General features: G+C 40.4%; 1 protein-coding gene across 2 annotated transcripts; it reads left to right on the top strand.

Annotated features, from left to right (window-relative positions):
* The first annotated feature begins 3,081 nt into the window (after positions 1 to 3,081).
* On the top strand, positions 3,082 to 111,723 carry lyn (LYN proto-oncogene, Src family tyrosine kinase). 2 transcript variants are annotated; one of them, XM_060823449.1, is made up of 13 exons: positions 3,082 to 3,242; positions 21,279 to 21,343; positions 23,176 to 23,230; positions 23,329 to 23,428; positions 37,416 to 37,514; positions 37,607 to 37,710; positions 41,556 to 41,705; positions 48,083 to 48,235; positions 71,630 to 71,812; positions 72,994 to 73,070; positions 81,151 to 81,304; positions 83,633 to 83,764; positions 109,917 to 111,723. In XM_060823449.1, the coding sequence occupies exons 2-13, from the start codon at positions 21,284 to 21,286 to the stop codon at positions 110,117 to 110,119; spliced, it is 1,470 nt and encodes a 489-aa protein (XP_060679432.1). In that variant the 5' UTR covers positions 3,082 to 3,242; positions 21,279 to 21,283; the 3' UTR covers positions 110,120 to 111,723. The 2 variants fall into 2 exon arrangements, with proteins under 2 accessions (XP_060679432.1, XP_060679428.1); XM_060823445.1 differs by having other exon boundaries at positions 21,279 to 21,403.
* Positions 111,724 to 121,896: the final 10,173 nt, after the last annotated feature.

The following is a 121,896-nucleotide window of genomic DNA, read 5'->3' as shown; positions in this document are numbered from 1 at the left end:
TGTCACCCCTCATCCTTCGCCGTTCCAACGAGAAAAGGCCGAGAACTCTCAACCTGTCCTCGTACGACCTATTCTCCATTCCAGGCAATATCCTGGTAAATCTTCTCTGCACCCTCTCCAAAGCTTCCACATCTTTCCTAAAGTGAGGCGACCAGAACTGCACACAGTACTCCAAATGTGGCCTAACCAAAGTCCTGTACAGCTGCAAAATCATTTCACAACTCTTGAATTCAATCCCTCTGCTAATGAACGCTAATACACCATAGGCCTTCTTACAAGCTCTATCCACCTGAGTGGCAACTTTCAAAGATCTATGTACATAGACCCCAAGATCCCTCTGTTCCTCCACCTGACTAAGAACTCTACCGTTAACCCTGTATTCAGCATTCTTATTTGTTCTTCCAAAATGGACAACCTCACACTTGGCAGGGTTGAACTCCATCTGCCACTCCTCAGTCCAGCTCTGCAACATATCTAAGTCCCTTTGCAGCCGACAACAGCCCTCCTCACTGTCCACAACTCCACCAATCTTCGTATCATCTGCAAATTTACTGACCCACCCTTCAACTCCCTCATCCAAGTCATTAATAAAAATTACAAACAGCAGAGGACCCAGAACTGATCCCTGCGGAACTCCACTTGTAACTGGGCTCCAGGCTGAATATTTACCATCTACCACCACTCTCTGACTTCGACCGGTTAGCCAGTTTTCAATCCGATTGGCCAAGTTTCCCTCTATCCCATGCCTCCTGACTTTCCGCATAAGCCTACCATGGGGAACCTTATCAAATGCCTTACTAAAATCCATGTACACTACATCCACTGCTCTACCCTCATCCACATGCTTGGTCACCTCCTCAAAGAATTCAATAAGACTTGTAAGGCAAGACCTACCCTTCACAAATCTGTGCTGGCTGTCCCTAATCAAGCAGTGTCTTTCCAGATACTCATAAATCCTATCCCTCAGTACCCTTTCCATTACTTTGCCTACCACAGAAGTAAGACTAACTGGCCTGTAATTCCTGGGGTTATCCCTATTCCCTTTTTTGAACAGGGGCACAACATTCGCTACTCTCCAGTCCCCTGGTACCACCCCCGTTGACAGTGAAGACGAAAAGATCATTGCCAACGGTACTGCAATTTCCTCTCTTGCTTCCCACATAATCCTAGGATATATCCCAACAGGCCTGGGGGACTTGTCTATCCTCAAGTTGCTCAAAATGTCCAACACATCTTCCTTCCTAACAAGTATCTCTTCTAGCTTACCAGTCCGTTTCACACTCTCCTCTTCAACAATACGGTCCCTCTCGTTCGTAGATACTGAAGAAAAGTACTCATTCAAGACCTCTCCTATCTCTTCCGACTCAATACACAATCTCCCACGACTGTCCTTGATCGGACCTACCCTCGTTCTCGTCATTCTCATGTTTCTCACATACGCATAAAATGCCTTGGGGTTATCCTTGATCCTATCCGCCAAGGATTTTTCATGCCCTCTCTTAGCTCTCCTAATCCCTTTCTTCAGGTCCATTCTGGCTGTCCTGTATCCCTCCACTGCTCTGTCTGAACCCTGTTTCCTCAACCTTATGTAAGCCTCCTTCTTCCTCTTTACTAGACATTCAACCTCCCTCGTCAACCAAGGCTCCCTCACACGACCATTTCTTTCCTGCCTGATAGGTACATACATATTAAGGACCCGTCGTATCTGCTCCTTGAAAAAGTTCCACATTTCCACCACATCCTTCCCTGACAGCCTATGCTTCCAACTTATGCTCCTCAAATCCTGTCTTACAGCATCGTAATTTCCCTTCCCCCAATTGTAAAATCTACCCTGTTGTGCGCACCTATCTCTCTCCATAACCAAGGTGAAAGTCACAGAATTGTGGTCACCATCACCAAAATGTTCACCCACTAACAAGCCCATCACTTGTCCCGGCTCATTACTGAGTACCAAATCTAATATGGCTTCCCCTCTGGTTGGACAATCTACATACTGAGTTAGAAAAGCTTCCTGGACACACTGCACAAACACAGCCCCATCCAATCTACTTGATCTAAAGACACCAATCTTTGTGTCATCTGCCAACATACTAATCAGTCCACCCACATTTTCCTCAAAGATCATTTATCTATATTACAAACAACAGAGAACCTAAGATGGATCCCTGTGGAACACTACTGCTTACCGGTGTCCATTCTGAAAGCACCTTTTCACCGCTACCCTCTTGTCTTCTATGACTAAGCCCGTTTTGTATCCATCTACCCAGCCCATCCAAATTCCATGTGATTTTAACTTTTGTACCAATCTGCTTATCAAATGCTTTACTAAAGTCCATATAAACTACGTCCACAGCCACTCAAAACAGAAATTTTCCTCCATATTTTAAGAATACTATAAATTTGCTTTTCCTCCTTTTGTCACTGTTTGTATAGTGATAATTTCATCCAAATTATTTTGGAATATTTCTCACATATACATAGAATTTAGAATTCCTTTCATGCCCCGACAATGATATGATCATTCGCAGTTTTGAGTTTTAGAATGACATGATCAAAAATGTCAACATGTGGCTTTTCTTCACATGTTTGGATAAGCCCTGAAGGCCAAGGTTGTTGTTTTTAATGACCCAATTCATTTCTGGAGAAGCCCTTGTTAACTTTTTTTGTTTATTTTATATCACAAGGGAGTGAATCTTAGCTTTCGTTCCAGCTATAAAGTTTGACATGTGAACCATGTGATGGCTATTATAAACAGTTACTCTTTTCTGTCTTTTAATTGTATGGTGGGACTTCACATGTCCAAGGAAGATGGATTTTTAAATTGAATGAATTAACTCTCCTTTACCGCAGTGTTAGTTTCACAGCCAAATAACAATACAATTGCAATCCTTTTGTTTCATTTTAGCCAATTCACTTAGTGTTTATATCACAGTAAACAGTAGCTGGTAAATTATTGCAGATCATGCAAATTGCATGCTAGTCTGGGCTGGGAGGTTTTTTGATTTTATATAAACACCAGGAAGTAACACAAAAAAAACTCACAAGCTAGTTCCTCAATTTTAGTTGTGCTTGTGGGGAGTGGCTAAGGCAGCTGTAAATTTTTTCTGAACTGCTTACCATTCAATGTTGCAAAAACTCCTCTGTTTGCTTTAAACGGTAAAAAAAATCTACATGTAGAAAACTTACTTTGGAGTCGGTACAACAAAAAGACCAATTTTATCTCATTTGGATACGGTTGAAAGGTAAGTAGTTTTCTGTTGCTGGGCTGTTTTGAGTGAGTGAAATGGACAAACAGCTGAACTCTGTCCTTTTGTATGTTGTTCCTTATTTTTGGTTTAAAATCTTAACAGTGTTTACCAACATCAGAGGCAGTAAAAATCTTCTGTATTTTGGTTCTTACTAATGTGGATAAGTAGTGATGGATGCTAAAATCTTTAAGATAACAGGGTGCTTTCTCTGAGTGTGATCAAATTCCATAAATTTTACTTATAAATTTGCATGCACTATGCACCATTGAACATTTTAAATAAAAATAACTTTAAATATGATAAGTTCTATGATTTTTATAGCAAAAAATAGATATTACTTTAATAAAAAGCTGTAGCTAGCAATGTTTTGTTTTGATCCTAAATCAGATTGTTCAATTGATCCAATGAGTTTCTAACAGTTAAATTGGATCATGATTCCTAGAAACTACTAAACATTTGTGTTCAGAGGTATTTTGGTGTCCTTATGTATGAAGTAAAAAGTTAATATGCAGATACAGCAGGAAAGTATGAAAGCAAATAATATGTTGGCATTTGTCATAAGATCATGAGAATCAAAAGTAGCTGTAGGCCTTTTGGCACTTCAAATCTGCTGCGCCATTTAGTAAGATCAAATTGTGACCTTGCCTCAACTTTCTGCTCCCTCTTTCTCTTTCATACACGCATACTTTGAGTGAGATTTTTGGTTAAGAAAGTTTGTTACAGAATCTCAATGATGCAATACTGATGTGAATAAAGTGATGGCAACATCAGTCTACATAATCCAAATGTCACTTACAGAAACTGAACTTCAGCTATTAAGTAAAGTTAGCTATTATTATCCAAGGCAAAAGGCCTATAATGCAGGTTTATTAGTCAAGATGAGAAGCACAGTGGTGTAGAGTTGCTAATTTGCTGATCCTATATGTCAGCAAATTATCTGTGTTGATGATCTTTCATCAATTTACCCTTTGAATTGCACTTGGAAACTAAATGTAGACATTTCTAAAGGAACTTGTAAGCCTCTATCCTTCAAAGGTTACACTGGTTGTGTCTGACTCTGGTGATATAGGTTCAATTTTAATACCGATGAAGTGCCTCATTCATAGCAATGGATGTTTGGATGACATACTAATTTGAGTACTCACCGACCTAATGAAACATTCTTTTCATTTGCAAAGCCGTTCCCATATCCTGACCAGTACTCAACACCACACGGTCAGTCATCTCTTTTGCTATTTCTGGAATATTGTGGTATACAAATTGGTTGTCACACTTGCCTCCAAACAATTCTTAACATCAGAATGCAATGTAATATTGAAGGAGGCTACTTGGCCCATTTTATCTATGCTGTATAATGTTAGCTATAATAAATTATAAGGTCAAGCCTCACAAATCTTATAAGTTCTTTTAAGGATGTAACAAAACACATTGATGAAAGTAGAGCAGTGGATGTGATGTACATGGATTTTAACAACGCATTTGATAGGGTTTCCCATGGTAGACTCATTCAGAAAGTAAGGAGGCATGGAATACAATTCTGTCTGAATACAGAATTGGCTGGTCCATAGAAGACAGAGGGTGGTGATAGATGGAAAATATTCAGCTTGAATCTTGGTGACCAGTGGTGTAACAGAGGAATCAGTTCTGGGACCTCTGCTCTTTGTGATTTTTATAAATGACTTGGATGAGGAAGTAGAAAGCTGGGTTAGTAAGTTTGCCGATGACACCGTGGAGTTGTGGATTGTGTGGAGGGCTTTTGTAGGGTGCAACAAGACATTACTAAGATGCAGAACTGGGCTGAAAAATGGCAGATGAAGTTCAACCTGGAGTGTGAAAGGTCGAATTTGAATGCAGAATACAGGGTTAAAGGCAGGATTCTTGACAGTGTGGAGGGACGGAGGGATCTTGCGTGTCTGTGTCCATAGATCCCTCAAAGTTGCCACCCAGGTTGCTCGGATTGTTAAGAAAGCAGGGGTATTGAGTTTAAGAGCCAGCAGCTCTATAGGGTCCTGGTTAGACCACACTTGGAATATTGTTTTCAGTTCTGGTTGCCTCAGTATAGGAAAGATGTGGAAGCTTTAGAGAGGATGCAGAGGAGATTTACCAGGATGCTTCCTGGACTGGAGGGCATGTCTTATGAAGAGAAGTTGAGGAAACTAGGGCTTTTCTCATTGGAGCGAAAGATGAGAGGTGATTTGATAGAGGTGTACGAGATATTGAGAGGCATAGATAGAGTGGATAGCCAGAGACTTTTTCCCATGGCAGAAATGTCTATCATAAGGGGGCATAATTTTAAGGTGGTTGGAGGAAGGTTTAGGGGAGATGTCAGAGGTAGGACTTTTACTCAGACAGTGGTGGGTGTGTGGAATGCACTGACAGCAGTGGTAATAGAATCAGATACATTAGGGATCTTTAAGCGGCTCTTGTATAGGCACATGGAAGTTAGAACAATGAAGGATCTGTAGGTTAATCTGATCTTAGAGTAGGATAAAGGTTGACGCAACATTAAGGGCCAAAGGGCCTGTACTGTGCAGTACTGTTCTACATTCTGATGAGTTAATCCTTGCCTTCTGCCCTCCAAGTCTTTACTAAATGTTCAATTGAACAAATTTCTCCAAGTAAAAGTGAACTAATCCTTTTTATAGAGTCTTAATTTTACTTTTCTGACTTTGTATTTTGAGCTTTTATTAATAAAGCAAAAGATCCCATAAACCTCACTAACCGCTTTCTAAACTTATCTGCCATACTCAATATTTGTGTGTACATACATCCCTAGATCTGGTTGTTGCTGCACTTTGTTTCTTTATTTGCCTCACTGCCTCATTCCTACCAAAATGCATAATTTCTATTATGTTCAACCTGTCATGTGACCAAGTGTTAGAATGTAAGACTTTGGAGCATAATAGGTCATTAGGCTCTTCGAACCTCATCTACCACAATTTAGGGCCATAGCTGTTTTGCTTGCGTTCTAAACTCCACATTTTTGTCTACCATCAATCCTTCAATTTTAGGTACAACCCAGCAAGCTATCCTCATGTTGCTGTGAACGCACTTCAGTTCCGCTTAGACTTTCATTTCCTCTTCTTAGCACTATTTAAAGATTGAATGCAATATACTTTGTTTCTCTGGAGATTAAGCTTTATTATCCATTTGACATATTTTTTATTCTTTTTGATAAAACAAGTGGCTCATTCATTTTAATTTGTATGTTGTTAACAGTGGAACTCTACATCTTTAAATGGAAGTATATTTCTGATTTCATATTGAACTATAAGTGGCTCTTTTAGGTTTTTTTGGAAAAAAATCTCTATTCTTGTATTGATAAAGATTTATTTCAGTATCATACAGGCTATGTTGAGTGAGGACATATGAGCAAACCACTCTCAAGTGGTTTGTTTTGAGGTACAGATATGGTTTGATTTAGATATTGACTTTGCCCACTTCTGTAGGGGTAGAGCAGTAACAACTGAGGAAATTCTGAGCCATAAATTGTTGCTAAATATTGGGTGAAGAAAGCTCTTCACATCATTTGATCTCCATTATGGAATCCAATCTGACTGCCTTCCCATAGCAGTATTCCATTATAACTTAAATAGATAGTTCTCATCAAAACCATGAGTCAATGTCAGCTTAAATTAAACTGTTACAACTCTTTGTCCTCATCCTGTTTTGAAATAAAATGTAAAAATAGAGTTGCTCAGGAATGATTGTATAGCATAGTTATTAAATAAACATTTTGCATTATTTACATATGAATGATTGTGAATGTAAAAGGCATACTACAGGAGAACATAAAATCTTGATTAGCATAGAAAAGGCATTTCCTAAATGCACTAAACACAAAGTGGATGAAGTTAAAAAATCACACAAAACCAGCTTAAAGTTCAACAGGTTTACTTGGAAATACTAGTTTTCAGAGTGCTGTTCTTCACCTCTAACCTCATATCTTTAATGCAGCAAAGGTGTGAAGTTAGAGGTAAATGAGCAGTTCTGCAAAAGCTAATACTTCCAAATAAACCTGTTGGACTATAACCTGGTGTCGTGTGATTTTTAACTTCGTCCACCCTAGTCCAACATTGGCACCTCCTCGTCCACACAAAATGGGGAAGTCTAATGGCATACAATTTGAGATGTTGGAACTAAACAAGAGGCTCTGGTGATAATCATTGAATTTGCCTAAAATATGAGATTATGTAGTAGAAGAATAATATCCATTGTAACTCCAATGCTCCAGGAGAGAGAAGAATAAACTAAACATCCATAGTTAATGTCAGGTATGGAAAAATTGGAGCAATGTTTAAACAGACTTGCCCAAATATTGTAAGCTATTTACCTGTCAGAAAGCTGCTATGATCCCACCACTTGTGGCTTGATGTCCTTCTTTACATAATCATGATGATGCATCAAGGCCATTACTATTTTAACTGACATCCTGAGCAAACAAAGCACTGCCGTTTTTCTTCAAGATGCAGATTTTATGAAGAATGTCAAGACCAAGAGAACACTAAGTAGATGCTTTAGTTAAAATTATTTTCTGTGGCGTCTGCATCAGTTCACCTGCACTTTGGGCCCCAAAGGGAAGACCTAGTGTGTTGCTGACCCCTTCCAAAAGCTGTGATTTCTATGATTTGAAATGGAGAAGCAATTGACCCACTTACTTTTGTTGGTAGGTGGGTTGGTGGGTGATCTTTCAGCTGCTCTCCATTAATCACAGGACAGAAGTCAACTGATGGGAGTTTAATGAAGCCAAAGAGTTAAAATAGTCAAGGTCTGGTCTCCGAAGCAGTAGATGAGTTTCCAATTCTCTTTGCTACTGGCCTACCTACAGTTGAAATGCTGCAATTTGAGATAGAATGGCCTCACTATTTGTTGGCAGGATATCTGGCTATGAATGAAAAGCTTATGTATTGAGGACTGGAAAGAATTTGACTCCTTAGCTTTTTGTTTATATTTAGGTTCAGATGTCTACCTGAGAATTTACTAAACTCACTGATTAGGCCAACAGGACAGAACTGAAATTAGGATAGCATAAAAACACAGCCTGAATTTTGGGAGATATGTGCCTACCAGTTGAGACGTGGCAAAATTGGTGGAGAGGTTTTGAAAGAAAGACTCTTTTTGTGTGTAATGGGATCCAGAATCCAGAGGTAATCACGGTTTTGGGAAATGTCACCCAAGAGAATGGTATCCAAAGCTTGCCTAGTGGCACCTAAAGGAACACACTTTCTCTTCCTGGTCTATAATGAAGCTTATATAGAATTAAAATTTTCATTTTCCGGTCTCTTTTGACTCTTGACCCAGCAGTGGGCATGCCTCCACTGGTCCCTGCTCTGGCCTCCAATTGATATGGCAGATAGCATTATGGAAGCCTAACCTGGATACTTAAAACGTTCGCAATAAAATGAAGATGGCTGTACTTCAAAAGGAGCATCTCTTTAATTTCCTTTTGACACTTTCCTCTCAGATGGAGTTCGAATTAAGACCAATAGTGAACATTTAGAAATGTATCTGCTATTCTGAATAGCTGACATGAATTTATTGGATTTATTGACAAGTGGTTGCTACCAGCAAGATAAGTTATGCAGTTGGTGATATATTTTTCTGAATTAATTCAATAGAATGCCTTGCAAGACTTATGTTGAAAAATTCTAATGTCCAGTGAAAAAGGAAATATAGTCCAAAATATACCGTGTGGTATATCCACCGTAGGACGGCACGGTGGCTCAGTGGTTAGCACTGCAGCCTCCCCGCGCCAGAGACCCGGGTTTGATTGCAGCCTCAGGCGACTGCCTGTGTGGAGTTTGCACACTCTCCCCGTGTCTGCGTGAATTTCTTCCAGGTGCTCCGGATTCCTCCCACAGTCCAAAGATTGGCCATGCTAAATTGCCCATAGTGTTAGGTGCATTAGTCAGAGGGAAATAGGTCTGGGTGGGTTACTCTTCGGAGGGTCAGTGTGGACTTGTTGGGCCAAAAGCCCTGTTCCATACTGTAGGGAATCTAATCTAATATGCAAATGGTTGAACAGGAAATGGATGAAGAACAAAGAAACATACAGCTCAGGAACAGGCCCTATGGCCTGCCAAGCCTGCATTGGTCCAGATTCTCTATCTAAATCTGTTGCCTATTTTCTAAGGATCTATATCCCTTTGTTCCCTGCCCATACACATACCTGTCTAGATGCATCTTAAATGACGCTGTCGTGCCTGCCTCTACCACCTCCCTCTGCATAAAGAACTTTCCACACACATCTCCCTTAAACTTTTCCCCTCTCACTTTGAACTCATGACTCTTGGGGAAAAAGCTTCTTGCTATCCACCCTATACGTACATTTCATGATTTTGTAGACCTCAGTCAGGTCCCCCCCCCCCCCCCCCCCCCCCCCCCCCCCCAACCCCCATCTTTAATTGGAGAGTGATAGCAAGTAATCATTGTTTGATGATTTGGACTTAGGTACAGGGGAATATGTGAAAATGTTCCTATGAAATGAAAAATTAGTTAACAGATTATGAAAGTCTTCAGACTTGTCTTTTCTACGTAAATGCAGTGAATACATGAGTAAATAATGATGATTTTTGTAGAAAACTTTGGTTATCATTCTATGCACAATTTTGGCTGCTCCATCATGTGAAGGCCATCAAGACATAAATGTTGGAAACTGAGGTCCTCCCGAAAACTCTGTAAACTCAAAATTTCATATTTGGTATGTCCTGTGTAGTGTGAGACCGCCTCGATCTGTGTTACAGTAGTAATGAGTCAAAAATTGTCGTGCTGGAAAAGCACAGCCAGTCGGACAACATCCAAGGAGCAGGAATGTCAACATTTCAAGCATAAGCTCTTCATCAAGAATGTCATTCCTGATGAAAAGCTTATGCTCAAAACATCAACTCTCTTGTTCCTCGGATGCTGGCTGACTGGCTGTGCTTTGCTAGCACCACACTTTTTGACTCGGATTTCCAGCATCTGCAATCCTCACTTTCTCCTTACAATAGTTATGAGCCTTCTACTGACATAAACAAAAGATTTGTTGAGTGCCACACTACCCTACTATTAGTGCAATCGTTTCAAAAGTAAGATTTTTGTTCTTTAGAAGCAATGAAAACTAATATTCAAGTGGAGGTGGGAAAGGGGACAGCTCGTTGTCCCAGCTGTATAAATTGCTTACTTAACTGACATATAACATTATCATATTTAAACTGCTGCTTAACAAACTCAAACTATCAAAAGGTTTTTACAAATCATTGACTGCCTGCATTTGTTAACTGTGATCTCGAACACCTGAAAATTAAAATAGGGCAACAAGAGATGAAAGCTGATTTGAACACTATACAAGCAAAGCATTAAAGAACCAATAAAATCTGAATCAGAACTGAGAATAATTCCTCCCATGATTGTATTTAACCGAGGTGGGTTTGCAGATGAGTGAGAAACTTACTGAGCATTTCAACCTGACATTTGGCTTGGGAAACAGAGTGAAGAGCAATTTGAAATTTACCAGGTGTGAGTGCAGCAGGACTTGTTTTTCAGTGAAACAGACAAAGCTGAGAAGTCTTCAAACAGTGACCTGAATAGCTGCAGCCATGTCCAGGTGAAATGTTACTGTTCATAGCACTTCCTCTGAGTTTTTCTTGTTACTTGGAACATGTTTTATAAATCCTTGGAAATCGATTCATTTTTTTTATACCTCTCTCAACCTGCACTGCTTGCTGTCAACCTTCACTGCAATTTGGGTGCAGCTTGAGCAGCTCTACATCAGAACTCTGATGTGGAAAAAAGATGAGCAGTAGCAAGAACAATATCAGCTGCCTTCTCCTTATCCACTTGTTGTTTTACAGTATAGAGGAATTGGACATGGAATTCAAACTCCAAAGAGACCCCTTACACAGAGTCTATAGGTTTAGAAACAGTTTACTTGACTCTGTATAAACACCAGTTATTCAGGTAAATCAAACATTCATAGCAATTCATTGCTGCCATCAGCCTCTTGGAACAAATCCTCCCTGCCACTGAACCAGTTCGGCTGGTATAAGCAGCAGCAATCAAGGAGATCATCACTGAAAGTCCCCATTCACTTCCTCTCCTTGGAGTTCTGTTCTCTACTCTGCAAGAAGAGAAAGCAGAGAGTTGTAAGTAATTGATTGTATGAAGCAGAAAAAAACGAACCTTTGTGAATAGTGACTGTGAGCATGTGTAAGATGATGCAGAAATGACTGTGTCTTGGATGCCCAGATGAGAATGAAAGATTTCTTATGATAGAAGAATGAATGGAGATGGGAGGTATATTAGTTTGAGCAATGCTGGGCAGGGAAATGCTGGGAATATCAGAAGTACCTGAAGGGGTTTGACACAATCTCTTTCCCTTAGATGAGCTTCTTGAACATCTTGGGCCACTGGCTCTTAGTTCAAGCAACCTTCTGCTGCTCGCTTGCTTGGCCATTGCTATCCATGCCTGCTTAGTTGGAGAGACTGATATCTATCTTCAATCCTTGGCAAATATCAACTCACTTCACTCCCTAATTTCCTGCAGCAATAAACCAAAGAGTGAAAGCACCAGAAGTATCCTCCTTGAGCCTGTTTTGTAATCCTGTGGCAGCTGAAGCACAAGTATAAGTTGTTTCCAGGATATTATCCTTCCTGCCTCACTCTGGTTGGAAACAGAATGCTAATGCTAAGGCAGACTGTGGAATAATGGTAATGCCACTGGTCTTACATGCAGAGGCCCAGCATGAGTTCAAATCTCACTGTGGTGGAGTTTAAATTCAATCATTTGTGGGCAGCACAGTGGTTAGCACTGCTGCCTCACAGCGCCAGAGACCTGGGGTTCAATTCCTGCCTCAGGCGACTCTGTGTGGAGTTTGCACATTCTTCCCGTGTCTGCGTGGGTTTCCTCTGGGTGCTCTGGTTTCCTCCCACAATCCAAAAATGTACAAGTTAGGTGAATTGACCTGGCTAAATTGCCCGTAGTGTTAGGGGAATGGGTCTGGGTGGTGGCGCTTTGGCAGTTCGGCGTGGACTTGTTGGGCTAAAGGGCCTGTTTCCACACTGTAAGTAATCTAATCTAATGTGAAAAATAAACAACTATGGCAAAGATCATTGACAGGGCAAATGGGTTCCTGATATGCATGTTTGTCAAGTTAAAATGTTTCCTGGAGAATACAGGAGTGAACAATGGGAAATTCAGAGTAGATGCTTAAAAATCTGAAACCATTTCTATTGAAATAGGGTTTTGTAAACAGACACAACTAGGACATTCACACCCATCCTCACTCAAATTTGACCAGTGGACTATCCATTTTGGCTTCTTCCTGAGGTCCTCAACATCACTGACATAAATCTTCAATTTGATTCACTTCACATGATCCCAAGAAATGGCTGAAGTAACTGGATACTGCAAAGAATATGGCCTTTAAATGCCTTCTGGCAAAAATACTAAAAAAGTTATGGTCCCGAACTTACTGGGTCCCCAGCTATTTCAGCAACAACACTGGCAACTATCCATCAATATGAAAAGTAACACAAATAGATCCTGTCCACAAAAACTAGAACATATCCAATCGAATCAATTACCACCCTATAGACCTACTCTCCTTCCTGAACAATGTGTTGGAAGGAAGTGTCAACAGTGTTGTCAAGCAGCATTAGCTCTGCAATAATCTGCATACTGCCATTCAGTTTGGGTTCCACCAAGCCCTTTCTGCTCCTGACCTCATGATAGTCCCGTTTTAAGTGATAGGTAATGAACATCTCTCTTGATATCTAATGACATTACCATGATGAATCTGCATTTGTGTGTTGATATCCACAGACCTTAATTGCTAATGGAGTCTTTCATATCATTTCCAGAAGGCCTTTTGAAAGTTTACATATGCTATCATGTGCCATTGTAATGTCATCAGACCTATTCAGGTCTAACTGAAATATTGTTTCCTCAAAAATATCCAAGGTTAGTCAAGTAAGCATTGATGTTTTATTTTACACAAAGTATTATTAGGATACAGAAAATATTACTGAAACGCTATAATGTCAGGCACTATAGCTGGAATGTTTTGAAAAGCTAAATAGTCCTACTGCTGGTACCAAGAATGGGGACCCTAACCCTTTAGGCAGGAGTCAAGGATCTGTGTGGCATTTTACCAATGGTCAATTGCCCTGGCAGTGGCCACTTAATCATCCAAATGAGTATGGCAGCCCATCTCCCAAGGCTGCCAGAACAATCAGAGATTGAAGTATTTTAGTTTTTATCTATCTATCACTGATAGATGTAGCCACTGCTGTTGGTGCAGGCAGGAGAGGTGTTTCCATGCTAAGCTGTCTTCCAAAGGCAAACTTTTTTTTAAACAGTTAACATGCAGGAGTGGGACTGATTGGGATACATCCTATGGTAACAGTGCCATTGTTCTGGGGGTGGGGTGGTGGTCAGCACCATCAGGCAATCTTCCATCCCTTTCAGAAACCCCAAGGTTTACCTGGTAGTCTCCCTACGTGCTGGTGACCCCTCTCAATGCTGGTGGGACAAGAGGTAGCTCTCAATTGAGGATAATAATTGTTTGTGCACATCCAGTCAGTGAGTGGCCAACTGGCTGATAGTCTCTCTCCTGAGAATGTACATGTGACAGACAGATGTCCAGCTGTCCTTCTAAAACCTTTTACTGCCATTTTAAGACCTCCTGTCTCTTAGCCTTTTTCCAGAGGGCTGATTAAAACCTAATCTGATAGCTTCATTTAAAATATACCTGGTTAAACAATTGTAAAGGAAATTGATGAGATAGAGGGAATAGTATAGTTACAAAATGGCATGATGGCTTAGTGGTTAGCACTGCTGCTTCATGGCGCCAGGGTCCCCGGTTTGATTCCAGCTTCGGGTGATTGTCTGTGTGGAGTTTGCATATTCTCCCCATGTCTGCATGGGTTTCTCCAGCTGCTCTGGTTTCCTCCCACAGTCCAAAGATGTGCAGGTCAGGTGAATTGGCCATGCTAAATTGCCCATAGTGTTAGCTGCATTAGTCAGAGGAAAATGGGTCTGGGTGAATACTCTTCGGAGAACTTGATGGGCCGAACGGCCTGTTTCCACACTGTATGGAATCTAACCTAATATAACTTCATCTGAAAATTCTGATTTGTTACAAGCATAACTGGTTGTTTTGTTTTATTCATGTGATTTGTGGTAATCTTCATGTCTTTTCAGTCCAAAATTCAGTCTAAATACATATTGGTTCCACATCTTCTGAAGTCTCTATACAAGGTGAGCATTGTCTGGGTTGAGTCTGTCAATTTTATTTTACTGTTATCAAACTTATTATCCTTGTTCTAAAATTATTTGGCACTATTTTCTTTTTAACACTGTTTATGCAATATCTCCAACGTACCAAAACTTTCCAGGCAGATCACAGGAATATTTTCAGACAAAATTTGGCACTAGGTGTTCATATTAGAATTAGTATTAGTATCTTGGTTCAGAAAAGGGGACCAGAGCTTGGTTTTGAATGAAACATTGAAGGATGAGAAAACAGTTGAAATGTGGAGAGGTTGAGGAGAAACTTCCAAAGTTCTGGCCTGGATAACTGACAGCAATGTTGCTAATGCTGGGGTAAAAGACATCTGATGACAAAAAAAAGTTTTCTTTCAGATATCCTCCATGTGATTACTTGGCTGAGTTCCACTTGGATCTCAACAAGCCAACAGTTGCACAGTGGTAGGGAGGGAAAACTTTGTATAATTGCCATATCTATTACCTTATAGTAAAAGCTATTTCTTCTCTCCGCCTGTGTGTTTACTTAGACATGATTTAAGTGGTTTGTAGTCAACAAAAACTTCTGACAAATATTGTCAATTGCTATAACAAAAACAGAGATTGATGGGAAAACTCAGCAGGTGTATAGAGAGTCAACTTATGTGGAGAGACAGCAAAATTTACGTTTTGGTGCTTTGAAACTTACTGTAACTGAAAAAAAGAGGTGGGAGAAGGGGGACAATAGGTAGAGATGGAACCTATAATGGGCAAAAGATTTTGGTAAAGGTCAGCCTGGGAGAATTGATAAGGGAGAAGGTGTTCAAGCCCTAAAGCTGTTGAACTGGATATTGAGTCTAAAAGACTACAGGGTTCCCCAGTGGAAAGTGAAGTGCTGTTCTTTCACTTTGTGCTGAGCTTTTTTGGAACACTGCAGGAGGTGGTGTGTTAAAATGGCAGGCGACCAGAACGTCATTTGTGCGGACAGATTGTAGACATTCTACAAACCGGTTGCCCAGTCCTCATCCCCCCAAAAAAGGAGGCTGCATTGTGAGCAGTGAATACAGTAGACTAGATTGAGTGAATTACAGGTAAATCTTCACCTAGAAGGTGTGCCTGGAAATATTAAGAGGGAGAAAGTAAATGGGTAGGTGTTACACCTTCTATGATTGCATGAGTGCTATGAGAGTGTAGGAGGAGTGCACCAAAGTGACCTGGAGGGAACAGTTCCCAGGTAGGCTGATGAGGGAGGGAACGCCCAAAGATGGCATCTTGGCAGAGGTGGTGAAAATGGCAGTTAATGATCTTTTAGATGTGGATGCTGCTCTGGTGGTAGTTAAGTACAAAAGTTCTGTAACGATGCAATGGGAGGATAGAGAATGTGAATAGCTATGGTTGATTGATAGCCGTGAAAATATAAGGCTAATATATTTTAATAGGAATGTTAATTAAATATTTTTGTCTGGCTCTCCACTTGAACGAGACATTCCTTTGTGCTTCTGAAAGGCTGTAAAACATGTTTCTTTGCAAATGTCCTAAAATTGTGTAGCTGCATAAATATTCCTTCAAAGCAGCCAACAAGGGCAGGAGTGCTGTAGTGTGGGCTGCTATTCACACTCCTCTCTCATGACAGCAAACGTTTTGGAAACTGGAATGAGGGTGAGAATTCAGAAACCAGTTTTGTTTCCCAAATGATTGACAAAAATTCAGGCCAGGGACTGATGAGCTCAATGAAGAATTTCCACACAAAAGTTTGAATCTTATATGTTGGGCCAATTCTGGTTCAATGAAGGCCAAGGAGACACACTAGGGTACAAGGAATTTAATGCGTGTGTGGATACCTAAGTGTTATGAAGGGTTATGGAAGGTCAGTTTGCATGAAGAAGATGGAAGTAGACCATACAGTGTAACAGAAAGGATATTGTTGTGTATTTGTATAGGTATGTTGGACTATCACTTTGAGTCCAATCATGTGATGTAATAAAGATGTAATTGATCATTTTGGGTGGAAAACAGCTTACCTTGCTGCCTGTAATGTAAATCGCTCTAGTATAAAGCTTCTGTGGTTTAAAGTTTTAGCCTCCTGGTCCTTCTTGTAACTTGCTTTATAAAGCATTCTTCCCAGAGCTTTAGTTTCTAATTAAGTTCCCCAATGCATGTTTAACTTAAGGTTTGGAACTTCCCTCCCTGTGAAGATCTGTCTGCTCAGTGCATTGTCCTTTAAAGTCGAAAAATGTGGCACTGGAAAAGCACAGACAACATCCGGGTAGCAGGAGAGTTGACGTTTTGGGCATAAGCCCTTCATCAGGAATGAGGAGGGGCAAGGGAGGTGAGAGATAAATGGGGGTGGGGATGGGAATGGGGCTGGGGGGAAGGTAGGTGTTATAGGTTGGTGAGGAAGACGAAGTAGAAAATTGGATAGGAAGATCGATAGTTAGGACTGGTCAAGTGAGTGATGCTGAGTACTTTAGTACAAGAGAACTTTTGATGCCAGGAGAATCCCCAGTAACTCCATAGATTGTTAAAGAAATTATTCAGATATTTAATTCTTAAGCAAAAGCAAATGTCTCAATCAGCTGGTTCAAACATCATTCCAAGACTTCAACAAAAAATATGAATGAGGAGAAAGTGTCTGTTGCACTGTTGGAATTTCTGTCATTTGAAAGAAAATGTAAAACTACACCTTTTATCAATCTGTTCAAATTGGTTGTGGAAATCCTGTGTACTTTTAAATGAAGTCCTCTTATTTTCCTATGATGTCCTCGATAAATTCCACAGTCAACCCCAACTCTTTCATGATCCATCTGGGAAATTACTGAATGCTCATTTCCACTGCTCTTGAGGTTGTCATGCAAGTTAAAGATTTAATCAAATTGCTCACAGTCCCAACTTCCCTGCCTCATGAACTCAGGTTAACACAAATCACTGACCACGTTTCCACAATGAACAAGACACTAAAACTTATGACTGATCAATCAGTTCTAACCACGGGCAAACAAAATATGAATTATCAACATGTAATTCTTCTAAAATTAAACTCCATGCCTCCTTAAACCTTTAAAAATAGATGCATTGAGTGAAGAAAAAACAAATTAGGCGAACAGTTTAATAGCATCAGTCTACAGGATTAAATGAGGCATTTTCTTGCTTCTTTCAAGTCATTCTGATCTCTCAAATTCTTTAAGTCTTTTCAGTTCTTCACTGCAGACACATGGCAGTTGGCACAATAACTGTTCAATGTCTGTCACTGGTTGGAGTGGCATCTAGGCAAATAGTGAGTGAGGATAATTAATATCTTCCAATTTTTTGTTTGATATTATTTTGTTAGTTTCTTGTAAGGAAAGAGAAACGATGTTGTCTTTCTCAGAGTATTTCTCTGCCATTGTATTGTTTACGCACGGGATCCTTGGCATTTAGATATTTAAAATTCCTAGTGCTTTCTTGTGAGCAGCTTAAAATCAACACTCACTAAGAAATCAAAAGTAATAAGTGGCTGGCTTTATTTTAACCGCTCTATGCCCCATTTTTGCTGGCTAAGGGAGTTAAAGTCAGGGCCCCAGTCTTGCACACATTGCAATGCAATTATTCAATCATTATGAATGCAAACAGAAAATGCTTGGTGGGCAGAGAAAAGATACGAATAATGATTTCACTAACATTTTACTTGCTAACAGTCAAAGCAAGTTTTATTCACTTTGTTGAATCGCTTGTCCTCAAACGTAGAAAAAGAAATGAACCACAAGTTTATTTGCTCGTTTGTTAATTTTTGGCAAGAACTTTCTTTTATAGTGCTATTAACTGTCTTGAATCATTTGTCGTTTTATTTCCAGTCCAGGATTGTTTGCCAGGGTTGTTATTAAAACCATTCTGTTCAAGTTGACCTTTGTGCCTCCAACAGCAGGAGTGTGATGTCGATTTCCTCCCTGTAATGATTTTCCGGTTGGTCTGTTAATAAAACTCCAACCTCTCTTCCTTCGTTGGGCTGTGATTTACAAAATGGTAATGTTAAAGGGTCTGGAATGACATTGTTGATCATTATTGCTTCAAATTGAAGGAGGCAGTGAGCTACAATTTTTAACAAATTGAAATATCTCATTTCAAAATTTGTCTTCAAAACCTGCCTGTGACTTGCCCATTTTAAGTGTGCAAATTCAAGACATTGTGTTTAGATGCTAATATTTTCCAATATCCATTCTGTGCAAAAACATCAAATTCCAAATGAAAAAACATAGAAGGAAGACAGAAAGGAAATGATCTACTGAATGATCTAACCTACTCTGCATAGTTCTGATAACTTTTGCTGCAAAATTTACACATTCTCCACTCACGCTAGCCAGGCTTTCTTTTATAAAAAAATTCTTATGGGGAAAAATATATAAACATCAAGCAATTGACATTTATGCAGGAGAAAATATTGGCATGACTTGTGTTACTTACACGTTGTATGAGCTGATCTCCATCCCTCCAGCCAGATGTAGTAGGTCCAGCACTTGCTTAAAGGAATGTAATAGCACAGCATTACTCCAGTTCTGAAGAAGATTCATGCTGGACTTGAAACTTTAACTCTCTTTCCTGTCCACAGATGCTACCAGACCTTTGTGTTTCTCAAGCATTCTGTGTTGTTTCAGATTTCCATTATCCACAATATTTTGTTTTACTACAGCATTGACTTTGAGCTGCCACATTTTTCCATGAGATCACTATCCTCTGGGACAGGAATAAGGCTGTCCATAGATTCTACAGCTATATAGTGCTATTCCCTTTGCACTACATACCAAGTCTGGCCACATCAGTGGGAAGCCTAGAATGCTTGTAATTAAATGCCAATTCACAAGCATAAAGGCTGAAAAAGGGAAAATAATTATCCTGGATATATCTTATTATCTAAGTATTGATTTTTTCATTGTTAAATATATTTTAAATTTGATTAATGTGCTACTAATTGAAACATTGAACAGGGAAGTGGTAGATTTTACAGACTCTCCAAAAACAGTAAGGTAAGTTAATTTGTTGGAATGCAAAAAATTGATTTTCCGACAGCAAAGATGAAATACGAAGATAAATTCAGCAGCACATTGTGTTGAGCATTATGCAGTCTGTGGTAGGTTAATAATTGTAATGTATTGTGTATGTTGTGAATATGCTTGATGTGAAATAGTTTTTAATAAAGTCATACCCATGGGGTAAAGTCAGCAGTGTAGGAAAATCGCATGACATCCACTTCATGACCAGGTAAAAGTAATCTGCACTAGTTGACATTTGTGCATTTGTGTGTAAGTGTGTAATGGTTTTCCTTGTTTAATTCCAAGGCACAGGGGAGGTGAGCAAGAGAACTGAGTCTTTTTAGAGGCTTAGGGTCAGGAAGAATAAATCAATGGTGAGAGGAGATTGTGGAATGGGTGTAGAGGAGTGAAAGAAGCTTCTAGAGGATGGCAGACAGTGCAGTCAGAGGCCTGAAACAGTGAGGTAAGAATGGCATATCATCATGGGTGTGGTGGTGTGGGGGAGGAAGTGTGTGAAGTAGTAGGGGGGGCATTTCAGTGAAGGTTAGAAAATTAAATGCTGAGGGGTGGGGCAGTGCTATCCACATGTGTGTCCATGTAAGAGTCCATTCAGGGATGTGAATTCATCCATAATATTTCAATTGTCCTACCCATGCATGATCTTGGACAGTAGACTTTACATTGCATTAACAGAAGGGTTAGCTGTCCCGCAGAGTGGCAAATACCACACCAGACACTTGATGAAAATGTCATCTGAGGGGCATGAATAGGGTGAATAGCCAAGGTCTTTTTTTACCCCGGGATGGGGAAGTCCAAAACTAGAGGGGAAAGATTTAAAAGGGACCTAAAGGGCAACTTTTTTCACACACAGGGTGGTGGGTATATGGAATGAGCTGCCAGAGGAAGTGGTGGAGGCTGGTACAACAACATTTAAAAGGCATCTGGATAGGTAAATGAAGGCTTTGCAGGGATATGGGCCAAGTGCTGGCAAATGGAATTGAATTAATTTAGGATATCTATCAGCGTGGACGAGTTTGACTGAAGGTCTTGTTTCCATGCTATACAACTCTATTACTCTACCTACAATAAAGCAAATGTCCTAACTTTTCTGCAAACATCCGTATGTGCCAGTATGTCCAACACGCTAACTAAGCCATTCTCAATAAATAATGATAAACATGTGAAATGAAACCAAGTTAATTTAAAATATTTACAAGTAAATTTAATTTTGAAAGTCAACCACACCACTTTAACACATTCAAGAGTAGGCCACTCAACCCCGGCCATTTGATAGAATTATGGTATATCTGATTGTGGCATCAACTCCACTTTCCTGTCCACCTGCTAAAACAAGCTTGTCTGACAGGTGGCTGTTAGGTGGCCTAAAATTCTACTGAGCCTACAACCTGTGGTGTAAGTACATGTGGAAGATTTTGATTGCTCCTGCAATCAAGCCACTTATCTGCCACCCCTGCTGCTGATAGACTTAGACTCCTCTGAGAAGTTTTAAAATAATTGTAACTGGTAAACCTTTGGTTCCTCACATTTGAGTAAAGTGTTTTTAAGATAGAAACATGGGTAAAATTGGTTTTGGGCACTTGTGGCCTAGTAGCTTAGTTAACTTCAATTTGATTTTGTTTTCCCTTGGAGTTTCATGCCTGACCAAAGCCTATATCATATGCAAAGTGTTTGTAGAAGAGTGATGGTAAACCTTTTAGAATCATTGTTGATTACATTGCAATTTGTAAGGAGCACAGGAATTAGGTCTGTAGAATTCTAACAATGCACTGTTTTTTTTTTCAGAAAATATGGGATGTATAAAGTCGAAGAACTTCACTGAAGAGCCAAAAGAATTGAAGGAAAAACCAGTACGTAAATCTGAACCAACTATTTATGTGCAAGATCCCACATCCAATACACAAGTGCCAGTAAGTAGTGAAATGAAGGAAAATCCTCATGGCACAAAGCTGGATACATACATAATATCTATTAAAAATCCATGTCCTACTTACAATTCTATGATCTTAAACTCCAGATTTGTCAGAGTTACTTTATTTACCATTCAACTTTTCATCACCAGAATTTTACTTTAAATAAATATCATGAACATCAAATTAAACAGTCAGTCTACATCTTAAAATATTCCTCTCCTCAAAGCTCTCTAATGCTCTCAGATCTTTCTCTATTTTCTTTCATGACTTTCTCGAAGTTCATCACATCCATAACTCTTTGTTCTGTTACCTCTTTGCTAACTTTGGGCGGCATGGTGGCACAGTGGTTAGCACTGCTGCCTCACAGCGCCAGAGACCCGGGTTCAGTTCCTGCCTCAGGCGACTGACTGTGTGGAGTTTGCACATTCTCCCCGTGTCTGCGTGGGTTTCCTCCAGGTGCTCCGGTTTCCTCCCACAGTCCAAAGATGTGCAGGTTAGGTGAATTAGCCATGCTAAATTGCCCGTAGTGTTAAGTGCATTAGTCGGGGGAGTGAATGTCGGGGAATAGGTTTGGGTGGGTTGCTCTTCGGAGAGCCGGTGTGGACTTGTTTGGCCAAAGTGTCTGTTTCCACACTAGGGGAATCTAATCTAACGGTTACTTAGAGATGATTCCATCCTTGGATTTTGAAACTTCCATTCTCCCTCCTTGATATTATCTAATCAAATCTCAATCCATCTGCTTTTGCAAGTTAACTTCCATCTCTGACCTTCATTTTCATCTCCCAAATTGTCATCTTATGTGTGACTCCAAGTTTGAAATTTTCTAATCTGCTTTCTATCTCTGTCTCAATTATGATACTGTCCTAAGCTCATTATAAATCACACCTTCTGTGACTGAGCATGAAGCGCCATCTCCCCTTTACTTTTCTGCAGTCTTTGGAACAATTGACAACAGCATTGTCCTCCAGCATTTGACTTGGGGATCATTTTTCTTTGTTACTTGGTTTCTCTTTTCCCTAACTAATAATGAAACAGAAGTAGGTTATTCAATCATGGTTGAGCTATTCATTCATGTCTATTTAACTGCCTTAACTCCATGTCCTTGAAGCCTTCGTGCAACTGAAGTTCATTGCTCTCTAAAAACACTTAAGCATCTATAGCCTTTTGCTGGGCAATTCTCGATTTCTACTATTCTTAATATAAAAATAGCTTCCTGATATCCCTCCTGAAAGAAATGGTCAGATTTTAAAATTATGTTCCAGTGTTTTTGATTCTTTAAACAGAAGCAATTGTTTCTCTATATTTACCCCATCAAATCCCTTTTAACATTTTAATCATTTCAGTCAGAGACTATCTTCTATAGTCAAGGAAGTACCAACTATGTGTATGCAACAAGTCTTGAACCTTAGTCACTGTATCATTCTAGTGAATCTGTACTGGACCTTGTTCAAGGATGAAATGTTCTTCCTGAGCTGTATTGTCAAAATTGTATTACGATAGGAAATGTCGAAGACAAAGTACAACTGAATTACGATATTGAATATGGTTAAAATAATTACGCCAGTGCATCTGCTGTTGTGCTCCTATGTTTTTAATGGTAACTAGAGTAGTGCGTAGATGATAACTTGCAATGTATTGAAATAAAGCTAATTAATTTTTGTTTTAAATTGATGTAGCGTGGGATCAGGAAGGTGGCTATATAAGTTGAGATTATGATGTATATTTTTATATTTACATTATTGAGTACTTAAATATGAACCTTGTTTCAGAGTTCAAACCAAGATTCTCATCTATTACCTGGCCAGAAGTTTCAGAAATTTGAAGGTAACTTACAAAGAGCTGAGAATAATTTGAAAACCTCATTCATTCTGTTTTGATTTTGCACTCAAATTAACATAATAACTTCTATATTTACATGACAGAGACTGATGGCAAAATAGTTATTGCCTTGTATCCATATGAAGGAAACCATACAGATGACTTGAACTTCAAAAAGGGGGAAAGGCTGAAAGTGCTTGAAGAGTAAGTAGTTAATATTTCTCTATCTCACTAACTGATTAGTTATAAATATGCAATTTAGGTTAATTAGTCTTCAGTGTTTTACTACTGCATTGTAGAAACAATAGAAAGTAAGCTTGCAAGTGCAGCAGGTAATGAAGAAGGCAAATGGTATGTTGGCCTTTGTAGTAAGAGGATTTATGTACAGGAGCAAGACTGTGTTGCTGCAATAGTACAGGGCATTGGTGACAGCAGAGCTGTGCAATTATGGTCTCCTTATCTGAGAACGGATATTTAGTCTGAAACACTACAATGTCTCTTCATGTGACAGTCCTGCCATAGAATCAGAGTCTTACAACACGGAAGCAGACCATTTAGTCAAATTTGACCATGCTGATCAATTTCTCAAACTAAACTAGTACAATTTTCCTGCATTTGGCTCATATCCCTCTCCATCTATTCATGTACTGTCCAAATATCTTTTAACTGTTGTAACTATAGCTGCAGCTACCACTTCCTCTGGCAGTTCATTCCACATATGAAACACTCTGTGTGAAAAAGTTGCCCCTCATGTCCCTTTTGAAACATTCTTCTCTCACCTTAAAAATATGCTGTCTAGTTTAGAACTCCCCTGCGCTTGGGAAAAGACTTGTGGTATTCACCTTAACAATGTCCTCATGAATTTATAAACTTCTGAAGGTCACCCTTCAACCTCCTATGCTTCAGTGAAAAAGTCCCAGTCTATCCAGCATTTCCTTATAATTCAAAGTTTCTAGTTCTGACAAATCCTTGTAAATCTTTTCTGAACAATCTCCAATTTAATAACATCTTTCCTATAACAGGGCAACTTGAACTGAACACAGTACTGCAAAAGTCCTACAGCTACATGGTGTTCCAACTCCTATACTGAATGGTATGAGCAATGAAGTCAAGTGTGTTAAACATGTTCTTAATCACCCTGTCTATTTGTGTCACATCTTTCAAAGGACTGCTTACCAGAGACCTGTGTCTCTGTTAGACAACACTACCATCTCAGGAAGCAGTCTGTAAATCTTATTTACGCTCCCTCCATAGTCAGAACATCCTTCCTCAGGTAAGGAGATCAAAACTGCATGGAATACTCTGGGTGTGGTCTCACCAAGGTCCCCTACAAATTGCAGCAAGATGGCCCTGTTCCTTTTTGCAAATTATTTCGCAATGAAGGCCAAAATACCATTCACCTTCTTCACCGCCTGCTTACTTTCAGCAACTGGTGCACAAGGACTACCTGGTCTTTTTGCACCTCCTTTTTTCCCAATCTATCACCATTCTGATAATAATATGCCTGCCTGTTTTTGCTACCAATCTGGATAACCTCACATTTATCCACATGATACTTCATTTGCCTTTTAGTTGTCACATCGTCTTGTTCAAATTGTACGGAAACACCTTTGCATCTTCCGCCACACAATTCATGCTTCTACCCAGCTTTGTGTCCATGTCTGTCACCAAGCAGGAGCAGCTGCATGTGTCCAACCAACACCTATTCCAATTGCTGATGCACATGTGCATTCTCCCACCACTAGTTTCTCAGGAGAGGTGGGAAGCAGGACGTGACAATGCCATCAACACTGGGAGAAAGCACTGGTGGATGGAATGTATGTCAAGTAGCAATCAGAACTTTTCCTGTTCAGCTGCAGGAGTTCCAGTTTTAAGTAAACTATGAATGTGTGTATTCTCCGTACTATCTAAACAATGACAATAGCATGGGTAAACTGCCATATAATTTGTGTGCTCTGTGTTTAACCAGGAAAGATATGCCTCTTTTGTATATGTTGCACCACAAATAATTGAATTTTATAGATTGCCACCATTCAACATTTTATTTTTTACTTAGAGCAATCTCATCAGTACCATTTCTCCATGATGTATATGGAGAATTACACCCAAAATGAATTATTTGTGGAAAGCATGTGAGATTGCTAGTTTACTTTAATTGTTATATAGAAACAATGGGCTTGATTTTAAGTGCCACTGATGCTGGTAAGAGGTGAGTTGATATTTAAAAGAACAATGCCTTTTCCATGACTCCTTACCATATCACCAAGGCTATTTACTGAAGCTAGACCTAGAAGATGCTGTGACAATTGGCCTATTAAGATTTGTTGTAGATGCCAACTAGGATTTTCCTGTCACAGAGTCATAGGGATGCACAGTACGGAAACAAACTTTTCGGTCCAACTTGTCCATGCCGACCAAATATCCCAACCCAATCTAGACCCACCTGCCAACACTTGGCCCATATCCCTCCAAACCCTTCGTATTCATATACCCATCCAATTGCCTTTTAAATGTTGCAATTTTGCCAACCTCCACCACTTCCTCTGGCAGCTCATTCCATAAACATATCATCCTCTATATGAAAAAATTGCCCCTTAGGTCTTTTTTATATCTTTTCCATCTCCCCCTAAACCTATGCCCTCTAGTTTTGGAATCCTCCACCCCAGAGAAAAGACTTTGTCTATTTATCCTATCCATGCCCCTCCTCATTTTGTAAACCACTGTAAGATCTGCTTCAGGTTCCTGCTTTTGATGGGGACCAGTTTATTGAATTGAATTTCACGATCTGCCACAAAAGGATTCAAACCCATGTCCCCAGAATTTTAACCCGTATCCTCTGGATTGCTCGATGCCACCTCTCTCCAGTTGTGTCTGACTACAAAAGCCATATTTATTTAATCTCTAAGACTGTTGTAGTGGGAGTATGTACACCCTCTCCTTCATTTAGTTGTCACTACTGCTTTCAATTTGGCCACCCAGATTTGAGAGCGTATCATCCTTCCATAAATAAATGGTGAGCCCACACTCTAGTCATAAATGGGTCACTCTTGTGAAATCCCACTCAACATTTCCCTCAGTTCAGACTTCTAGCCTACATTTCAGCCTGAAGACAAGGTTCAGAAAAAGAACTTCAGAACTTTTGCTCCATGTTTGGCCAAGATCCCTGTCCTCAAATTCAGCTTTGGGAAAAGACAACAAAAATTGAATCCAAGAGCAAATTGCTGTTTCTTGTTATTCACTTCTATAGAATCTTTGAGCAAAGTCAAAGAGCAAACAATCAGACATTTTTTGTTTTGGTATAACTTTGTTTAAATAACTCGACTAATTAAACCACATGAGCCAAAGAGTTCTCAGTTTTGATCTCACTTTTCAGATTTTCTTCCATTCATTCACACATTTCATTCATGCAGTAGGGCAGTGTTGGGTCTTGACAGTGGAAGATCTTCAATGGGACTGCTGAGAGTTGGTGGACTGGTCCATATTCAAGAATTTAGCGACTTACCTAAACGAGTATGCCACTACCATCATAGACTTCATTAGTGTGTAGCAGATTACATGTCAAAGAAGTTAATCCGAATGTTCCCTAACTGGAAACCATGAATGCACCAAGAGATCCACTCCCTTCTGAAGGCCAGGTCTGAGGTGTTCAAGTCAGGTGACCCTGTACAGGTACCACCTTTGCAAAGCCAGCAGAGACCCCAAAAGATAATACCAAATTAAGCTTGAGAGCCATACTAAACACACTGACATAACAGACTACAAAGTAAAGTTGAACAGTTGCAGGTGATAATACATCCATATCTGATTTGTTCAATGCAGTCTATGCTCATTTTGAACAGAATGTCAGTGAAATAATGTCATCTGTCCCAACAGCTTCAGATGCACCCAAACCCACTACCACAGATTTTAGATCAGCCTTCTTGAGAGTGACCCTACAGAAAGCCACTGGCCTGGTCATTCACTCAGATCATTTGCAGACCAATTGGTAGGAATATTTGCTGACATCTTTAACCTCTCCTTAGTTCAATCTGAAGTCTCCACCCACTTAAAGAAGCCCACCATCATGCCAGTATCAAAGAAAAATTATGCAGCATTCCTCAATGACTACTGCCCAGTGGCACTGATCTTCACAATCATGAAATGCTTTGATAAGTTAGTCATGGCTGACATTAACTCCAGCCTACCAGATTTCCTTGATTGTTTGCAATTTGACTACCGATGCAACAGGTCCATTCTCCCTGGCCTGACCCTCATCCCTGGAATTTTGGATTGCAAGGATATCTAGGTCAGCTTCAATTATTAACTACAGCTTCACCTTCAACTCTAATTCCAAACAAACTCATCGCCATACTCCGAGACCTAGGTCTCAGCTCACCCCTCTGTTACTGATTTCTCGACTTCCTGAGCCATGGACCGCAATCAAAAAGAATAGGCAACAACACCTCTTTCATGACAATCCTCAGGACCAGTTCCCTGCAAGGCTACGTACTCAGTTGCCTATTGTACTTCTTAAACACTCATAACTGTGTTGTCAAATACTGCCCCAACTCCATTTACAAGTTTGCTGATGACACCACCATTGTAGGTTGGATCTCAAGCAATGACAGGACAGAAATCGGGAAAGGGATCGCATGCTTAGTGCATAGTGCAAAGATGACAATCTCTCCATCAATATCAACAAAATGAAGGAGCTAGTTATTGACTTCAGAAAGTGTAGTGGAGGGCACGCCCCTATCTGCATCAATGGTGCTGAGGTGGAAATGGTCCAGAGTATCAAGGTCCTGGGAGTGATGATCACCAGCAATCCATCCTGGCCCACCCACATTGAAAGCATAACAACACTTCTACTTCCTTAAGAGGTGAAGGAAATTCTCTGAAACCATAAAGAGTCATTAACACAGCCCAGTCCATCACGCAAACCAGCCTTCCATCCATTGACTCCATCTATACTTTCTGCTGTCTCGGGCAAATAACCAATACAATCAAAGACCCTTCCCACCCCGGTTATACTCTCTTTCAACTTCTTCATCGGGCAGACGATATAAGAGTTTCAGTACATGTATGAACAGATTCAAGAACAGCTTCTTCCCTGCTTTTATCAGATTTTTGAATGGGCTTCTCAAATGTTAATGTTGATTTCTCCCTTTGCACCCTCTGTCTGTAACACTGTATTCTGCACTCTGTCCTGCTACTTGATGCACTGCGTATGGTATGATCTGCCTGTAGACCATGCAAAAGAACATTTTTCACTGCATTACAGTATATGTGACAATAATAAATCAAATCAAATCATATGTTTTCTCTGTCAAGTAGAGGTGATGTACTGAAATTTTGTTTTGTTTTCAGAAAGACATTTCTTAATACCACCCTGCCCCCATGAGACAGGCAGATAAGACTTTCATCTCCTCTGTCTACACTGTACAATAGCTATTTAAACAACCTTGTTTCAGTGCTCGAAAGGAAACACAAAAGGAAATGACTCCTTTCACTCTGCAAGGCCATCTGTTCTCTGACATGCACGACTAATTCTGCTAATGAGACGAGGCTTGAGCACAAACCAGTTTGATGCATATGGACGCTGTTAAAATTCATCAGATTTTCACCCACTCACCTAGGCTTAAAATTACTGCTGCTAATCAACCAGCATTTTTTTTTAAAATTAGTTTCATTTCATAGAATTTCTATTGTTTGATTGTGAAATGCCATGTAGACTTTGCTGGGAAGAAGGAAGAGAAAAATTGCAATCCAAGCTGTTTTAAGCACAATGGCATAATTAAAATTGGGTTTTCTACTGCCCTTTTGATTTTTGTCATCATTTTCATCACCATTTGCTTTTGCCATTTCTCCTAATTTTCCTGATGTCAATTGGTCTACAGTCTCCATGTTTTTGAACATTGTATAATGCTAAAAATACTATAAATCTCTGCTTTATCTTAAACTGAGAATTATGTGTAAAAATGCTAATCAGTTGCCTCGCTTATTTCAGTGTGGAAATGTATAAACACGTACGCATCACTGTTATTTCCTGAGACATCAGAAACTTCCTGATTAATAACATAGTTCCTTTGGGCATCAGCTGACTTTAGCAGAACCCAGTGTATAACCAGAATTTCACACGCTCGCCCATCTGAATTCTATGATGAGTCATCACTTTTCTGGTCTGTACAAGCTTCTCCCTATGATCAGTAACCAATGTTAGCTATTGCACCTTAATCAAAAATCATTATGGAGATATTACGGCATCTGACTGTTTGTTTGGCTGCACCTGAGCATGCAGAATCTTGCTTTTTAATGCCACTCATGGATTTGCCACTGACTTTCCATCAAGTAGTTATAATCAGTGTACTTCCCAAAACGTCCCTGGCTTTATAGAGTTTGCCTTTCCCCAGTTTATAAATCTATCAACAAAATGGATGACTGTTAGCAGGATTTACCCCTGTATTTTTGAAAACATTATTTTTAAACCTTTCCACTGGTTAGAACTATTGAAATTGAATTATGATGAGGCAAAATGCTTAAAATGCAATGCTACTTCATGGTGCAAATGCATGAATAAATCAATCTCGATGAAAAGAATTACAAAAAAAGTAACCCCCTACAAATTAGCTAATTATCTAAACTTGTCATGATCTTAAGAAAACATTTGAAAACTTTAAGTAAAAGACATTGATGGCAGTTACTACCTGGATGGATTAACTGACAGTATGACCATAAAACATAGAAACATAAATAGACATTCAGCCCATCAATTCTCCTTGTCAGTCGACAAGATCATGGCTGATCTGATAATCCTGAACTCCACTTTTTTGCCTTTTCCCATAATCTTTGATTCAATTACTGATTAAAAGTCTATCTATCACAGCTTTAAATAAACTTATTGAGCCAAACATGATAGTCCTCTAAAGAATTCCATAGATTTGCTACCCACAGAGAAGTTCCTCCCCATTACCGTCTCAAGTTCTGGACCCTCCCACAAGGGGAACCAACCTCTCCACATCTATTCTGTCAAGTCCTCTAATAATCTTGTATGTTTCAATAAGTTAACCTCTCAGCCATCTGTTCAAATTAATACAAGCCCATCTACTAAACTTCTCCACAAAAGAAAATCCTTTGATACCAGAATCTAGTGAATTGTATAATCTAGCACAATGGTTCAGTGGTTAGCACTGTTGCCTCACAGCACCAGGGACCCAGGTTCGATTCCTGCCTTGGGCGACTGTGTGTGGAGTTTATACATTTTCCCCGTGTCTGCATGGGTTTCCTCTGAGTGCTCCGGTTTCCTCCCACAGACCAGATGAATTGGCCATGCTAAATTGCCCATAGTGTTAGGTGCATTTGTTAGAGGGAAATTGGTCTGGGTGAATTATTCTTCAGAGGGTCGGTGTGGACTTGTTGGGCCAAAGGGCCTGTTTCCACACTGTAGAGAATCTAACCTAATCTTCTCTAAATTGTTTCCAATGCCAGTATATCTACTCTTGGATAAGGGATCAAACTGGTCACCCTATTCCAGGTGTGATCTGACTTGTGTCTTGTATTGCTTTTGCAAGATCTCTCTATTCTTGTGTTTCATTCCCTTTGAAATAAAGGCCAAAATTCCATTTACCTCTCCTATTATTCACTGAAGTTGAATGCTAGCTTTTTGTGATTTGTGCATAAGGACCACCAAATCCCTCTGTGCTGCGGCTTGCTTTAAATTTTCACCCTTTAAATAATACTCAGGTCTTGTAGTCTTCCTGCCAAAGTGCATAACCATACATTTTCCCATATTATGTTCCAACTGCCAAGTTTTTGCTCATTCATTTAACCCGAGCTTAATCAGAATCCCTCTATAGATTCATCTGTCATCATCACTACTTACATTCCCACCTATTTGTGTGTCATCTGCAAACTTGAGTGTAGAACATTCACTTCCATCATCCAAATCATCAATATATATTGTAAACAATTGTGGTCCCAACACTGATCCCTGTGGCATTCCACTGACTCATTAAAGATTGTCCTGCTGAAAAAACCCTTTAACCCAGCTTTCTATTTTCAATTAGCCAATCCTCTATTCCCAAAACCATGAAGTGTTCTCTTATTAAGTAGTCCTCCATTCTCAAATGCCCTTTCGAAATCCAAATGTATTTCATCCACTATTTTCTTGTTTATTCTACATGTTACCTTCTCAAAGGACTATAATACATTTGTCAGATATGATTTCTCTTTCATGAAACAAGAGTGACACTGCTTGATTAGGCGATAGATAATAGACAATAGGTGCAGGAGTAGGCTATTCTGCCCTTCGAGCCTGCCACACCATTCATTATGATCATGGCTGATCATCCTCAATCAGTATCCTGTTCCCACCTTATCTCCATAACCATTGATTCCACTATCCTTAAGAGCTCTATCGAACTCTTTCCTCAAAGTATTCAGAGACTTAGCCTCCACAGCCTTCTAGGGCAGAGCATTCCACACAGCCACCACTCTCTGGGTGAAGAAGTTTCTCCTCAACTCTGTTCAAAATGGCATACCCCTTATTTTTAAACTGTGTCCTCTGGTTCGGGACTCACCCATCAGTGGAAACATGCTTCCTGCCTCCAGAATGACCAATCCTTTAATAACCTTATACGTCACAATCAGATTCCCTCTCAGCCAGCTAAACTCAAGGGTATACAAGCTCAGTTGCTCCAATCTTTCAATGTAAGACAGTCCCGCCATTCCAGGAATTGACCTCGTGAACCTACGCTGCACTCTCTCAATAGCCAGAATGTATTTCCTTAAATTTGGAGACCAAAACTGCACACACTATTCCAGGAGCGGTATCACCAGGGCCCTTACAGCTGCAGAAGAACCTCCTTGCTTCTATACTCAATTCCTCTTGCTATGAAGGCCAGCATGCTATTAGTTTTCTTCACTGCCTGCTGTACCGGCATGCTTGCTTTCATTACCTGATGTACAAGAACACCTAGATCTCATTGTACTGCCCCTTTACCTTACTTGACTCCATTTAGGTAGTAATCTGCCTTCCTGTTCTTGCCACCAAAGTGGACAACCACACATTTATCCACATTAAACAGCATCTGCCATGCATTTGTCCACTCACCTAACCTGTCCAAGTCACCCTGTAATGTCCTAACATCCTCCTCACATTTCACCCTGCTTTGTATCATTAGCAATTTTGCTAATATTACTTTTAATACCATCATCTATAACATTAATGTATATTGTTAAAAGCTGCGGTCCCAGCACTGATCCCTGCGGTATCCCACTACCATTCTGAAAGGGAGCTGTTTATCACTACTTTGTTTCCTGTCAGCCAACCAATTTTCAATCCAAGTCAGTATTTTTCCCCCAATACCATGCGCCCTAATTTGGCTCACTAACCTCTTATGTGCGACTTTATCAAAGGCTTTCTGAAAGTCCAGGTACACTACATCCACTGGATCTCCCTTGTCCATCTTCAGAGTTACATCCTCAAAAAAATTCCAGAAGATTAGTCAAGCATGATTTCCCCTTCATAAATCCATGCTGACTCTGACCTATCCTGTTACTGCTATCCAGATGTGTCGTCATTTCATCCTTTATAATTGACTCCAGCATCTTTCCCACCACTGAGGTTAGACTAATTCCCTGCTTTCTCTCTCCCTCCTTTCTTAAAAAGTGGGACAACATTAGCCATTCTCCAATCCACAGGAACTGATCCTGAATCTATAGAACATTGGAAAACGATCACCAATGCATCCATGATTTCTAGAGCAACCTCCTTCAGTACCCTGGGATGCAGACCATCAGGTCCCAGGGACTTATCAGCTTCAGACCTAACAGTCTCTCCAACACCATTTCCTGGCAAATATAAATTCCCTTAAGTTCAGATCTTTCAGCTACTATTACCTCTGGGAGATTGCTTGTGACTTCCCCAGTGAACACATATATATTTACTATATATTTCTAAGTGTTCTGCAATTACATCCTTTACGATAGGCTGGAACATTTTTCCAGTGACCTGCGCTAAGCTAATTGGCCTACAGTTAACTTTTTCTTGTCTCCCTCCCTTTTTGAAGAAGGGTGTTCCACTCACTTTTCCAATTGGTTTTTCTGAATCTAAGTATTCTTGGAAAATTATTACTCATCCATCAATTATCTCTGAAGCTACTGTCACAAAGCTGGCCCCTTTTGTTCTAAAAGCTTTTCCTTGACTCCAGGAGACTCTGTCCTTGTTTTTTTTTCAGGGGACAATAAACTGGGCCAGACTCTGATCAATCTGGTTTGGTGCAGAGATTAAAAGGATTTTGGTAGGCCTTTTGTTTATATGTAAACAGATGAGACTTCAGGCCAGAGTGGTCATGCTTTGGAAGTGACCTGCATAAAGAGCGGGGCGTGGTTAGCTCTCCAACTAGCTGAGCAGAGCAGTTTTACTTCAGTCTGGCCTGGTGAGGAGTTCAACAGGGAGATGTGTGGAAACTGACTCTCTCTTTTTCTGCCCTACAACTTCAACCTGTAAGCATGTGTTCCATTTATACTGGATTTTAAAGGGAGTTTGATTATTAGGACTGTTGTGTATATTCAGAACAGCATAATTAAGTCTAGTTGGATAGGTTGAGTTCTGTAGAGGTTCTTTATTCTGTTCTTTGTGTTTCATTGTGTAATATTGTGAATACATTTTTGTCTGTTTTAAAATCTAGAAGTCAACCTAGCTAGCTTAATCTGTGTAATTTTCATTGTCCACTTACCGAAACAAATTGCAAAGTTGTGGTCTGAGCTGCCTGCTTAAGAATGTTTTGAGTGGTCTGGCTTAGTCCATAACAGACTGGGGGCTCTTTGCGGGATATTAAACAGTGAGTGGTAGGTGCTAGTGCCCTTATTTCGTGTATTGGTTTGATTGGAACAAAGCATGGGATAGTCATGTCTCTTTCAGTCACCAAAGGTTTTCTGGATGTGGATGCAGTGACCTTGTAAGTTTTTTGCAAAAAATGAACAAGAGCAAGTTGCAAGAATTAGCAGAGAAGCTGGAATTGGAACTGCCTGCTTCAGTGAGAAAAGGAGAGATAATTACAACAGGAGTTCAGCATTTAACCTTGCAGGAGGAACTATCAAAATCTATAGAGATGGCAAGAATTCCATTGTAAATGAAGCAGCTTGAGTTAGAGGCAAGAGATAAGGAAAGAGCAGCAGAAATTAAACAAATTGAACTATGACTCAAAGCAGAAGAGAGAGCAGCAGAACAGAGAAAAAGAGAGAAGAGGAGAAGAGAGGGAAAGTGAGACAGCAGAGAAAGAAAAAGTGTGCTTAAACTTCTAAAACTGACAGAGGTCTACCCAAGGCCCTAAAGGAGCTTTCCACATCCATCAAAGTTTTACCTGCACATCCACTAATATCATTTATTGTATCCGTTGCTCCCGATGTGTTCTCCTCTACACTGGGGAGACTGGGCGCCTCCTAGCAGAGCGCTTTAGGGAACATCTCCGAGATACCCGCACCAATCAACCACACCGCCCCGTGGCCCAACATTTCAACTCCCCCTCCCACTCTGCCGAGGACATGGAGGTCCTGGGCCTCCTTCACCGCCGCTCCCTCACCACCAGACGCCTGGAGGAAGAACGCCTCATCTTCCGCCTCGGAACACTTCAACCCCAGGTCATCAATGTGGACTTCAACATCTTCCTCATTTCCCCTTCCCCCACCTCATCCTAGTTTCAAACTTCCAGGTCAGCACTGTCACCATGACTTGTCTGGTCTGGTCCAACCTGCCTTTCTTCTTTTCCACCTATCCACTCCACCCTCTCCTCCCTGACTGATCACCTTCCTCTCCTCTCCCACTCACCCATTGTACTCTATGCTACTCTCTCCACACCCCACCCCCCTCTAGCTTATCTCTCCATGCTTCCAGCTCACTGCCTTTATTCCTGATGAAGAGCTTTTGCCTGAAAATTCGATTTCGCTGCTCGTTGGATGCTGCCTGAACTGCTGTGCTCTTCCAGCACCACTGATAAAGAATATATCAATTCAAAGTCATGTCATTTGCTATGAAAAACCCTCCAGACACATTTCAGAGACTGACTAATAAGGTCATTAGTGGATTACCCACCTGTGTGATACATATTGATGATGTGGTAATTTTAATTACTCATGGAAGGAACATTTACAGCATTTATTGTACTTGTTCAATTGATATCGAAGGCAGGCTTGGTGGTAAACCTAGCTAAAAGTGAATTTGACAAAGCCCAAGTCACCTTCCTAGACCATGTTATGAGACATGGACAAATGGTCCCACTGGATGCAAAATCAAAAGTAATTGAAGCATTTCTCACACCCTCAACAAAAAAAAAGCAGTACTACGGGTACTGGGGTTGAGGGGATTTTACTGAACATTGTACCGAACTTTAGCAGTGTGGCTGTTCCACTCACCAAATTGTTAAAAAAGGGCAAGAAGTTTCAGTGGTCAGCGAACTGTCAAAAGGCATTTGACAGCCTAAAAACTATGTTAGCCACTGCCCCAGTATTAGCCATACTGGATTACATGAAGCCTTTCAAGGTGGCTATCGATGCCAGTGATGTGGGTGTCAGTGCGGTGCTCCTGCAGGAGAATGACGAAGGGATAGAAAGATCCATTGGGTATTTTTCCAGGAAGTTGAACGTTCATCAACAGAAGTATTCAATGGTGGAGTAAGGGATTTTAAGCTAGGTGATAGCCTTACAACATTTCAATGTTTATATTACCAGCAATGCATCTGAGACAATCATATACACTAATCACAACCCATTAACATTTGTGGAAATATTTAAGGACGAAAATGCCAGACTATTTAGATGGAGCTTGTTGTTGCAGCCATTCACTTTGACAATTGTGTATGTGGCAGGTCATGAAAATGTGATTGCCAATGCATTATTGAGACTCGAATGAGATATGGGGACATTCGGTGGTAGGTGTATCATGGCCTGATTTTGCATGTGGTTATGCATATTTGCATGTTTTGTAGTTATTATAGTGTATATGTGTGTTTAGACTAATAACCGGGTTTTGAAGGATTAACAATGAAGCAATCTTTTGGTGTTGATGGTTCTTTTCTTTTAAGGGGGGGAAGGTGTCACAAAGCTTGTCCCTTTTTTTTCTAAAAGCTGTTCCTTGGCTCAAGGACACTCTGTCCTTGATATTTTTCAGAGGGACAATAAACCAGGCCACGCTCTGATCAGTCTGGTTTGGTGCAGAGATTAAAAGGATTTTGGTAGGTCTTTTGTTTATATGTAAACAGATGAGACTTCAGGCCAAAGTGGCCATGCTTTGGAAGTGACCTGCATAAAGAGCGGGGCGTGGTCAGCTTTCAAACTAGCTGAGCTGAGCAGTTTTAGTTCAGTTTGGAGTTCAACCGTGAGCTGTGTGGAAACTCCCCCTCTCTCTCTTTTTCTGACCTTCAACCTCAACCTGTAAGTATGTGTTCCATTTATTCTGGATTTTAAAGGGAGTTTGCTTATTGGGACTGTTGTGTATATTCGGAACAGCATAATTAAGTCTAGTTGGATAGGTTGAGTTCTGTAGGGGTTCTTTATTCTGTTCTTTGCGTTTCATTGTGTAATGTTGTGAATAAATTTTTGTCTGTTTTAAAATCTAGTAATCAACCTAGCTAGCTTAATCTGGGTAATTTTCACTGTCCACTTACCGAAACAAATTGCAAAGTTGTGGTCTAAGCTGCCTGCTTAAGAATGTTTTGAGTGGTCTGGCTTATTCCATAACACTGCAGTTTTTTTAAAGACTAGGACATAACCCATCAGGTCCAGAAGACTTACCAGCCTTTAGACCAATTAATTTCCCTAGTATATATTATCTAGTGATAGATGTTTTTTGGTGAGCATGGATATGATAGTCTAATTATGGACCAACTGAAATTGTATCCTCATAACTTTACTCAGCTAAGCTCTTTGTATTGGGTACAAATAAATTCAGCTAGCAATTTCAGTTCTGACTTGGAACAACAGCATGCATTTTCTGGGAAAAAAGAGTCTCAACAAGCAACAATTACTGTTTGGTCAAAGCATGTGTTTTTTTCTTTTGGAGGAGTGACAGCAGGATGCAAATTCAAGGGCCGAGAATTTTTAGCAGTTTTGATGGTAATACTAAATGAATTGTCAGTTGTTTGAACAGTTATTGTTTGGATTTTCAATTGTTTCATCTTAGAACTCTACCATTCATATGTAATGTTTTTTCTTCCAGGCATGGTGAATGGTGGAAAGCCAAATCTCTTGTAACTAGAAAAGAGGGATACATTCCCAGCAATTATGTGGCAAACATCAACACACTGGAAACTGAGGAGTACGTTGCTTCTTTTTTTTTTGATACTTAGGTGCACTTTGGATTTTACTTAACAGACACAAATTAATATAGAAACTTTTGATGTTTTTCAGGTGGTTCTTTAAAGATATCAGCCGCAAAGATTCAGAGAGACTCTTATTATCAGCTGGAAATAAATCTGGTGCTTTCCTTATTAGGGAGAGTGAAACATCAAAAGGTAGGACCTTATAATTCTTTTCCTTAATTTTTACATCTTATGACAGATCTGACTGCAGGATTGTGCACTTTTTAAGTGCACAAAATTATGAGACGTAGAGACAGAGTAGTTCATGAGAATCTCTTCCCCATGTCTGATGTGTCTAAGGGCAGAGGACAAGTTTAAGATGGACAGCAAGTAGTTTGGAGGAGATAATAGAAGGATTCTTTTCACTGAAAGGGTGGTAGATATACGGAACATACTGCCTACTCTCACAACAATTAAAAAGCATCTGGACGAATACTTAAAATGCCAGGGTATAGCAGGCTATGGATCAAGTGTAGGTAAATGAGATGAGTGTAGCCTGGTGCTTGTTTGTCAGCATAGACATGGTGGGCCAGTTGGCCTATTTCTATGCTCTATGACTCTTGGACCCCTGTTTTATTTTATGGAGTTACGTTTAACTCAATTTTTTTCAGTTGGGAAAAAAAACTTTCGCTCCATAGGCTATTGTGAATGTTGCGCTGAGCAATTCAATATGATCATGTGTAGAAGAAAGGCAAGAATTAAAATGTACATAAAAATAACTAAAGCTTTCTCTAAAGTAAGGATTCTTTTGAGCAAATATCTTTGAGGGGGATGGTTCTTGAATGCTAAGGAAATGAATTATCTCCCCTTTTGGTCATGTAATACCATCATTTTAAAAATTTCAGCTTTAGCATTAAGCAGGTCATCTGGATCTGTTTGTTCCCAACACCACATACCTTTGTTCCAACTTCTGTTTGTTCTCCACCATACCATTTTGAAATTGAGTGCTCCCCACAGGGGTTAAGTAATGTGTTTCTACGTGTAAAATAGGTGGTATTTAATGGAGGGAGTCTGAGGTCTTGCTAGTCTACTGGAGAGCTGGTGAGAACCCAAAGTTCTCTCCATTTGGGAAGATCGGTTGAGGCAATGTGAACCCTCCCCAGGATCCAGGGGTAGAATTTCCACAAAGTTAAAGGCTGGCAGATTTTCATTGCCTAAACAATGCTACCAGGGTGGCAGTCACACATGCTGATAGTACACTTACTCAAGACCAAGGATTTCCTACAGTACAAGCGTAGATGATTGATGGCAAATGGGGGTCTCATGGGATGGGGGTGGCTCACAATTTTCCTGGTGCTGGGTCTTTCAATCGAGTAGTGAATACCTATTGAATAGGAAATACCCCATCACGAGAGCCTGCAAACAACCCCAAACATATTCATTTTCCGGGTTGCCACCTGCCACATTGCCTGTTGCCAGGTAAATACCATTGGTAGTGGCATGAGGCTTTAAGTGGATCTTAACTGTGCACTTAAGGGCCCCAGTTAAACACTTCCATGGGCCTCCTACATAGACTCAATTAGAGCCGTGGTGAAAGTGGCAATTCCTTATCTGCCATTTTCATGCCTGATTAAATTCCCTCAAAACCAAACCTGGAATGGTGGATGGTGTTAAATTCCTCCAATGATTGGGAACAATTGTGGCAAATGAATTTGTCACAATGGATGCTACTAAGTCTGAGATCCTACATTTTCAGTCAATAAACAATACATAATTGTTTTGTTTTCCCAACTGAAAAACTGAAGCAGTGGAGACACAATAATTCAATGTAAAGTATTATGAAAAAGACTAAGGAAATTTTTCCCTCTATAATTAGTTAGTTGCAACATAAATGCTACACAAAGCCTTGGTTAGACATAGGCATCTTAGGATACATTGGTCCTGGAGGGAATTCTGTGCAGCTGTATCAGGACATTACCAGAATTACATTTTAAGGAGTGTTTTTTGAGTCACTGAGTCCTACAGCACAGCGACAGGCCCTTTGACCCAATCTGGTCCATGCTGACCAAAATCTCCATCCACTCTAACTCCATTTCCCTGCACTTGGCCCATATCCTTCTAACCCTTTCCTATCGATGTATTTGTATTTGTCCAAATGCTTTTTAAATGTTTTTAAAGTACCCACCTCAACCACTTCTGCTGGTAGTTCATATTGTGTGCGTACCACTCTGTGTAAAACAAAGTTGCCCCTCAGGTTCCCTTTTCATCTTTTTGCTCAAACTTTAAACTGATGCCCTTTATGATTCCCCAACTCTGGGAGAAAGACTGAGTGCATTCACTCTATCCATGCCTCACATGATGATATATACTTTTAAAGATCCCTTCTCAGTCTCCTAATCTCTAAAGCAACAAGTTCTAGTTTGCCCAATCTCTCCCTATAAGTCAGACCATTGATTCCTGGCAACAGCGTTGTAAATTACTTCTGCACTCCTTCCAGTTTAATAACATCCTTCGTCTAAAAATTTGATCGAAACTGAGCACAATACTCCAAGAGCAGCCTCACCAACCTCCTGTGCAACTGCAGCATAGCTTCCCAATTTCTGTACTCAATGCCCTGACTAATGAAGGCCAGTGTGCCAAAAGCAGCCTTCACTGCCCTATCTACCTGTGACTCCACTTTCAAAGAATTCTGTACCTGAAGGGCGGCACGGTGGCTCTGGTTAGCATTGCTGCCTCATAGTGCTGGGGACCTGAGTTTGGTTCCAGCCTCGGGTCACTGTCTGTTTGGAGTTTGCACATTATTCCCGTGTCTGCATGGGTTTCGTCCGGGTGCTCCAGTTTCTTCCTACAATCCAAAAGATATGCAGGTTAGGTGAATTTGCCAAACTACATTGCTCATGGTGTTTAGGGATGTGTAAGTTAGGTGCATTAGTCATGGGACATGTAGAGTAATAGGGGAGGAGAATGGGTCTGGGTTGGATACTCTTCAGAGGGTTTGTGTGGATCAATTGGGGTGAAGGGCCTGTTTTCACACAGTAGGAACTCTAAATAAAATGAACTCCAAGATCCCTCAGTGCCACTACACGCCTAATGCGCTATCATTCACCAGGAAACTCCTACCTTGATGTGACATTTTCCAAAATGCAAGACCTCACATTTATCTATATTAAACTCCATTTCTCAGCCCATTTTCACAGCTGATCAAGGTCCTACTGCAACTTCTGATAAACTTCCTCACTGTCCACGATACTGCCTATTTTAGAGTCATTTACAAACTTACTAATTATGTCTTGTATATTCTCATCCAAATCATTGATATAGGTAACAAACAGCAATGGGCCCAACACTGACCCTGAGGCACTCTAATAGTCACAGGCCTCCAATCTGACAAGCATCCATCCACTATTACCTTCTGCATCTTACCATCAAGTCAATTGTGTTTCCAATTTGCCAACTCCCCCTGGATTGCATGCAAACTAAACTTCCAGAGCAGCTACCATGTGGAATCTTATCAAAGGCCTTAGTGAAATCCATATAAATTATGTCTACCACCCTGTCCTCCTCATCTTTTCCTGGTCACTTCATCAAAGAGCACTAACAAACCCTGTCTTTCCAAACTACATAAACTTGTTTTGTATGCTCTGAAATAGTACACAGTTCAGAAAGATTTGATAGAATTTTTCAAGACTTTGAAAGAAAGTATTTCTCACTGCTAGTGAGAAAGTGCCGGACAAGGGAACATTAAGTCAGAAGTAGTCTTTTCAGAGAAAAGTTAGAAGACACTTCTTTGCACTTTGTGTCGTAAAAATGTGGAGTTGAAATACAAATTAGTCATAATCTCACTGAATTGTTGGAACAGGTCTGACTGGTTGCATGGTCCAATCTTTGTTCTTTGTACTTCTCAGTAATTGGGTCGAATTAGAGACAGCCAACAGTTTATCTGCCTATACTTTCATAGTTAGATACTAAATGTAAAAATTAATTCAACACATTTTTATTTTGATAAAAGTCATGTTTTTACTTACATTGCTCACTTTTGAACCCTGTTCCATTTTCAGGTAGTTACTCACTGTCAATGAGAGATTATGATCTTCAAATGGGTGATGTAGTAAAACACTACAAGATTCGGTGCCTGGACAGTGGTGGATTTTACATCTCTCCTAGAATTACATTTCTTGATCTAAATCAGCTAATTAAACATTACCAAAGTAAGTACTGGCAATTTTTGCAATATATCTGAAATGTAGCTTGAAGCATAAGCATCACAGCGAAATATAGTAATTAGAAATTTTCCTGTCGCTTGACAAAAACCGATATTCATTCATTAGCTTGTCAATATCATGATTTTAAGCTTAAGAATAAGTTCAGTTTTAATTAGTCAATCTTAATCTTGGTTTGAAGTCTATGGGTAACACAGCTTTTATTCTCAAATGAGCAGTGATAACTGAGAAAGAACCTTTGGTTTATCCAAACTGTCCACTGTTGAGTTGTGATTTCATATACCGTTTTGCATCCTCCTAAAAACTCAGACTCCTTAGAAAAGGTGAACAATCAGTTAAAATCTTGGTCTAATTTGAAGGAAAGTATCAAGGAAATTTATTTTCAAACTCCAGCACCCGGCCCCATTCCTTTTCCCCCTCAAGAAATCAAAATTAGCCCAGGAAACCATTCTGTCTCTGAATTCCTTGCAGTACTTTCTGTGAAATAAGTATCTACCTCCACCTCTTATCTCCACTCCCCCGCTTTCCAAGCCAGAAACTGTGGAAAAGTCGCTTGAATTAATTCAGCAAGTCATGAATGCATTGTATGAGATGGTAGCATATTTGAAAGATCACTGCTCTTTAAGAGGACCATCATCTGACATACAATCTAGTTATAGTCTTATATAACTTAGTCAAGACTCTTGTCCTCCCTAACCTATTTTTTTGGAACAAACTGTGAATTTGAGTGATTCCTTTCTCATCAAATTAAACTTGATCAGATCATTTCTGTGTCTGTGCTACTTGAATAACATAACTTTTGATTGTCTGACTACAAAAATGCTCCTAACCAGACGTGAAATTCATGGAATGTTTCTGTAGCCTCAATATCATCCACTGTGTGTGGAAACCAAAGGTGGAAACAATATTCTGGGTGAGATGTTATGACCAAAATATTGTACATAAACAAAATAATGCCTTATTCAATAAATATACAATAACACTCTGCTTTTCAGTTATTGCTCATCAAACTTTAGAGATCAACGGTGAATTACAGTTTTGTCAAATATAGTTGCTTTATGTGGTGAACAGGCTACAAATATCTGGTGAATCGTGATTTTCTTTGAGCCAACAATATTAGAGTTGGAGTTAAAGTTACAGTAATAAATATGAATATTGATGTTATCCACTAGATCTCAATTTGCTGTTCATTCTTAATTGAGCAAAGAGGAATTTACCACAATACTGTTAAACATGAGTCAAATGTCAGTTAGGGTGTGTTATATTAATCGGCATATAGTTCAGTTGCTGAATTCTCCAATTTTCATCATGCCTTGAGAATGTGTATACCAGGCTTATTTTGTTTAACAATTGATTTGCAAAACCCTTTTCAAAACTGTTCATCATAGAATGATGGCTCTGGAAGTGAGTGTATTTACCAATGGTTTAAAATTCAAAGTTCTTTTCAAAAGATTAGACATTTGTTTTATTATTATGTCCATTTTGTAACAAATGATGAATATTGTAATCTGACTGCCTCAGATTAGCCAGTTAAAAAAAGCTAATTTGACACTATTATACTGGAGTGCTTGGATAATACCCTTTCTTCATCTTTAATTATTTGACTGAAGACCTTATATGTTGAGCATTGCCACTATCACATTCCAAACAATACAATATTCCACTTAAATGTCAATATTAACATCATTTGCCAGATATGTGCAAAATCTCCCAAAACATCAAGATTTGACTGAAGCAGTAGAGAATCATCTACTTTCCTCACACTTGCAGAGATTTTATTAATGTGAGCAAATTTAAAGATTATGACTGTCGTCCTATATTTAGGGCCATTATAAAAATAATTTATGAAGAGGTTCTTATGGTCAGCTGGTGACTAGTCTTCAAACAGATCCAAAATTATCTATCTAATTTGTTTGTGCAAATGACGGTTTTTATTGCCCTTTTTTAATTCACTCTTGGGGCACTGCCGTGGCTGGCTCATTCAACTTGTATTGCCCATTGCTATTTATCCTTGAGGTGATGGTGAGCTGCATTTTTGAACCACTTTGTTCATGTGCCATAGGTAGTGTACAAAGTTATTGGGTGAGAAAATCCAGGATTTTGACTCTGTGATACTAAAGCAATATGTTTCAAAAAAAGGATGGTGAGTGGCTTGGAGGGAAACTTGGAATTGGTGGTGTTTACATGTATCTACTCCCCTAGATACATGTGGTTGAGGGTTGAGAGATATTGTCGAAGGAGTTTTCATGAATTTCTGTAGTACATCTTGTAGACAGTACACATTGCTGCTACTCAGTGTCGATGGTGAAGTGACTGAATGTTTGTGGATGTGATGCCAATTGTGACTTTGAGGAGGTGGCAGTGACCTATTTCCTTGAACCACTTTGGTGTAGGTAGACCCAAAATGCCATGAAGGAGAGAGTTCAAGGATTTGGAGGCAGCAGCACTGAAGGAATGGTGACACTCCAAATCAGGATGGTGAGTGGCTTGGGTGGAGTCTATGGGTGCTGATATTCCCATACATTTGCTACCCTTGATCTTTTAGGTGGTAGATATTGTGGGTTTGGAAGGTGCTTTCAGAGGAGCCTTGGCAAATTATAGAGTGCATCTTGTAGATGGTGCAACTATCTCCACTAAGAAAAAAAATCAACTGCTTCCCCTTGACAAAGTCACTGCCATCAGTGTCTGCAGTCTGTTGTCTACAGGAATAGTTTCAGAAAACTGGAGGATAGCAAATGCTGTTCCCTTGTTCAAGAAGGGGAGTAGACACAACTCTGGTAATTATAGACCAATGAGCCTTACTTCTGTTGTGGATAAAGTGTTGGAAAGGAATATAAGAGAGAGGATTTATAATCATCTAGAAAGGAATAATTTGATTAGGGTAGTTAACATGATTTTGCGAAGGATAGGTCATGTCTCGGAAACATTATTGAGTTCTTTGAGAAGGTGACCAAACAGTTCGATGAGATAAAATGGTTGGTGTGGTATACATGGATTTCAGTAAAACATTTGATAAGGTTCTCCACGGTACGCTATTGCAGAAAATATGCAGGCATAGGACTGAGGGTGATTTAACAATTTGGATCAGAAATTGGCTAGCTGAAAGAAGACAGAAGGTGGTGGTTGATAGGAAATGGTCATCCTGGCATTGCTAGTGGTGTACTACAGGATCTGTTTTGGGGCCACTGCTTTTTATAAATGACTTACATGAGGATTTAGAAGGATGGTTTAGTAAATTTGTGGATAACACTAAATTGGGTGTAGTTGTGGATAGTGCTGAAGGATGTTGCAATTTACAGAGGGACATAGATAAGCTGCAGAGCTGGGCTGAGAGGTGGCAAATGGAGTTTAATGCAGAAAAGTGTGGTGTGATTCACTTTGGAAGGAGTAACAGGAATACGGAGTACGAGGCTGATGGTAAGATTCTAGTCATGATTTGGAGATGCCGGTGTTGAACTGGGGTGTACAAAGTTTAAAAATCACACAACACCAGGTTATAGTCCAACAGGAAAGCTAGTGTGCTTCTGATTAAACCTGTTGGACTATAACCTGGTGTTGTGTGATTTTTAACTTGGTAAGATTCTTGGTAGTGTGGATGAGCAGAGAGTTCTCTTTGTCCATGTGCATAGATCCCTGAAAATTGCTGTCCATATTGATAAGGTTGTTGAGAAGGCATATGATGTATTAGTTTTTGATGGTAGAGGGATTGAGTTTCAGGGCCATGAGGTCATGTTGCAGCTGTACAAAACTCTGGTACATCTGCACTTGGAGTATTGCTTACAGTTCTAGTTGCCGCATTATAGGAAGGATGTGGAAGCATTGGAAAGAGTGCAGAGGATATTTACCAGGATAATGCCTGATATGGAAGAAAGGTCTTATTAGGAAAGGCTGAGGGATTTGAGGTTATTTTCATTAGAGAGAAGAAGGATAAGAATTGACTTAATAGAGACATATAAGATGATCATAGGATTAGATAAGGTGGACAGTGAGAGCCTTTTTCCTTGGATGATGATGGCTAGCATGAGGGCACAGAGCTTTAAACTGAGGGGTGATAGACATAGGACAGATGTGAGAGGTAGTTTCTCTGCTTAGAGAGTAGTAACAGGAGAGGTAGATGTGAGAGGTAGTTTCTTTACTCAGAGTAGTAAGGGCGTGGGATGCCCTGCCTGTAACTTTCGTAGACTTGTCAACATTAAGGGCATTTAAATAGTCATTGGATAAACATATGGATGATAATGGAATAGTGTAGGTTAGATGAGTTTCAGATTGGCACAACATCATGGGCCGGAGGGCCTGTACTGCGCTATTCGATTAAGATTAGATTCCCTACAGTGTGGAAACGGGCTCTTCGGCGCAACAAGTCCACACCGACCCTCCAAAGAGTAACCCACCCAGACCCATTTCCCTCTGACTAATGCACCTAACACTATGGGCAATTTAGAATGGCCAATCCACCTAACTTGCACATCTTTGGACCATGGGAGGAAACCAGAGCACTCAGAGGAAGCCCACGCAGACAAGGGGAGAATGTGCAAACTCCACACAGACAGTCGCCCAAGGCTGGAATTGAATCTGTGATCCTGGTTCTGTGAGGCAGCAGTGCTAACCACTGAGTCACCTCTAGGTTATATGTTAGGTTCTATGTTCAATGTTCTATCATAAAATCTGGAAGAATTTCAGTATATCTAGAACAGTTTCTTAGAAAAAAAGTGTATGTGATTAGGCTGTCTTGGATCTGGTAATCTCTAATCTGAATAAACATACCCCCACCACAGAAACAGTGACCATAATATGAGAAATTTAGCATTCAGTTTGAAATGAGAAGCCTGGTCAGAACCAATTGTGGCAAAACTTAAATAAGGGTAACTTCAAAGTAATGAGGCCAGAGTTGGCTGGAGGGGGCAGGAAAAGGAGTGTAGCAGAAGGTTTTTGACGAAAAGTGGCAAGATTTAAGAAGGTAGTTCATAGCAAATATATGTCCCAGTGAGGAAGGAGAATGCAAGAAAGCGTATAAGCCTACCATGGTTAACCAAGGAAGTTAAGGATAGCATCAATTCAAAAGAAATGCAAGCTTAGTGGTAAACATGATGATTGAGAAATTTTTAAATGCCAACAAAAGGTTACCTTTTTATAAAATGGAGGAAACAAAATATGGTGGTAAACCAGCAAGTAATGTGAGAACTGTAAAGGAAGAGAAAATTCAAAGTGAACATAGCTCGTTTAGAGAATAAGAATGGGGAAATAATTATGTGGACCCCCCAGCAAATTATAGAAGAGTTCAAAATGTTTTTCATGGTAGAAGATACTAATAACAGTCTATAACTAATAATAATACTAAATAATTAGGGGGGAAAATTGGGGAGAAAATAAATATAACTATCACTCAAGACAAAGTATGAGGAAAACTCAGATGTCTAAACATTGCTAAGTCAGGACTTTGCCGCAGGTCAGATACTAGGTATGCCAGTTATTTCTCAAATCTTTTCTACCATTTACAAAACAGCAGTCAAGGTTGTGAACTCACCTGCATGAGTCCAACAAGACTCAAGAAACTTGATACCTTCCAGTGCAAAGCAACCCACATGTTTGGTGCCTCACTCAAAGCTTTAAAGCTTTCTTCCCTCTGTCAGTGGTGAGGGGGAGTAAGTGTGGTTTGTAAATCTAGCCATTCAACACGTGAATACAAATGTTATAAACTGCCAAAAATCACCAGTCCATTGTTAATTTATGAGAACTTTAGTAAGTCATTAAATAATAGGTATATTCCTTGTACTTTAATTTGCTGAATATTTTGCTTGATATCCATTCAAAGTAAAATCAACAATATAGGCGAAAACTGATATTTGTATAGTATCACATTTCACTTGTATATAAAAAACATCAGCTGTTATTCTCAATCCTTTCCCAAGAAAAACATGGTCCACTATGGTCATATTTCAAACATGAAGTGTGACTAGAATGATGTAGTTGAATGTACCAAAAAATTCACTACATTGGTCACTGGAGCCAATGATGCTGAAGTAAAACATTAATAACTGTCCCACTGACAATGTGAGACAAACAAGCATAATGGTGTAAAGAGGGACTTATTGAGCTTGGGACCGAAACAGCTGAAAGCATGGCCAAGAATGATAGGGCAGTTACATTTCATGATGCAGAAGAGGCCAGGATTGGAGGAGTATCGATATTTCAGTGGTTTGAGAAGCTGAAAAAGATTAGAGATATACATTATAGAAAAAGAAAACAATTACTTAATATGTTGGACTGCAATAACGTTAATGAACAGGCCTACTAGAACATTTTTATTTTCAAGAAAATATTGTGCACAATATTTCACCTCAAACCCTAATTGTTTTAATTCACAGAACAGCCTGATGGTCTGTGTCGAAAGCTTGGATCGCCTTGTCTTAGCCCCCAACCACAAAAACCATGGGATAAAGATGCATGGGAAATTCCACGAGAGTCTGTGAAACTGGTCAAGAAACTTGGTGCTGGACAGTTTGGAGAAGTGTGGATGGGTATGTGACTGGCAGTTACTTGGTAAATGTAATCATCTCAATGTGTTATTTGAAAATTAAAATCCTATTAATTATTACTGCACCAAGGAGAGGTTTGAATTTGTTGATTCCAGTCTGTTTCCATGACTACTTTTGGAATATTCATGTTATCAGGGCACAATCTTTAGAGACATTTTTCAAGTTGATGAACACCAGCTTTACTTCTGTGGGAATTACTTCAGATTCTACACTAATTTGGACTGAATATTACTAGTTTTCTAATATTGGTTTCCACATTATATCTTGTTTCCACTATGTATTTGGCTTTGTCGTCAATTGACATGTTTGGAGGGTTGAACAAAGGAATATAAAAGAAGGCGAACAACCAGCTAAAGTAGAGTAGCTTTATTTTTTGATGAAGTTATCCATAATTTTAGTGTCTTTGGACCTGGTTGTGACTTGCAATATATTTTACTGTAGCAGGACTGTAAAATCAGTGCTTCTCGTTTTTGTAATGTTTCGGCATGATTAAAACAAATGCTTTGTGTAAAACCTGTGTTTTAAATCTAATAAGATATGGAGTACAGTATTTGTTTAGAGGCAACTCTTGGTGATGGCACTGGTGATGTTATAAAACTCAATGTGCAAAAATATTGCAAATACTGCATTGAAAACATTGATATAGTTCTGACTCATTTGTTGTACCTACTGTCTTCATGAATAGAAAACATCCTATTTGAGAGAGACACAGTGGACATTATCAGGGTGCAATGGTTTTTATATAAATAAAAATTGTTTGAGTTTGCAAACATTACAAGTAGTTATTGAAAGTGAAGAGATTTGAGCTGCCTAGTTTCATGATCCGCCCTTTGTCTGTTTGTAGTGCTCAGCTTCAAAAGGTTGTTCGGAATACAAGTGAGCTGTGCACTAGGAGCAAATTACTGCAGGTGCTGGAATCTGTAATGAAAAATGCAGTACTGGAAATCAATGGTTCAGAGAGCATGCATGGAGAGAGCAAGCTAACATTTTGAGTCTAGATGACTCTGCAACAGAACTGTGGACTAGTTGATTCTAAAATAAATAGCAGGCAATGCCCTTGGTAGCGGTTACATGACTGTTAAATGCTGTCATTTGACAATGTGTGAAATTCCGAGGTGAAAAATGGTAACTTAGCTTTCATATTAAAAAAAGCAAATGCAATGGTGAAATAACCATTCAATTCAGATTTAAACCTTGAGGTAAGATTAATATGTATGAGGTAAATAAGATTAAGATAAATGCTAAAGATTATACACATACTGTAAAGTGGAATGGATGGAATAGGCCAGGTGATGTCTGATCATTGTGTTATAAGTTTTATGTACCATTAACATCACATAATCTGCATCTAGAAATACAAACCACATTTAAATTTGGTTGTATTGCTTGTTCTTGTGCATTTCATTGTTGACATGAAATCATTCAAAGTATAAAGTATAGACTTTATAACTTTTCACACTATTAAATGTTTCACCTTTGTTTAGATCGTGAAGAAATAGATATCAATTCCAGGAAGTATATTGGTTCTTCACACATCAGCTATTTAGGGTAGTCTGAAGTGCAAGATGTTTCCTCTAATTTGCACAGCTCAGTTGACGTCTACACTCTTCCTTTATGATTGTTCTTACAACTGGCACAGCGCATACGTCAGCAGTGCACATTTCCTCTCTCTCTACGTCTGTCAATTATTCATTTGCAGTAAAGTTTCTTACTCTGACTTGCACAGGACAAGAAAAATGGGCAACCCTGATGATTTAAGTCTGGAGATATCATTTACAAAATGCTTTCTACATAAATGTATTTGCTTTATTCTTGGCAGAAAGTGCCCTACAGACCATTTGCAACAAATTGTGATGTATAATCGGCTTTGACATCATAAAAACTTTGACTTATTTGTTTTATTTTTAAAAGATTCTGGTAAAAATCGCAGTTTGTGGATGCAGTAATTGGAATGAGGGTCAGGTGGATCTTATTTACTATGAGATCCTTGATTGGGATTGTTAACCTAGGCTAATAAGGGAGGCCTGGCTGACAGATATAAACAGGAGATTCACAGTGGTCCTTCATCCAGGGACAGAATCTGAGTTGGCTGATCAGAGCCCATGAACTGTGCGCATGTGAATAAAGGGTGACGTGGTAACGGGATACCTGCCTCCGTGGAGTTATTTACAGAGGACATAGAGAATGGGGTGGGAGGGCAGATTTTCCCTGTTCATATATCTATTGGAAAGATTACCATATTTAAAGGAAGTTTGATTTTTCTATCAATAAAAAAAGAAATTATTTCCTCAAAGACGAATAAAATCTCACAACTTGGTTTTTGTACTGTTGGAACTCATCTGTGGAGTGTTAGTAAGAATTGATAGTTGTGTTAGTTTTTGGTCTACCTTCTTGTGTCATTGAGAAATTTGTCAGATTTATAAATTCAGATTGTCAGGTAAATAAGGCAGATGTAGGCCTTTATGGAATAGAATGTACATAGCTTGTCAATTGTTAATCAATTCTTTAAAAACAAACTTTAAGTACTATGGTTGGAGCCATATTGGTAGTTTTGCAATGAGGTTGAAGATAAATCAAGCTTGTGCTGAACCAATCTTTAGCATTTGTGGTTTTAATCTGCAATGTATATATTCAATGTTTTGTGTTACCTCATCGCAGAATTCATGAGGGTTATTTTGCAGAGAAGTATGAAGTGGTAAATTCCTGTAGGAACAGAAAGGAGAAATAGAGAAACCTAATATTATATACACAAATTGTAGAAAATGGCAGAACAGATTGTCAAAGTGGTTAAAAAATGTATAGGTCCCTGGGTTTTGTAAGCAGTGACACAGATGACAAAAACAATTAAATTATGATTAAGTTAATGAAATTCTGGTTTGGTCTTAACTGATATGCTGTACCCAATTCTGAGTACCACACTTTAAGAAGAATGTGAAGATTTCATGATGCAGAAAATAATCATGTGAATGATTTCAGGATGATGGGATTGTGCTGGTTGAATAAATTATAGAAAACAGCCCTGCTCTCCTAGAAAAGAGAGTTTGAGAAGATTTGATAGAGTGGTCAGGATTGTGATGGTAGATAGAGTCATAGAGTCATAGAGATGTACAGCATGGAAACAGACCCTTTATTCCAACCTGTCCATGCCGACCAGATATCCCAACCCAACCTAGTCCCACCTGCCAGCACCGGCCCATATCCCTCCAAACCCTTCCTATTCATAAACCTATCCAAATGCCTCTTAAATGTTGCAATTGTACCAGCCTCCATCACATCCTCTGGCAGCTCATCCTATACACGTACCACCCTCTGTGTGAAAAAGTTGCCCCTTGGGTCTCTTTTATATCTTTCCCCTCTCACCCTAAACCTATGCCCTCTAGTTCTGGACTCCCCGACCCCAGGGAAAAGACTTTGTCTATTTACCTATTCGTGCCCCTCATAATTTTGTAAACCTCTATAAGGTCACCCCTCAGCCTCCAACACTCCAGGGAAAACAGCCCCAGCCTGTTCAGCCTCACCCTATAGCTCAAATCCTCCAACCCTGGCAACATCCTTGTAAATCTTTTGTGAACCCTTTCAAGTTTCACAACATCTTTCCGATAGGAAGGAGACCAGAATTGCACGCAATATTCCAACAGTGGCCTAACCAATGTCCTGTACAGCTGCAATACAACCTCCCAATTCCTGTACTCAATACTCTGACCAATAAAGGAAAGCATACCAAACGCTGCCTTCACTATCCTATCTACTTGCGACTCCACTTTCAAGGAGTTATGAACCTGCACTCCAAGGTCTCTCTTTTCAGCAACACTCCCTGGGACAATAGACAATAGGTGCAGGAGAAGGCCATTCAGCCCTTCGAGTGTGCACCACCATTCGATATGATCATGGCTGATCATCCTTAGTCAGTATCCTGTTCCTACCTTATCTCCATAACCCTTGATTCCACTATCCTTGAGAGCTCTATCCAACTCTTTCTTAAATGAATTCAGAGACTGAGCCTCCACTGCCCACTGGGGCAGAGCATTCCACACAGCCACCACTCTCTGGGTGAAGAAGTTTCTCCTCATCTCTGTCCTAAATAGTCTACCCCATATTTTTAAGCTGTGTCCTCTGGTTCGACACTCACCCATCGGCGGAAACATGTTTCCTGCCTCCAGAGTGTCCAATCCTTTAATAATCTTATATGTCTCAAGATCCCCTCTGTCTTCTAAACTCAAGGGTATACAAGCTCAATCGCTCCAGTCTTTTAGTGTAAGGTAGTCCCGCCATTCCAGGAATTGACCTCGTAAACCTACGCTGCACACCCTCAATAGCCAGAATGTATTTCCTCAAATTTAGAGACCAGAACTGCACACAATACTCCAAGTGTGGTCTCACCAGGGCCCTGTACAGCTTCAGAAGAACCTATTTGCTTCTATACTCAATCCCTCATTATGAAGGCCAGCATGCTATTAGCCTTCTTCACTACCTGCTGTACCTGCATGCTTACCTTCATTGACTGGTGTACAAGAACACCCAGATCTCTTTGTACTGCCCCTTTACCTAAATTGATTCCATTTAGGTAGTAATCTGCCTTCCTGTTCTTGCCACCAAAGTGGATAACCATACATTTATCCACATTTAACTGCATCTGCCATGCATCTGACCACTCACCTAATCTGTCCAGGTCACCTTGTAATCTCCTAATATCCACCTCACATTTCACCCTGCCACCCAGCTTAGTATCATCAGCAAATTTGCTAATGTTATTGCTAAGAGTAAAAAATGAGGTCTGCAGATGCTGGAGATCACAGCTGCAAATGTGTTGCTGGTCAAAGCACAGCAGGTTAGGCAGCATCTCAGGAATAGAGAATTCGACGTTTCGAGCATAAGCCCTTCATCAGGATGAAGGGCTTATGCTCGAAACGTCGAATTCTCTATTCCTGAGATGCTGCCTAACCTGCTGTGCTTTGACCAGCAATGTTATTGCTAACACCATCTTCTATATCATTAATACATATTGTAAAATGCTGCGGTCCCAGCACTGATCCCTGCGGTACCCCACAGGTCACTGCCTGCGATTCCGAAATGGAGCCGTTTATCACTACTCTTTATATCCTGTCAGCCAACCAACTTTCAATCCAAGTTAGTACTTTGCCCCTAATACCATGCGCCCTAATTTTTCTCACTAACCTCCTATGTGGGACTTTATCAAAAGCTTTCTGAAAGTCCAGGTACACTACATCTACTGGAACTCCCTCATCCATCTTCAGAGTTACATCCTCAAAAAATTCCAGAAGATTAGTCATGCATGATTTCCCCTTCATAAATCCATGCTGACTCTGACCTTCCTGTTACTACTATCCAGATGTGTCATAATTTCATCCTTTATAATAGACTCCAGCATCTTTCCCACCACTGAGGTCAGACTAACTGGTCTATAATTTCCTGCTTTCTCTCTCCCACCTTAAAAAGTGGTACAACATTAGCCACCCTCCAATCTGCAGGAACTGATCCCCAATCTATCGAACCCTGGAAAATAATCACCAACGCATCCACGATTTCTCGAGCCATTTCCTTCAGTACTCTGGGATGTAGAACATCAGGCCCCGGGGACTTATCAACCTTCAGACCTAACAGTCTCTCCAACACCAATTCCTGGCAAACATAAATTCCCTTCAGTTCAGGTCCTTCAGCCACTGTTACCTCAGGGAGATTGCTTGTGTCTTCCCCAGTGAACACAGATCTGAAGTACCAATTCAATTCTTCTGCCATTTCTTTGTTCCCCATAATATATTCCCCTGTTTCTGTCTTCAAGGGTCCAATTTTAGTCTTGACCAGTTTTTTGCCTTTCACATACCTAAAAAAGCTTTTACTATCCTCCTTTATATTTTTGGCCAGTTTACCTTCGTACATCATTTTTTCTCTGCGTATTTCCTTCTTAGTAATCTCTGTTGTTCTTTAAAAGCTTCCCAGTCCTCCATTTTCCCACTTATCTTTGCTATGTTATACTTTTTCTCTTTTAACTTTCTTAATTTCCCTCGTCAGCCACAGCCGCCCATGCCTCCTCCTCGGATCTTTCTTCATTTTTGGAATGAACTGATCCTGCATCTTCTGCATTATACACAGAAATATCTGCCATTCTTCCTCCACTGTCATCCCTGCTAAGGTATTGCACCATTGAACTTTGGTATTGCACAAAGACCTCCTCCCTCATAGCTCCATCGTTCCCTTTATTCAACAGAAATATTGTCACTTCCAATTGTACCCTCTCCCTTTCAAATTGCAGATTGAAGCTTATTGTATTATGGTCACTACTTCCCAATGGCTCCTTCACTTCGAGGTCCGTGATCAATTCTGGTTCGTTGCACAATACCAGATCCAGAATTACCTTCTCCCTTGTAGGCTCCAGCACCAGTTGTTCTAAGAATCCATCTCGGAGGCACTCCACAAAGTCTCTTTCTTGAGGTCCAATACCATCCTGATTCTCCCAGTCTACCTGCCTGTTGAAATCCCCCATAGCAACTGTAGTAACATCTTTGCAACAGGCCAATTTCAGCTCCTGATTCAACTTACATCCGACATCCAGACTACTGTTTGGGGGCCTGTAGATAACTCCTAAGTGGGTCTTTTTACCCTTAGGATTTCTCAACTCTATCCATACTGACTCTACATCCCCTGATTCTAGGTCCCCCTGCGCAAGGGACTGAATACCATCCCTTATCAACATGGCCACCCCACCCTCCTCTGCCCGTCAGTGTGTCCTTACGATAGCACGTGTAGCCTTGAATATTCATTTCCCAGGCCCTGTCCACTTGAAGCCACGTCTCAATTATCCCAACAATATCATATTTGCCAATTTCCAAAAGAGCATCAAGCTCATCCATCTTATTTCTAATGCTTTGTGCATTCATATATAGTATTTTTAATTTGTTACTGACCTCACCCTTCCCATCAACTCCTATTTCACTCAACCTTACAGCATGATCCCTTTGAGTTTTTTCCTTAACTCCATTTGCCAAAGCTATCCCATGTCCACTTTTTGCCCTCCTGGTTTCTCTCTTAAGTATACTCCTACCTCCTTTATACTCTAAGGATTCACTTGATCAATCCTGTCTATACCTGACATATGCTTCCTTCTTTTCCTTAACCAAACCCTCAATTTCTTTAGTCATCCAGCATTCCCTATACCTACCAGCCTTCCCTTTCACCCTTACAGGAATATACTTTCTCTGCATTCTTGTTATCTCATTTCTGAAGGATTCCCATTTTCCAGCCATCCCTTTACCTGCAAACATCTGCCTCCAATCAGCTTTCGAAAGTTCTTGCCTAATACCCTTTAAATTGGCCTTTCTCTAATTTAGAACTTCAACTGTTCCCATTGGTGGAAGTGATGAGGACCAGACAACTGATTTTAAGGAGATTGGCAAAAAAAAAACCAAGGGCAACACAAAGACAAGATTTTCAATGCAGATGTTAAATCTGGAATAACTTGCTGTATGCCAGATGTGGTGCAAACTTGTACAATTTGGGTTTCCGAAAGGGAATTGGGCAAAAACCTGAAGAAAGAAATATACTTGGCTACAGGTAGAAATGGAATTGACTAAGTTACTGTTAAAGCGCCAGGTCACTGGGTCAGTAGGCCCAGTTCAAGTCCCATTTACTCTATAAGTGTATGAACAGGTTGATTAGAAAATATCGTTGAAAGAGCCAGCATGGATCTGATGGACCAATTGGTTTTCCCCTCCTGTGGTGTAACTATTCCATCACTCTAAGTTAGATAGGATTTGCCTTTAATAAATCTATGCTGGCTCTCCTAAATTGACACATGCTTTCCCAAATTTACATTTATTTTGTCCTCGGTTGCTTTTAATAACTCGGCAATCAGCAATTTGGCTGTAGTTTACAATTTTTACCTCTCCCCTCTCTTGAATAGTGGGTTAATATGTCAAAATTCCATTCCTGTGATGCCAACCCTGAATTCAATGAGGATGGAATGTCTCTGTTGCTTTTCATTTCTGCTTTTTTAAAGATCTGCGATGAATTCCTTCAGCAGGTCACTTAACCATTTTAGCAACATTAATCTTTTTAAGTTTTGTCTACCTGTTATTGTCCAGTTCGTAAATCCCTTCCGCTCTTTTAGTATCACCTTTGTATCATCCATTTCCTTTGAAGAAAGATACAAAGTACCAGTTTCATAGCTTTGTCTTATCACAAAAATTTTCTTATGAGGCTTTATCTTCAAAACTTCAAATATCAACCTAGCAAACTGCTTCAAAATTCTTTGCAAATTTCAATTGTGCAGCTTCACGTGGCACCATGCAGACATGCTGCCAGTCAAGGACACAAGTGCTGTGGACTAATACTTGCGTGGATCACATGTTGTCAGATCATTGATATGGAAAAAGGGAACTAATGTCCTAACATGTGAACGTGACATCTCTTGGCCTAAATGGCTGCTGAGATGTCAGGATACCAAAATTGGACAACACAGGTCTGACAACCCAAGAGAAGAGGAGGCCACCTGTTATAAAAATGGGGCCACACTGGAAATGCCTCTGGGTCCGCACCAAAGGAGAAATGAGGAGAGGGCAAACTCAGTATCAGACCCTGCTCAAAACCAGAGCCAAATTCCCCAATCCTCCTTGATTGTGATTGGAGGCTATCAGGCAGCTAGCCTATGCATCCAGCATTGCACAGTCCATTTTCTTTAAGTACTGTTTGCTGCCATATTAAAGTCCTCAACTAAGCCCTTTTATCAAAATAAAGAATAGAAAAGCAGTACTCATCTGAAACATCAGCTTCAGAGAGTTGACAAATCTAGCATCCCGGGCCTTTGACCTAACTGCAGCCCACTTGATTAATTTACCCAATTGATTCCACATCTGTACTAACCTCCAAAGTTAAAAATCACAAAACACTGGCTTATAGTCCAACAGATTAATTTGGAAGCACTCACTTTCAGAGTGCTGCTCCTTCACATCAGATAGTTGTGGATCAGGACACAAGACACAGAATTTATAGGAAAAGATTACGGTGTCAAGCAACTGAAATGATATATTGAACAAACCTAGATTATTGTTAAGTCTTTCATCTTTTAGAATGCAGCTTTTGGTTATTATTACGTAAATCTTAAAGTCTTTTAAGTCACATTCTTGAGATAACCTAAGGTTTTACAATAAAGAAAGTGACATCTCAGCTCAGATAATGTGAGGTTAGAGGTGTGAGGTTAGAGTCTGTCTGTATCCCAACTATGAGTCTATGGGGTGAATTTGTATTTGCTGAATTATATTTGCAGATACATTCTACAGTCATTCCATGTAATATTTCGTAAAATCCATTTTGGAAATAGAACCAGTCTGACTCAACATTGGGATACAGAGACTCTAACCTCACACCTTTAATGCATTGTCTGAGCTGAGATGTCACCTTTTATTTTATAAAACCTTGTTATCTCGAGAATGTGACTTAAAAGAAATTCTGACATTCACGAATTAATGAACCAAAACCTGCAAATTATTCTAAAAGATGAAACACTTAACAACATGGGCGGCGCGGTGGCACAGTGGTTAGCACTGCTGTCTCACAGCGCCTGAGACCCGGGTTCAATTCCCGACTCAGGCGACTGACTGTGTGGAGTTTGCACGTTCTCCCCGTGTCTGCGTGGGTTTCCTCCGGGTGCTCCGGTTTCCTCCCACAGTCCAAAGATGTGCGGGTCAGGTGAATTGGCCATGCTAAATTGCCCGTAGTGTTAGGTAAGAGGTAAATGTAGGGGTATGGGTGGGTTGCGCTTCGGCGGGTCGGTGTGGACTTGTTGGGCCGAAGGGCCTGTTTCCACACTGTAAGTAATCTAATCTAATCTAACAATTTAGGTTTATTCAATATAGCACGGTGACCCAGTGGTTAGCACTGCTGTCTCACAGCACCAGGGTCCCAGGTTCCATTCCAGCCTCAGGCGACTATCTGTGTGGTGTTTGCACGTTCTCCCCGTGTCTGCTTGAATTTTCTCTGGGTGCTCCGGTTTCCTCACACAGTCCAAAACATGTGCAGGTCAGGTAGGTTGGCCATGCTAAATTGCCCATTGTGTTAGGTGTGTTAGTCAGAGGGAAATGGGTCTGGGTGGGTTACTCTTCAGAGGGTCGGTGTGGACTTGTTGGGCCGAAGAGCCTGTTTCCACACTGTAGGGAATCTAATCATATTTCAGTTGCATGACACTATGATCTATTGCAATACATTCTGTGTCTTATGGTCCTATTTCACAACTACCTGATGAAGGAGCAGGCTCCAAAAGCTAATGCTTCCAAATAAACCCGTTGGACTATAGCCTGGTGTTGTGCGATTTTTAACTTTGTCCATGCCAGTCTAATACCACCTCTGCCACATCATGGCTAACCTTCAAATAATGTGCAGTGACTGAGGTAATGGCTGCAAGTTGCTCTTCACTCCTGAGTTGTTCCTTCCTTCTTTTCGGTCTTGATTTTGTTTACATGGTCAATTTGTCCATCTTGTGTTAATACCCAAAACTCAAGAATCTGAAATGTTCCTGTTGTGCCACTTTTCTAACCACACATTCATCTATACTATATTCCTATTTTTATGTTTATCAATGTGTGAATTTGGGATTAATCTTGAGATTGCTTACTTTGAGGTGTTGTTTTAAAATCCCTTTCCTTCCTTAAAAATGCCTAAAGATGCTTATTGACATTTCTACCTCTGTCGAAAATTCCCCTCCTCCACTCAGATTATCCTGCTGCCATTCAGTAATATTCCTTACTCTGGCACCAAGGACGTAGCATGTTATTTGGGAATCAGAATTGTGGTCATGGAAATGCTCACCTATCCCCTAACTATTAAATCAGATGTAACACTGAATTTTCAACCTTTCATTTCTCCTGTGTACTGTTAAATGTCTTGAAGTAGAATTCTCATCATATTTCTCCATGGAATAGACATCCCTGCTGACTGTCCATAACTGGACACTACTCGTGAATGGCACTGTTTTGGGAATTTCCTGCAATACATGCGCCTTTCTCCTACTCTGCTGGCGATCTCACTTATCACCAACCACCACTACAGTCCATATCTGTTGCTGCAGGATTATGGTGCCCTGTAACAAATGAGACTTGTGCTTGAGTGAAGGGAAACCATGGCACTTCCTGCACAAAAGTTTATCCATAGTGTACGGAAGTCTCCACATGGAACACATATCACATGTAATTGGCCCCAGTTGGCTTGTCATGGTAGTTAAATTGCTGACTTGTAAATTTGAGACTCTGACCATGGAATCAATTATCACTGAACTCTGAATATTGAACACCACACAGTGCAGATGCGGGTGCAGGAAAGCCTTGGCCTAGTGGTACATTTGCCAGACTGTTGATCCATAGACCCAGGTAATATTATGGTGACCCAGATTCAAATACCGCCACAGCAGACCGTGGAATTTGAATTAAATAGAAATCTAGAATTAAGAGTTTAATGGTGAACATGAATCCATTGTTGGGAAAAACTGATCTGATTCACTAAAGTCATTTAGGGAAGGAAACTACTTTACCTGGTCAGGATGACATTTGATTCCAGATTCACAGCAGTGTTTGACTGTTAATTGCCCTCCTGAATAGGCAATAAATGCTGGCCTAGTCAGTGACACCCTCATCCTGTAAATGAATTTTAAAAATTAATTCTACCCTGCTTTTAATTGCTGTGAAGGACATGTTGTGGGCGACATAATTTGTGATTGGAGGCTACCAGGCAGCTAGCCTATGCATCCAGCATTGCACAGTCCATTTTCTTTAAGTACTGTCTGTGCTGCCATATTAAAGTCCTCAACTAAGTCCTTTTAACAAAATAAGGAAGAATAGAATAGCAGTACTCACCTGAAACCTCAGCTTCAGATAGTTGGTAAGTCTAGCATCCCTGCCCACCTGACTGCATCCCACTTGAGCCAGTTAAATGTTCATGATCCTTCAATTAGCTGCTCTGAAGACCAGAAGGATATGGAGACTAGCAATAACTTTTGCGGCTTGGAATTAAGAAGGTTCAATTCCATGATGTGAACTGCAGCTCTCCTTATAATAATTGTGTCTCTCCCATAGTATTCTCTTTGTCTTGTCTAACTTAACAGCACTGTTTCAAACTCCTCAATTACTATCTTCAAACCAAAAACAACTTTACAAAATCCCATACATTATGGCAAATATCATAGATGTTACATACAAAAGTATAATCTAAGAGGTAAAATATGAGAATAAGATTTCAAGTGGGTTTTAGCAAGGATTAGAGTCCATTCTCATCCCAGCTGGATGACTTTTCTTATTTTGTTTACATATTTAATAACGTTTGCACAAAGTTTGAAAACTACTTAAAACAGGTCATGTATTTCCTAGAAGGATAATTCAATAAAACTTGTAATAACTGACTTGTCTTGCATCCCTCAAATTTGAACTCCAATATAACCAGGATATTCCTATCCAAGTATTACTCAGTTTTTTTTTCAAATCTTCTTTTTTTAATTTGCTTGTGGGATGTGGGCATTGCTGGCTGGTCCAACATTTATTACTCTTCCCTAGTTGAAAATATGGTGGCAAGCTGTCATCTTGAACTACTGCTGTCCATGTGCTGTAGGTAGACCTACAATGCTGTTGGGGAGGAAATTCCAGGATTTGACCCAATGACACTGTCGGAATGGTCATATATTTTCAAGTCTGGATGTTACGTGGCTTGGAGGATAACTTACAAGTGGTGGTGGTTTTTCCATGTACCTGTTACTCTTATCCTTCTAGATGGAAGTGATCCTGGGTTTGGAAGGTGTTGTCTAAGGAGCCTTGGTGAATTTCTGCAGTGCACCTTCTAAATGCTACATACTGCTGCCACTGTGTCAGTGATGGAGTGACAAGAATGTTTGTAGATATGGTTTGAAATGGGTTGCTTTGTCCTGGATGGTCTCAAGCTTCTAGGTTGTTGTTGGAGATGCACTCATCCAGCCAACTGGGGGGATTATTCCATCATACTCCTGACTTGTGTCTTGTGGACAGGCATTGGGGATCCAGGAGATGAGTTACTTGCTGCAGTATTCCTAGCTTCCGACCTACTCTTGTAGCCGTTGTATTTATATGGTGAGTCCAGTTGAATTTCTGATCGTCCTCCGGAATGTTGATATTAGAGGATAATGATAATGCAGCTTTGCAACCTGCATAATGTAACTAATTATTTACATAGATTTGCTTGGCAAATCTGAGACCTAACGCTTAGGTGACTTCCTTGTATTCATATTTGTAAACCACTGCATATTCACAAAGGTTTACTTCTTTTATGTAGTTTCTTATAATGCATTGAAAGTACTTACAGTATAAATTTGATGAAGTTTCACCATTAAAACTTTGTTTCCATAGTTTTAGAGATCTGAATATGTTACAATTCTCAAGGTGAGGATGCATTATTGAAATAATAATGTGGTATTCATGCTGCAATACTCACCTCAAAAGTACATGCAGTTTGAATTCTGAGCTGGTGCCTGCATTGACTGTATGATGGTTTGTATTTGAATGTATGATGTTGCTTTCTTTCCTCCTCAATCTTGGACATGATTGTTATTGGGCAATTAGAAATTCTTGGGGATCTGACAGCAGGGACTTGGACGAGGCAGCTGAAGTGAGGGAGAGGGGATGGTTTAGGAGGCAAGATGCCCTTTTTTATATTTTCTCGTGGTATGTGGGCAACACTGGCTGGCCAGTATTTATTATCCATCCCTAGTTGCTCTTGCGAAGATGGTGATGAGCTGCCTTATTGAACTGCTGCAAGTAGATTCACAATGCTGTTAGGGAGACAATTTCAAGATTTTGACTAGTAGTGGGCGGGGTGATATATTTGCAAGTCAGAATGATGACTGGCTTGGAGAGGAGCTTGTACACAATATTGTTCCTTTGTACCTGCTTCCCTTAACCTTCTAGATGGAAGTGGTCGTGGGTTTGGAAGGTGATGTCTACGGATCATTAAAGCAAGAGGCAAATAGAGCCATAGGTGGGAGATATTATATGAAGATGCATTCACTGACCTTTACCATCTACATGAGTTTACTCGACATCCTGTGGCGTTCAGCCAAGTCCAGACTCGAGAAGTTGACCTTCTTCCGCAGCTGTTCCAAGTCCCTCCTGAGGGTGATCCTTGAAGGAATCCAGGCTCCTCATGGAAGTGTGGTGTCCACAAGGTTTCCAGTATTGAATCTAAGACCTCAGACTCCCTTCACTGCAGTGGTTGCTTTGTCCATGCTGTAGTTTCAGGAATAATACTCAGCAATCCATATGCCGTAGGTAGACTTAGAATGCTGTTGGGCACGCAGTATTTTCCTGTTATGCAGTGTTACTCCTCTTTAAGGTGGGAAGGCTTCCAATAAAGAAGGCTGGTTGCATAAAGTACCAACAGTGCAATACCATTCGGTCCCCTGCTGAGTACAGAGATAGTGCCAACGGACACATTGCGACCAAGAAATGTGCATTGCAGGATCAAATTTGTATGCTTCCCATCTTCACTGAAATAGGCATAGACATGTCCCAAATCGCAATCTCTATACCCACTTTAAATGGTATCCAATCTTTAACTGACTTCCAAGCTTTTGACTCACAAGTAATTGACAGGTTATTCTAATTTTAATCAGCTTTTGACCTTTTACAACAATCACAAATCATAATGTTAATTATACTTAACTAATGTACAAAGGTTTTATACTCAAATCAGCAGTGAAAGTATGTGTAAAGAGCTAAAATACATTGAAAGCAGGGAGTTACTTATTCCTGATTCAGCAGAAGGCAGGTGGAATTTAAAAGTTTGAAACAATCAACCTTGCAAGGAAATTGTATATCCAAGAGTAAAAGGCAAAGGGAATTAAAGTTTAGTATAGTTTGAAATCTAAAGGCCAACTGCGTGAAATCCTTTAATTTATAGCAAACAGGAGTTAAAGAAGAGTGAGAAATATTACTGGATACTTGAATCGAAATCAAAGACAAACTGAAAATAGAAGCTCTGAATCTGAAAAAGATTTATTGTACTAAAGGAGGCCATTGAACTAATTATATATTTGTCATCGCAAAAAAGCTAGCCAATCTAAACACCGTTTATCCTTGATATACAGTTCTGGTACATCCAACAGCATACCAAAATTATTTTGACAGTTTCTGCATCCATCACCTTCTTAGGCAAGGATTTTCAGACCCCTAAGTGCCATTTATGTGAAAAACGTGCATCTTTATTTCCCTCTACTTTTTCTACCCTTTACTTTAAATCTATGTTCATTGGTTAATGACCTTTTTTCTAACCGAACTAGATTTTTCCTATCCTCGCCAGCTACGACCTTCATTTACATACTTCTATTAAATTCCCCCCTCAGCTTCCAGAGGATAAAACCCTCTCAGGAAGAACTACTCCAGTCTATTCAGTCTTTCCTCATTAAATTCTTCTATCCTGGTAATACCTATGTACATCTCTTCCATACCCTCAATGGCATAACCCTGTCTCCCTTATAATGACAGATAGCACCTACTTCCTCATCAATAATTAGGAGAAAATTTTGAATCATAGCTGTATAAGAGGTAATCCAGTGAATAGAGAATGACATAATTTTAGTTGGCTTGGATTGTCTGTTTTTACATTCCTTGATTTTTCTCAAGGAAGAGATATGTGTGGATATTGGAAACCATCTAGCATACTATTAGCAGATTTCAATGCCTTTGGTAACATGCTTTTCTCAGAAATTTATCAATCTGAAATATGTGGAGGTTCAAAGTAAAACTTGGTTAAGGAAAAGGAATAAACTGAATGAATGAAGTTAATGGTGTTGTGTTTGGAGTATTTATTGTTCCTGATCTATAATCAATAATTTGGATATTGAATTACAATGCAAACTCTGATACACAAATAAAATTTAATCAGGAGATGGGGTTGTCAAAATAAACAGAATAATCAGGGACCTACAAAACAAATTGAATAGAATCTGCAACTGAGCATGTATAATGCATCCTTGCCGAGAGGTGCAAGGGAGGAGCAAAGGACTTCTGGGAAGTTTTTAAGTGGGTGAGATCTAAACCCAGACCCTACACCATAGGGTCCCTCCCACCCACCTCCTCTAACCTTACTAAGAGTCTGTAAACTAGGTACGTTTTCAGGTTTCTTTTTTTTTCTTCTCTTTCTTTGTTTAGTCCTGTGCAGACTTTCAGAGTAATGGGATATGGATGTTAGGGCAGTTGCATGTTCCTCCTGCAGAATGTGGCAGATGAGAGATACTTCACATGTCTCTGTCGGTTACATCTGCAGGAAGTGCACCCAAGTCCAGCTCCTCGAAAACCGAGTTAGGGAACTGGAGCTGGAGCTGGATGAACTATGGATCATCTGGAAGGCTGAGGGGGAAATTGAGAGGATATACAGGGAGGTGGTCACTCCCCAAACACAGGATGAGAACAGCTGGGTTACAATCAGGGGGAGGAGAGAGAACCGACGGTCAGAGCAGGGATCCCCTGTGGCTGTTTCCCTCAGCAATAAGTATACCATTTTGTATACTGTGGCTCAGAAGGGAATGTGGGGAAATAGAAAAGCAATAGTGGTAGAGGACTCAATAGTTAGATGGGTTAACAGGAGATTGTGGTCAGGAACGGGACTCCAGGAAGATATGTTGCCTCCCTGGTGCCAGGGTCTAGGATGTTGCTGATCGGGTTTACAAGATTCTGAGGGGGAGGGTGAGCAGCCAGAAATTGTGGTACATATTGGCACCAATGCTTTAGCCAGAAAAGGGATTAAGGATCCGAAAAGTGATTACAGAGAGTTAGATTCGAAGCTGAAGAGCAGGACAAATAGAGTAGTGACCTCAGGTTTGCTACCAGTACTACAAGATAGTGAGATGAGGAACAGTCAGCAAATGCAGCTTAACATGTGGCTGCAAGGCTGGTGCAGGAGGGAGGGCTTCAGTTACCTAGACCATTGGGATACCTTCTGGGGAAGGTGGGACCTGTACATGAAGGACAGGTTGCACCTGAACTGGAGGGGTACAAATGTCCTGGGTGGGAGATTTGCTTGTCCGATTCGGGAGGGTTTACATTAGTTTGGCAGGAGGGGTGGGAATCAAAGCCACATGTCTGAGAAGGGGTCAGTTGCAGACAGGACATTGACAGGATACATGGAATCTATCAGGAAGGTTTCTCACATGATGAAACAAAGGAAAATTGTGTCTGCTTTAATGCAAGGAATGTCCGGACTAAGAATAACAAACTAAGTGCATGGATCAGTACTTGGGGCTACGATGTTGTGGTCATAACGGAGACGTGGGTTTCACAGGGGCAGGAATGGTTGCTTGATGGTCCAGTGTTTAGAACATTAAAAAAGATCAGGGAGGGTGAAAAAGATGAGGGGGTGTAGCATTGCTCATCAGTGAGTGCATCACAGCTACAGAAATGAAGGTTGTTGAGGAAGGTTTGTCTACTGAGTCAGTATGGGTGAAACTTAGGAACAGCAAGGGAACAGCCACCACACTGGGGGCTTCTACAGACCACCTAATAGCAGTAGAGAGATTGAAGATCTCATAGGCAGGCTGATTCTGGAAAAATGCAAAAGTAGCAGGGTTGTTGTTATGGGTGATTTCAACTTTCCCAATATCGACTGGAACCTCCTAAGTGCAGATGGTTTGGATGGAGCCATTTTTGTCAGGTGTGTTCAGGAGGATTTCCTTACTCAGTATGTGGACAGACCGACGAGGGGGGAGGCCATTTTGGATTTGGTGCTCGGCAATGAGCCAGGACAGGTGTCAGATCTCGTGGTGGGAGAGTACTTTGGTGAAAGTGATCACAACTGCTTCACATTTAGCATAGCCTTGGAGAGTGAAAGGAGCAGTTACCAAGGGAAGATATTTAATTGAGGTAAAGGAAATTATGATGCTATCAGACATGAGTTGGGAAGTTCAGACTGGGAGCAATTGTTCCACAGAAAGTGCACAGCAGACATGTGGAGACTCTTTAAGGAGCAGTTGTTGCAAGTGATGCACAAATTTGTTCCTCTGAAGGGGTAAGATTAAAGAACCTTGGATGATGAGGACAGAGGAATTTCTCGTCAAAAGGAAGAAGGCAGCTTACATAAGGTGGAGGAAGCAAGGATCTAGCACAGCTTTAGAGGATTACAGGCTTGCTAAAAAGGAGCTCAGAAGTGGACTGAGGAGAGCCGGTGGGGAGGGGGTGGGGGGGGGGCGCGGAAGGTGGTGGTGGTGGCACGAAAAAGGCTTGGCAAAACGGATTAGGGAGAAGCCAAAGGCATTTTACTCATATGTGAGGGATAAGAGAATGCTCAGGGAGAAGGTAGATCTGATCAGGGATAGCAGAGGGTCTTGTGCTTGGATTCTGAGCAGATAGGGGAAGCCCTAAATGAGTTATTTGCTTCGGTTTTCACCAAGAAAAGGTAACTTGTTGTAAATGAAACCTTAGAGGAGCTGGGATAGTCTTGACCAGATCAAGATTGATGAAGTTAATGTGCCCAGGGCCAGACCAGATTTATCCCAGGCTGCTCCGGGAAGCGAGAAAGGAGGTTGCTAAGCCGTTGGTGAAGATATTTGTCTCCTCGCTCTCCATGGGAGTCGTACATGAGGATTGGAAGGGGGCGAATGTTGTTCCACTTTTCAAGAAGGGTAATAGGGAAATCCCTGGCAATTACAGACCAGTCAATCTTACGTCTGTGGTCAGCAAAGTTGTGTAAAGAATTCTGAGGGATAGGATTTATGACGGCGCGGTGGGTCAGGAGCGGCACGGTGGCTCAGTGGTTAGCACTGCTGCCTCACAGTACCAGCGTCCCAGGTTCAATTCCCGCCTTGGGTGACTGTGTGGAGTTTGCACATTCTCCCCGTATTCTGCGTGGGTTTCTTCCAGGTGCTCCGGTTTCCTCCCAAGATGTACAGGTCAGGTAAATTGGCCATGCTAAATTGCCCATAGTGTTAGGTGCATTAGTCAGAAGGAAATGGGTCTGGGTGGATTACTCTTCAGAGGGTCGGTGTGGACTTAGCTGTTTCCACACTGTAGGGAATCTAAAAAAAAATGCTAAGTGATGCATTTTGGAAAGTCGAACTCGAATGCTGAATATAGGATTAAAGACCAGATTCTTGGCAGTGTGGAGGAACAGAGGGATCTGGTTGTGCAAGTGCATAGATCCCTCAAATTTGCCACCCAAGTGAATAGGGTTTCATTAATAGGGGTATCGAGTTTAAGAGCCGCGAGGTTTTGCGGCAGCTCTTCAAGTCCCTGGTGAAACCACACTTGGAACATTGTGTCCAGTTCTGGTCGCCCTAATATAGGAAAGATACAGAGGCCTTGGAGAGGGTGCAAAGAAGGTTTATCAGGATGCTGCCTGGACTGGAGGGCTTGCCGTATGAAGAAAGGTTGAATAAGCTTGGACTTTTCTCTCTGGAGAGAAGGAAGAGGAGAGGAGACCTGATTGAGGTCTACAAAATAATGAGAGGAATAGATAGAGTCAATAGCCAGAGACTTTTCCCCAGGGCAGGATTGACTGGTATGAGAAGTCATAGATTGACGATATTAGGAGGAAGGTATGAAGGAGACGTCAGAGGTAGGTTCTTTACACAGAGTTGTGAATGCATGGAATGTGTTGCCAGTTGAGGTGGTGGAAGCGAAGTCATTGGGGACTTTTAAGTGATTGCTGGACATGCACATAGATAGCAGTGAGTTGAGGGGTGTGTAGGTTAAGTTACTATATTTTACATTAGAATTAAGTCTCGGCACAACATCATGGGCTAAAGGGCATGTTCTGTGCTGTACTTTTCTTTGTTCTATGTTCTAAACTAATAGAAAACTGGATGTCACAAATATATTTCATGGATGGTAACAATAACTGAGACAGAAAGAGGCTTGGGCATGAAGGTTGATTTGACACACATTTAGTCACAATCCAGTGATAATAAAACAAAATAAACACGATGCTAAGCAAGTGAAGAGTGCATCCAATAGAGTGCACATCTCCACCATGCTGTTTTAACTCAGTGTCATTATAACTAAATTGTTCTTCATTGAATTGTTTTGCTATCTAGTTGAAATTGTAATGACAGACCTAAAAAAAAACTTTTCATTGAGTTTTTGTCCCTCCAAAGAGGCTTCAGGTCAAATTATATCCAACTACCAGCTCTTAAAACACTGCTCACATTTTCAGATGTGACAAATTCCATCACAGCAGCTAAAGCAATCCAGAAGTATTTGGTTTTTGGGATATTATAACAAACATTGAAACTAGGAGCAAGGGTAGGCCATTTTGCCTTCACCATGCAATATGATTGAGGCTGATCCCCGTTCTCAGTGCCATATTCCCACTTTCTCACCTTATTATTTGATGACATTAAAATCTTAAAAAATGAACCTCTCTCTCTGCTGGATATATTTAGTGACTTGACCAACATAGCCTTCCCTAGTAGAGAATTCCATAGGTTCACTACCCTTTTCATTATCTCAGTCTTAAATGGCTCTAGGCTCAGTAACAAACAGGTAAAACAGTCACTGGTGAAGGTAATTAAATTTCTTGAAATACTTAACAGTCAGGCAGTAATTGTGGATATAAACGTTAAAAGACATTCAATTTATAACCTTTTCATCTGAACCAGAAATCACAGGAGATGGAAAAGCTTTAAAGTATAGAATCAGGGGAAGAGGAAAGGTCTGTGATGGGGCAGAAAGCATCAGAGGTTAAATGCTGTTAGGAATGATGGTGCAAGAGAGATGGTAGTGGAAAAGAAACAAATCATGAAACTAGAAAAGCTGTATATGGCATCAGAACCATTACTAGCTCTTAATATCCAGGGCCAAAGGAACACTGATTATCATTCAAAATTAAGGTTAATAAAGAGTCCAACATGTTACATAATGTTGTTATTGCTGCAATAGAGTTAGGGTTATTTATATTGCTGAATTCATTGAGTAAAGTAAGTAAACATCATGTTAAAAGTGTATAGAATTGGAACCAAATTGGATCTTGAATACAGTTGTGCTTTGATCAGCAACAGCTAAGAAAATCACACCAGTAATAGAAATGGTATAAACGCAAATTTTTTTAAAAGATCAATGAATCAAGATAATAAGCCATTGTCTACACAGGCCAGAGGATGAAGATAGAAAATACAATTCATAGTAACTTGGATACTAGGGAAAAAAAGATAGAGGTTAACCCTGTTAAAATAAAAGTTTTATTTGGTTATTTATTATCAAACGGAAAGAAGGGATCAGTCTGGAAATTTTAGACCGCTAAGTCTCACCTTGATGGTGGGGATGATGTTAGAATTTTATGGGATAAAATATATCTGCAGTTGGAGAGATGGAGTTTAATCCTGGATAGTCATCATGGATTTGTTAAGATAAGATAATGTTTGACAAATTGAGCAATTTTTCTGAGGAGGTAATCAGAAGTGTTGATGAGGGTAATACATTTCATGTGGTCTCCATGGAGTTCAGCAAAGCCTTTGAAAAAGTTTTTCATGTCAGACTAGTCAAGAAAATAAAAGCTTACGAGATCCAAGGCAAAGAAGCAGTTAGATGCAAAGTTAGGTCAAAGGCAAGAACCAGATGGTGATGGTGGAGGGATATTTCTGTGACTGGAACTTTTTTCCACTGGAATTCTGCAGGGCTCACAGCTTGGACCCTTACTGTTTGTAGTATATATTAATGATTTGGAGTTAAATGCAGAAAATATGATCAAGATAAAGTATATTTATGAATGACACAAAGTGGTAAGCTAGTAAAGAGTGAGAAAGACAGCCATATGCTAGGAGCATGTCAAGTGATCACATGGAATTTAACCTGCAAAATGCGAGGTAATGGACTTGAGGAAGTTTAACAAATGCAAGAGATTACAATATATTTGTTAGCAGCCAGAAATGTACTGAAGAACAGAAGGATGTTCACATGCACATCCAAAGATCCCTGAAGAGCGGGTAGAGAAGGTATTTTAAGATGGCATTTACATATGTACAATACGTAGATGTGGTATGGAATGCAAGAGCATGGAGGACATGTTGGAATTGAAATAAATCGCTAGGCTACAATTGGAGTGCTGCATGCAGTTCTAGTTGCATGTATACTAATCAACATTTTGTTCAAGGAAAGGAAAGCAATATTCTGGTAGTCAAATAACATTCTTGCAATGTAAGCAGGAGATTGGACTGTAAGATCATCATATGAATGACTGGGTTAAATTGGTTTGATATGGTCTTCCTTACCATCTCTTGTCTATTCATGTTGCCATCACTATATTTAAAGGAAGGATGATATTTGCAAAAGAAAGGGAGCAGAGAAGATATATCAAGATGCTGCCTGGCCAGGTGGATCTTGAGTTCTGAGGAAGGACTGAATAGGCTGGGATTGCTTTCCTTGGAGCAATGAAGGTTGGAAGGGAACCTGATAGAGATTAATAGGCATATACAGGTGGGTAGGAAGGTATTTTTTTCCACTCTGAATAGTCAATAACTAAGGTGCATAGATTCAGCGTGCTATGAGGGGAGTTACGCAGACTGTTTTCACCCAGAGAGTGTTAGGAGTCTGGAGCTCATTGCCTAAAAGGATGGTTGAGTCGGAAACTCTCAACAACATTTAAGCAGTATTCAGATATTCACTTTCATTTCCAAAGTCTCCAGAACTGTGTGCAAAGGGCTCAAAAATGGAGTTATTGTAGTCAGATCTTTGTTGACCAGTACAGAAACAGTACAAATTACCTTCTTCTCTGCTGTAAATGTCCATATCAATGATGTCAGGAAGATTTAGATCAAATGCATACTGATCAACATTTGGGTAAGGAAGCAAATGGAATACTCTTGGAGTCATTGAAGAGTTGGCTAATGTATTGGGGAGTTAGAATGAAAGATTGTCATTTGGATGGATGAGTTAAGTTAATTTGATGTGGTCTGTGTTGTCTACTATTCATGAAGTCAACATCATGAAGAAACTCTTACATGACTGACCAGTGCGACTCTATGCAGTAGTTACTAAAGGAGATTCCATTTACATTATTGTGGAATTTATGGCCAATGGTCAATGTGAACACTGGAATCAAGTCCAGTATTTTTATTTGGGGTTGATAAGTAGCCCATTAATCTTAAGTGTACATCAAACCTGGTTAATCTTCAGTTTCAGAAGAAGGCTTACTATGGAACAATCCAGTGGATTTGGTAAATTTGTTGTTTGTATTTTGAAATACAGGACTGAACTTTTCTACACATTCTACCTTTCATTCATCTTCAACCTTTTTTTGTTATCTTCAATGTGTACATTTTATGCTGAAGTATCAACTTAAACTGATTTGCAGTTTCTTGATTGAATTGATAAATCATAATTCCTTTATCAACATCTTTCATTATTTTATCTGTTCTGTTTTATTTAGGTTATTACAAAAATACTACAAAAGTAGCTGTTAAAACTTTAAAACCAGGCAGCATGTCCGTGGAAGCCTTCCTTGAAGAAGCCAACCTCATGAAGAAACTCTTACACGACCGATTAGTGCGACTCTATGCAGTAGTCACTAAAGGAGATCCAATTTACATTATTGCGGAATTTATGGCCAATGGTCAGTGTGAACACTGGAATTAAGTACAATATTTTTATTTGGGGGGATGATAAGTAGCCCATTAATCTCAAGTATACATCAAACTTGGTAAATCTTCACTTTGAAAAGAAGGCTTACTATGGAACAATCCAGTGGATTTGGTAAATTTGTTGTTTGTATTTTCAAATAACTTTTCTACACATTCTACCTTTCATTCATCTTCAACATTTTTTGTTTCAAAGATTTATAAGGAGCAGTGAGTGTGTTTTGAGCGCATACAAATAATAAGTAGTAAAACTGAACTCAAATAATCCATCTCAAAAAATGTTCCATCTATGATTCATTACCAAATATGTATGATAATAAAGTACAATACATTGTATTTGCCAGCAATTTCTGCTTTTGTTACAATGTATTATATCTTCAGCGTTTATAAACAGGTAGAACTGATATGTAAAACTATTGAAAGGAACAAGAAAATCTTTGTTGACAGAAATTGTATTTCCTAATTTGTATCTAATCGCAATACTTTGCAGAATAAGATAATCAACCATTGAATGATCTGTCATAAAGTTAAAAACTGTGGTTCTGGAAAGATACAGCAGGCCAGGCAGCATCCGAGGAGCAGGAGAATCGACGTTTCGGGCATAAGCCCTTCTTCAGGAATGATCTGTCATATAGTAAAGAATTTGAAGTTATTGTAACTGTTCAGTGGTGCTGTGTGGCTCAGATTAGAGCAAAGCGGCTCAACTGATGAGACTGCTCCATTTTACCTTATTATTCACTCTCTTTCTACCCTTCCCCCTCCCCCCCCCCCACTGACTACTGCTCCCCAACTCTACACAGCCTAAAGTAGCTTCTTAAAAAAAAAGACTCTTCTATTGCTCTTCTTTACTTAAAGAATCTGAATTTCACTCCTCACCTGATTATATAAAATGGATCAGAAATCAAAACTGCTTCGTATTCCCTTGCCAAATCATTGTCAAATTATCATTGGAAGCGCAATTTCTCTTCTCAAAGAGAGTTACATTTAAAAGCCCTCAAATGTGCTGTTATTTTAGGGTTCAACTCTTTTAAAATACCAATATTTACTGATATAATTGAACTGCATGACTGTTGTAAATTAAAGAAATACTTTGTATTTTTTTTTCTATAGTAGCCTTTCTATTCGAGAAATAATTTATTTTTTATTACAATCACAGGTAGTTTGCTAGATTTCCTGAAGACAGATGAAGGGAGAAGACTTGTATTACCTAAAATGATTGATTTCTCCGCACAGGTATGTAACCAAGAAAATAAGTTTGTCATTGTATATAGAAGAAGCTGCATTGAAGATCAATTCATAAAACTTCCATACAAAGAATTCAAATTGCTTTCCTATATTTATGCATCTCAAACAAAGGTACATAATTGGTTGCAAAGTGCTTTGGGATGCCCTAAAATCACAAAAGATGCCTTTTTTTTCCTTTTCCTTTCAACATCTAATTTATTGGAGCTGAATTTGCATTTGTTGACATTCCTTGTTCTTCCCAAAACAGTATTAATATTGGAATCAATATTAAAACAACCCTGGGCCCCTAAATCCAACCTCATGGCTGGAAGCGGAAGCTTGTAAGAAGGTGGAGAAGGTAGAATTGTGAAATTCAACCTAAATGAGCTTCTCATACATTTATGGAGATAGTGAGGATTAAAGATGCGGGTAAGTCTGTCGATAAAATGTAAAGCTGGAGAAAGCCAAGCAGCTTGACCTGATATGCTTTATCCAGCTCCACATTTTATTGACACTTATCACACATTTTACACTGGCAGGTTGTGAGGTGTACAGGTAGTTCTTCTATAACACAATGGTTGCATTCTTGTGCAACCCTGCATTATAGAAAAATTGTGCTTTGGAAACAGTGCTTAAAAGTGTTAGCGATGTAATTGTGTTAAGCCAACACACATTTAAAAGTTTGCACTTTAGAAACAATGTCTCCCCAATCATGTTTCAGTGAATTGGCGTGAATGAAACACGTATTGTAGCAGAACAACCTGTCTTTCTGTCATGTCCCAACTCCTACACTGCAACCTGTTTCAAATTTAACAGCTGCTGGTTAGGCATCAGACTCCAGAAATGTTTTATAGGTAAATTCAGATGGGAACTTCTTGCTGAAGAAGATAGTGTTTTTAAGATACTATTTGAGAGTCAGGGAGAACAGAAGCGTTTCCTCCATCATTTGGGAAACCTTCTTTTGTTTGCAGCCTTCTACATTATGATCTGGCAACATCTTTTCCGTCTTCTCCTCCTGTCTTCTGAATATATAACTTTTCAATGGTTATCCACCCTTTCAATTGCTGATTCAACCCAGGAAATTATACATTTCATTTTTCTGATGACATTAGCATGACTTCCATGCTAATAGGATTTCCAGGTGTCATCCATTCTACCATGCCCCTCCTTTATATCTCCATAAATATCAGGACCAATGACCCATTTAAATTACATTACGTTTGTAGCTATATTCCAGGTTACATCTTAATTCATTCATCATCCAAAAAAGTCTGATAACATCCATTCTCTTCCCCATCAAGAGTACTATCTCTCAACTCACCTTACTACACCTAAATATGTCAATATTTTTGTTCCTGCCATTCTAGTGAACACCCCAATTATTTGTGAAGATTAATCTTCGATTTACCTTCCAATTTTAACTTAACATTTGACAGTGATAATATCTCCTCATTACTAAGGTTTTCTTGACTTTGAAAATAACTTCATTTTCTTGGAACTTGTCAATGTATCACAGTAATACTTCCCATTTCCAGACTTCTGCAATTGATTTTTTAAAAAAGGAAACATTGCTCTTATGCTGACAGAATTGTGATGAGTGAAATGGCCGTCATTCCAAATTAGGTCAACACTTTTACACGAATCTGTTTAAATTTTAATCTTCTTTTACATGCTTTTCCTGTTGTTTTTGTATATTATAATTTAACAACAAAATTCTGCATGTCAAGTGAAATATTTATGGTGAAAGTGAATTTATTTTGATTAATGAGCATTCATAAAATTATTGTGCATGCAAGCTTTGCACATTTTTTGGTTTTCATATTGATTTTGTTTCTGAAATAATGTTTTCCAAAATTAATGAGTGTAATAATTTTCCATAGTGTTTTAAATAGACTTTTGGGTCTCTTGGACTGGTGATAATTTCAGGGAAGATTTTCCTTTGAGTTGCATTTCTTCCACTGCATTTTTGCCTTTGTCTTGTTTGTTCTTTTGCAGAATATGTTCATCATTGGCTGCGCCACAATTTGTTGCCCATCAATAATTACTGTTGAAAAGCCAGTGGTGAACAATCTTGTTGAATCATTGCAATCCACATGGTGTCGGCACAACTGCAGTGCTTTTGGGGAGGGAGTTTCGGGATTGTGTGATTATATTCCCAAGTCAGAATGGTGTGCTGCTTGGAAGGAAATTGCAGGTTGAGGTGTTCCTATGCATTTGCTGTCCTCATCCTTCTGAGTGATAGAGATCATGGGTTTAGAAATTGCTATCAAAGGGGTGTTTGAGTTGCTGCAGTGCATCTTGTAAATAATACACACTGCTGACCCTGTGTATCAGTAGAGGGATAGAATGTTGAAGGCATAAATATGGAGTGTGAATCAAACTGGCTACTTTGTGCTGGAATGTATAAAGCTGCTTGAGTGCTATTAAAACTGCACTCATCAACACAAATGGAGAATATCCCATTGCATTTCTGACTTGCGCTCTTGTAGATAGTGGTCAGGAGAGTCAGGAGGTGAAAGACTAGATTAGATTAGATTAGATTAGATTACTTACAGTGTGGAAACAGGCCCTTCGGCCCAACAAGTCCACACCGACCCACCGAAGCGCAACCCACCCATACCCCTACATTTGCCCCTTACCTAACACTACGGGCAATTTAGCTTGGCCAATTCACCTGACCCGCACATCTTTGGACTGTGGGAGGAAACCGGAGCACCCGAAGGAAACCCACGTAGACACAGGGAGAACGTGCAAACTCCACACAGTCGCCTGAGGGGAGAATTGAACCCGGGTCTCGGGTGCTGCGAGACAGCAGTGCTAATCACTGTGCCACCGTGCCGCCCACCAGTCTCCAGAGTTTCCAGCCTTTCACTGATTTATATTCTGTCATCAATTCTATCAAATACTAAAATGGAAGAGAAAGGGAATAACAAACCTTGCATCCTGGGAATGTCATCAATGGTTTGCCATCCCTTATTAATTTTTCTTTTTTGCATGTTCCATTCAGTAGGGACCAAATGCCTCTTCTTGGCTTTAAATTTTTACTGGCTTTGAATTTTGCAGTGGTTTCCCGGTGGTCCTGGGAAATTCGCTATTGTCAGTGTTTATTTTAAGCCGTTGAAACCAGCCTAAAATACAGCATGATTCCAGAAAGTTATTTAAACCATTAGAAAAGCAAGATTCTCTCCCACCCATAGTTAATTGCAAAGCTGCTGAAAAGTATTTCATATTGAAAGTGAAACATTTGCTACATCCTGATCATCAAAACTCTTTCAGTAAAACTGAGGTTTGGATCAAATATAAAACATTTCCCTGGTATGCCATTTTTCTGCTATATGGGGAATTCAACCTCAATTTATTTCTCACCTCTTAATTGATTTTTAAAGACGAGATCTTGGTCCTTAAAGATATTGTCTGTTAACATATTGTGCAAATGGGATATGCTAGTTTGATGTTCCAAATTAAGCAGTTGATAACTCTTAAGTCTTCCTTTGCCTTCTACCTGATTTTTTATGGATCCTGTATAAGTCTGCTTTATCTATCTTAAAGGGCACTGTCACCTATGCCCTTAGTTTGGAGCCAAAATGCTTTAAGTTTAAATTCTTACCTTTTTTTTTGTTTACGTTCCATAATGGCCTGACCCTTCCCCATCTCTTTTATTTGATTTTAAAGCACATCTTCATCTTTTTGCCCCATTATTGTCGATTATACCAACTGTTTTGAATCTCTCCCCACCTCCATGCTTTCGTTTACCCTTATAATATCTTCTCATTTTAGTGTTATTATTATACTCAAATGTAGTGCTCAGATGATTTCCTATGATAATTATTTTCAGTTTGCATTAAGACAACACAAGTGACAAGCTTAAAAGTTGTGTTAGCCAAAGTATAACACAGCCTGCAGACACCACATCAGTCTGTACAGCTACCTACAGACTCAGTTTAAGATTAGATTCTTATCTGCGACAGACTGCTAATGCTAGCCAAACCAAAGCTTTAGAAATCCCGGTCTGAATTTTATCAAATATTTTAGAAATGTTAATTTTGGAGAGTTTCTTGGAGAACTTTTCTCCATAATCTCATTTGTTCTTTTGTGTGTCCATCCATGGCAGAAATACTCGCCATTGTGACAAATTTGCAGGATTTCACTGCCAGTCCCATATTTAAAGCACACTGTGGACCAATGATGCCACGAATACTCATTGATGATGAAACTAATGGGAGGGAAATGAAAAAAAGAATAGCTTCAAGGGCACAGATGCCATTTCATTGCAAATAACAACAACTACTTGAATCAAGCTACACAGGCTACCCATCCTTAGTGCCATGCCATGTTAAAACCCTGTCTTCGGGAATGCTATTCTTTCCCTAATGCATAGCTCAGCATAAAATCTTGTGATTGTTTAATGTCTGAACCACCTATGCCTAAATGCCATTTAATAGTTGAAAAAGTTGACTTTTATTGAAAAAAACAAAAATAAAAAATAAACAACGGAAAAGAGCGGCATTTGTTTTGGGACCAAACAACGGTGATTTGTCTTTCAAGTAAAAATAAACTTGTCAATGAATGCTTACTTCACCCAAATCATGTTTATCAGATGTTGTTTCAATTAAGTCCTGTCTGGCTTATTCTATCCAATGTTTCAGCACTTTGTCATGTTGAAGGTGAGGTTCCTCCTACTCAATGTTCTGATCTTTCTCTTTGAAAGTTTACTGCTGCTCTCTCAGTTCTTCAGGGTCCATCACATCTCCTCTTTGCCAGCTCCTGTTGTGCAGATCACAGCATGCTAGGATTATGCATTACTTTCTGGACTGGACTGCAAGGATCTTCCCCAGCACTGAACCAAGCATGAGAAACTCATTTTCAGGAGGCCTATTGCCTTCTCCGCAATGGCCCTGGTGGAACAACAGACAGCAATGTATCTATGCTCAGTAGTGATCTGTCTAACACCATATTGGTAGTAGCCTTGATAAATTTCTCGTCAAGAGATCCCATGCATGCAGATTAGTTTGATTTTAGAGTAGGATAAAAGATCGGCACAACACCAAAGGCTGAAGGACTTGTATTATGCTGTACTGTTCTATGTTCTATGTCTTCAGTGGATTCTTGAAAGCAACAAGTTGCCATAAGAAATTGGAGGATCACTAAAACCCTGCCCTCCACCCCATCCAAGAAAGGCAATATTTTAAGAGCAAGGTGGCAAATACTTAGTTTAAATGAAAAGAAATCAGCTCCATGCTCTTAAGCAGTCTGAGACCCTCAAGTGAGTAAGTTACTTTTTTTTGTATGGTTTCACAAAGTTGAGGACAGTGCAGACATGTTAGTCAAGGACTGTGAAATCTTGGAACCAGAATGGCATAAAATTTTATGACATTTAGAATCCTTGAAATCAATAAACTGACAGAGCTGCATAGAATGTGGGGGTTCTATGCTTGTGGAGTTAATGGCATAACTGTAATGTTACTAGCTAATGAGCTAGGAGCAGAGGTTCAAATCTTGCTAGGCAACTTGTGTTTTGATTTTATTTATTTATTATCACATGTATTTTTTACAAAAATACAATGAAAAGTTGTGTATATTGTCGTCACTCTCTAGCGCCATCTTAAAACCCAGAAAAATAAACTAAAATATGGAATATAAAGGCAGAAGATTGAAGAAATAAAGATAAAGAGGTCAACTTCAAAGTCCTTCTTGTTAATTCCTCCCCCATCAGCCTAGTGGCCAGACAAGCATCACTTTGCTGCCCCACAGCCACTGGAACAAAATTTGCCCCTTTTCAGTGCTGTCTCACCTTCACCGATGCCCTCGCCACTCTAAATCCTCACTGGACCCAACTAATGCAGATACCATCAATACTGTTGAGTACTACACCTGCCCAAATTTGACTCTGCCAACTCCATGATTCTGTGCTGGATGCTGATACCGTTGGGAACCCAAAGTAGCGATGAGTCTGCGCTGGGCACATTTTAGTCCGAGTTGGACCCATTTTAAACTGAATTACCTGTGATTACTCTCAACTACCCTCCAGTTTAGCAAGCCCCTTAGTTCAAGGAAATTAGGGATGGGTAACATATGGACTCGTCAGTGAAGCAACGTCCCATGGAACCATATTAAAATTTCTATAGAGATTGCAGGAATGTCATTTTAGAATTTTAGAGCATTTCTGTTTTAGTTAGCTTGCTTGTTTGTCCATAATTTAGGATGATTCTGACCTCTCAAAATGCCATGTAGAAGAACAAGGATGAAGGTGCATGAATTGAAGCACCTCCAAGTCCTCCTCCAGCTTGAATGGAACATATGTCGCTGTTTTATTATTGTTTTGGGGTAAAAATCAAACCATATTATTGGATTGCTTTCACTACATGAATTACATTATGTGGAACTACTTTGTAAAGTAAAAGAAAAGGGCAACAAATGCAGATCTTACACTGAGGCAGAAAAAAATTTAAAAAGTAGTTTCTGGAATTCTTTAATATTTTTAGAAAGATTTGTGGCCATTTCAGTACTAAGATTTTAAGTTTCATTTGTTCAAACACACCCACTTTAAAGACAAAAGTAACAATGTGGTCTAACTTCCCGCTACCATAACATGAAAAGGGAACTGAGAAAATGAACATTTGCTGATCTAAATATCACTGGAGCATAATGTGCATGCTTTGCAAACAGATGTGCTGCTCTCCTTTGCAGCAGAACCAACAGTAGTGCCACAAATTTGGCTGTTGCTGCTTTTCCCTGAAAGGCAATCCCTCTCACCCCAAAAAAGCAGCTTCCAAACAGTATACCTTTTGACAGGGGAATGGGCACAGGGTACTCCTGCACTACCTGCCCACACTTGTCTTCCTGATGGACACACAACACTTTTCTGTCTGTGTAGCCCTTACCTGTGGTGTGACCACCTCACTAAATGTGCTATCCGCAATGTTCTCAGCAAGTGGATGCTCTCATAGTGAATCCATCAGGAGTTCCAGCTACTTCATGTAACTAATCAGGAGCTGCAGTTGAAAACTTCCTGCACATGTGGTCACCTTGGATACTGAAAGTGACACAGATTCCTCACATATTGCAGAAGGAGTATTAAAATGAGTCAAGTTCTCCTGTCAGTGATATTGTCAGCTGCACGTGAATGAACAATGCATCCATATCAGCAGAGACAATTAGTGATGCCCTAAACTTTGGTACCTTTTTTTCTATTGTGCCACAAACATGATTATGGTCAGCTTGGGAGGAGACTGAGCAAACATGATTCCACTATAACTCCCTGGAATGAAACAAGGAATTCTCACATTCATACTTTTCATTTATTAATATTATTGAACACAAGTTCTTCCTCTGAGATTTGCAATGGGGTTACATTTTATTCAATTTCTAGAAACTGCAGATTATGCAAATTACCTTTATTAGATGTAGAATGTAGAACATAGAACAGGACAGCACAGTACAGGCCATTCAGCCCATGATGTTGTGCAGAGCATTTATCTTAATCTAAGATCAGTCTAACCTACACACCTCTCAATTTACTGCCATCCATGTGCTTGTCCAGCAGTCGCTTAAATGTCCCTAATGTCTCTGGCTCTACTATCACCGCTGGCAATGCATTCCATGCACCCACCATTCTGTGTACAGAACCTACATCTGACATCTCCCCTATACCTTCTTCCAATCACCTTAAAATTATGACCCCTCGTGACAGCCATTTTTGCCCTTGGGAAAAGTCTCTGGCTATCTACTCTATCTAAGCCTCTCATTACCTTGTACACCTCTATCAAGTCATCTCTCTTCCTTCTTCTCTCCAGTGTGAAAAGTCCCAGCTCACTCAACCTCTCTTCATAACACAAGCCCTTCAATCCAGGCAGCATCCTGGATTAACCTTGGATATATCTGCTACAGCCCCGGGAACTTATCTATCTTGATGCTTCCCAGAACTTCCAGCACATCTACTTTCTTAATATCAACCTGTTCAAGCCTATTAACCTGGTTCACTGTGTTCTCACTATCAACAGGTCTGTACTATCTGTAATATTTGTATCATATGTTGCTGCAACATACAAGAGGGAACCTTTCTAAAATAATCTATTATATTCTATTATAGATTGCAGAGGGAATGGCATTTATTGAAAGAAAAAATTACATCCATCGAGACCTTAGAGCAGCCAATGTTTTGGTATCTGAAAACCTGATGTGTAAAATTGCTGATTTTGGCCTTGCTCGAATAATCGAAGATAATGAGTACACAGCCAAAGAAGGTACATTTCAAAACTCTGTGCTTGAAACTGGATGGGAATTTCATAAATGCTTAATTAAATAAAACGGCTACAAACATGAAAATAAAGATGTTTAAGAATAAATGAGATATAATTAAAATGTTCAATTATAAAATGAAATTATAAATCAGAGATTGATAGATTCTTGATGTCACGAGGAATTAAGGGCTACGGGGAGAATGCTGGTAAGTGGAGTTGAAATGCCCATCAGCCATGATTGAATGGCTGAGCGGACTCGATGGGCTGAATGGCCTTACTTCCACTCCTATGTCTTATGGTCTTATGGAAACTGAAAGATGGCTGGCATCTTACTTGATTTGGAGGGGGCGGTGTTGGATTGGGGTATAAAAGGTAAAAATCACACAACACCAGGTTATAGTCCAAAAGGTTTAGCTTTCAGAGCACTGCTCCTTCATCAGGTGACATTTTATTTGTCCTTCAGGAATTTGAAGCAGAATTTCCTTAATGTACCCTTCTCCTCATTTGTAATTTTGCATGTTTATGTTATTTTCCCAGGGCTTAGTGCTTCCCTTACATGTTTCCCACTCAGTGGATTCTAAATGCAATCTAAGGGCTTATTTTCAGTTTATATGCCATCTCCAAGCTGCATTAATGTCCTGGAATCATCGTTTCCAGGCTCTCTTGAACTGATTACTTTAAAATTTTAAATAATCAAACAAGTGACAAATTCATTAATTCTGTGCATTGTTTGTCACAAAATCAAGAAACTAAGTGATAGAATTTGTTATATTTTAGTATTTGATGTCAGGATAAAAACAGTCACCAATTCAACCAATAATTTGTGATGATTTGTTATGTAGGAAAATTGGTTACGAATTGAGTTTTAGACATTATGAGAAGAATATCTGAGTTTTCAAACATTCCCTTATATTTCAGTCACTTTAAGGTGATTAAATATTTAGTGACATATTGGCAGAGGTCTGTATCAGCACACTCTGATGCATGAGGATCATGGCGTTTCGTTAGAGAAAGGATGTCGAGCTTTTGCAGATGCCAATGGATTATAACTCAGTTAATTTACAAAACTTTGTTTCAAGTCTCTTAACTCACTTGCACTTTGAAAATGTAGCACAATAGTTAAGAATTTTTGCTAGTTAAACATTGACTAACATTTGCTAACAAATTTTTAACAAAATCTCTGAATTTCAATGGATATCATGATGGCATGAGCATATAACTATCATAAGTGATCTTCTGGTGCAGTGGTAGTGTCCCTGCAAGTCCCACCTGCCATGGAGGTATGTCATAACATGCCGGGACAAGTTGATTCAAAATAATTAGAATTGTTTCTAGCACCTTAAATATGAGGTCAGACTGTAAGATTGCAAATGCAGTTTAATACACTTCGCTCGAACTCCTTGTTTATGATCACATCGTGATCATGGGGATTTTCATCTAATGAGCTTTTGTTTTGTTTTTTAACTAGTATTTAGCCGAGATAATGTTGCTTGAATGCATAATTAAAACTACCCAGTCGCTGAAGCTGATTCATGTGTGGGTCAATTTGAATATATTTTATTGAAAAAAAAATGGCATCAATATCTTCAATAAATTATCACTGTTTGAAACATTTAATTGAAACATTTATTCTGTAGGCAGCAGTTAATAAATAATTACTTTCACTTAAATGGAATACCACATAACAAAGAAAGAATAAATCAATGATAGGTAAAATTGTCCCCTGAAGAGGTTGCCTATAGTTTTATTAATGACCATGCCCCTTGTCATAAAGAATGATGTGGCATACAGAAATTAGCACTGAAAATGTGTTGCTGGAAAAGAGCAGCAGGTCAGGCAGCATCCAAGGAGCAGGAGAATTGACGTTTCAGGCTCATGCCCGAAACGTCGATTCTGCTGCCCCTTAGATGTTGCATGACCTGCTGCTCTTTTCCAGCAACACATTTTCAACTCTGATCTCCAGCATCTGCAGTCCTCACTTTCTCCGCATACAGAAATTAATTTTGTACAAAGTTATGGCATCATGAACATTGTGACAACAAATCAGTTGAAAAGTTTAATTACTGTTTAGTTTTCATATAACCTGTCTGATTCCACCAACTTCTTTTGACACGTGTACAGATTTTTAAACTTTTATTTTGTCAATCTCTCTTCCTTGGTTTCTTTTCTAAGTTATAAAAAGGGTGTGGTGGAAGAGAAGATATGTACTAAGTTATCATATTTATGCATAGATCAGTATTTATATTATCTTTATACTCTGACATTCTTCAGTGTTCTAACTTTGCAGGAAGTTGAGTCTCAAAATATAATTGAAGTTTTTTTTTGTTTCAGGGGCTAAATTTCCAATAAAATGGACAGCACCTGAAGCTATAAGCTACGGGTCTTTCACGATTAAATCAGATGTTTGGTCCTTTGGAGTTCTCCTCTATGAAATAGTCACATATGGAAAAATACCATATCCAGGTAAGTATGATTTGGAGATGCCGGTGTTGGACTAGGGTGTACAAAGTTAAAAATTACACAACACCAGCTTATAGTCCAACAGGTTTAATTGGAAGCACACTAGCTTTCAGAGTGTCGCTCCTATCACCTGATGAAGGAACGACGCTCCGAAAACTAGTGTGCCTCCAATTAACCTGTTGGACTATAACTTGGTGTTGTGCCATTTTTAACTACATCCAGGTAAGAACACCCATACTAAGCAGTTTCTGATCACTGGGATAATGTGATAGAAGGCATAATTTGACTTCCAAAGGATATCATTCATTATAACACAGCTACTGAAATTGTAAGAAATACAAGATAAAGGAGGATTATACACATACCAATGTTAGTTACAAAAGAACAGCTTAAGATTTATTTAGCAATCTTCATCTTTCTGTTAAGGAACTAAATAGAATAATTTCTACGGTGATTCAAAATGTTTATTTTTACAGTTACTTAAATCAAAAAAACAGAAAAGGCATTTTTTGGTTCATCTTTTCTTTCAAACGTTTACTTAGTAGTTTAATGATCCAATGGTGTAATTAAAGGGTAGAAATGAAGAACTATTTGTTATTTTATTGTCACTCTTCTCCAACTTTGATTAAACCACCTCTTGTTCTTCACATTGGTACTAATACTTTACTTCAAGAATTACCTTTAGTATAAACTCTTCATGACTGCAATTGTTTATACATAATAACATCCTAATGAACTTTTTTTTTCCCTTGAATGCATTCATCTTTCTGTTAGGAATTGCCCAAAACTGTTGTACAATACTCTAATGACATTCTAAGATCTGGTTCAATTTCAGCATGATTTTCTTTTGTATCCTATATCTTATGACACAAAATCAATAACCTCATACATTTAGATTTGGAATTAGCCACGTAAACGTGTAGGTGAAAGTGGGTACTGCAAATGCTGGAGATTAGAGTCAAGGTGAGAATACTGCTGGAATCACACAGCAGATCAGGCAGCATCCAAGGAGCAGGAAAATTGACATCTCAGGCAAATCCCCTTTGTCAGTAATGGGGGCTGCTGCTTTCCAGCACTACTCTAGTCTTGACGCATTAAAGTGTCCACAGAGCAAGATAATAATCACTTTTTGTGGGGCTCTAAATTTGTGGCTTCAGACTGCATTCTCCTCACTCAAATGCAAGCTGTTAATAGTATGAACACTTTGTTCTTTTTATGTTCATAACTGGATTTTAACTTTTTGATAAAGAGGCAATTCATTCAATCACTTAATCTATTATGTTATGAGCATAATCCTCAAAACAACTGGAAACAGGTGCTGAAGAAAAAATACCGCAACTGGAACGGTCTTACTTTCTCAGGTATATTTTAGCTACTGCCGCAAAATATTTCATGATTTTGGATTTAGGAGAGTGTAAAGACAAACTTTTGAATGTCTTTTAATTTTGTGCTTTAATAAAAAAAAAGCAGTTGTGCATGTTTTGAAAAGTAAGTGACATGACAGGGCATAATGTCAGTAGCTGCTTGAACAACCAGTAATTGAAGTTTGGTAACAGACAAACTGGTGATCGGGGTATAGCCATTCAAGCTAGGAACAAGTTACACAGAGAGAAAGCAAAAAGTGCTTGGATTTCCTTTGCTCAGGAGAACTCTGCTCTCTGCAGTCAAAGCTCGTTAGACTGGAAAAGAAACAGTTAATCTTTCTTGTAATGGTTTTAAGCTGTGACTTTTAAACTTATAAATCAGAGTTTTTTTTAATAGATATCTTGTGTCTCTTAGCAACCAATGAAAGTGTGCAGAGAATGATGACTGAAAGAGAGCAGAAGAGTAATAAGGATAATCTCAACAGCAGTGCTTGGGAACAAAAACTGTCTGTACAGTTTTTCTATGTTGCCCAAAAGCCTAATTTCCTTGTTTGGCTTTTTTTTTTCTGTCTATCTGTCTTGTGTGTACGGAGGATTTTTGAGTTCTAATTAATAATGTTATATACCAGAGATTTATAACTATTTATCTAAAATCAAAGTATGTTTATTTGTAATAGATAATTATTCTTGTTTGATACAAAAACCTGATCTTTCATGCAGAGTCTGAAAGTCAGATAAATTGGGGAATTTCTGCAAACTGCATAAACTTTTGTGATGACTCCAGAAATATTGGGGCTCGATTTTCCAGTGCACCATAACAAGGCTTTGTTCAGAAGCATATTAGTATACTGGAAAGCTTATGTTGTGTTGCAGTCCCAATAAAAAATGATAATTTCTAAAAAAACATTGAATTCCTAGTGACTGGCTGATGAAGGGTCAAATGGCAAGATAATGGGCAGCATAGTGGCACAGTGGTTAGCACTGCTGCCTCACAGTGCCGGAGACCCGAGTTCAATTCCCGCCTCAGGCGAGTGACTGTGTGGAGTTTGCACATTCTCCCCGTGTCTATATGGGTTTCCTCCAGGTGCTCTGGTTTCCTCCCACATTCCAAAAATATGCAGATTAGGTGAACTGGCCATGCTAAATTGCCCGTAGTGTTACGTGAAGGGATAAATGTAGGGGAATGGGTCTGGGTGCGTTGTGCTTTTGCGGGTTGGTGTGGACTTGTTGGGCCGAAGGGCCTGTTTCCACACTAATCTAGTAATCTAATAATAATTGAAGACTTACTGTAATAAATACACAAAAAAATCAAAATTGGCTGAACAGAATTTATTAAAAACTAATGCACCAAGCTACAGGAAGCATTTTATTTTAAATTCTGTGCTATAACCAACAACACCGCCTCCTTTTGCTTTCCTTGCACACTCGGAGATTTCTTTCTGTCATGGAGTCCTTCTCAAATAATTCACCTCACTCAATTTGCATACGACTTAAATAAAGTCCATTAACCCTTGGTTTTAAAGATTCACCTATCACTGGAAACAACCTTATCTCAGATAGCAAAATTGCGCGTTTTTGATTTCTTGTCTGCTTCCCATTTCATTATATGCTGTGATACTTTTAAATGCTGTCCAGCCAAGTCCCCCACTCTATTTAATCATTCCCGAAAATCTGACATATACTCTAAATATGTGGTCTATGAATTCTGACTTAGCAATTTCTCCTTAATCCATTTTATTGGTCCTCTCACTTCATGCCCAAAAACGAATTCAAATGGACTGAATTTGGTTGATTCATTTGGTGCATCTCTGATCACAAAAGATACATGCAGAAGTCTCTTTTCCCAATCATCTGGATAGTAAGACCATTCGACCATAAGACATAGGAATGGAAGTAAGGCCTTTCGGCCCATCGAGTCCACTCCGCCATTCAATCATGGCTGATGGGCATTTCAACTCCACTTGCCAGCATTCTCCCCGTAGCCCTTAATTACTCGTGATATCAAGAATCTATCAATCTCTGCCTTGAAGACATTTAGCGTCCCGGCATCCACTGGACTCTGCGGCAATGAATTCCACAGACCCACCACTCTCTGGCTGAAGAAATGTCTCTGCATTTCTGTTCTGAATTGACCCTGTCTAATTCTAAGGCTGCTTCCACGGGTCCTAGTCTCCTCGCCTAATGGAAACAATTTCCTAGCGTCCATCCTTTCCAAGCCATTGTATTATCTTGCAAGTTTCTATTAAGTCTCCCCTCAATCTTCTAAACTCCAATTAATACAATCCCAGGATCCTCAGCCGTTCCTCGTATGTTAGACCAACCATTCCAGGGATCATCCGTGTGAATCTCCGCTGGACACGTTCTGGTGCCAGTATGTCCTTCCTGATGTGTGGGGACCAAAACTGAACACTGTACTCCAAATAGGGCCTAACGAGAGATTTATAAAGTCTCAGCACAACAGTGCTTTTATATTCCAACCCTCTTGAGATAAATGACAACATTGCATTCACTTCCTTAATCACAGACTCAACCTGCATCTTTACCTTTAGAGAATCCTCAACTAGCACTCCCAGATCCCTTTGTACTTTGGCTTAACGAATTTTCTCACCGTTTAGAAAGTAGTCTATGCTTTTATTCTTTTTTCCAAAGTGAAAGACCTCGCATTTGCTCACGTTGAATTCCATCAGCCATTTCCTGGACCACTCTCCCAAACTGTCTAGATCCTTCTGCATCCTCCCCAGTCCCTCAGTACTACCTGCCCTCCACCTAACTTCATATCATCGGCAAACTTCACTAGAATGCCCCCAGTCCCTTCATCCAGATCATTAATATATAATGTGAACAGCTGTGGCCCCAACACTGAACCCTGCGGGACACCGCTTGTCACCGGCTGCCGTTCTGAAAAAAAACCTTTTATCCCAACTCTCTGTCTTCTGTCAGACAGCCAATCCTCAATCCATACCAGTAGCTCACTTCGAACACCATGGGCCCTCACCTTGCTCAGCAGCCTCCCGTGTGGCACCTTATCAAAGGCCTTTTGGAAGTCTAGATAGACCACATCCACTGGGTTTCCCTGGTCTAACCTACTTGTCACCTCTTCAAAGAATTCCAACAGGTTTGTCAGACCCGACCTCCCCTTACTAAATCCATGTTGACTTGTTCTAATCAGACTCTGCTCTTCCAAGAATTTAGAAACCTCATCTTTAATCCTTAATTAAGTCTTGACTGTAAGCCCTCAACATGGTCTTTAATGTCTCAAAGTGCTCCCTGCAATTCTGAATGATATATAGATTTGAATTGTTTTAATCCTAAGTTGTCCATAACTTGCTTGAATAATTTAGCAACAGAACTCTACCCATGTCTCGTATGTTTGAATATGTAATGGTCTCCATTTCCTCATTAAAATATCACTTTTAAGGTAGTAGCACACTGAGATACATCTAGATTCTCCATCTGTGTATGCTTTTTGATACAATTGGCTTAGTTTTTCATCTTTCTGCTGTACTTCAGTCAATTTCTCTGAACTTTGTCATCTATCTGCTCCTGGTTTGTCTCAACCATTTGATGAAACAGGGTCTCTGCTAATTCCATTTTGACATTCTTATCTATACTCTCAGATGTCTTCTGTTTCAACTGGTAACATTGTGACCTTGTTACAGTTTGAAAAAATCTCAGGATATGCAAGTTTTAATAGTTCATTTGCCTGAGTTTCCACTGGCTTTTCAACCACAATAGGCAGCACTCCTACCTGTGAACCAGCTATATCATTAGCAAGGATAAAATGTACTCGTGGAGTGAAGAGTTTGTCCAGTACACCTACTAAGACTTCCTTGCTCTTCACTGGACACTCTAACCTCACAAAGCTTACCTTCAATCTTCATCTCCATCCTTTTAAGCTGACTTTCCTGTCTAAGTGCCAATTTCTAAAGTTCGAACTTTTTTTTTCTCTCCTGTCTCCTTTTCTATCTCTTCTCTCTTTCTTATTCTTTTTGTTATTCTCAAGCAATTAATTCTTTGTCTCTTTCCTTGGCTTTTAATCATAATTCAAACAGTTTCATTTCTTTTGCCACTACTCAAGCTGCATCATTCTCAATTGAATTTTAGCCATCTCTAAAGATTCTAATGACGTTTCCAGCAAATTTAAATGCTGAGCTATTGCTGTAATTATCTCTCCTTTCCTCACAGAAAGAGGCAGCTCCAACTCCAGCTTGACTGCCAATTCCAGCAGCTTTTCCTTGTTTATTTTTCTAAGGCCCCCCCAAAGTCAACTTCTTCTATCCTCAGAAAGCTCTTGGTTACTGAAAGAGGCATTACTACATTACACACCGCTTAAGCCAACGGAATTCAACATTTATGGGTGGCATGGTAGCTCAGAGGTTTGCACTGTTGCCTCACAGTGCTAGGAACCCGGATTCGATTCCTGACTCAGTCTGTGTGGAGTTTGCACATTCTCCCCGTGTCTGTGTGGGTTTCTTCTGGGTGCTCCAGTTTCCTCCCACAACCTAAAGATGGGCAGATTAGTTGAATTGGCCATGCTAAAATTGCCCATAGTGTTCAGGGAATGTAGAGCAATAGGTGAATGGGTCTGGGTGGCTTGCTCTTCAGAGGGTCAGTGTGGACTTGTTGGGCATTTAAAGATCTCTCACATATCAGATATGGATTTACCCTCAAACAGCTGTTTCCAGTCTAATTTCTCCAGTTCCTGCCTAATACTGTCATAATTAGCCTTCTCTCAATTTAGCACTTTCACCAAAGGACCAGTCTTATCCTTATCCATAACTATCTTAAAAGTTACAGAATTATGATCACACTTCCAAAAAAGCTCCCCATTGAAACTTCAATCACTTGGGCTGATTCCTCAATAAAAGTTCTGGTATGGCTCCTTCCCAATTGGACTACCTACATCTTGTTTCAGAAGACTTTCTGGATGCACGTAACAAATTCTGCCCCATCTAAGCCCCTAAGAGGGTCCTAGTCAATATTGGGGAGGTTAAAATCACCCACAACAATACTCCTGTCACTTGATTATCTTTCCATGATCTACTGATATATCTATTCCTTTATCTCCCACTGGCTATTGGGAGGTCTATAATATAACCCCCCCACCCCTCCCTAATCATAATGATTGTCCCTTTCTTATTCCTAATTCTACCCACATGGCCTCACTGGATGAGCCCTCCAAGATGCCTTCTCTTAGTACAACTGTGATATTCTCCTTAATCAACTCCCCATCTCTTTTACATCCCTCTCTATCTCACCTGAAAACCTAATCACTGGAACATTGAGCTGCCGGTCCTGCCTTCTCTCGACAAAGTTTCTGTAATGGCTATAACATCGTAGTTCCACGTACAATCCAGTCTCCAAGCTCATCTGCCTTACCTGTTATACTTCATCGACTAAAATAATTACACTTAAAACTGCCATGTTCTTCCACCATGCTCTGCCTATTCTTCCTATTAAACTTTGCTGTTTGTGGTATATATAAATGATTTAGTCTTGTAGGAGGATTGATTAGTATGTTTGTGGATGATATGAAAATTGGTGGGTGGCAAATAGTGAGGAAGATAGCATTAGAGTACAGAAGAATATAGATGAACTGATCAGTAGCAAGTGAAATTCAAGCCAGATAAATGCAAGGTGATGCCCTTCAGCAGGACAAACAGGACAAGGGAATATGATGAACCTGAGGATCCTGGGAAGCACCAAAGATCAGCAGTACTTTGGTCTGCATGTCCACCAATTTCTCAAGGTGGAGGAGTGGGTAGATAAATTTGTTGAGGATATTAGGATACTTTTATTAGCTGAGGCATACAGTTTAAGAGTGGGGATGTTATGTGGAATTGTATAAAATGTTTGTTAGGCTGCAGTTAGAGAAATGTATGCAGTTCTGGAATCCACGTTATAGAATTATGCAGGAAATAATGCAGGGGAGGCTACCAGGGTTGAAGGGTTTTAGTTATGAATAGAGATTGGAAAGACTGGGCTGTTTTACTTGGAGCAGAGGAGACTGAGGGGAATCATGAGTTGTATAAAATTATGAGCAACATTGGCAAAAAGGAACTTTCTCCCTGGGTAAAGCAATGATAAACTTAAGGTCAGGGGCAGGAAATTTGTAGGGAATGTGAGGATTTTGTAGGGGATGGGAAAGTGATAGGAATCTTGAGCTCACTGTGTGCAGGGACGTAGAGGCAAAAACAGTACATTTAAGAAGTACTTAGGTATGCACTTGTGATATCAAGGCATACAAGGGTATAGATCAACTGCTGAAAAATTGTATTAGAATAGTCAGGTGGATTGTGAGGAGTTTGTCATATGAAGAGAGATTGAACAGTTTAGGCCTATACTCTCTGGAATTTAGAAAAATGAGGGGTGATCAAATTGAGGTATTCAAGATGATAAAAGGTGTAGATAAAATTGATGTGGAGCAGACACTCCCTCTTGTGGGCCATTTCAGGATGAGAAGTCTGAGTCTTAGGATAAAAGGTAGCAAATTTAAAATAGAGTTAAGGAGGAACTACTTCTCCCAAAGGGTTTTGAATCTGTGGAATTTGCTACCCCAGTGGATGCTGGGACAGAGTAAATTTAAGGAGGAGTTAGACAGATTTTTAACTGGTAATGAGTTGAAGAGATATGGAGAAAAGGCGGACATCGGCCACGATTGAATGACAGAGCAGATGCGATGGGCGAAATAGCCTAAGTCTGCTCTTTTGAACTTATGATGCAAACTTGATAGGATGAAGGACCTTTTTCTGTGCTGTAGACCTCTGGAAGGACAAAATACATTTCCATGGAATTTAGTTTTTCAGTAGAGGTGCAGTGTCACATAGTATGATTTATTTCCTTTCCTAAATGAAATTAAAAGCTTAATTAATTTTAATTCCATTCTACCATGACAAAATGGTTGTTGTGTAATTTCAAACTAAATGCCATCTATAAAAAGTGCCAAAACCATTCATAGGAATCAAGATGGAGCTATTGCAGTGATTAAGAGCAAAAAGTAAGTTTGAGGGGGTTTCTATCAGTAACAACTGAAGTCCAAAAGGAGAATTGCATAGACATGCCATTGTAACCTAGTTTCTTTCTTAATCACTTGTAGTGAACTTAAAAAGGGGAAATGACAGTAAAGTTTAGAGTTGAGGAGAAATTAGATTAGTTCCTTCATTTTATTTTTGTAATTCAGCAGCAAAGTTTCACTGACCTAAAGTAAACATGCCTTCCTTCCAACTTGGAGCTATTGTAAATTCAAAACTTGTCTGTATCTAATTTTAGGTAAATCTGTTTTTTTTAAATTCCTGGAATCTGTTCCTATTTTTCACATCCACTGTCTAATTCCAAGGATATATTAAAGAATTATATGATCTAATGCCTTTGAATAAAGAATTATAGTAGTACTCTAACAGTTTCAGAAGTGCCATTTTCAAATGTACATGAAATTTAAAAATAGGTTATTATCATGGACCAGATTTTCTAGGGTGACAATCTCACACAGATCACCATTCCTATCATTTTTTAAATGAAAGCGGAAGCTCTACTTCCATTCTGACATTTCTTTCATAGCATAGAACTGTCAGAGGAAGACAAACTATGGACTCTTTTTGCAGCAGCCAGCTGCCATATTCTCAGACTTAAAGGTCCTGACAGCCACTTTGACAGCTGCAGTCAAACAGTAAGTACGTAAGGTAGTATGAGAGACTATTGTGCCAGAAAGACCAACACATCTGAACATTTCAAATGTTGACACATTTGGCTGAAGTTATATGTAGGGTGCCAGCTGGGATAGGGATAGGGTGCCAGCTGGTTAGAGTTCTAGCTGGGATGAATATAAAGGTGTCAGCTAGATTGGTTACTGTGGCAAGGGTTTAGAGTGACAGTGTATTAGCCACAAGTAGGGGCAGGTAAGTAATGCAGTGTTTAGTGGGGCAGGTGAAGAGTGAGTTTGGGGAAGAGGAAGGCATGGTCTTGATCAGGTTTGGCAGCATGGGCACCAGTTTGTATCCCGAAAGACTGTAAGGTGTCTGGAAAATATGTAATTGGAATAAGCATGGGGTCTGTTAATTATTTCTTCAGGAATTAGACTGTGTGTTTAACGGTCTAACTTTTTTCTGAGTAACTACTAATTTCATTGGAAACATCCAAAGTCTCTGATTTAATTGGAAATTTTTGGAGTGATCCTGACATAGAGGAATTGCCCAACAGAAAATTCATTTTTCTGGGCAATTCCTTTGGAATATGCTACAATGGGAATACCTCAAGTCCTCATGTGCCATTTGCATTTACACTGGAATAATAATAGTCTGGCCAAAGGAAAATCTGCACCTTTGTATAAAGGAAATTGTCTTTGGAACCATGAAACTTTCTGCAACATGATTTGATCCATATCACAATTAGGTGCTGATCACTAAAGTGACAATAAAAAATTGCCGCAATCTGAATTAAATTCATCTTTCCACAACTTCATGAAAACATCATTCTAAGAAGTGAAATACCTGTGAAATTACTGTCAGAAGTTCAATTATGATAAGTTCAATTCGGGCAGCACGGTGGCACAGTGATTAGCACTACTGCCTCACAGCACCAGAGATCTGGGTTCAATTCCCGACTCAGGCGACTGCACATTCTCCCTGTGTCTGCGTGGGTTTCCTCCGGGTGCTCCGGTTTCCTCCCACAGTCCAAAGATGTGCAGGTTAGGTAAATTGGCCATGCTAAATTGCCTGTTGTGTTAGGTAAAGGTGTAAATGTAGGGGAATGGGTGGGTTGCGCTTCGGCGAGTCGGTGTGGACTTGTTTGGCCGAAGGGCCTGTTTCCACACTGTAAGTAATCTAATCTAATCTAATCATATGACGAATGGCACCATAATGAGAAGTATTTTCTTCACCATCAAGACCTTTGTTCAAACTTTGATGCCAAAGGAGGCACTGTTACTGAGTAATTGGTAAGCTATTATACTTGTAATAAACAATCGGTATCGTTGAGGTATGGCAAGGCATCTCAAGCAAGTGGAATGTACAGCCTGTGGAATGTGAAAATAATGTTTAAAAAAAGGTAGAATTAAAGTTATTCTGTATGAACGTACACAGCATTTGAATTTGATGATTTGAATGCATAAATTATGGAAGTTATTTAATTGCCATTAAGAGACATGAGAGTAATGTGACCGAGATTGGAAAGTCAATATCCAATAATTTTCTAAATTCTAAAAGAATAGAGGAAAAAAAAGAGTGAGGTAACATTCTTATTGAAGAATGATAGTACAGTACTATATTAGGAAGAGTTGATCTTAGATTGGAAAATCAAGATGTAGAAATGTTTTGTGCAGAGCTCCAATAAAACAGCAAGGGAAAGCAAACGATAGTGCAAATTGGTTGTACAGCACTAATATTGGTTATACTATTAATTAGTTAATGAGATTAGAATCCCTACAGCATGGAAACGGGCCCTTTGGCCCAACAAGTCCACACCAACCCTCCAAAGAGTAACCCACCCAAACCCATTTCTCTCTGACTAACGCACCTAACCTATAGGCAATTTAGCATGGCCAATTCACCTGCACATCTTTGGACTGTGGGAGGAAGCCGGAGCAAACCCACATAGACACCAGGAGAATGTGCAAACTCCATACAGACAGTCACTCAAGGCTGGAATCGAACCTGGGACCTGGTGCTGTGAGGTAGCAGTGCTAACCACTGAACCACTGTGCCGCTTCAAAGAGATGCATGTAACGTGGGTATTATTGTAACAATTGGTGGCTTTAATTTTCATATAGACTTCACATATAAGGAGGAGAATGAATTCTTGGAATGTATAAGAGATAGGTTTCTGGAACAATATGTTGAGGAGCTAAGTAGATGTCGAGAAATTGTGGATTCAGTATGTAATGTGAAAGGGTTAACCCGACTACATTGCTGCAAATAGTGGAAATAGTGACCATAATTTCACATTAAGTTTGAATACAACAATTTATTCTTGAACCAGAATCTTAAATCAGAGCAATGGAAACTAAAGGTCTGAAGGGAAAGTTGGTTGGGTGGATTGAGAATATACGCTAAATACTAGCCACTGCCTTTCTATTGTCAGTTTTTTTCAATGAAGTATTTTTATCTAATGCACAAACACCCAAATGGAAGGGCATAGTAATCATTGTTCAAGAAAATAGATGAACGGTTCTCAAGGAAATGGTTTCGGACAATGCCAGAAAAGGTCTTGAAAATTGGAAAGAATTTAGGACCCAGCAATGGAGGCAACCCAACAACTTAAAGGAAAGGGAAAAGAGAATAAAAATGCAAGCTAGTGAGGGACATAAAGGCAGACTGTAAAACTTCTATTAATATGTGAAAGGTAAAATATTCAAAAATGTATGCTAGGTAATGTTGGGCACGTTTTGAATTTATCATGGAGCAAAGAGAAATAGATGAGAAGCTAAACAGTTGCTTTGTATCTGTCTTCCTGGAAGACTGTAAAGAAAAGCTCTCAGAAATACTAGCTGACCAAGAGACTTGGGTAACTGAAGAATGAAAAGAAATTTGTTTTAGTGAAGAGGCAGCACTTTAGAAATTAAGTGGATTAAGGGTTAATAAATCTGTTGTACCAGATGAGCTTTGCTACTGTTGAAGAAAATAGCAATGGAGGTATTGGAAGTTATCTTCAGTAATTTTATCGATTCTAGAAAGGATTTGAAGCTGAAGAGTAGAGGAAGATGGAGAATGATGGATCTGTTAGCTTGATTTAGGAAAAACGTTGGAATCAAAGAAAAGAAAAAACTGAACATTTTGAAAAGAATGGCAAAATTGGGTGGAGTTAACATAGACTTTTGAAAGGGAAATCATTTTTGATACAGTTGGTGGAGTTTAGTATGGATACTAGTATACTGGTATGGATTGAAAATTGGTTAATCGACAGCATCAAGTAGAAATAAATGGATCATTTTCAGGGTGGTGGGCTAATATGCAAAGTAGCAGCACATGGTATAGCAGCATCATACTAGCAAGGTAGAATGTGAAGTGAGAGATCCCATAGGGTAGGTGTTGCAATTTCAGCTTTTTACATTTTATAAGAATGGTTTTGATGAAAGGAATGGAGGTATAGAAGTTAAATTTACAGGTTACACAGCTGAGTAAGACGTATACAGAGAAGAGGACAGAAGGAAGTTGCTAACCAATATAAATAGATTGCTTGAGTGGGCTAAAATCTGGAAAATAGAGCATAATGTGGAAAAGTGGAAAATTATTCACTTTGGCAGGTAGAATTAAAATACATCACAGAAATGTTGCAGCACAGAAGGAGATCATTTGGCCCATCATGCCTGCATAAGCTTTAGTACGTACTGCCAATCTTCTGCCCTTTCCCCATACCTGAAACATCATTCCTATCCAAATAATCACCCAAATTCTAATTGAACGCCTCAATTGAACTTGTCTCCATCACATTCCCACACAATTATTCCACAATAAACAGACAGAAGTCATTGTCCATATTTGCACATATTGGGAAGTGTGACTAGGTCCTGCAATGATGATTCAGAGACTTAGGTAGCAAACTAAAAAGCAGGACCTCTAGTGCAGTAAACACAGGATTATTCCCCATGCCACGTGCCACTGATGCTAGGAACAGAGTACAGTTGAACACATGGCTAAAGAGCTGATGTAGAGGATGTCTTCCAGGGAAGGTAGGAGCTTACAAGGACAGGTTGCACCTAAATTGGAGGGGCACCAGCATCCTGGCAGGAAGGTTTGGTAGTGCCACTCAGAAAAGTTTAAACTAGTAGCAGGGAGGTGGAAACTGAAGCAGCAGGTCAGTAGGTAGAAAAATTTGGGGAAGAGCTTGAGACTATGGGAAATATAGCTAAGAAGAACAGGGAGATGTTGCTGAAATCAGTGGAACTGGAGGCTTGGACTGTATTTATTTCAATGCAAGAAGTACAACAGATAAGATGCATCAACTTAAGAGCCTGGATTACTGCATACAATTATGATGTTGTTGCAATCACAGAAATATAGTTGAAAGAGGGACAGGATTGGCAGCTTAACATTCTGGGATATCAATGTTTTAGACAAGAAAGAGGAAGAAGCAAAAGAGGTGGGAACATAACACAGCTATGTTGAGGGAGGGCCCCCTGGAGGTTCCTGCAGCGAAATATTCTGGGTAGAATTAAAAACTAAGAAGGGTGTAATCGCAATGCTGGGATTGGACTACAGACCTCCCAGCTATCAGCAAGTGATAAAGGAAGAGATACGTAATCACATTCTAGAAAGATGTGAAAATATGGTGGATGGTATTATGGTGGATGATTTTAACTTTCCCCATATTGACTTGGGAGTCCTTTAGTGCCAGGCAGTTGGATAGGAAGCAATTTATTAGGTATGTCCAGAAGAGTTTTTTTGAAACAATATGTGGATGATCCAACAAGGGAGGGGGCCATACTGGACCTGGTATTGGGAAAAGAACCCAGCCAGGTGATCAACATGAGGAAGCATTTTGAGAATAGTAGCCATAATTCTGTAGGTTTCCAGATACTTATGGATAAGGACAAGAGTGGACCTCGGATGAAAGTATTAAATTGGAGAAAGGCCAACTATAACTGAATTAGGCAAGAATTGGAAAATGTGGATTGGGAGCACTTGTTTGATGGTAAATCTACATCTGACATGTGGGAGACTTTTAAAAACATGCTGATTAGAGTGCAGGAGAGGCATACTGTTTAAAAATGAGGGACAGGAAAGGCAGTGTTTAGGACCCTTGAAGGACAGGGGAATTTATCAGCTTAGTCAAAAAGAAAGTGATAGTAAGGACTGCAGATGCAGGAGAGTCAAAGTCGATGAGGTGTAGCACTGGAAAAAGCTTTGTGGGTCAGGCAGCTTCAGAGAAGCAGGAGAGTTGACATTTTGGGCAGCACCCTTCATCAGAACTGGGAAGGGGGAAGAGGGCTGAGAAATGAAAGGGAGCAGGATGGGGCTGGGGAAAGGTAGGTGGGATGGCGATAGGTGAATACAGATAGGAGGTGATTGCAGTAGGTCAGTGGGAATAGATGGGAAGGAAGATGGAGAGGTAGATCAGGTCAAGAGGGCAGGGCTGAGTCAGATGGTTGGATCTGAGATGAGGAGGGGAGATTTGGAAACTGGTGAATTCAAGATTGAGATTTGTGTGGTTGTAGGCTTCCAAGGCTGAAGATGCGGTGTTCTTCCTCCAGTTTGCGGATGGCCTTGTTTAGGTGGTGGAGGAGGCCCAGAATGGACATGTCACTGGGAGAGGGAGAGGGAGGTGGGGTTGCTTGGTGTGTATAGACCAGAGAGGTTCCCTGAACCATTCTGTGAGTTTGCACTCGTTTCTGATGTAGATGAACCCACATTGAGAGCAATGGATGTGCTTGAGGATATGCAAATAAATCTCTGTCAGATTTGGAATCATCCTTTTGGGCTTTGGATGGAGGTGAAACGTTGACTCTCCTTGGATGCTGCCTAACTGGCTTTGCTTTTTCCAGTGTCACACTTTATCAACAAAATCAAACATACCTAAGGTCTAGGTAACTAAAAACAGACAAAGTCCTTGGAGAATATAGACAAAGTAGGAAAGAGATCAAACAGGGAGTTAGAAGGGTTAAAAGAAGCTATGAGATATCCTTGACTAGCAGGGTTAAGGAGAATCCCAAGGTATTTTGTATATATATTATGGGCAAGAGGGTAGCTAGGGAAAACTCCAGGGTAAAGGAAAGAGGTGTGGAGGCAGAGAAAATAGGTGAGATCCTTAAGGAGTACTTTACATCAGTATTCACCAGAGAGAGATATGAGGGATGTTGAGGTTAGGCATGGTGTGTGAATACTCTCAGCCAGGTTAACATAATGAAGGAGGAAGTGTTGGGTGTCTTGAACTATATTAAGGTAGACAAGTCCCCAGGACCAGATGGGATCTATCTCGGGATATTGTGGGAGGCAAGGAAGAAAATAACTGGGGCCTTAATAGGTATCTTTGCATCCTCTTTGGCCTCAGGCGAGGTTCCAGAGGACTGGAGAATGACCAGTGTTGTTCCTTTGCTTAAGGAGGGAACCAGAGATAATTCAGTCTGGTAAGACTGACGTCAGTGATCTGGTAGCTATTGGAGAGGATACTTAGAGGTAGGATTTCTTCACTTTGCAAGTGAATGGACTTGTTAGTGAGAGGCACCATGAGTCTGTGTGCAGAAGTTGAAACCTCACCAACTTGATTGAGATTTTGAGGAGGTGACAAGAATAATTGATGAGGGAAGGATAGAGCATATTGTCTACATGGACTTTAGATTAGATTACTTACAGTGTGGAAACAGGCCCTTCGGCCCAACAAGTCCACACCGACCCACCGAAGTGCAACCCACCCATACCCCTACATTTACCCCTTATCTAACACTACGGGCAATTTAGCATGGCCAATTCACCTCACCTGCACATTTTTGGACTGTGGGAAGAAACCGGAGCACCCGGAGGAAACCCACGCAGACACGGGGAGAACGTGCAAACTCCACACAGTCAGTCGCCTGAGGCAGGAACTGAACCCGGGTCTCTGGCGCTGTGAGGCAGCAGTGCTAACCACTGTGCCACCATGCCGCCCAAAGTAAGGCACTTGGTAAGATGCCTCCTGGCAGGCTGGTACAAAAAGTAGAGTCTCATGTGATCCAGGGTGAGCTGGCTAGATGGATACAAAACTGACTTGATCATAGAAAATAGAGTAGTAGTGTTGGAAAGGTACTTTTCAGAATGGAGATCAATTGCTAGTGGTGTTCTACACTGATCAGTGCAGGGACGTTTGTTATTTTTAATATATATAAATGATCTGTCAGAAAATCTGAGTGGTCTGATTACTGGATGGAACCCAAGGTGGCAGAGTTGCAGATGGTGAGGAGGTTTGTCAAAGGATACAGCAGGAGATAGATAGATTGCAGATTCGGGTGGAGAGATAGCAGGAGTTTAATTCGAACAAAGCAAGGTGATGCGTTTTGGAGGATCACATTCAGATGCAAATTAAACAAAAATTGACAGAACCCTTAGGAGCATTGACACATAGAAGGATCTGGGTGTCCAGGTCCGCAGATCCTTGGACGTGGCAACATAGGTGGGTAAAGTGGCATAGAGCACATTTACCTTCATCGGGCAGGACATTGAATATAAAAGTTGACAAGTGATGTTACCAGTGATGTATAAAATTTTAGTTAGGCCACATTTGGAATATTTGGCGCAGTTCTGGTCACCACACCACCAGAGAATGTGTATGCTTTGGAGAGGGTGCAGAGAATGTTTACCAGGATGTTACCTGGTTTTAGTTTGGAGGAGAGGTTGGATGAACTCAGATTGTTTTCACTGGAAAGACCGGGGCTGTGGGGCAATCTGATAGAGGTCTACAAATTATTTAAAAATCACACAACACCAGGTTATAGTCCAACAGGTTTATTTGGAAGCACTAGTTTCAGAGTGCTGCTCTTTCATCAGCTACCTGATGAAGGAGCAGGGCTGCGAAAGCTAGTGCTTCCAAATTGACCTGTTGGACTATAATCTGGTGTTGTGTGATTTTTAACTTTGTCCACCCCAGTCTAACACCAGCTCCTCCACTTCATGGCTACAAAATTATGAGAAACATAGACAGGGTGGATAGCCAGAAGCTTTGTAAACTACAAGAGAGAACTGTTTAGGGTGAGAGGGGCCAAGTTTAGGGGAGAAGTGCAGAGAAAATGTTTCACAGAGTGTGGTGGATGCCAGGCATGCACTATCAGTGGACGTTATGGAAACCAGTATGTTTACAACATTTAAGGTGTATCTTGGTAAGCATATGAACAGGAGGCAAGCAGAGGGAAGGGGAAACTGCATGTGGGCAATAAGTAGTGGGTCTAAATATTGATTAGGAATCAACACAGGCTTGTTGAGCCAAAGGGCTTGTTCCTGTGTTGTTTGTATTGTAGTATACCTTAACTAATCATTGTATGAAAGGGTTTTCTTGAATCACTTTTGCTTTGTTTGTACATTTCCTTAAATCCATGCCCCCTTGCATTTGTTTTACTTTTATTAGTAGGAACAGCTTCTCTCTATCTTCTCTACCTTCTCGTGATTTTGAAAACATCTGTCAAATCAGTCTCCTACTCTCCAACAAGCAAAACATTCCAAAAACAGAGAATGATTGAAGAATTCTGAAATGATCTAGGTACTGTTGTGTACAAGTAACAAGTTAGTATGCAGGTTCAGAAAGTAATTAAGGCTAGTAGATATCCTTTATTAAAAGAGGAGCTGAACATAAAAGTAAGATTCATGGTTCAGTTAGAGGACATTAGTGAGATGGCATTTCATATGCTTTGTATAGGTTTGGTTTCCTTATTCAAGGAAGGATGTAAATATGTTGGCGCTATTTCAGAGGAGGTTTACTGGATCAATAGGTGGAATGAGTAGGCTGCCTTATGAGGAAAGGTTGAAAAACCAGGATTTGTTTACTCTGGACTGTAGAAAAGTAAGGGATAACTTGATTGAAGTAGATGAGATCCTGAATGGCCTTGACAAGACAAACATGAAAATTATGGTTCTAGATATAGGTGAATCCAGAACTAGGAAGCACTGTTTTAAAATGAGAACAGCGATGAGGAGAAATTTCTGACAGGTGTGTAAGGCTTTGGAATTCTCTGTCGCAGAACATAGTGGAAGCAGAGCTATTGAATATGTTTTCAAGCCATGGTAAATTAATTCCTTTTCCTAACAAAAAGCTAAGGTTATCAGGGGAGCCAATGGGAAAACACAACAGATCTGTCATCAACTTACTGAATGGGGGAGCAGGCTCAAGGGTCTGAGTGGCCAACTCAGTTCCTAATTCTAATGGTCTTACATTGTGAATAGGACATAAGAATGTTATAGAAAGCTATAGATAGGCTGAGTGACAGGAAAAAAATCTGGCAAATGGAGTATAATGTGGGAAAATTTGAAATTGTTGATTTAAGAATTAACTTTTAAACCGTGAAAGGTTGCAAAGTTTGGATGGAGAGGGAGAAATAAAAGCAAAGAACTGTGTTTTTATTTCATATTTCCAGCGATCAAAGTGCTGGAGAAATGCAACAGATTTGGCAGCATCTGTAGAGAGAAAAAAAGGGGTTCTGATGAAGTGTCACTGGACTCACAACATCCTGTTATTCTCTTTTGTAACTCCTTCAGAGCAATTGCATCCATTCTACACTCTGGTGACCAAATATATGCACAATACTTCTGCTGTGGCCTTATCACAGTTCTATACTGCTCCGAAATGACTTTTGCTCTTATAATCTATGCATTATTGTTAAAAGCAAGCATCTTGTAAGCCTCTTAACTGCCCTATTAACCTAGCCTGCCACCTTCAGGGGTCTGTGGGCAAGCACCCCAAAATCCAAATGAGCTTCCTAGTGTTTTTCCATTCATTGAGAACTCCCCTTTTCTTCTTTCAAAGTGTATCACCTCACATTTATCAGCAATAAATTCATCTCCACTGATTTGCCCATCCGACCAATCTGAATATATCCAGATTGGTAACTTACCTCCTTTGTCTTCACTGTAAATAACTGGAAAAATCTTGTGTTATCTGCAAGCTTACTTATCATCAATCCCTTTCCCTGCACCTCCCTCAACCTTGCCACATTCGTATCTACGTCATTGATCAACATCACAAACAATACAGTATCCACACTGACCCCTGTAGTAAGCCACTGCACACCAAGCTCCAGTCTCTTTCTAATTTTTTCTAATTTATTCCTATGATCTGTAATGCTGAACTTTTTATTACTTTAGTTTTCTATATTTTTTCCTAAGAATTTGTATTTAAGCATCTGTACCTATGTACCTTTTGTACCTAAGATGATATTTTAAGTGGTAACTTATAAACTTTTCACTGTACTCAAATTAGTTCAGTGAAAAGTTTATTTATGACATTAAAGCTAATTCTAAGATTCTAAATCTCTCACACCATCTTCCACCACCACGCTGCCTCCTCTCGCTAAGCCAATGTTGGATTCAATTTGTCAAGTTACCTTGGATCCCCTAACCTTCATTATCTGTCTTCCATGTGGGACTTTGCCAAAGGCCTTGCTGAAATCGATATAAACTGCCCTACTCTCATTCAAATCTGGTCATCTCTCAAAATTGCACTAGATTTGTTAAGCATGACCTCCCAAGCTAACTATCACTGATCAAACGCTGCTTTTCTAAATAGAGACTAAATTACTCTTTCACAATTTTCTCCATCAGTTTCCTTACTACTCAGATGAGACTCACTGGTCTGTAGTTCTCTGGTCTATCTCTACCACACTTCTTGTAAAATGGAACCATATCAGCTGTCCTCCAGTCCTCTGGCACCTCCCCATGGCTACAGACAATATTAAAATTTGATTCAGGGCCACTGTGATTTCTTCCATCGTCTCCCACAGCAACTTGGGATACAGCACATCTGGAACTGGGAATTTGCACACTTTTTAAAATCCACCACAACCGGCAATCCCTCCTCACTGCCTATGTCAATCTGCCCAAGAACTTCACTGTACATCTTTTCTAATTATATACTTGCATCCTCCTTCTCCTGAGTAAAGACAGATGTGAAGTAGAGTGCAAAATGTCCCCCAGATTCATGCGAATATTGCCTCTTTAGTCCCTAATAGGCTCTACTCATTCCCTGGTTATTCTTAGCCTTGTATAATATCATAGGATTCTCCCTAACCGTGCCCACCAGCATTTTCTCATGCCCTTTCTTTCTTTCCTAATTGCTTTCTTGCGCTTCCCCTTTGCTTCCTCCCATACTCCTCTAGGGCCTCTATCATTTTGTTCCCTTTGAATCTGTTATACGAACAGTCGGCTCTGATATAATGCATAGCCCCGTTGTCGTGCAATCTCATGTAATAAGAAAATCGTGCAATAGCCACACCATTTAAACTAATGGGGCCAGAATCACATTGTAGCCAATGCAGGTAAGGAAAGTTCATGTTCTGCAAATAACAGTCTAAATTCTTTAATCGCGTTAAGGTCAATTCATTCTGAGGGAACGTGTTACAGCAGAACGAAATGTATTCCTTTTCCTTTTCATCAGTTCTGAATATTCATAGACATTTATGGTTTTCTGGGCTTGTTACTCCTACAATTCAGCTTAATGGGAACATGTCAGCCCTACATCCTCCTCCTCCATACCTTTTTTGAACACCTTCTACTTGAGATTTCTTTAGTAGCTGTTCCCAGTCTATTTTGGACAGATCTTACCTTATTTTAATTAAATCTGCTTGACCCCTATCCAAGTCTTTTTTTTGCAGATCATCTTTCTCCTTTTCCATAAGTGTTCTGGTCACTACAACCAAAATGCACCCCCACTGTCACCTCGAACACCTATCTGGCATTATTTTCCAGAATTAGGTCCAACACTTTAGACCCATAAAAAGCTATAGTTGACATATAAATCTGCCCCTTTCGATCCTTTATACTGTGATTAATCCAATTAAAAAATGTTATAAAAAGTTGAAATTCCTCAATATAATTGATAAATAATCAATTCACCTAAGGTGTGTACGATTAATAATTACCCTATTACTATTCTTGCACACTTAAGGAAAATTGATTACATATCTGCTCTTCAATTGCCTGCTAACTGTTTGAGAGTCTATAATGCATTCCAAACAGTGTGACCGTCACCATTTTATTCCTAAGTTTTCCCCACAAAGCCTCATTTGATAAACCTTCCAACATATTACTTCTCCTAATTGCAGCAATTAATTTCATAAATTAATAATGCAACTGCAATTTTTTTTTGCACCTCGTCCCTCCCTCAACTATGTCTATGTGATGGTAACAACATGACAGCTTCATTGTCACATTAACTCATCTGATTTATCACCTCACCTTACTCCCTTGAGAAATCACATGGCTGAACTGACTCTGCTTTGCTTCCTTTTCTAAGTTATGCTGTGTCACTACTGAACTAATGCCCATGCTGAACTCGTTTTACATCCTGCCAACAGCACTTGCAAACCTTTCCATAAGGATGTCAGTCCCACTCTGACTCAGGTATAGACAGTCCCAATGGTTACCGGTCCCACTTTTCCCAGAAACAGTCCCATTGATCCAGGAACCTAAATCCCTCCTTCATGCACTAACTCCTGAGCCATTCACTTACTCTATTCTCCTATTTCTTGTTATGCTTGCTAGTCCATGGCACCAACAGTAATTCTGAGACTACAACCTTTGAGGTCCTGCTTCTTAATCAACTGCTTAGCTCCCTGAACTCTTGATGCAACACCTCATCCCTTGTTCTGATATTTAGTTGGTACCAATGGGTACCACAACCTCTGTCTTATCACCCTCCCCCTTCAGAGTAGACTGGAGCCACTCAGTGGAATCCCTGACTAGGGAAACAGCATATCTTTCGGGAATCACATTTGCGGTCACCATTTATGTTACACCTTCCACTGTAATCAATATTAAGAATGGATCTCCTCTTTAAAACTGGAAATGGGAATTTGGAAATTTTCCAAATTTTTTTTTATAATTTGTTCATGGGATATAGGTGTCAAGATGGGATACATCCTAGAGTTCTGAGAGAGGTGGCTGATGAAATAGCAGATGCATTGGTTGAGATCTTTCAAAAGTCACTGGAGTCAGGGAAAGTCCCGGATGATTGGAAGATCGCTGTTGTAACCCCCTTGTTCAAGAAAGGATCAAGACAAAAGATGGAAAATTATAGACCAATTAGCCTAACCTCAATTGTTGGTAAAATTCTAGAATCCATCATTAAGGATGAGGTTTCTAAATTCTTGGAAGAGCAGAGTCTGATTAGAACAAGTCAACATGGATTTAGTAAGGGGAGGTCGGGTCTGACAAACCTGTTGGAATTCTTTGAAGAGGTGACAAGTAGGTTAGACCAGGGAAACCCAGTGGATGTGGTCTATCTAGACTTCCAAAAGGCCTTTGAAAAGGTGTCACACGGGAGGCTGCTGAGCAAGATGAGGGCCCATGGTGTTCAAGGTGAGCTACTGGTATGGATTGAGGATTGGCTGTCTGACAGAAGGCAGAGAGTTGGGATAAAAGGTTCTTTTTTGGAATGGCGGTGACGAGCGGTGTCCCACAGGGTTCAGTGTTGGGGCCCCAGCTGTTGACATTATATATTAATGATCTGGATGAAGGGACTGGGGGCATTCTAGCGAAGTTTGCCGATGATATGAAGTTAGGTGGACAGGCAGGTAGTACTGAGGAAGTGGGGAGGCTGCAGAAGGATCTCAACAGTTTGGGAGAGTGGTCCAGGAAATGGCTGATGGAATTCAACGTGAGCAAATGTGAGGTCTTGCACTTTAGAAAAAAGAATAAAAACATAGACTACTTTCTAAATGGTCAGAAAATTCATAAAGCCAAAGTACAAAGGGATCTGGGAATGCTAGTTGAGGATTCTCTAAAGGTAAACATGCAAGTTGAGTCTGTGATTAAGAAAGCAAATGCAATGTTGTCATCTCAAGAGCGTTGGAATATAAAAACACCGTTGTTCTACTGAGACTTTGTAAAGCTCTGGTTAGGCCCTATTTGGAGTACTGTGTCCAGTTTTGGTCCCCACACCTCAGGAAGGACATACTGGCATTGGAGTGTGTCCAGCGGAGATTCACACAGATGATCCCTGGAATAGTTGGTCTAACATACGAGGAACGGCTGAGGATCCTGGGATTGTATTCATTGGAGTTTAGAAGATTGAGGGGAGAGGAGACGAGGACCTGTGGACACAGCCTTAGAATTAGAGGGGGTCAATTCAGAACAGAAATGCGGAGACATTTCTTCAGCCAGAGAGTGGTAGGCCTATGGATTTCATTGCCGCAGAGTACAGTGGAGGCCTGGAAGCTAAATGCCTTCAAGGCAGATATTGATAAATTCTTGATGTCACAAAGAATTAAGGGCTACGGGAAGAATGCTGGTAAGTGGAGTTGAAATGCCCATCAGCCATGATTGAATGGCGGAGTGGACTCGATGGGCCGAATGGCCTTACTTCCACTCCTATGTCTTATGGTCTTATGGTCTTACTAACGAGGACAGCATTTATTGCCTTTCTCTAATTATCCATAAGTCATTTAAGACTCAACTAATCATACCGTCTGGAATCATGTGAGGGTCAAACAAGGTAACAATGGGAGATATCCTTCCTTAAAGAATATTAGTAAACCAAAAATGCTTTCATAACAATAGATAGCAGTTAAATGGTTGTCATAGAGCTAGCTTTTTATCCCAAGTTTTTATTGAAATCTAACTTCACCACCTGCCATGTTGGGATTTGATGCCAAATCCCCAGAATATTAACCTGGGAGTTCTCAATTTTACTAATACAATGGCATTACAACTATGCCAATGCCTCAGACACATATCTACCAGAGTGAGATACGCTGAAATCAAACCTTCAAGATTGAAACAGAGATTCCAAATTTAGGTATTTTACCTCCACAAGTAAATAAAGTGGAGTAGAGGCAAAGAAAACTGCAGAAACTGGAATCCAAAGTAGACAAGCTGGATGAGTACAGCAAATCAGGCAGGTGGAGAAGTTGGCATTTCGGGTATAATCCTTCTTCAGGAATGGTGGGGGGAGCAGTTGTAGGTGGAGAGAGGGATGGAGTGGTGAGGTAGTGATAGGTGAATACAGATGGTAGGTACAACCTGGTTGTTTGACAGGAGGAATGAATCTGGTTGGTAGTTGGAAGGAGGGGTCAGTCAGAAGATTGGGAGAGAGGAGACGGTGTTGCAAAAGGGAGTTGTGGGATGGGTCAGAAGGTTATTTGAAATTGCAGAACTCAATGTTGAGTCCTCCTGGCAGCAAGCTGCCCACATGGAAGGTGAGGTGTTTTTCTTCCAATTTACTGTCTGATTCACTGTGGTAATAAAGGAGATTGAGGATGGACATGTTGAAGAGGGAATGGGAAAGGGAACTGAAATGGGCAGTGACTGGGAGGTCAGGCTTGTCCTGTCTGGCCCAGCTAGGATGCATTGAGAAATGTACCCTTAGTTTATGTTTGGTGTCACTGGTGTAGAGAAGGTCACGTTGGGACCACTGGATACAGCAAACAAGGTTGGAGGAGAGGCAGGTGAACCTCTGTCTCACCTGGAGGAACTGCTTGAGGCCCTGGGTGGAGGTGAGGGAAGTGGTGTGCCAGCATTTTTTGCATCATTTACAGTTGCAGGGGAAAATTGGGGTTATGGGGGGGGGGGGGATGGGGGGGGGATGGAGAGGGGGTTGGTGGCAAGAGTGGCGTGAACCAATGAGTGGCAAAGGGAAGGCAGCGGGAGGGGTGGGGAGGGAAAGATGTTCTTGGTCGTGGGGTCAAGTTGGAGTTGCAGAAGTGTTTGAGGATGATACATTGAATGTGTAGACTAAGGGGTTGAAAGTGAGGATAATGGGGAACCTGTCTTTATTATGTTTGGATGGGGTGGAATTTAGAGCAATGGAGCAGGGAATGGAAGAGGTATGCAGGAGTGGAGCAACCATATCAACTGGCTCCATATTTTCTTCTCTGTACATCTATTGTCAGTTAAGAAGTAGGCCAGTGAGTCTGCTCTGCCATTCAGTAAGATCTGAATGGCTGATCTGGTCATCCTCAACTCCACACTCTTGCCTTTTCCACATAACCCTCAATTACCATATTGATTAGGAATCTATCAAATCCCTGAATGTACTTGATGACCCATCCTCAGTCTTCTAAAGTGCCGAATGCCATAAATTCACTATCCTCAGAAGACAATTCTTCCTCATCTAGGTCTTAAACTGGCAACCTTTCATTCTAATATTATGTCCTTTAGTCCTGGATTCTCCCATAAGGAGAAACAACTTTTCCACATTCACTAAGAATCTTGTTTCAATCTTGTTTCATTCTTATAAACCTCAGTAAGTACAAATCCAAAGTACTGAACATCCTTACATAGTGGGGCGGCATGGTGGCTATGGGGGAAGTAAGGTGGCTCAGTGGTTAGCACTGCTGCCTCACAGTGCCAGGGACCCGGATTCAATTTCCACCTCAGACTGTCTGTGTGGCGTTTGCACGTTCTCCCAGTGTCTGCATGGGTTTCCTCCAGGTGCTCCAGTTTCCTCCCACAATCCAAAAATGTGCAGGTTAAGTGAATTGGCCATTCTATTTAACCCTCAGTTAGGGGTAAATATAGGGTTTGGGTGGGTTACTCTTTGGAGGGTCGGTGTGGATATGTTGGGCTGAAGGGCCTGTTTCCATACAGCAGAAAATCTTTAAAAAAAACTTAAAGACAATGCGTCCATCAGCTAACTTCAATGCCAATATAGCTTTCCTTAGAAAAGTGTCACAAAGCATGGAAACAGACCCTTCAGTCCAATTTGCTCATGTCAATCAGGTCTCCCAAACTTAACTAGACCCATTTGCCTGCATTGACCTTGGTTATTTATTTTACCTGTGCCCCTCATGATTTTAAAAACCTCTATGAGGTCACCCCTCAGCCTATCCAGCCTTTCCTTATTAACTCAAACCCTCCAGTGATTATAACAAAACCTCCCCACCTTTATACTATATTCCATTTGAAATAGAAACTGCATTCTATTTATTTTTCCTATTACCTGTGGAATGCTAGCCTTTTGTGATTTATTCATCCCAATAAATGTACTCCAAGCTCATAACCATCTCCATTAATTGTTCATCACAACAGGTATTCTGTAATCTATGTATGATTGCTATGTCTCATTCTGATATAAATGCTATTTTGTTGGTTGGTCACTACAGACATGTCTGAGAATAATGAAGATTGTAATTACTTTCATTGCAGTATTTTAATATCGGAATCTAACTTCAAAATTCACTTTCTTAGGGATGTCTAACACAGAGGTTGTAAATGCTATTGGACGTGGTTATCGCATGCCACGTCCTGAAGAATGCCCACAAGAGCTGTATGATGTCATGAAGGATTGTTGGAAAAGTAAAGCTGAAGATCGGCCAACCTTTGAATATCTCAAATCGCTTCTTGAAGACTTTTATACAGCCACAGAAGGTCAATACCAACAACAGCCATAGAACAATTTAAAATGAAAGGTCAATCAAATCAATAACTAGCATCAACTGTTAAATGGCATGAAAGTATATATGTATACACCAAATGTATTTTGTCACAATTTCATGTAAAGAAGTCACTAACTGATGCTTAATTACCTAAATAACTGGAACATTCAATTGTACCAAATATTCCACATCATCACAAGCATGTTCAGTGTCTAAATTAATAGATCAAAAATAGATAAAAATAACCCAGCTATTTTCACTCACAAAATGTAACTCGAATAGAATAGTAGTGGCAAATCATTTCCTAACTGGGGGTGTAAGAGGAGTCGAGGAAGGGGGAGTGGGAAGGTGGGAGGTGGTGGTGGTGGTGGTGGCAGAGGGTGTGGTGATATAGACGTTCTTGTCCTGAATCACTACATAGTGTTTTTATCTCAATTTAATACTTTATGGATACAGTTATACTGTAGTGGTGTCTCAAAGCTGGCCTCGCTTGACAGTGATATACAATCATCAAATCTGCTTGGAGACTGCTCAGTACAGCTGCATTGGGAAATTATTCATGTTAGTAGTTACAAAAAACTACTTAATCCAAGCAATTCTGGTCAGTGGATCCATATATATGAACGCGAATGGATTTTCTGCCCACTCAATAAATAAATACAGTTCAAGCAAAATACATCAATGGGACCATCATTTGAAACATTAAATTATTATTAGTGGGTTCACAACTGTTTGTTAACTATCATTTTCACCATTTCACCTACATTGTTTGAGCATTTGGGGAGTTGCTTATGTAATAATTTTCATTGATGTTAAATCTGACCAAAGTCAAATACAATTTTTATTTTACAAGACTAAGATTATATTCCACAGTGAATTAGTGGTTTGATCATAATTAGCAGGCATGTGGAAAGTTGTGTAGACCAGTTGTTTATTACTATACTCTTGATTTTTCGTTAGCTCTTGTAACATTTAATTTCTTTCAAAACAAATCTATTCAGTGATATTGCTTTTTACTGAATCCAGTGGTAATACTTCAAAATGTAGTTCACTAAGATCCCAACTCAAAAGAGCAAATTTGAACCAAAACTCCATGAACCTGTTCCACATTCCAAAATGGGAAACATTATCGATGACACACATTGTATTCAAACAAATCATGATTATTCAACTTTCAATTCGTGGGAGTTTCCAGAAGTGACTAACTTTGACAGATGATGTCCAAAGATGTGCAGGTTAGGCGAATTGGCCATGCTAAAATTCCCTGTAGTGTTAGGTGCATTCGTCAGGGGTAAATGTTGGGGTGGGATGCTCTTCGGAGGGTTGGTGTGGACTTGATGGGCCGAAGGACCTGTTTCCACACTGTAGGGAATCTAATCTAATCATGAAGAGGGACATTTTCTGGTCAATGTGTAAATGATATTTTATTCCATATATTTTGTATAATAAAATTTGAGAAGCTGTTTTAATGGAACACTTAGCAGATGTGTATGCTACTTGTAAAATGTGCAATAATTTGCTTGATACTTTTCTGTTTTCCCATTGTGTGGGAAGAAATATACAGTAAGTTATGAATTTGTAATATGAACATTTTGAATAAAGGCAAATATTTTACGAAAGTATTTCAATATTTCCTTTGCAAAGTACAATTTTCCAAGATTTTTTTTTGAAGACAAAGAATAAGGAGGCTCAAATCTAAAAATGAAGTTATTTGTTCAAAAAGCAGACCTCAATGAGTTGACCCAGTGACTGAAACAAAATTCTGACTGAAATGTTTAACAGACAATGCAATGATAACGGTATCAATCTACGACCAGATTTTGTCATGACAATTGGACCAACTATTGACATAAGAAGGCAGAACTAATCAATGCACATAAATTTTTCAAAATACTTTGGTATGCAAGATTGATGTAACAGATCAGCTTTTAAACCTTTTTCATAGACTAAAGACGGTGAGCACACATTTTCTCGAGTGGATATTCCTGCATAAAGCAAACGCAAAACCCTTGTTCTTTTCCAACATTTGTTTCGCCAAAACAAACTAATAGAGGAATCTCTCACCTGAAATAGCTGAACGTGGTTAAGTAGAGGTTCACTAATGATGTCCAGCACTTTTCATGACTCCTTAGATTGTAAAGCAGTCCTCGTATATATGAGAGTCATGGACAAATTTCAGACTTGGGCTGATGTATGGTATGAAAGTAACTTGCCACTTAATTGCTCAGCAAGGATTATCTTCAAAAGGGAGAACCCAACTATCTTCCTTGGACATACAGTGATATTACTATGACAATGGGCTTCCATTGATCATTAAATGGCTAGTGCAGTTCAATTTAATACTGTAGCTACAATAGCCAGTTAGAGATTAGGAATTCTGAGGTGAATAACTCCCCTCCTGACTGGCTATTAATTGCCTGCCATCTACAATCCGGAGTTTGATAGAATACACTCTACTTGCCTGGAAGAGTATATATCTCCAGCAACGTTCAAACTTGGCACCATTCAGACCAAAACAAATCACTTTCTGGATGCTCCAGAGATCACCTTGAACAGTCAGACACAGTGGCAGCAGTGTTTACCACATTTAAAATATTCTACAGCAATTGATCAAGGCTCCTTTGACAGCATCCTCCAAACTTCTATCACCTAAAAAGGCAAGGGCAGCAGAAACCTGGGATGCAAAAACCTGCAAGTTTCCCTCCAAGCCATATATCATCCTGACTTGGAACTGTGTTGCCATTCCTTCATTGCTGCTTGCTTAATATCCTGGAATATCCTCAGCACATTGTCTGATGCAGGTACTCCCACCCTGTGCTTAGATTTTTTTTAGATTACTTGCAGTGTGGAAACAGGCCCTTCGGCCCAACAAGTCCACACCGACCCGCCGAAGCGCAACCCACCCATACCCCTACATTTACCCCTTACCTAACACTACGGGCAATTTAGCATGGCCAATTCACCTGACCCGCACATCTTTGGACTGTGGGAGGAAACTGGAGCACCCGGAGGAAACCCACGCCGACACGGGGAGAACGTGCAAACTCCACACAGTCAGTCGCCTGAGGTGGGAATTGAACCCAGGTCGCTGGCGCTGTGAGGCAGCAGTGCTAACCACTGTGCCACCGTGCCGCCCGTGCTGTGATATGATGGCTCAGTGGTCAGCACTGCTGCCTCACAGCACCAGGGACCCAGGTTTGATTCCAGCATTGGATGATTGTCTGTGTGAAGTTTGCACTTTCTCCCCGTGTCTGCATGGGTTTGCTCCGGTTTTCTCCCACAATCCAAAGATGTGCAGGTTAGTTGAATTGGCCATGCTAAATTGTCCATAGTGTTCAGGGATGTGTAGGTTAGGTGCATTAGTCAGGGTAAATGTGGAGTAATAGGGTAGGGGAATGGGACTGGCTCAGTTACTCTTTGAAAGGTCGGTATGGACTTGTTGGGCCACATGGCTCGTTTCCACACTGTAGGGATTCTATCCTACTACAAGAGGAGATGGCAGAGTAAAGTTGGCTGGGCAGGTGAAACAGAGTCCCAGGTTAAAGCACTGAGCACTTATATCTCACCATAACTGCAGATGGAGTTTAAACATTCAATTCCTAAATCAGATTTGAAATCTAGTCTTTGTTTCAGCCAATTGCTTTGTTACAATTAGGTAACTTTTGATTGTCAGAATATCACATCTGGTCCTTCCCCAAACGATATCTATCATCGTTCCTTCGTCCAGCAGATTGTGGATGAGTGCACCTCAAAAGGCCTAGCAAGCCAGTCAAAAAGAATAATTAGTAATGAGCAATAAATGTCCACATCCGACAAAAGAATAATATAAACCTACTTTGTCTCTTGGTTCAGCAAAACATTAGTCAGCTTCATTTTCAAAAGTCTTGATGGCATCACCGCTCATTATCTCAATAATCTTTGCTTCCTCCACAATCCTCTGCTATAACTATGCTTCCTAAATTCTGGTCTCTTAAGCATCTCCAGTTTAAATCTCATAGTCGCCAATTCTCCATCTGTTTAGACCCGAAGCCCTGGAATTCACTTCCTACACTTTGTCTCAAAGAAGGAAAGCAGAGAATCAGAATCTTCCTCCTTGAATAATTTTTCACTCATCTTCTTCCTTGATTAATTTTTTTTGTTCATCTGACTGACTGTGGCTTCTTATCATGTTTCTCTAAGTTCCTTTTACATAACATTTGTGTTTTATGTAAGAACTGAATGATCAACAGGTTTCTTTAAACATACGGCAACTGTCAAAATCTTCAATCTAATTTAAGCTAGATATCTAATTTCAAATGTTTGTTTCAAAATGCGAAATTTGCCAAAGCAAATTTATAAATTGAATGCTTAAGGTTTTCCAGCAATGCATATGCATAATGCAGCATGGTGGCTCATTATTACCTAATAGCGCCAGTGACCCAGGTTCAATTCCCACCTTGGACAACTGTCCGTATGGAGTTTGCACATTCTCCCCATGTCTGCATGGGTTTTCTTAGGGTGCTCTGGTTTGCTTCCACAATACAAAAGATGTTCAGATTATGCGAAATTGCCCTTAGTGTTCAGGGATGTATAGGTTAGGTGTATTAATATGGGATGAGTGCTGTAGGTTCCAAGTGGAGAGGGGGAAATGGATTCCGGTGAAAAACAGGAAAAGGAAAACCTGCCAGGCCTCTGAAGCCTTACAGCAAAGGGGGAAATGACAGCTGCATGGGGAGGACACGGGCAGCTCCTCAGTTGCTAAAGACAGGTGCAAGGAGGTCATCACCAGGAAAAGAGGCAGAGCATCACTGGGGAAAAGGAGGGAAGCATCTCCCAATTAGGAAAAGACAGACCCTCTGAGGGTACTGGTAAAGCTCCCCCCCCCCCCCGCCCAACCCAATGAGAACCAGAGGGTACTCACTGCCCCACATCTCCAGGCAACTAGAAACCACGAACTTCTGGTAGCCCCACTGTCAGACGTAGAACTGGCCTCTGCGGGCCCTGGTCTCAGTCTGATGGCACCAGAGCAGGGGACTGACCCCAGTGAGGAGCTGGACAGCCACCTCAGCACTGTGAGAGTCCAACAGTTCGCCTACACCACGGGGATGCAGACAGCCGTCCAAGAGACAGGTACATTGGTAAACGGACAATGGTAACCTCATAAACTGTAAAATGGGGGTTAAACTTGCCAGTATTAATGTACGTAGTGTTAAATCTTCTACATGATGCGTATTTACATTAGCCTTCCTAGCCAACGTTAAAGCCGATGTATTGTTTCTGCAGGAATGTGGGATACCACACCTCAGCAGCTACAGGAGATGGTCAAGCTTGTGGGCCCATGCGCTGACAGTTTGGTCGGGGGGCAACAATAGCCCCTCTTCTGGCCTGAGTACTCTGCTGCGAGGAGGCAACTTCACCATCTCCAAGGTTAAGGAGGTGGTGGGTGGGCGCCTCCTCGTTACTGATGTTATGTATAGAAAAGCTCCCCTGAGACTAATTAATGTGTTCGCCCCAGCAGGTAAGAGTGAGCGGTCATCTTGCAGCAGCTTCCATTGTTGCTGGCTATGTCCAGACCAATCATTCTGGCTGGAAGCTTCACGATGTCTTCAGCACCCCTGCAGATGGAGCACAGCATAGATACACATGGTCCCGGGCAGACGGGTCTATCCACTCAAGGATAGATTTCCTGTTTCTTTCCTGAATGTTCTCAATCAGATCCACCGACATCAAGCCTGTGTTCTTCACTTACTACTGGCTGATAGTCACCTACAGGATGAGCAGTGGGCTGGCAAAGAAACATGGAAACTGAACACAAAGTTGTTGACCCCAGGAAACATTGAGGAGCTCAAGAGAGATTATGCAGGTTGGAGAACTGTGAAGTCCCTCTTTGAGTCTCCAGCAGACTGGTGGGAAACAGTAAAAGGGAACATCACGAGGTTCTTCATTCTCAAAGGTGTTCAGGAGAGAGAGAGAGGCAAAGAAAACTCTCCAAACTTCAGAAAAGTATGTAGAACATCCTCCTGCTGCAGATGATGGGGGTTGATATCACGGAGGACCTCCAGGAGGTGAAGGGTCAGCAAGCATCGCTCTTTGCCTCAGAGGCCTCCAAAATAATCTTCCGGTCCAGGGTCCACCCCGCGGAACAGGACGAAAGTGGCCACATTTCTTCTTTCAGAAGGTACACAAAGAAAGCTCTGTGTTCAGCAGCCTGAAGGAAGAAGATGGCTTGGTAACGTCATCTCAGGCCAACATCATGAGGATTAGCAAATCCTGCTATGCCAGTCTGTATGACTCGAAGCCTACCGACAGAGCAGCCTCCCTGTAGTTCCTGTCCTCTATCATGTCTTAGATGACAGAACACGGGAGGGGCTGGACCAGTCGCTATTTCTGGATGAGCTGACCAAGGCCCTCGAGTCATTTGAAAAGAATCAAACTCCCAGAAGTGACGCCCAACCAGTTGAGTTCTATTCTGCTCTATGGGACTTGATTGGCCAGGACCTACAGGAGGTTTATGATAGTGTGCTTCTGGCAGGTACCATGTGCGAATCCATGAGGAAAGGCATCATCAACCTCACCTACAAGCAGAAGGGGGAGAGGGAGGAAATTAGAAATTGGCAACCAGTCTCACTACTAAGTGTGGATGACAAAATCTTGTCAACGGTCATTGCCAACCAGGTCAGGTCTGCTCTGGGATCGGTGATTCACCCTAACCAAACCTGCGCTGTATCAGGCAGGAAGATTGCTGAGAGTCTCACACTCCTCAGGGATACAATCACTTATATGCATGACAGGGGGGTGGACATCTGCCTCATCAGCCAGGATCAGGAGAAAGCTTTTGACAGGATATTGCACACGTGCATGAGAGATGTTCTCTCCAAAATAGGCTTTGGGGAGGGAATCTGCAATTGGATCCGACTGCTCTACACCAACATTGTCAGTGCAGTCTCAATCAATGGGTGGGAATCAGATAGCTTCCCAGTCAGATCTGGATTCAGGCAGGAGTCTCTCTCCTGCCTTGTTTGTGTGCTGCATAGAGCCATTTGCCAAGTCCATCAGGAAGGATGGGAACATGAGAGGGGTGACTATTCATGTCAGCGGGGGCCTACAGGTTAAGGCCTGGATGAGGTCACTGTTTTCTGCTCAGATCCACTGTCCGTGCACAGATTCATGTGCATCTGTGACCAGTTTCAATGGGCCTTGGGGGCCTAAACCTAGGCAAGAGCGAGGCAATGCTCTTTGGAAACTGGGCCAAGCTATCCTCTATCCTCTTCACCATCAGGACTGACCACATGAAGGTTGGACATGCGCAAAGTCTTGGGAGGAATGGGTTACCAAAGTGAGGTAGACCTTAGGCAGATGGGAGCAATGGTCGCTCTCCATCACGGGTAAAAATTTCATCATCAGGTGTGACGTACTCTCATGTTGTTATATGTGGCACAGGTATGGCCTATTCCCTGAACCTGTGTCATCACAATCACCCAGGCCATCTTCCAGTTCATGTGGAGATCAAAGATGGACCGGGTCTGAAGGGAAACAATGTACAAAGATCTGGGCAAAGGGGGAAAAAACATGCACAATGTTACTCTCACCCAGATGGCCACCTTTTTGTGTGTGGCTGCATCAGGCTGTGCGTGGATCCCCGGTATGCAAACACCAAGTGTCACTACGTACTGAGGTTCTACCTGTCCTTAATGTTGCAAAGGATGAGCCTGGCCTCACCGCCGCGGAATGCTCCAAGTAGTTGGATGGTTCTGTATCACCTGTTCTTTGTGGAGAAATTTATGAAGAAAAACACCTTTGACCACAAGTCCATTAGGAAGTGGTCAGCACAGAGTGTCCTCGAGACCCCTCAGGAAAAGGAGTCCTGTTGAGCAGTTCCCTGGGCAGACTGTCAAAGTCATTTGGCTGGATGCCTCATCACCAGAACTTTCCAACAAGTGCCAAGATATGGCTTGGCTGGTGGTAAGAAGGGCTCTGCCTGTGAGTAAAAAATGAGGTCTGCAGATGCTGGAGATCACAGCTGCAAATGTGTTGCTGGTCAAAGCACAGCAGGTTAGGCAGCATCTCAGGAATAGAGAATTCGACGTTTCGAGCATAAGCCCCCTTTATGCATGCCTGGACTCTCTGTGCCACTGTATGCTGCCCTTGAAGTGGCTGTGGAGGGGACAAGACTGTCATACACCTCCTACGAATATGCCTATGCGAAGAAAGTCTGGAGGGGAATGCAGTGGGATTTGTTGAGGTTCGTCCTGAGCAGCTCCATGATGTGGGAATCCACGCTCTAAGGTCTGTTCCCCAGGTTGCGCACTGAGGCAAACATCAACTGTGCCTGGAGGATCATCAACTTGGTGAAAGACGCTCTTTGGTCTGGCTGAAACTTGCTGGTCTTCTAGTTGGAGGAGTTAACCCTGACTGAATGTTGCAGGCTGGCACATTCCAAGGTCCAGGACTATGTGCTAAGGACGCACTGAAGCTAGGGGCAGCTGCCGTCAAGGCACGGTGGGGAAAGACCTTTTGCCGAAGAATAACGAGGAGCCCACTCAGTAATTGAGCTCCGCTGATGCCTCAGCTAAATACCAAGAGGCTGGACGGTTAACACATCGAATTATAAATGCCAATGACTCAGTCTGTTCTCTGTATATAAAGCCATGTAAAGTATATACCTGAATGGCATCACCAACTGTACAGATACCAAAGATTTCTATGGATAAAGTATATTTTTGAAATTTTTTTTTAAAATGTACAGTAGTAGATTGGGTCTGGGTGGATTACTCTTTGGAGGGTCAGTGTGGACTTGTTGGGCTGAAGGACCTGTTTTTGCACTGTAGGAATTCTATGATATGTGGATGTCCCATATCCCTGGCTGCCTCATGCTCTTAGTCATGTGTGATCATGGAACTGTCCCACACAATATCCCATTCTCCTCTTCATGTAGCAGTTTGTGTTCTATCATCACATCCAACAAAGCCATATCATCAGTCAACACACTGCACAAGTGGCTGGGGAGAGTTGAACTTGTACATATCCTCGTCAGCTTGAACCCGTACCGTGTTATTTCCAATTAAAAGAGTGGAATTTGATGGTCCCAAGGTCGGAATTCCAGAAGATTTCTCATCCTGACAGCAACAACTCCATCAAGCCCACCTCAGAAGCATCCATGTTTTTTGTGAAAAAAAACATTGTTTTTCATTCTTCCAAACTTCAAAGAGTGCACCACATCTCATCTAAATGTAATTCTGGATCCACAGCTATATGGTTGTCTTGGTCCTCTAAACTGGCCCAGAAGTCACTCTTTTGTATTCAAAGAGGCAAGTTACTATTTACTTTCTCAGGACAATTAGAGATCAACAATAAATGCATGTGATGTCCTCATCTGATTTCTTTTTCAGAAAAACAAATTACATTTCCCACAGAAGTGTTTAGGGGAGTTAGCTCAATATGTTTTACACACAGAAGCAGCTTTTGGATTATTGCAGCCTCTAGTGGTGCAAAATAAATACCTCCTCAGAGAAGAAGGCAGTTCTCAATTGAAATGAATATCAGAGACTGCTGCCCTCTGATGACAGGGAGTGATATTGTTATATAAAGAAATAGGGGACAATTGTTTTAAGAAATGAACATCAGGGATGTCACATATTTAACTGTACATTGTCGAGTAACAATGGCCTTGCAATAAAATGGCAAAGTGTCATGGAGGGCTTCTCTCCTCAAGGCCTTAACAGGCTTTGTTGTGCTATCTCTCCAAACTCATGTCATTACTTAGATGTCATAGAATCCCTGCAGTGTGGAAACAGGCCATTTAGCCCAACAAGTCCACACCAACCCTTTATGTACCATGCCCTTTACAGCATGCTGCTCATCCTATTCTCCCACCAGAGATGGACATAATTGGCATTGGCAGGATCCCTGGCATCTGTGCCATATTTGAAGTCCAAGTATGCACCTAGCCATTTCACTATTCATACAGTTGAAGAGCAACCACAAGATGCCAATAACATGGTGGATATGACATTGTACATATAAGTTCATAGTCTTACAAAGATTGCTGCTTAAGAACCAAGCTACACAGCTAGAACAAGTGCGTGAGTGTGACAGAGTACAAGCTGTGAGAGTGCACACATGGATGTGAGTGTGGGGGGTGTAGTATGTGTGTGTGTCTGAGAGACAGAGTGTGTGTATCAGAGAGACTGTGGGAGTGTGTGAGCATGTAAGGGTGTGAGTGTGTGTGCGAGAGTGCTTGGAGTAGTGGGGTCACCTGTTGTGTAAAAAGTGAGGTCTGCAGATGCTGGAGATCAGAGCTGAAAATGTGTTGCTGGTTAAAGCGCAGCAGGTCAGGCAGCATCCAAGGAGCAGGAAATTCGACGTTTCAGGCATAAGCCCTTCATCAGGAATGAGGAAAGTGTGTCCAGCAGGCTAAGATAAAAGGTAGGGTGGAGGGACTTGGGGGAGGGGCAATGGAGATGTGATAGGTGGAAGGAGGTCAAAGTGAGGGTTATAGGCCGGAGTGGGGTGGGGGCGGAGAGGTCAGGAAGAAGATTGCAGGTTAGGAGGGCGGTGCTGAGTTCGAGGGAATCAACTGAGACAAGGTGGGGGGAGGGGAAATGAGGAAACTGGAGAAATCTGAGTTCATCCCTTGTGGTTGGAGGGTTCCCAGGCGGAAGATGAGGCGCTCCTCCTCCAACCGTAGTGTTGTTATGTTCTGACGATGGAGGAGTCCAAGGACCTGCATGTCCTGGGTGGAGTGGGAGGGGGAGTTAAAGTGTTGAGCCACGGGGTGGTTGGGTTGGTTGGTCCGGGCGTCCCAGAGGTGTTCCCTGAAGCGTTCTGCAAGTAGGCGGCCCGTCTCCCCAATATAGAGGAGACCATATCGAGTGCAGCGGATGCAATAGATGATGTGTGTGGAGGTGCAGGTGAATTTGTGGCGGATATGGAAGGATCCCTTGGGGCCTTGGAGAGAGGTAAGGGAGGAGGTGTGGGCGCAAGTTTTGCATTTCCTGCAGTTGCAGGGGAAGGTGCCGGGAGTGGAGGTTGGGTTGGTGGGGGGTGTGGACCTGACGAGGGAGTCACGGAAGGAGTGGTCTTTTCGGAACGCTGATAGGGAAGGGGAGGGAAATATGTCCCTGGTAGTGGGGTCCATTTGGAGGTGGCGGAAATGACGGCGGATGATACGCTGTATACTGAGGTTGGTGGGGTGGTAGGTGAGAACCTGTGGGGTTCTGTCCTGGTGGCGGTTGGAGGAATGGGGCTCAAGGGCGGAGGAGCGGGAAGTGGAGGAGATGCAGTGGAGGCCATCGTCGATCACGTCTGGGGGGATCTGCGGTCTTTGAAGAAGGAGGCCATCTGGGCTGTACGGTATTGGAACTGGTCCTCCTGGGAGCAGATACGGCGGAGACGAAGGAATTGGGAATATGGGATGGCATTTTTATAGGGGGCAGGGTGGGAGGAGGTGTAGTCTAGGTAGCTGTGGGAGTCAGTCAGTTTATAGTAGATGTCTGTGTTGATTCGGTCGCCGAGATAGAAATGGAAAGGTCTAGGAAGAGGAGGGAGGAGTCTGAGATGGTCCAGGTGAATTTGAGGTCGGGGTGGAAGGTGTTGGCAAAGTTGATGAACTGTTCAACCTCCTCATGGGAGCACGAGGCAGCACCGATACAGTCATCGATGTAGCGGAGGAAAAGGTGGGGGGTGGTTCCAGTGTAGTTGCGGAAGATGGACTGTTCCACATATCCTACGAAGAGACAGGCATAGCTGGGGCCCATGCGGGTGCCCATGGCAACTCCTTTAGTTTGGAGGAAGTGGGAGGATTGGAAAGAGAA

This window comes from Hemiscyllium ocellatum, chromosome 4 (genome assembly GCF_020745735.1).
Source record: "Hemiscyllium ocellatum isolate sHemOce1 chromosome 4, sHemOce1.pat.X.cur, whole genome shotgun sequence".
NCBI classification, from domain to species: domain Eukaryota; kingdom Metazoa; phylum Chordata; class Chondrichthyes; order Orectolobiformes; family Hemiscylliidae; genus Hemiscyllium; species Hemiscyllium ocellatum.
The sequence above is the reverse complement of the archived record's forward strand: the minus strand, read 5'-3'. Positions and strand labels throughout refer to the sequence as shown.

Bases quoted from the DNA above. Each gene is read 5' to 3' on its own strand.
- lyn (XM_060823445.1), top strand. From the start codon at position 21,284: ATGGGATGTATAAAGTCGAAGAACTTCACTGAAGAGCCAAAAGAATTG. The intron at 37,711-41,555 runs GTAGGACCTTAT...TTCCATTTTCAG, and splicing joins GGAGAGTGAAACATCAAAAG to GTAGTTACTCACTGTCAATG. The intron at 81,305-83,632 runs GTACATTTCAAA...TTTTTGTTTCAG, and splicing joins TGAGTACACAGCCAAAGAAG to GGGCTAAATTTCCAATAAAA.